Here is a 121,939-nt window from a genome sequence, read left to right as displayed (position 1 = left end):
AGATCATCCAGAAATCAAGGAGATAGTAGTGTGGAGCGATGGTTGTGGTTATCAGAACCGCAATGCAAATGTGGCGAATGCATTTTCTGAGCTTGCCAGGAAATATGGGGTACTAATAACACAGAAGTACCTTGTTGCTGGACACATACAAATGGAGTGTGATGTACCATTGAACGTAAAATTATTACGGATATCATCACCCCAAGAGACTACGTGATCATACTCCAGACTGCAAGAATCAGACCATCACCCTACCATGTGAAGGTGGTCAAGCATGATGAAATCCTGAAATTGAATGGCTCTTACATCCTCAGCATCAGACCAGGCAAAAAAGCTGGAGATCCGACTGTACATAATTTGCGGGCTCTTCAGTTTAGCAGTGATGGCAAGGTCCATTACAAGCTACCCTTCTCGGATAACTCATGGGAAGCACTGCCACAGAGGGTCCAGGTGCCAAACGAGCAGATGACATGGATTAGAATGTTTCCACATGCTCTGCCAATCAGAGAGGAAGTTTCAGGACCTTCAGTCCATGAAACATGTCATGCCCACCGAGTGTCATCACTTCTTCGATAATTTGCCACATAAATAGGCATCAATCAATAGCTCTGCAAAGAAGAGCTGAAGGGAGAAGTGAGGAGAGGAACATGCCTCCCAGTGTTTGATTTTCCTGCCATTTGTTTGATTTTGAGTGATTTAACTACAATAAAAACCCAGTAAAGAAGAGCTGGGGGGAGAAGTTAGGAGAGGAACATGCCTCCTCCTCAGTGTTTGATTCACCTGGCATGTTTGATTTAGCCAAGAGTGATGTAGGAGCCAAAGCTATATATTTAGGTTATTGTATTATATGAATGTTTATTTTTATAACCTTACATTGAAACGGCATTAGGAATATTGATTGGATTTAGATAGTCATTGAACCGTCTTATTTGTCATAATAGAACATTCTAGAACATTTGTGATGTCACAGTATGATGTCATGACCGAACGTTCTAGAACATTTGTGATGTCACAGTATGATGTCATGACCGAACGTTCTAGAACATTTGTGATGTCACAGTATGATGTCATGATCGAATGTTCTGGAACATTGGTGATGTCACCGTATGATGTCATAACCTAACATTCTAGAACATTTGCGTCTCTATATATAGTCCACAATTCTCTCACTCAACAGATAGACTAAACAACATAGACTGAAGCCTGCATTTCTCAACCAAGGTGCCAAGCCTACCGGTTTGCTGTGGAAAGAGCCGGCAAGTTGATTTACGGCTTTCCAGTGTGAAGGAATTTTCATGTGTCGAGTCGGCGGTGATTTTGGAGACTGAAAATACAGTTTTCTTACCTTGTAGTAGTAACGTGAATATTTAGGAAAATAGCTTTAGGACCACTTCTGTAAAGAAAGACTTCGCTGTGAAAGAGAAATAAACCATTTGGATATCTTTGTTTTACACTGGGGCAGCTGTGGACAGTATTTTTCTTTATCAACGAACGTACTACTCACGAGTAAGCAACTTTAACCAGTAGAGTGGAACGTCGGCCCTCATAAGTGATTTGAGTTGTAACTGTTGAGTTTTCTTTATTGAATTTAAAGGGCCAACCACGGCCAAACTGCCCTCTTTTTGCCCTGCTAGTGTGGCGTATCCTTCCCCATTGTCTGTCAAAGCCCACATATCCGAGGACTTGAAATGGACCATACACATTAACAGTGTGGTGAAGAAGGCACGACAACGCCTCTACTTCCTCAGGCGCCTAAGGAAGTTCCAAGTCAGCCAGAAGATCCTTAAGAACTTCTACTCATGTACAATAGAGAGCATCTTGACCGGCAACATCACCTCCTGGTTTGGGAATAGCACTGCAAAAGACCAAAGCAGACTACAAAGAGTGACACGTTCAGCCGAACGCACAATCGGAGGGGGGCTCCCCACCCTCCAGAACATTTACTACAAGCGTTGCAAGGGGAAGGCTAAGAGAATTATTAAGGACTCGAGCCACCCGAACAACTGCCTCTTTGAACTGCTGCCGTCAGGCAAGCGATACAGGAGTCTCAAGGCGAGCACAGAAAGACTCAGAAGTAGCTTCTATCCCCAGGCCATCAGGCTGCTAAACGAACAATGAATGAACACTACACAACAACAACCACCAAACACACATAGCACACACATCCACACGCACACACTCACTTTAAACAAACACACTGCAGCACCCACTACACACACTTTATAGCACACACCCACTTTAAACAAACACACTGTAGCACCCACTCCCCACACTTTATATTTATGGATGAAGGATTGCACTACAACTCGTACACCTTACTGTAAATTGTACCTAAAATTGTACCTCATCCCATTTCTGCTTTGCACTAGATAGTACTGTACATTAGTACACTGCATAGTTGTGTATTGTATATTATATGGTAACTCAGAACATTGTACATATGTCTATACCGAACAACTGTGACCTCATTTTCTTCTTCTAAATTCATGCTATATTATGTTATTATGTTATTTGATACTATCTTGTCTAGCACAGTCTCTGGAGCGTAACAGTAAGAAGCATTTTGTATGAAAGTATTCTGTACTTCTGTATGACAACTATTAAAGAACTTGAACTTGAACTTGAAATAAATGGGAATAAAAGAAGTGACACGTTTTGCCCAAGTCACTTACTCAAGAAGTAATTTGGCCTAAGTCAGGTTTAAAATTGCTCAAGTCACAACGGCATGTTCGTAAATTGGCCTAAGTCATTTATTCCTTTTATGTTACATAATTGATAGACATCGTTATTTTTATGTTAATTGTCTTCTATTGTCATACATTTTTTGTGTGAAATTATTAATAAATATAATATATTCTATATATGGTTCAGTTTATTATGTTTCCTGAAAAACGAGAAATTATGACTTAGGCCACTATTTTAAGAGGGCGACGATATATAATTGTATGACAGTGAAGTTATTGAATCTTTTTGTAGTGTCTCTTTTCCGTGTTGCACTTTTTAGACGGTCCCTGACTGCGCACTTGCCTCACAGCCTTGCACATTAGAGATCAATAGTACAGCTCCGAGGACGCCTCGTTTAGGTGAAAATAAGGTTGTAGCTCATTGTCTACCTTACCACGATAGGAAAGAGGTGTCCTTTGTGTTTTAAAAACATTTAGCTTAAGAATTATTGACAGCGGAAATTCGAATCTGTGAATATCTTTCTAACTTTGTCTTTACCTAAGTCTCCCGATTGCGATATAGTCAGGGGGCCAACACTGATATTGCAACTTAAGTAATCGCTTTTGGGTAGAACCTGTCAACCTATCCAGTATTCATGTTTAACCCCTTGACATATGGCCTAGCTATGTTGACATCTTTGAAAAAGATTTTTTTGGTCATTTAATCATTGTATAAGTGGTAAAATCTGACCTTTTTTCACAATGCTGCCAAATTAGTGACAATTTGCTCTGTAATTTCTAACAATTTTGTAATATTATCCCTCAATATATATCTCCTGTGAAAGTATGATCTTAACTATTGATTAAAAAAAATCAACCAATGGTAAATCTGTTGGTCCATCACCTACAATGAACGTGCATCCTTGGCAGAGGATACCAGATCCCTGTTTGGACTGACACATGATGACGACGATGAGGAGGAGACGCACAAAGACTGCCTTCAATCTAGAATCAAGAGGGATAATCACGATGTTATTCAACTTGTTGATCAGTTCCAGAGATGCAACGTCTTCCAACAAGAGCATATGTATGATTTAGTGTCCCTGACAACTGGTGATGTTGCCTCAGAAGAGATACTGAATGACCTTACACATGCTGCAGAGTCTGGCAAAAAAACAATCACTGAGTTGGTGAAAAACCGACTGGGCACAATGAACACAGACCTCCACGCCAGTCTCACCAAGAGAAAACCGAAAACATTCTCAAGCCTATACAGCACAGATACCAAGCTTGAACAACTCAGATCCAATTGTGTGAAGCCTGACAGGGATATTTTTTGCCGCATCATTGTATCCATGGAGAGTGGCAGAGAGGTCAACATGGATGAGCTTCTCCAAAAAGAGCTGTGTGCAGTCCCCCTGTCACTTGCCACAACAGATTCAGTGCTCAGGCCTACAAACAAAGCTGACTTAGCCACCATACTACAAGCTGGTGCAAAGGAAACAGAGCTCAGTCCATCTGTTATGAGAACATGCACCATCATTGATGGAATGGCCTTAGTAAGAGCCATGGGAAAACCTCAAAATGCATCAACCTTCGGGGAATATGCAGATGTGTTCACACAGAGAGTGGGATCTAATCTACATGGGAACGTCACCAGAGTGGATATAGTGTTTGATCTGTACCAACAAAACTCCATCAAGAGTGGAACAAGAACCAAACGCAGCACTACTCAGTGAAAGGTTCACACAATTGTGAGTAGAGATGTAAAGCTACCTGCTAACTGGAATAGCTTCATTGAAATGGGTGAAAACAAAGCCAACCTTACCCATTTCCTATCAACTGAGCTTGAGAATCATGTGCAGCTTTATGATGAGGAAATTGTTATCAGTGGAGGGTTTGAGGATCCTGAAAAAGTCAAGTCAGCAGCTGGGATTGATGTATCTCCCCTACAAGCTACAGATGAAGAAGCGGATACACACATACTACTACATGCAGCTGATGCAACAACGAAAGGGTTTCAGAGGCTCATCATTCAGTGCAGACACAGATCTGTTGCTGCTATTACTTGTATTTGCAAACCAACTAAGCCAAGAAGTTTGGATGAAAGCAGGAACAGCTAACAAACAACGCTACATCAAAGTCCATCAAATCACACTACCAAATGAGATGCTCGATGGTCTGTTGGTATTTCATGCCATCACTGGATGTGATACTACGAGCCAGTTCACCAGAATTGGAAAAAGGACAGCATGGAAAGTGTTCCAGCAGTACCCGCATCTTCTCCACAACTTTGGTGAGGATGAAGTACTAAGTACCACTTCCCTATCCTTGGGAGAACAGTTCGTATGTAAGCTCTATGACCTTAAAGCCCAACCTCTAGGTTAAACCCTACTGATCAATTATGGGTAGTTTACATCATTGGTATATAATTTCATTATTTATTTTTTTCCATTTGACACCGGAAATGCCACTCTGAAAGAGTTAAAAAGGTCCATGCACGAATAACATGCACGCGCAAATCAAAAAAGCTTATCAAACGCCGACGTCACAACAGGTGTGGCTTGCATATTAATGAGCCGAATCTAATGTTGCTTTTCCACTAAAATAAAGTACTCCAGTTTGTCTCCGTGTGGGGAGGCAGGGCTGCTGATGATCAGCATGAGAGCTCCAGAAATGACACGTGAAAAACTGCAGACCACTGATTGGTCAGAAGAGAGACACGTCACTGTTTGGGGAGTCTGAACGGAAACAGAACGCTGCCATCTTTAATGTCTCGCGTAGGATGTCTTTTGTATGTTTGCAGCAAGAAACAAGTGCAATAAAAAAGGATACAGTCACTGTGTATTCTGCCTCATTTATTGATGAAACAAAACCGACATCAACACAATTTGCCACAGAGCGGAGAGTTTAGTCTGACAAAAAGATCGCTGATTAGTTACGCTTGTTGTTGGGGGTTAGGGACGTAACGTTAGTTAGCCTAATGCTAACGTTAGCAGATAGACACGAGAGGCTATCTGTGTAGAATAGACACAATGAGGTAACGTTAGCGTTAGCATAATAGACACAACGAGAGTCTGGTTAATGTTGTTATTGATTGATTGAATGAAAACTGTGTTTTACTCTGGCTTGCCAAGCTCATCATAGCCCCTTTCGTGACTGATGCACCGAGTGAAGCTTGTGGACTCGACAACAGCGGCGGCCGCAGGCTCATAGCTATCGTGTAACACTAGCCTTTGCGGGCTCGGGCGCCCTGCGGCGGCCGCCGCCGTCGCGTCCATGGGCCCCCCGGCAGGGCACCCGTGGGGACGGGTCGGGGTGTACAGAGAGGAGAGAACCATTTTGGGTCGGCCGTTCATGCCGGCCAGCGAGCCGGATGTCGGGATATGTTGTTAGCACAATAGCTACCAAGCTATGTTATCTACTAACGTTATAAACACAATATGTGTACAACGACACAATGATTTACATTATTACAAATATGGTAACGTGGTTGTGGCTTTTACAAATAGTGGTTAGCTTTAGAGATGGATGGATGGCTATAATCACGGAGCAATAGTGAGGTGAAACAGATACATTTCCATTCGGCTAGTAGTAGCAAGCATATATCTATGGTAGCAAGGCTCTCTGCCTGCCACTAGCTGTGTGACTCTCAGCGCCCCCTGGTGAGCCCCCTGGTGACCAATACCTGTTGTGACGACATTACACGTGCACGTTATAAACCATTGATTAAAATATGCATGTGCATGTTGATTGTGTTGGGCAGACAAAATGTTTTGATAAAAACGCTAAAACTGGGTCAATTTCAATACTTTTTTTTCCAATTCTTCATGAAAGTCACTGTTGGCCTAGTCCACATTGTTTATTGAACAAAAATACAACGTGGAGGTTGACCTTTAAGTCAACCAGCAACTCGATTCAAGAAGTTCGCTGCGCTCTCTTTTGAAAAAAGCCACTTAAAGCCAATGTTGATACATTACCACCAACAGAAGATGCATTGTCAATGCACCTCAAGAGGGCCCACTACCAAACGAAGGTTTGGAAACAGTCACTAGTGACACATCCACAACTGCCCTCACCAATCAATTGTGGTTGGCAGATGATGAATGGTACAGTATGCTGGTCCCCATGCTTCTTACCAAGGAAACAATACAATCCACATGCGTACAGCTGAGTGTGTGGATGCAAGGAAAGTGGAAGTCAGTGCAGTACCAGACAGCAGATAGAGGATAGTATGGGAGCTACTAAAATTAGGGGGTGAAGCCTCGTTTAAGGGTAGCAAGTCATTAGGTTTAAGCCATGTCTCAGTGAGGCCCAATAAGTCGAGACTATGGTCTGTTATCAGTTCATTTACCAAAAGAGCTTTGGTTGGCAGAGCGAATGTTGATAAGGCCAACCTTCACGCACTCTGTATATTTAACAGCGTGATTTTCAGCCATTTGTGATGTCACAGTATGATGTCATAATGGAACATTCTAGAGCATTCGTGATGTCACAGTATGATGTCATAATCAAACATTCTAGAACATTTGTGTATCTATATATTCAACAATAATACGCCTCGATGCGTCTACTCTGCCGGAAATTCAAATAAGAAGAAGAAGATATACCAGACCTGAGGAGGGAAGAAATACGCCAAGAAAGAAGAAGAAGAGACCATCAAAAGAAGTGCAGAGGGCAGTAATACGCCACGATGCGTCTACACTGCCGGAAATTCTAAAGAAGAAGAAGAAGAAGAGCTCATTTTGCATCTTGAAACAGTGCTGAGCAGTACTGAACAGATAGACTAAACAACATAGATTGAAGCCTGCATTTCTAGACCAGGGTGCCTTGCCTACCCTTTTGCTGTGGAAAGAGCCGGCAAGTTGATTTACGGCTTTCAGGTGAGGAGGAATTTTCATGTCTCGAGTCGGCTGTGATATTGGAGACTGGGAAAATACAGTTTTCTTACCTTGTAGTAGTGACTAGTGACGTGAATATTTAGGAAAATAGCTTTAGGATCACTTCTGTAAAGAAAGACTTCGCTGTGGAAGAGAAATAAACCATTTGGATATCTTTGTTTTACACCGGAGCGGCTGTGGACCTTATTTTTCTTTATCAACGAATGTACTACTCACGAGTAAGCAACTTTAACCAGTAGAGTGGAACGTCGGCCCTGATACGTATATTGTGCGTGTGAACGTTGACATGATTTTTTTTTTTTTTAAATAAATAAAATGTTACAGTATCTCACGTGAATCGATACTGTAGTACCTACGTGTTTCGGTAAATACCTTTAAAAGTACAGAATTCGGTACCCATCCCTACTACGCACGCTTTGCACTCATACACATGGTCAGGGACACATTTCATATCCAGAATTCCAGTTGCACCATACACGTCCCAGAAATGTCCCTCCCTCTTCCAAATAAACACGCCTGTTGGCTTGAACATGCCTAACCCCTGAGTTGCTCTGGTTCCTTCCGACCCTAACACTGGATTCATTTTATTGTTTTATTTTTTATTTATGTTTTATGTAATATTTTGTATACAATGGTTCCATTACTGGGAAGATGATCCTCAATAATCCACAAAAATATTTAGTCTTATCATGGTATCCAAGTGTATTGTCAAAATATAACATTAAAAAGTCAAAAAGTATTAGCATGAAAGGTCACCTCGACAATCATATAGATTTCCGCTTGGACATTACATCATTCAAACCTGTGTAGTATTGCACTGTATCAAATTACTGTGCTCTAACTTGGCAGAAGTACCTACAGTAGCATACATTGGAATCATGATTCCTAAATTATTTGGGCTACTATCATGTTTCCAAGCTGATATTCACTCTAAAAACATGTTTTCTTTTAGGCGGAAATTGAATTTCTAACTTTTTTCAATGGTCTAGCTCTATTTTCTCTGACACAGTAACATCCATTTACATTCTACTGCAGCCATCCCACTGCTGTCACCTTTCTTTTGATACCAGGATTATCTATATGGCCCTTGTGATTGGGGAGATATTGTATATTTATTGTGGGCATGTCATTTCGAGCAGGCAATCTGAAAAATGTGCCTGAAATGTCCTCTAAAAGTCACAAAATAATTTTTCAAACTTGTCAATCACCCTAGAACATCTTACATAGGTCCCCTCTTACCAAACAAATATGTTGACAGCTTCTACCCAAACATGGCAGCAAAAGTGTTAACGGAAGCACTTTTCAGGATTGGCCCCCTGACTAATACAATAAAGCGAATCTTCATCACAAATCATATTCTCAAAATAATCTGACGGGCAGATATTATTGCTGGCGGACCTATTTCAGCCTGCGAGCCGCCTATTGCCGACCACTGAACTAGGATATCTGTATAACGTGCGTTTAGAAACTATTTGGGACAGACCACACAGGCTATTCACATAAAATATCATGTCTAAATGAAATGCACAAAACAAAAAATGTATGTATGATAACGTTACCCTGGTATAGATCTGTATGCATGTATTTATGTATTTTATTCATAACGTTATACATATTCGTTAACGTTAGGTTGTGCATGGCTTTTACATTGAAAAACGTACTTGTCACGTGGTTCCGTTCTCCATTCTTCACATCAAAAACTAAAAACGTACACGGACCAAAATCTGCCCATTATTTACTCCTTTTTTTCATTTGATTCTGACACCAAAATACAAAAAACAGCTCCGTATTTCAGTTTCCCCCCGTTTTTTCGATTTTGGTTTCAAACGGAAATAGGAAAACACGTTTATTTCAGTTTTTTCATATTTCCGTTTGAAACGAAAAACGAACTATCAAAACCGTACACGGACCGGAGAGGTATAGGGGGGTGCTGTTCAGCAGCGTCAGCTCCGGTTACAGAGGGACCCATAAACGGGAGGCATGGGCCCAAATCACGGGAGAGGTGAACGCCGTGTCTGGCGAGGGGCGTATAGCCACCGATGTTAAAAAGAAGTGGGTTGCCTTAAAGTCATTCGCCAAACACCGGATCGCGAAGCACAGGAGAGACATGCTGGCAACTGGAGGAGGACCAGCAGGCCCGGGCCTGTCCGAATTGGACCTGCGTGTCCAGGCCGCTTATTGCTTATTCCCAGAGGAAGAGTAAGCCCGAGTGCTTCCGCGTTTTCCCTGATTGGCTGCGACACGCCCCGCGGCAGGCGCGGCAGCCGCAGAGCGGAGCGGCAGAGCTTGCGGCAGAGCTTGCGGCATTATGTAGCCGTCTTCCGCTGGGAATAAGCTACACGCGTCCAGGCCATAATAGGCAGCACGACGGTCGTGGGTGGAGATGGTGCCGACAGGAATGAGATGACCGCGCGGGGCTGGGCACCGTCTCCTCTTCTCAGCAGCCAGCATGTCTCCCCCGTTGCCCGTCCCCGAAGACCCCGATACCGACACGGGCGGTAGGCGTCCCTCCCACAATGTACAGGTGCATCCCAATAAATTAGAACAGGGAATATATTGATTGCCTACATGCACAGTAAATCTTGCAGTGTCAAATGAAGCGAGTGTTAACACTTTACTCTATTTAGAGTTAATTTAACATTAATTGTAGTTGGGAACAAATACACTCTGGAATAGTGTTAATCTGACACTGCAAGATCTACTGTGTGCAATTCTGTAGCAAACTCTTCAGGGTGAGCACATCTCACTGACTCGTCCAGACCGACTATACGAATATTCAGCTTGCGTTTTTGATATTCCATCTCGAATATTTTGGCTTTCTGTTCTTCATTGATTCGCTTAAGCTCCATCGTTATATCGCTGAGCTCCGTATTGATTTCTTTGTAGTTTCCCTTCATCTCAGCAGTTAGGTTAACGTTGATAACCTCTACTTCTTTGTAGATTCGAGCGAAAAATTTTTGGTGGGCTTCCATTCCTGTTTCCAGAGCCTCGGTGCGTTTAATATGTGCGTCGGCGTCCGCTCTCAGCGCTTCTATTTTGCTTTCAATAGATTCTTTAATAGCATCTACTTTTTGGGTTATTGCCTTCTCCATTTCCTCCATTCTCTTCTCCATTGTCTTCCCCATTTCAGAGTTTGCTACAGAATTACAGAAAATCTTGGGAACAGAGATCCTTCCTAAAGTACCAGAGGTGGAACAGTGCTACAGATTGGGGTCCCGATCCAGTGACAATAACGCTAAGCCCAGAGTGATATTGGTTATCCTGCGCCAAGTCAGAATAAAAGAAATGATTATTCGTGAAACTCGCAGGATGAAAGGCAATCTGAAATGCATGGATGTACCAATACACTGCTTTGAAGATTATTGTCGTGATGTAGTGGACCTGCGTGCCAAGTTCAAGACGGTGATGTCTCAACTCTATCTGGAGAAATACAGACCCCTATTAACATACCCTGCAATACTTCGCATTGTCGATAAAAAAGGAGCAAGGGTTTTCCTCAACTCGCCAGAAGATGCAGCCAAATACTTGTCTGCACAACACGCAGGATAGTGTATAAATGGCCTTTTAATCTCTGTTATGCAAGGTCACCATATAGTATAATCTTTAATGAACCGAGGATTTGGGACAGAGAGACCTACGTGCTCAGAGTTATTGAATGCTTTCCCCGTCGGGATTCTATTATTGCGGACATATTGGATTCAAAATTGGAACACTCCAGAACATACTGGAACATTCGAACAATGTAAAAACGACATATTGGAATAATCTAGAACATCTAAAGCATTCTTTGATATAGGGAACATTCTGGAATAACAGCAATACGTGGTCAGTCATTCTACCAGAAACCCCTCGGGGGAATAATCAACAGCATCTAGATGCAGAACCACAGAACCATCATAGCAGCGGCCGGCTGAAAGATCATTCTACACAACGGATCATCGCCCACCCAGGTCAGGGGAAATGCTGCTTATACGTGTTTAAAAACTGCTTTTTATTAATTGGAAATATTTCCACTACTTCTCCAATTTATACTTTAGATGTTTAAGCATAGCAAAGCTCTTTTAAGATCTAAGCTAATGTTCTCTTCCTTTTACTTGTTTTTTTCATCCGTTTTCTCTGATTTATTGAGGCTCTCTCTTCAGTTCAATACCTCCATATTATTCATGGGTTACTATAAATTACACAAGTTCATATAAAATGTAAGTGATTAGGGCATGATAATTGAAGCTTATTTTTGGTCTTTATTTTTATTTTTATCTTATTTAAATTTTTATTTTACGGGAAAGTGGCCAAGCCACAGTCGACATTCTACTTATGGTAGAATTTAGAGTGTTAGATCCTATGGTATACATAGGAATGTTAAGGATAATTGGATCATTCTGGGATATCCGGTGGTGCAAGGGAGGGAGTCATACGCAAAGGTTGTGTTCATGGAACACAATCCTGTACGACTCTCGGTGGGAGGGAAGGGTAGGGGATTTTTATTTGTATATATGTATGTTTTTAAGCTCGGCTCTCAACGGGACCTCACTAGTGGGATGTATATCTATTATTGCCTCGCACTCTAGAAGCATTACCAAAAATTACACTACAACATGTATAGATTATGGCTAGTTTGAATATAATGATATGGAACACCGGGGGAATAAATAACCAACTCAAACGCAAAAGTGTGCTTACACTGATGAAAAAAGAACATGTGGACATTGCTCTGCTAAGCTAAACGCACATTCTAGAGAAAGACATAGATAAATTAGCGGACAACACATACCATAATATTAGTCACTCTTCTATTGGTACGAGAACTCGGGGTGTAGCCATAGTCGTTAAACGTAAGTTGAATATTGTACTAAAGGGAGTATGGTCTGATGTAGAAGGTCGGATAACTATAGCTAAGATTGAACATAAGAACAGGAAAATAGCGTTGGTAGCGGTATACGCCCCAAATTTGTACGAAGAAGATTTCTTCACTACACTAACCAATGCAATGTTAGACATTCCCGATTACTCATTTATAATAGGTGCGGATTTTAATGCCATCTGGAACCCAAGGATGGACAAATCTTACCTCGCCTTTTCCAGCGAACAAAAGAATTCATCGAAGGCATTAAAGGATTGGTCGAAGATTACAGGTGTAAATGACTTATGGCGTTTACTTAATCCCACGACCCGAAAGTACTCTTGTCGATCTGCGAGACATAATACATTATCCAGAATAGATTATGTCTTTGCATCACAGAGACTATTTGATAATTATGAAGTGGAAATGATACCCAACGCACTATCAGATCACTGTTATTTACTCCTTAAAGGTACATTTGGTATACTATCCTCCCGAGCCCCAAGATGGCGATTTAACTCGTTGCTGCTTAATAACAAGGAATTCATTACACAACTCAAAGAAGCTCTTATAGTATTCCAACGGGAGAATGCAAACTCGGTGCAAGACCCCAGAATATTATGGATGTCGGTAAAGGGAATGATCAAAGATTTCACGGATAGCTTTTCCTCCAAAATGCGCAAGAATCAATGCACAAAACTGGCTGAGCTGGAAACGCTTTACTCAACGTTATTTAATTCTCTAAAATACAACAACTCAACTCGACTAGAGAATCAAGTTAACATACTAAAAATAGAGATCAATGCCATATACAGACAACAATCGGAAATACAAATACGCAGCACAAGACAACAGCAGTACTCCCATGGTTCCAAACCTAGTCACCTATTAGCCATGCGATTAAGAATTAATGCAAAATTTGCAGATATAACTACCATTAGAGCACAACAAGTACTTGTAACAGATCCTGTAAAAATAAACGATACATTCAAAGAATTCTACTCCGACTTATATAAATCGGAAACGACCTTCGATCAAAACAAAATGGACACATATCTTAATCAATTTATTCTCCCTAAACTTTCAGAGGATGACGCTAAACAGTTAGAAACACCGATCACACTAGAGGAACTCAAGAAGGCCATAACCGCAATGCAAAGTGGTAAGGCTCCTGGAAGAGACGGTTTCCCATCAGAAATGTACCTTTCTTGTTGGGACATAATTGGTCCCTTATTACTAAATATGATCTTATACTCAGTCAAGGAGGGGAACTTCCATAAGAATGACAATATTGCACTCATAACAGTCCTCCTTAAAAAAGACAAAGACCCCAACGAGTGTGGTAGTTATAGACCTTTAAGCCTCCTCGGAACCGATATCAAACTGTACTCTAAGGTATTAGCCATCAGATTACAAAAGCATATGACGTCTTTAGTTCACCCGGACCAAACTGGCTTCATAAGAGGCCGCCTGATCTCTGATAACATAAGACGAATACTGCACGTACTAGATGCCGACAAGGATGACAACATATCTAAGGCGATGCTGTCCCTGGATGCTATGAAAGCCTTTGACAGGCTGGAATGGTCGTATCTATGGGCAGTACTAGAAAGGATGGGGTTAGGAAAAGGATTCATTGATATGATTAAAGTATTATACAAAGACCCATCGGCCATGATTACAACAGGCACAATCATCTCCAAAATCTTTCCGGTATCACGCTCTGCCAGACAGGGTTGTCCTCTTAGTCCCGGACTATTCAATCTATCATTAGAGCCTTTAGCACAATATATAAGACAATCCCAATCCATAGAACCAATCGTAATCAAGGGCACACAACAAAAAATTTGTTTATATGCGGACGACGTAATATTGTTCATGCAAAACCCCAACACCACATTGCCTCATCTGCTCAAGTTGATTGAGGACTTTGGTGATTTATCGGGATTTAAGATAAATTGGCCGAAGTCGGCTTTCCTTCCACTTAACACCCCTGCAAAAAAAGATATAACCCTCCCAGGAGAGATACCGATGGTAAAACATTTCAGATGCTTGGGAGTGGAAATATTCCCCACCATTAGACAAACGGTGAAGCACAATTACACAAAAATCCAAAACAAAATCAAAGACGACCTTGATAGATGGGCAAAACTTAAAAACATAGTACAAGCACGGATATCAATAGTTAAGATGGATGTACTACCTAGAATCAACTTCTTCAGTTCAATGCTACCATTACCCCCTCCAGAGGGTTACTGGAAAAGATTACACTCCTCCACATACAAATTTATTTGGAATAACAAACCACCACGTATAAAAAGATCCACCGCACAGAGAAATAAAGCAGATGGTGGCATGGCATTTCCAGATTTTTTCCAATATTTTAAGGCGTACACATTAAGACCATTGACAACATGGTTTGACCCCCAAGCATTAGTATCCTGGAGAAAATTAGAAGAAAACATAGTAACCCCACATAGACTGAAGGACATAGCATACACTAAACTACCAATCAAGCACTGTGAACGAAAATTTGGCCCCATAATTACTCATGCGATCCGGATATGGCGTGAATCACAAAAAAAAAAATCCTAACCCACATAAATGGCACAATCATACTCCCTTATTCAATAACAATGCACTCTTAATTGAAAAACTACCTATAAGATTCCCTATATGGGAAGAACAAGGCATACACTCATTAGGGGATGTTTTTAACAAACAGGGTTTTTGTAGTGATAAAGAAATACGCAAAAAATTTAATCTCACCAAGTCCACATGGCTTTTTTACAAACAGTTACAGCTATGTTTGAAGTCTCACTGTGTTCCATAGACAGACCAATTGAACACCACAGATACCACAAATTCTTCTACGAAAGAGACATCGAGAGGTTTTGTTTCAGAATTTTATCATCAATTACTAACGTCCTCGTATGAAACCCTCCAACTAGACTCTGTCTGGAGGAGGGATATACCAGACCTGGAAAATGACTTTGATTGGCAAGGAGCCTGGGCAAATGTCCGACTTACATCAAGGAACCCGGATCATCAACAAATCAATCTTAACTATATTCACAGGACATACTTGACTCCTATAAGACTGTGCCGAATGGGGCTTAAACAAGACTCCAAATGCTCCCAATGTACAAATGGGGACGAAGGGACATTTATGCACATGTATTGGGACTGCCCACCAGTTAAGGCATTCTGGAAAGATGTGACCCAACAATTATCAAAACTTGTATCTTGGAATATACCTGTACACCCCTCGGTATTACTATTGAATGATGTTTTTGAGTTTGCAGTGAATCCACAGCTAATGAGATTGGTTTTATCGGGTATCACAGTAGCTAAAAAGCTGATTGCATCACGCTGGTTTCAACCGGAAAAAATGTGCCATAAAGTTTGGTTTCTTACATATCTCGATGTGATTTATCAAGAAATATCTACAGCAAGAATTCTGGGTCTCAATGAATCCAAAATGTCAATGTGGTTAGAAGTGGTGGAGAGAATAAAAGCTAGCTTATAATGGTAGTGTCTGGTTAGGTGCGAGGGATAGTGGAGGTACTTCTCAAGGTGGGGTCCGGGAGGGGGGGGGGTTCGAGCTGGAGCATATGTGTGTAGGTTTTTTAGATAACAGGTATTAGGGGTATATCTTATATAAGACAATTAACTCAAATGTGATCTCATTGGATGTGCTCTGACAATTAATGCTTGTATATCTTATCGTGTGTTGTCATGTTTGTTTATGTGTTTGTTTAAAAAATAATACAAAAATAAAATACAAAAAAAAAGATCTACTGTGTGCCACGCCACATTTGATTCATGCAAATCAAGTATTGAGCTGCACCTGTATAATATCAAATTGAAACATGTGCAATCAGTGCGTCAAGCATTGCATGATCGCAACCCCCACGTTAATCACAATTAATCACCCCAATTCATTCCCAGATGCAACCGACTCCGAGGCAAAATGGCGTCCTGGAGCGGCTTGCTGCCGGCGAGGACCGGACCGCTGCCAGCCTGGAGCAGACCGCTGCCAGCCTGGAGCAGATCGCTGCCAGCCTGGACCGGGGCACTGCCAGCCAGGACCGGACCGCTGCCAGCCTGGAGCAGACCGCTGCCAGCCTGGAGCAGACCGCTGCCAGCCTAGAGCAGACCGCTCATGCCAGCCTGGAGCACACCGCTGCCAGCGTGGAGCAGACCGCTGCCAGCCTGGAGCAGACCGCTCATGCCAGCCTGGAGCACACCGCTGCCAGCCTGGAGCACGGCGCTGCCAGCCTGATGCACACCACTGCCAGCCTGGAGCTGACCGCTGCCAGCCCGGAGCTGGCCGCTACCTGCATGGAGTGGGTTGAGACCGGCATGGAGCGGGTTGCGACCAGCATGGAGCGGGTTGTGACCAGCATGGAGCGGGTTGCGACCAGCATGGAGCGGGTTGTGACCAGCATAGTGCGGGTTACGACCAGCATGGAGCGGGTTGAGACCAGCATGGAGCGGGTTGTGACCAGCATAGTGCGGGTTACGACCAGCATGGAGCGGGTTGCGACCAGCATGGAGCGGGTTGTGACCAGCATAGTGCGGGTTACGACCAGCATGGAGCGGGTTGATACCAGCATGGAGCGGGTTGTGACCAGCATAGTGCGGGTTACGACCAGCATGGAGCGGGTTGAGACCAGCATGGAGCGGGTTGTGACCAGCATAGTGCGGGTTACGACCAGCATGGAGCGGGTTGAGACCAGCATGGTGCCGGTTCTGACCAGCATGGAGCGGGGGTTGCGACCAGCATGGAGCGGGTTGATACCAGCATGGAGCAGGTTGCGATCAGCATGGAGCGGGTTGAGACCAGCATGGTGCCGGTTCTGACCAGCATGGAGCGGGGGTTGCGACCAGCATGGAGCGGGTTGATACCAGCATGGTGCGGGTTGATACCAGCATGGTGCGGGTTGATACCAGCATGGTGCCGGTTCTGATCATCATGGAGCGGGTTGAGACCAGCATGGAGGAGGTTGCGGCAGCGACAGACCACCAATTGCCCTCCCAATAAACCGCTGACACCCTTTGAGTATTACTGAAGTGATGTGTTTAGTTATTGGTATACATTGTAAACTGCATCGAATAATGACAGAAGCAAGTGTCACCCTTAATACAATTATTCTTCTATCATTCTTATGTGTTGTAATCTTCTCTATTCAGTGGCAATACCAACAGCTATTTCTGACCAGGCCATGCAGCTGTTGGTAGGAAGCACAGCCAGAGGAGGCAGGATCTGGCCTACTAAAATAAACTAGTTACAGTATTCACAAATTGTTGTGAAGGATCAGATTAAACCGAATATATATATTTATTTATGGATATATATTTAATAGTATTTGTATATCGTTTGATATCCCCTGTATATTCCTTGTACAATATGCACTGAATATCCCTTTAGTCTACTAACAGCCCATAATAGTTTCATTCTACCATTGGACGAGAACCTGGCGCCAGCAGCCATGCCCCTTGGTTCAAGTTCAATCGTGCCGACAAACATGTCGTTACAAGCCCGGTTCCGCGTAGGAATACGTCTGGCGAAATACGAATGGTACTATTTGTTCACAGCGCATATATATATGGCGCAAGTAAAGTAGAACTTTCTTTTAGTCCATTAGTCCTTTACCCTCCAACCTAGTAACAGACGCGAAGCCTCACCCACGACGCACGTGTGGTGCAGTAAGGCCTATTTGGCCTCAGAATAGGCATTGAGACATCGTGTGGATTAATAGTTGAATTGTCATAGTTTGGCACTATACCGTCAAGTGGGACGTATTTCTATTAAGTTAATAATAGTCTATTATGTATGGTGCATCGTTCGGTTAGAGTTATAAAGTGAGCAGTACCCCCATCGTTCCTGACGTTATCTGGAGTCTTAACCAGGCTGGGCAGACCACGTGTGGTGCTTGCATCCGAGGAGCTCCGGGCCAGGACGAGTGGACCTGTACATTGGATTACTTTACCCGGACGACGGCGAGCCTTCCACGGCTTGGATTATCTACATGCTTTGGGTGCTTTGATTATTCCATGGATAACGGCCAACACTGCTGAGTGTTGGAACTACCCCCCGGAGAGGAGTCCAGGTGAGACGGCGCTCTATCCAGAGTGAGGTCGCCTCACGTCTCTTCGTTGTGGACCGGCAGCTACCGTCCACCAGAGGGTCCAGCTGTATTCATCTGTGGACCGAGGTTCTGTGGGCACCGTGTTCAGCACTCTGAATTCTCCCAAGAAATCGTCGGCCAGATGGGATACCGCCAGCGGCTCTTCTAACCCCCCCCCCCCCCCCTACTGTCTTACAACCAGCGGGACCCCCCCCCCCTTTAGTGTATCCAGCTATAATCATTTAAGTACCATCGCTATAGTTCCCTAAAGAACCAGGTTGTATACTTGCTCCCTGCGTAACCAGAGATTGGACATTCAATGTTGATTTACCTACGAATACTCATTTGCCTTACAAGTGCATTTCAAATCATAAATGTCATTAAGTGAACGTTGTATATACCCTTTGCTATATAAAATATTCGATTTATACATTTGTGTGGACTTCGTTTCATCAGGTGGGAAAGTGTTCATCATATCTATATCATGTACTGGATGGCCAGAAGTTAAAGTACAAGCGGTAGTGGTTTAATAATACCATACTTATCAATACAGTCAGGGAATTGTACCCCTCAGTTACAATTGGTCCTTCGAGCCGGAGGGTAACTAGTGTAATATTAATATAGTGTTATTAATATTGAAATGGCCTATGATGAACACTCCACGAAACGGTCCTCCTAACGTAGAGCGCCCGCAGCGCAGACGACAGCCACCTCAGTACTTAGAGGATTACGCTGTCAGTCAACTACCTAGCCTTCAACAAACGGTAAACACGGTAAAAGTAGAAAGTAAAATTATGTCTGACCTTAACGACCAGGTTTCCCCGACCACAGAGGCCCTAGTGGGTTCTAATGTAACTGACCAAGCTCACGGTGGGGACCAGGAGGGAGCTGACATGCCTTTACCCCCCGCCAATACCGAAGAAGTAGTCCCCGACCAGCCCCGGGAGGAAGACAACCCTACAGAGAGAGAACTCTGCACGGAAGAAGAGGAGGAGAGCGCCGAGGAAATAGAGCTCCAGGACTCCCCAACGAGCGGCTCACCCAGGAGCGGCTCACCTCTACAACCGTCTTCCCCCAGCGAAGCGGAGAGGATGCTACAACAGGCGTTCCTCGTCAGCCTGACAGCCTCTACCGAACGCGATCGACTTCAGGGTGAACGCGATCGACTTCAGGGTGAACGCGATCGACTCCAAGCACAGACGCTTAGCGAGCGCGAACAACTCCAAGCGCAACAACGGAGCGAAGAAGAGCGCATACGCCTGGAGATGAGACGCCTTCAGACGGAAGGGAATATGGCAAGAGACCGAGCAGACACCCAGCGTGCCGCTGCCGGTGCCCAAAGAGAAGCAGAGCGCGCCGCCGCCGAAGCCCAGCGCGCCGCTGACGGTGCCCAAAGAGAAGCAGAGCGCGCCGCCGCCGAAGCCCAGCGCGCCGCTGACGGTGCCCAAAGAGAGGCAGAGCGCGACCTAGATCTCATCCAGCGCCAAACCGAGCGCGACAGACTACAGGGCGAGCGCGACAGACTACAAGCCGAGCGAGCCAAGTTACGGGCGCGGCTAATGAAGCGGCTGATCCCCAGGGCAACACCCTCTCCCTCCGCCAGGGGTTCAAGGAACTCGTCGAGACAACAGTCAAGGGCAGCGTCTCCTAACCGAGCAAGCGACCCTGAACTTGACCAACAGACCAAGCCTATACCCCCCGCAGACCCCCTTCCCAGACCGGTCCAAGCGAGACCCAGCTACAAGGAAGGAGCGGCATACACTGCGGAGAAGCTAAATAAACGACTACAGGATCTAGAGGACCTGATAGAAGAGGAAGAGGGAGAGGAGGAGAACCAAGCCCGACGACAGCACAGTACTCCACCGGACCAGGAGGTCCAGTACAGCCCAGGCTATACCCCCGCGGCGCTGCGCTACAGACCCCCGACTCTATTCACGGGTGAGCATGACGCACGACCAGCCCCGAGGAATAGCACCTGGACCAGCGGGCCATGGTACCCTGCCGGTACCAGCCCACAGAGAGGCGCAAGAGGAGACTCGCCTAGGAGGCCTCTCCCCCAACGCTCGCCGATGTATCAGCCATCCACGGCGTCATACATTGCCACACCGCCCACCAGACGGAGTGTGTACAGAACACTCGCCAGACAATATGACCCGTTGGGATGTATTCTACCTTACACCACCAGGGCAAAGATGATTGTACGAGCACTATGGGACAAGGACCAGGGCTGGGACGACCCAATACCCGCACACCTTGCCTCCACATGGAGAGAGTGGGAGACGGAACTCCGCTCACTCCCAGGCGTCAATATACGCAGCAGCTACTTCCCACCCACAGTGAGGCCGGAGACATGCAAGATGGATCTACACGTCTTCAGTGACGCCTCCGAAGTAGCCTATGGATCGGTGGCCTACTTGCGTGCCCAAGAGAAGGGAGGAGAGATACACACTGCTTTCATCCTGGCTCGCTCAAGAATAGCCCCACGAAAGCAACAATCTATCCCGCGTCTAGAGCTCTGCGCAGCCCTAGCAGGAGCGCATCTAGCCACGTTAATCCAACGTGAACTCACCATTCCGGTGCACAGAACAATCTTGTGGTCAGATTCCACGACAGTACTCACATGGATCAAGTCTGATTCATGCAGATACAAGGTCTTCGTGGGAGTCAGAGTCACCGAGATTCAAGAGTTAACAGAAGCAGCGAGCTGGCGGTATGTGGACACCAAACACAACCCAGCTGACGTCATCACCCGGGGAATGTCCCTGGATGACCTCACCCATCGCAACATCTACAGTGACGGACCAGAATTCCTCAAGCTCCCGGAAGAAGAGTGGCCTACGCCCACCCCACGGGAAGCAAGTAAAGAGGAGGCTGAGAACAAGAAACCTATGTTCTGTGGACTGAGCACAGTCGCCTCCACAGACCCCAACATAGATGACTGCATTACCCTACAGAGTGCACAGCTAAAGACATTCCTGTGGCACCACCCAGAGATTCAGTCCACCACTGACATTTCAGCAGCTGACTACGAAGAAGCAGAACTTCTTCTACTACAACGAGCCCAGAGAGACTCGTTCCCTGATGAGCTGGACTGTCTACAGGGAGGAAAGCCCGTCCCATCAGACAGCAGACTGCTCCACCTGGCACCCGAGAGTGACGCCCATAATCTCATCAGAGTGGGTGGTCGTCTGCGGAGAGCCCCCGATCTACCGGATGACGTTAAGTACCCGATAGTCTTGAACAGCCGACACAAGGTCACAGAGCTGATCATAAAGAAATACGACGAGGATGTACACCACGCAGGAGCAGAGAGAGTCTTCGCGGAGATCAGACGTCGCTATTGGATACTTCAAGGAAGAGAAGCGGTGCGACGCTTCCAGCGAACCTGTCTAGACTGCCGAAAGTGGCGCGCGCAGCCCAGCATACCCCGGATGGCTGACATACCTCCCTGTCGCCTCCGACTCGGCGACAAGCCATTCCACTCCACAGGCATGGACTGTTTTGGCCCGTTGTATATAAAGAGAGGAAGAGGAACCGAGAAGCGGTGGGGTATTGTATTCAAATGCATGACCACCAGAGCGATACATATCGAACTCCTTCCGACCATGAGCACAGACTCATTCCTTATGGCCTTCCGAAGATTCACATCACGGAAAGGAAAACCGTCTACATTGTTGTCTGATCACGGGACAAACTTCAAAGGCGGAGAAAGAGAGCTGAGAGAGAGCTTCCAAGCTATGGGCCCAGAACTTAAGACCCACCTCGCTCCATCCCAGATTGACTTCCAGTTTAATCCCCCGAACGCACCCCACTTCGGTGGAACCTGGGAACGAGAAGTACGTTCTATAAAGACAGCCCTGTACGCCGTGCTTGGGGCCCAGACTGTGGCGGAAGAAGTCCTAATGACAGTCCTCACGGAGATCGAGGGAGTATTGAACTCCAAGCCCCTCGGCTACGTCTCCAGTGATGTAGCAGATGTCGACCCAGTCACCCCCAACACACTCTTGATAGGGCGGCTAGACCCCGCGCTACCCCAGACAATGTACAGGCCTGAAGAAGCGAACGGCCGAAGAATGTGGAGGTACAGTCAAGTACTAGCTGACAAGTTTTGGAGCAGCTTCCTACTCCACTACCTACCGTCTCTACAGACCCGCCAGAAGTGGGTAAAAGAGAGAGACAATTTGACAGAAGGAACAGTTGTCATGATTATCGACCAGTCACTACCCAGAGCTATGTGGCCGGCTGGCCGCGTAAGCAAAGTGATCACCGGTGCCGATGGCAAGGTCCGAGCAGCTGAAGTGCTCGTCCAAGGGCGAACTTACACACGACCCGTGGCGAGTCTAATAGAACTGCCCAGACTCCCAGACACTATCGATGACGACCATGACCCCATGACTTTGTGAGTTGACTGACCCTTACAGCGGACCTTGAGTGGTAGACAGTGCGGTTAATCTGTCTCTGCTTAGCTAATTAGGTGGGACTAATTAGGGGGCGGCTGTTGTGAAGGATCAGATTAAACCAAATATATATATTTATTTATGGATATATATTTAATAGTATTTGTATATCGTTTGATATCCCCTGTATATTCCTTGTACAATATGCACTGAATATCCCTTTAGTCTACTAACAGCCCATAATAGTTTCATTCTACCATTGGACGAGAACCTGGCGCCAGCAGCCATGCCCCTTGGTTCAAGTTCAATCGTGCCGACAAACATGTCGTTACAAGCCCGGTTCCGCGTAGGAATACGTCTGGCGAAATACGAATGGTACTATTTGTTCACAGCGCATATATATATGGCGCAAGTAAAGTAGAACTTTCTTTTAGTCCATTAGTCCTTTACCCTCCAACCTAGTAACAGACGCGAAGCCTCACCCACGACGCACGTGTGGTGCAGTAAGGCCTATTTGGCCTCAGAATAGGCATTGAGACATCGTGTGGATTAATAGTTGAATTGTCATAGTTTGGCACTATACCGTCGAGTGGGACGTATTTCTATTAAGTTAATAATAGTCTATTATGTATGGTGCATCGTTCGGTTAGAGTTATAAAGTGAGCAGTACCCCCATCGTTCCTGACGTTATCTGGAGTCTTCACCAGGCTGGGCAGACCACGTGTGGTGCTTGCATCCGAGGAGCTCCGGGCCAGGACGAGTGGACCTGTACATTGGATTACTTTACCCGGACGACGGCGAGCCTTCCACGGCTTGGATTATCTACATGCTTTGGGAGCTTTGATTATTCCATGGATAACGGCCAACACTGCTGAGTGTTGGAACTACCCCCCGGAGAGGAGTCCAGGTGAGACGGCGCTCTATCCAGAGTGAGGTCGCCTCACGTCTCTTCGTTGTGGACCGGCAGCTACCGTCCACCAGAGGGTCCAGCTGTATTCATCTGTGGACCGAGGTTCTGTGGGCACCGTGTTCAGCACTCTGAATTCTCCCAAGAAATCGTCGGCCAGATGGGATACCGCCAGCGGCTCTTCTAACCCCCCCCCCCCCCTACTGTCTTACAACCAGCGGGACCCCCCCCCCTTTAGTGTATCCAGCTATAATCATTTAAGTACCATCGCTATAGTTCCCTAAAGAACCAGGTCGTATACTTGCTCCCTGCGTAACCAGAGATTGGACATTCAATGTTGATTTACCTACGAATACTCATTTGCCTTACAAGTGCATTTCAAATCATAAATGTCATTAAGTGAACGTTGTATATACCCTTTGCTATATAAAATATTCGATTTATACATTTGTGTGGACTTCGTTTCATCAGGTGGGAAAGTGTTCATCATATCTATATCATGTACTGGATGGCCAGAAGTTAAAGTACAAGCGGTAGTGGTTTAATAATACCATACTTATCAATACAGTCAGGGAATTGTACCCCTCAGTTACACAAATATATGCTATATGAATCAATCTATTGTTCCATTTACAAATATGTATACTATTACAAAATGTGCTGTTTACTGTATTAAAGCAGGCCATTGCCATATAGAACTATTAGCACTAATTCGACCCACAGTCTGTCCTTCACAACTGAACCACCGGTGACAAAGACTGTAAACCGAGATCCTCGCTATTTTAGCTGTCTCCTTGTTTAGACGTGTTGCATGGAGTATAAATTGGCAATGAAGGGAGCAGCCTGGACACACGGTCTCTGCGAAGCCCCAAGCTAAGTACTGATTTTGTGTCCACTCCACAGCTGTGATGTGTATTCTCTGTAATATTGTTTTATTCACTCTGTAATAAATCTTTGAACCTAAAACAGAAATGAAGCGATAAAAAAACAATCTGCTACGACAATGTTGACTGGAAAATGAATCTTTGATAAACGACGGGCAGATTAGACACATAGCCATAATTTAAAACATAGATTAGGCGATATTAACATTAACATTGAAGTGGTGCTGGGCATTCAAGGAGGTAAAAAGGAATTAAGCTTGGGCTATGAAACTGTTAATGGTTTCCCAAAACACACAGACTGTCATTAACACATTGGGCACCATGCATTGTACCCATCATTGGGTCCAGTCTGCCACCACTGTAAGCCTATGGAGATGTTTACCTTCTTTGCAGGGCTATAACTTTTTAAATATTATAGCTATATCGACATTACTATGGCCCATTCAACATCGGGTATCTATCATTCCGGATGTGGGAACGGTATATTTTTTCATTCATATATTGTTGTGTTAATACTGTCGAGAATATAAGTATGTTTAAGGTTTTCTGCTGTAATTCCAAAAACGCAAGTTATAGGCCCTGAAGCATAATAGATTATTGATGCGTTTCTTTCCTATACATGCTATATTAAAAAATTCAAATGTATATGATCGGTATACATTATGCTTCATCATGCGTGAAGGAAAGGGGGGGTCGTTTATAATTCCTTGATCGTCAGTAACGGCTTTATTTAGTATGGGTTGATATGTGAACAGATGGATTGCCGTGAAATGAATAAACAATCGGGCTGAAAATAACGTTATATTCCTTAACACTTTGAATGCCACTCACGGCTTTTCTCTGGTTATTACCCCCCCGGGTTGAATGCCCACCTCACGAGAATATTCGTTTTATTCGTTTTTTTTTTTTATTAGCTATCTGAAATCATTAGCCCATTCTCTGCCACCACTTTGACCATCCTAAACCATCCTCTGCCAGCGCTATTTGTCTATGGAGATGTTCACCTTCTTTGCAGGGCTATAACTTTTTAAATTGTATTGCTAAATTGACATTACTATGGCCCATTCAACATCAATTATCTATCGTTCAGGATGTAGGAACTTTTACTTTTTCATTCACACATTCATACTAAAATACCGTCTAGAGTATAAATGTTTTTATCGTTTTCTGCTGTATTTCATAGAACGTGAGATATAGCCATAAATGCATATATTAGATGATCAAATGCAGTTTGATACCGATCAACGTTATATTAAAAATGTCAACTGTACATGGTCCTAAACGTCATGACTGGTCATCTGCGGGTGATCGGAGGGGGGGGGGGGGGGTCGTTTATAATTCAATGACCGACGTTAAATGATTCATGTAGTATGGGTGATATATTGATCAGAGCAGTTTGTATCGAGTTATTTGAGTTATCGAATCTTTGAGTTATGGCAAAGATTCATATTGACAGTGTCTGTATTGAGTCCTGGGACGCTAAGCGAGTGGCCGGACGAAAATAGGGGACGGACCAAGCACTTCCGGCCACTTCCGGTTTGGCAACTCGTCGATCGGCCACGAGGTGGCGGTATTGAAGCGTTGCAGAGTTGTGATGGCCCAGACAGCATCACCCAAGACTCTGTGAGTGACATATGAATACCATGACGAAAATATGAAATATTGATCTCAAAGACGCCTTACGGCATCATTGGCAGATTACGCATGGCGGAGAATGACGTGTTAACACGTCATCGGCGGAGAAAGGGTTAAAAAACGAAGGGTCGAACGTTCGTTCGAAGAACCCTGACGAAGTTTGAATCCCAAAAACAGGCTTCGGGGACAGCCTTCAAACATTATTTATATTATTCAAATGGGACTCAAACATGTTCCATTGTGATGTCACAGTATGATGTCATAATAGGACATTCTAGAACATTTGTGATGTCACAGTATGATGTCATAATAGAACATTCTAGAACAGTTGTGATGTCACAGTATAATAATCTATATCCTGAATACGAAGTGTTGAAGTTATGTGTTATATACGATTGCATGTAACTGCTTAACTGTTTCCACAAGAGGGCGCTATAGGCGTAGCTATTGAAGCTGACGCCAGGTAAGAGGTATAAAAGGAGATGTTGCCCCCCCCTCTGTCTCTTCCTCCGTCGCCTCTCACAAGGAGAAGGTCTCGTGTACTGATGTGTGCAATGTGATAATAAACCACGCCAAAGGCTAAAGAGAGGAACCTTGTAGTCATGGCCAAATTATTTTCGCTCCATAGGTGACTCTGTCAACACGAAGTTCTTCCCTCAGGGAGACGGTTCAGAGCAAGTAGATACAAGAGCAACCGCTACAATCTCTCCTTCTTTCCTACATCCATCGCTCTCCTAAATAAATCATCTAGAACACAGTAACACTTGAGGTTTTGTTCTATTCCTTTGAGGTGCCACTTAACTTTCTTGTCCAAATCGTGTTGCAATATAATTAGGGCCTGGTGCAACACTAAGGGCAAGGTGCAATTTAAAGGGAAAGGTGCAATATGAAGCTTTTGAAATGAGTTTACCTACTTATGAATTATGGTTGTATGTGCATCTATGCATTGTCATATTTGTCTGATGTCCTTTTTACTACTGTAACTGTATGAATGATTGTATATATTTTTTTGTTTTGTTTACACTGTTATCACAGACTGATGCAGCACTGATGTTCCTAGTAAAATGTCCCCTCGGGGACAATAAAGTTTATTCTTATCTTCTTCTTATCTCATGTGGATGTGTGTGCAATGCATGTAGATGATGTTTAGTGTTACATTGGATACACAGGCGGCCGCACTAACCAGCTGAGCTAAAGGGTCAGAAGCATAAGCAGGTGCTGGTTGACTACAACAGACTGTCTGACTATCATGGGCTATTCTCACACATTAGAATGTCTGCAGCATAAAATTATTATGAAATCTGTTTTATAATGTATATAAGTATATAAGGTACTGTAACTATTTCCAAGAAGAGTATGCCTGTTTAGACGGTTTAGATGGTATTATAGACTCTACTGTACTGTAAGTCAACTACAGAAACTGCGTGGAAAACAAATCAAGGAATTAGGCTACAGCTGAACATGAATTTACAGCCTTGTCACACTGGCTTTGATATGATGACCACACAGCAGCCTAGAGGTCATGTGCCTGAAAGTGCAACACTAACCCATCCATCTACATTCATTGCACTTTAGACACTTTAAACACTTTTTTAACAGTATTTACTACACACAGATTTGTCTACCTCTTTATTCCTTTTACTGTATGAAGCACATTATCAGGGGACTCATACAGAACCAAGTATTTATTTCACTGTAATGTACATGTACGTTTACACGTGACAAATAAAACAGAACTTGAAGTCTGATGATAACTGAGTCATAACTCGACGTCTGTCGGCAATCTAAATTCGCTGACCTCATCATTATTGTACAGAGTTGATTTGAACCTGGGACCAACAGGCTCCACAGGCTCCACACACACTAACCAGCTGAGCTAAAACACGTGTAGGGCAAGCCTTCCTTTCACTGACAGTTCAGCGCATTGCTCGACTGGATAATCTAGATCTACAATAGGCGATATCATTCGGCGATATTATGGAGGATAACGTGACACTTTGTGTCGAAGAACCACCACATTCTTCCTGGAATATATGTGGTAGTTGTTTTAGGCGAATGCGCGACGTGCTGATTCCCGTTGGCTTCAAAGCAGAAGTGATCGAATTGGCTAAATTGGCTGGACCGGTGGTGAGTAGGTTATTACTTCATGGTGCCCGACTGACTGTCATCATCCACATGTCTAGTAGCGCGCTGCAAGCAAATGAGCGTAACATAAACACACACGAAAAGAGAAAGTAATGTAATGTTAAGCCATTGATTTCCCCCCTCATTAAACTACCATTCATGCCCATGAATATAATACACTGACAATGTATTATACTTAGCCTAGATATATAAGCCTACAATGTATTATCATGTAATACCTACTGCAGGTAGCCTATATTCATATATATTACTTTCTAGTTCAGTGGAATTGAATGTGCAATTTATGTTTCAAGAATCAATCAAGGTTTCCACTAAAGATTAAAAAGTAATGTAGGCCTAAAGCCGTGGATTAAAATACAAGTAAAGGGGACACATTCTGAGATGTCCTTAAATCCGTGGAACATGTTTTTGCAAAGAAACTAAATACATGTAATGATTTCCTTCCCTGCCTGGCTATACCACACACAAGAGTAAAAACATTTTACAAACTGGGCAGTAGCCTACAGTACATTAGGTAGGCAGTGTGCCTTGCACTAATTTAAAAGGCACAGCATATTGATGATTCAATGAAGCTAATGTATTTGCTTGTGACTTCACCAAGTTGCAATAGTTCTGAACATATTCTTTAGGCTTTTTAATCTGAACATGTCAAACCCTGCCCAAAGGAGAACCAATGTTATTATTATGTAGCCTAATACCTACTGCAGGTACTGGCAACATCTAATATTGATTGTGCACTAGACTCTTTTCACTAATTATGACTTTTCTCATCAGTCTATGGCCCAGCTTATGTCGTTTATGGTGAGTTTCATCAGCACTGTTTTTTGTGGCCATTTGGGGAAGACTGAGCTGGCAGGCGTCACTCTGGCCATAGCGGTAAGTAGCCTATGTTACAATAGCACTAAAGATAATAGTACAATGATGTTTTAATTCAGTCATAAACTGCTTATTGTGGACTGTTAATGTCACGAGTATCATCTTTTCAGCTTCAGATGTATCATTTGATTTGTCATGAGTATTTTAGTGCCCCCTCTCTGGGCACAGTGAACTCTCAGTAGGCTGTGTGGCCTTCTGTTCACTAGACACTATACACTGTAAAAAATAGGAAGTTCCTCAGGAGTTCCTCTAAGATGCCCTGGGTGTCTCAAAGCCCCAAATGGTGCCCGTGAGACCCTTTGGGAGCGCCCTGTCCTCAGCCAATCAGAGCGGCTACAGTAGATGTGATAGATGGGCCGATCAGAGTAACCAGTGTGTGTTAAATGCGATATTTCAGAGGAAGCACATTGGATATTTGAAATGGCTTGATTTTGTTGATATCCAGGGGGATAGAGATCAAAGAGCTTTAGTCATAATTTTCACAACAACAACAGTTCTAACATTTTGCGTAATTTAACTCATTTTACATCAACATACCTTCTGTTAAGAAATGCAACGAGATTGAAAAACACGTTTTTCATTGTACTGTATCTTTAAGTTGTCTGTTTATTAACAATAACTGTAGTAGAAATGTGTTTATTCCAGGGCGGCTGGGTAGCGCAGTGGAGAATGCACTCGCCTACCACCGCAGAGACTCTGGGATCGAATCCAGCTGTCAGCGGTACCTCCGGCTTGGTCAGTCGTCCCTACTAACACAATTGGCAGTGTTAGCGGGTGGGAAGCCGGCGGGGTATGTGTCCTGGTCGTTGTAAACTGCGGTTCCTACTGGTCGGTCGGGGCGCCTGTTCAGCAGGGAAGGGATCGGGGGGAAATAGCGTGAACCTCCGCATGCGTTACATTCCCCCAGTGAGAGTCCTCGCTGTCAGGTGAAAAGAAGCGGCTGGCTGACTCCACATGTATCGGAGGAGGAGGCATGTGGTAGTTCTACACCCTCCCTAGGCCGACAGTGGGACAATGTGCGCAACGACCAGGAAGGGAATTGGCATAACGACTCAAATTGGGATGGGAGCAAAATACAGAAAAAAGTTAGCATTTTTTTTAAATGTATTTATAATAATGGCTTTGTCTCCCTATAGGTGATCAATGTTACAGGCGTATCTATTGGCTTTGGTTTAGCGTCAGCATGTGATACCTTGATTTCTCAGGTAGGTTTCACACCACTGTCTTGTGAAAAGGCTGGCATTTTCATGCAAAATCTGCATGTGAAATTGTCACACAAAAATCATCTTTGTACGTGTGAAAAGACTGTATCTTCACATCCTCATTATCACTACTTGTTGTTATCTGACTGACTATGTTTCTCATCGACTGATGTAGAGCCGTCTCTCTTTGTCTGTAGACATTTGGGAGCCGTAACCTCCTCCAGGTGGGGGTCATTATGCAGAGAGCCGTCCTCATTCTGCTGCTGGCGTGCTTTCCCTGCTGGGCCCTCCTTATAAACACAGAACCCATCCTCTGGGCTGTCAAACAGAGTCCAGAAGTAGCCAGGTCAGGCCTTTCAATTTTAAATTGGTTGGTTCTCCAAAAACATTCATGTCAAGGACCCGTCAAGATTTAGTCTTTGTTGATAAATATATGATTTTGACCGGGGACGTAACAGTGTATCGTCTACTACTACAGTACTCTCAATGAGCTAACTTCACATGAAAATACACTCAGTCAGTAGTACTCATTTGTATAATTTTTACCCAGTTTAATCACCTGTACATTGTATATTGCTGTTCTATTCCCCATTTTGCTGTTGTACAATATTGCCACAATAGTGATTGTTCTGTAGGATTCTAATAGACATTCTCTCTTTAGGATATCCCAGTTGTACGTGAAGATCTTTATGCCAGCGCTTCCTGTGAGTAATGTTAGAGATGATACTGGGCAGAAGAAGGTGTCATAACAGTAATATATCAGATATATATAAGAGATTTTATTCAACCCTTTGAAAATATATTGCTCATGTTTGAATGTCCCTGTAAAACGATTGATTTTAGGGCTGCCTGCTCTTTTTTTTTATCCACTTTTTCTCCTTATTTTCTATTTTTCTCCCATCCCAATTTCGTGTTTCCAATTCTCCCCTCCCCTGTCTTGAACGTTGCTCGCATATGCCCCCCACTGGTCGGTTGTAGGGAGGATAGAAGCCTTGCATCACGTGTCCCCTCCGGTACAGGAGGAGGCAGCCTGTCACATCTTTTCACCTGCCAGCACGGACTCTCATTGGCGAGGTGTAACGTGTGGGAGGCTCACACTACCCCCGCTATTTCCTGTCTCTGCTGTGCAGGCATCCCCCAACCGACCTGTAGGAGTCGCTGTTCACAACGTCAAGATTACCACCCATCGACTTCCACCCGCTGACTCTGCCAATTGAGCCAGTATGACGGCCGGCCCAAGCCGGAGGCAATGCTGACACCCGGATTCGAGACCGGAGTCTCTTGCATTGGTGACGAGCGCAATCTCTGCTGCGCCACCCAGCCGCCCCAGTGCTGCCTGCTCTTATACTTACTTGACTAATCGGTTGGCTTGGTGTTAGCCAACCAATACTTTGCTAGTCAATTCTTTATGCTTTTTTTCCCATGCTAAGGGCTGGGTGATAAAACGATAACGATACTTATCGCGATATATTTTTTAATAATCGATAATAATTAGAGATGTCCGATATTTTACATTTATTTAACCTTTATTTACCCAGGCAAGCAAGTAAGAACAAATTCTTATTTTATTTATTGTCAAAAGTATGCATAATGTTGTGTTAATTAAGAGTTGGACAATATCGGTATATCGGATATCGGTAAAAAAGTCAATATCGACATTCCTAATAATAATCGATAATAAAAGTAATATCATCAACATTTTTTATTTAATTTTGTATTTATTTTTGTATTGTGACCTGCAACACAGCAGCTTTAAAAAGAGACAGTGGACAGACTTGTATTTCTTGCCTGCAACTTAAAGTAATGGCTTTGCTTGTCCAAATGACAATACTGACCAAATTGAGATTTCTTTTTCTCTTGTCCATTTATTTTGTTTGCTTTCTAATTTAAAATACAGTTTGAAACCATCTGTACACAGTAGGCTATGTGTGCTAGCAGAGCTAGTCTCCAGTCACGAGTCACGGTGCATGTATGCGGTGGTTTGTCCACCAAAAAAGTGCCAAAAGATAGAAAAGAAACTAGCAGAGCCAGAACTGTTCAACTCCCCTGGAGCCACAGCCACTTTTTTTTGGTACTTTCGCTTTCAAACCAGCTGCAGCTGCAGCCTGAGAACTGGAGTGTGAGGCGGGGCTGTAACACTAAAGATAGCGGAAACAACAAAGCTGCAAAATAAACATACATTTGTTGTTTAAATAATAATAATAATAAAAAAAACTTTTTTTAATACTAATACAAATATCAATAATTATTGATATCGAACGATATGAAAAATGTTATCGTGATATATCGTGATCAAATTGTTGGCCATATCGCCCAGCCCAGAGTTGCAGCACGTGGTGTAGTGGTTAACACTGTCGCCTCACAGCAAGAAGGTCCAGGGTTCGATTCCCGCTTGGGGACCAGGTTTCCATGATGCCAGGTACCCAGGTGGGGTATCTCCCAGGGCCCTGTTTCTTGTACGTGGTTCAACTAAGTCGATCAAGATGTCATTATCCAGCTTCAGTTAACCCGATGTTTGAAGCCGGGATTTTCCTGTTCCAAGAAGGTGGATTCAGTCTCGTTAACTCAAGCCAGACTTGATTCTCAGGATCAGTGCGCGCGCCCGCCTCAGCTGAGAAGACAGCAGGTGTCGATCGCAGAAATCCTGATTCTCTAGCGGCATTGATTGATTAATTGATTTAAAACTTTATTAACATATTGCAGTACGGCTCAATCGCCTCGCCGACAAGTTAAATGCGTTATCTATAGGCTAATTTTAAGTCCCTCATTACCTCAATCAATCAGATTATATTTCTTTAAACTTGCCTGCTGGATTGAATAATCAAATGAGATCTTGCTAGCGAAAATAATTAGTTAACTGTTATACAGAATTACGATATAGCTCTCTTACCCATTGATTGATGTATAGTCAATCTTTAACTTATCTCCAATGTGGTCTAACGGGTTGTTCTTTTGACTTTCACACAGACGACCGGGGTTCAAGACCCTAGTCGTCTCCTTCTTTTTGCAATATAGGAATAATTCAATTTGGTGCACGTTGAGAGCTATATAAAGAATGACATCCTCAATGCATGTAGATTTATAATATTTTAACTTAAAACCAGGCTACTTTGGCGTATAATCATTAATATTATATTCAAAAAAATCATATTGGAAAGACCGGGTTTTGAACCAGGGTCGCTGGGTTGGCAGGCTTGAGCACTACCGCTGGACCACTGTGCCAGATGGGATAAATTCATTGTTTATACATTAATGAACGAGAGACCCGTGTTTAGAATATCCTTTGTTATGAATGAAGTTTATCTCTTTATCCTCATTCATTAATGTGACGTCAACGGCTCATTCAATTTCTCAAATCCGTCAAACAGCGCATCTCATCAGACATCTTAATCCCAGTTACAATTAAAATAACCACATAATGTGTACATCGCACGAGCGAGCGCCACCGTCGCCACGGTATATATAACGTGCATTATTTAGGACAAAGTGAATTTAGTATCAGCATTTTGGGTCTATTTTACATTTCAAAAGCCCCCTCTGGAAGAATGGAGCACAAAAACGTAATTCAGAATGGTATAATGCAGATCGTAGACTGTGGGAATAGTTTCAGGAAACGGGCTGTCACTTCTTTGCGGGGGCGTGGCGATAGTTCAGGCTAACTTGAACTTGAACTCTGCTTTCGACCAGGCTCAAACTTTTGGATATGTTGTCATGGTGATTTGGAAAATCCACGTACATGAAACCGGAAAGTCCGGCTAACCCAGTTATCCAGTTAAAGTTATCCGGCTAACTCAGTTATCCAGGTACAAGAAACAGGGCCCAGGCCTTTCTGTGTGGAGTTTGCATGTTCTCCCCGTGCTCGCAAGGGTTTCCCCCCCGATAAGATAAACCCAATGGAAAAACATGCACAACAACAGATCGCTAACGCTGTGGCGTCCTTGACGAAGACGGACAGGAGCACTTGGATTAGTCCCCGGGGCGCGGCTCACGTTGACGCCCTATCTGCTCCCGGCTGCCCATGGGGGGAAGGACGACGGGATGGGTTAGGCGCAGAGACTCTATCGCATCCGTGACTGAGAAAAAAGACAATGCATGTGTGTGTGTGTGTGTGTGTATCCTGTGTGTGTGTCCTGCATTATTATTGTTATTATTATTATTATTATTATTATTATTATTATTATTATTATTATTATTATTATTATTATTATTATTATTATTATTATTATTATTATTATTATTATTATTATTATTATTATTATTATTATTATTATTATTTCCTGAAAGAATTATAAGCACATGTCTGCTGAAAGTAGCACTAGATTTAAAGACCTATTTGGAATGGGTTTGTCAATTAAATCAACAAATTGATTAGTCAACGAAATCCTATGACTGTTAAGGCGACAGTATACTGACTGCGAAAAGTAACTTCGGATGAGACGCTAAACCGAGGTCCTGACTGAATCTTGTCGTTAAAGAACCCAGGACGCCTATCGCAAAGAGTAGGGGGTTCCACGACATTCCTGGCCAAATTCCTAATCAAGTCTCTGACATCAAGGCCACCTAATCATCCCTTCCACTTAATTGGCTGATATCAATCCCCGTCTCCTGAGCCGTTCAACCATTGTGTAGTGTGATGTGTGCCTGGTGCCAGTGAATGGCAGCCATTGAGTCTGCGTAGCCCACGGTTGGGTGCTACCAGTGGTGGTGAAGGAGGCAATTTCCACCCTACATTGTGGGGAGTGCTTTGAGCACTATATAAATGTAATGAATGAACTTCGACAGGTTTGTAAGAACAAAGTGACCTATTCGTGGAGAATACAAAGCTTTGCACCGGCTTGCTAGCTGTACTAATCCAATCTTCTGCACACCGGTGCTCAATAATGTCCTAATTGATTTTGTTCCCATTTTTGTTTTTACAGGCTACATTCATGTATTCACTGCAATCAAAATATCTTCAAAACCAGGTAAAGAGCTACCCATCAGATTACCTTTGCTTAGACCTTTTGAAATACAGGTATTAGAGTACCACCATCTCAGTAGTCCAAAATAACTAAAACGTCTATTCTATTGTATCCTCAAAAGCAGCACTGAAATTCCTATGCCTTGTAACGAGAGTTGGGGAGTCGTTTCAAGGGGGGGGGGGGGGGGGGGTCGTGGACATTGCTTCCTTGGCAGAGATAGTAAAGCCCATTTGGATGTAAAGATTGAGACAGTTTTGTACATAAACAAAGGGCACTCCTGTTTATGTTTACCATTTATATCAATAGCCTTAATTGAGTTGTTTCCAATGCAAATCTTTACTTTTATGCTGATGATAGTGTGATATACTGTACTGCTCAGATCCCTCACAGAATCAGGCTCTTTGTCAGCTTCAATTTGCTTTTGCTCTGTGACCTAAAACGTGTGATTTTTTATTGAAAGAAAAAGCCACTGAACCTTCCCTCAATCGCTACTCTCGAGGAGAGTATGTAATGAGTCTGTATCTCAAGACAAAGATCTTGGAATCTTAATTGATGATCCTCTTTCTTTTAAGTCTCATATTCAGCAACTGCTGAGAAAATGTAAGTAGAAACTGAGTTCTTATTTTAGAGATAAATTGAGCTTTTCCTTTGAGACTAGGAGACGACTTGTTGCTGCTACCTTTGCGGCCATGCTAGATTATGGGGATGTTATATATATGCAGGCGTCTTCACGGTGTCTACATGCTCTGGATACTGTTTATGGCGGAGCATTGAGATTCATCACAAACCGTAAAGTCTTTACTCATCATTGCTCATTGTGTGCTTGGGTTGGATGGCCTGCTCTGTCCACCCGCAGTCTTAATCACTGGTATATCTTTACTTACAAGACCTATGCAACCATATCATTCAGAAAATTATATGATTATGGAAAGTTACTGCCTGTGTTCCCAGGATGTATTCTTGCCATCAGTCCCTAAAGCCTGTACTGAACTGGGGAAAGGGTTTTTTATGTACTGTATGCTGCTTCCTCTACTTGGAATCTATTGCAGAAGGATTTAAATCTTGGTGTGTCCATTAATTCCGAATTGACTGAATTGATTGCCCCTGTATACTAGATTATGTTTTGTGTGACTGTGCCTTTTATATTTCAACTTTGTGATCTGTACATGTTATTGTCTGTAATTGTGCTATGCTGTATGTCTGCAACCATGTTTAATGAGCTGCTGCCTGTCTTGGCGAGGATACTCTTGATAAAAAGATATTTTTAATCTCAGAGGGTTGAGGCTTTTCTGGTTAAGTAAAGGTTAAATAAAAAAAGAAAAGCCAGACATCTACTTTGGAGCAGTACATCAGTATGCCATCAGAGATCAGAGATCAGGGTCTTGGTTCATTGATTTCTACCCGGGAGACCATTGCTGATGTAAATACTGTCTTAGACTCGTGCATTTTCAAACTTTCAGTCCAGAAATTCTGCAAAATATTCTAACATTTGCCCAGATTTCTGTCGCATTCTTATATGATATCGATTTTTTTTGTATGTAATTGCTTTAATATAGGCTTTTTTTCAACCATCTCAGGTAATGTAATCAGACATCACCGTGACCACATTGCATTTGCATAAGAAAAAGAAAATCATGGTACATTCCAGGAAAATGGCTTTTTCAAAAATGCTTTTGCAGAATTAAAACCTAAAGGTGAATTTTGGTGCAATTTCTCCTTCTTTCCAGGGCATCATATGGCCACAGGTCATCACTGGAGTTGCAGTCAATGTTCTCAACGCTGTCATCAATTACATATTTCTCTATGCGCTGAACTTGGGAGTGGCGTGAGTACAGTATCAACCATAACAGTGCTTCACATTAAAGACTCCAGTCACCCGAACAACTGCCTCTTTGAACTGCTGCGGTCAGGCAAGCGATACCGGAGTCTCAAGGCGAGCACAGAAAGACTCAGAAGTAGCTTCTATCCCCAGGCCATCAGGCTGCTCAACGAACAATGAATGAACACTACACAACAACAACCACCAAACGCACATAGCACACACATCCACACGCACACACTCACTTTAAACAAACACACTGTAGCACCCACTCCACACACTTTATAGCACACACCCACTTTAAACAAACACACTGTAGCACCCACTCCCCACACTTTATATTTATGGATGAAGGATTGCACTACAACTTGTACACCTTACTGTAAATTGTACCTAAAATTGTACCTCATCCCATTTCTGCTTTGCACTAGATAGTACTGTACATTAGTACACTGCATAGTATTGTGTATTGTATATTATATGGTAACTCAGAACATTGTACATATGTCTATACCGAACACTGTGACCTCATTTTCTTCTTCTAAATTCATGCTATATTATGTTATTATGTTATTTGATACTATCTTGTCTAGCACAGTCTCTGGAGCGTAACAGTAAGAAGCATTTTGTATGAAAGTATTCTGTACTTCTGTATGACAACTATTAAAGAACTTGAACTTGAACTTGAACTGTCCCAAGCTCGGCCTGCACACGTGTTACATCCCTGTGTCGTGTCTGTCCACAGAGGCTCCGCCGTGGCCAACACCTTCTCCCAGTTCGCCATGGCTTCCCTACTGTACGCTTACATCAGATGGAAAGGTCTTCATAAGGCCACCTGGGGAGGTGGGTAGGATACACCACAACGTGCTGTATGGGACATCGATGAGGCTCTTAGGGGGGCAGCATAGAGGTGGCCTGGTGGTTAGAGAGTCCTGTCCTCGCAACCGGAAGGTCACCGGCTCGATCCCTGCAACAGCCGATGTGTCTCTCAGAGGGACGTTGAAGAAATATACCACACTACAAAGGGTTACCGCTTTCACTACCACACTACAAAGGGTTAACCCTTTCACTACCACACTATAGAAGGTATCACTATCACACTACAAAGAGTTAACACTTTCACTATATAAGGTTAACCCTTTCACTGCCACACTACAGAAGGTTAACCTTTCACTGCCACACTACAGAAGGTTAACCCTTTCACTGCCACACTACAGAAGGTTAACCTTTCACTGCCACACTACAGAAGGTTAACGCTTTCACCGCCACACTACAGAAGGTTAACCTTTCACTGCCACACTACAGACGGTTAACCAAGACTCTTGTCTGTCCCCAAACTGGGGATCTTTTGGGGAGAGACTCTGGGGACAGTCTGGAGACTAACCGTCGGAACATCGCATGGTTTTATCCGGACTGTCCCCGGAGACTTCTGTGAAACGAGTGAAATTAATTAACACTATTATTCCAAGAGCTCAGTAAACAAGTAAAATAAAATCACCATTATTTTTGGTGGTGGGGGCTACCCACTATTATCTATGCTTATTTTTATGGTTGGACCTTTAACATCAGACCCCTTTGTGAGATCATTTCTTAAGGTTACTTCATTGAAGACAATCTGCAACTGTAATTGAGCGCTGTGTTCCCATGCAGGCTGGTCTAAAGAGTGCCTGCAGGAATGGGGCACCTTCATCCGGCTGGCCATTCCCAGCATGGTCATGCTGTGTGTCGAGTGGTGGACCTACGAAATCGGAGGTTTCCTGGCAGGTAACCGGTCATTAGTGCTGATCAGAATTCAGACCTGGCTGGGTCAAACAGTATCTGCAAGCAATTCTCAGCATTCGTTTAGACCTGCTTGCAATGCCAAACGATTGCTTTACAAATACTATTGGACACAATTATTGTGTAAAATGATTGGTGCTTTAATATCTTAATATTTTACTTCTTCTTGACAGGTCTGATAAGTGAAGTGGAACTCGGAGCTCAGTCCGTGGTATATGAGCTGGCAAATGTCGCATACATGGTGAATTCTTTAATGTAGAAGAGTACCTTCTTTCCTTTGTCACTGTCAAACAGTGACATAACTCGTATCATGATATAACTGTGTGTGTATGTAATGTAATTGTACGTTAACGCAGTGTTTTTGCTCTCAGTTCCCTCTAGGTTTCAGTGTAGCGGGTGGGGTCAGGGTAGGCCAGGCTCTGGGAGCCGGACATACAGAACAGGCCAAACTGTCTGCTAAACTAACTATGTTCTGTGCAGGTTAGTACACCCATCATCTTCATCATAGCCCCCCATTTCTCTGTGTTTGTCTTATTATATGATAACCTTTATCATATGGTGACTTTGAAATTAATAGTAATATATATACATATATATTAGGGGTGGGGTGGGGGGGGAATATTTTGTGATGTTTTGCATGCCGCTGTTATATTGATACAGTGAGGCCTAGTATCGTCTCATTCACCAAGGACTTACGACAAAAAGAGCTTTCTCTTAGGGCCATTTAAGACCTTTTTGGGGCCAATTTTGGGATTCACCAACCGTCCCAATAAAACACATATAATTTATATTATATTATAATATATTGTCTATATTCATGTCTTGCCCGAAAAGGTCTCAAATGGCCCTAAGAGAAAGCTCTTTTTGTCGTAAGTCCGTTGGAGAATGAGACCCATATATTTAAAACAATTAAATAAAAATGGAATGAGGTGAACAGACAGATCTAATTCGATAAAACAGATATATATTTTATTGCAGCTGTTAACAAAGTTTTCATAATAACATAATTAGTAGTTGAAAAAAGGTAATAATTAGCAATAAATCAATAATAATAATAATAATAACAATAATAATAATACACTTTATTTGTATAGCACCTTTCATACAAGAATTGCAGCTCAAAGTGCTCCACAGCAGTAAATAAAAGACAGGCATAAAATTAGGACAGAATTGGACATAAAATAAGAAATAGACAAGGTCAAGGTAAGGCATAGAGCACTAAATCATATCAATAGGCCTCTTGGTTTACGGTTTGATTCTATGGCAATTTTAAAAATTAAATTAAAAATTATGGTATAGTATTGTGTAGATAATGTGTAAATGTATATATATACATTTACACATTTAGCATTACGTGTTATGTCAGGGCTAGTGTATATCCCTACTACTCCATTGCTTCTTGTGTCCAGGGTCTGTCTCCGTGTGCTTTGCGGTTGTTGTTGGGACCCTGAAGGACCATATCTCTTATGTTTTTTCATATGATGAGTGAGTAACAGTTCAATTGTGTATTTCTTTCCATAATATAGAGTCATTAGAATGGCTGGTAGGGGAGACAGTGTATAGAAGGTTCTGGGGGGACTCAATCCCAGGCCAGCAGGGGGTGCATGTGGTCCCAGAGGCAAGGGTTTCAATGACCACACCATCCCTGGATGCCAACGTCTTTGTTACAGCAGCAGAACTGGTATACTGTGATCTTAACTACCAGAGCCAACTGTTAAAACAAGGATTAGTTGTTAATTTACGTAACAGGGACAGCACAACACAGCACAAGGACCGTCTTGACTTGAAAACGTTCAGTAATCTTTCACCTCAAGCGGATATATATTGTCCTGGACTCTGCTCACCCATTCCTTCCTTTACATATTAACCTGAGGAAAACACCTCCGTGATTCATTCTCAGACACAGATAGCTTACTGTACCTCGACAACAGTAGAACTAACATACAAGATGCCGGGTTATGTAACATTATTGTAACTGAGGGGTACAATTCCCTGACTGTATTACTAGATATGATACTTACTACCACTACCTTTGTACTTAATATTCGGCCACCCAGTACACGGCATAAATATATTATGATGAACACTGTCACGTAGATGAAACGGATCCAACACAAATGTACGAATTAGAAATAGGTCTTTATTTCTACACAGCGATGGTGTGTAGAGCAAGCACTTAATCAAATCAATCACATTTATGAATGGGAATTAGTATGCACTTTTATGGCAAGAGTATTCGTCGGTATATCAATAGAGAATGTCCAATCTCTGAAGGCGCAGGTGGTACATATACGACCTGGAATAGTTTAAGGAATAACAGCAATGATACTTTAATGATTATATACTGGATACACTAGGGGGGGTTAATCCGGTCGCTTGTAAGCCGACAGGAGTAGGAAGGGGGGGGGGGGTAGAATCCGGCTGCCTCATCCGGCCAAGGGTATCCCAGGTGAACCCACTGTAGTGCCGTTCAATGCGCCGGCGATCCTTGGACCACAGATGAAAGCAGGTGGACTCTTTGTGGGCCGGCGTCTTCCGGTCCACGGAGGAGAGACGTGAAGCGACCTCGTCTTGCAGAGCGTCTCCTCACCTTGCGTCCTCTCCAGGGGGGGGGGTTCCAACACACGGCAGTGTCGGGGGTCTTTATCCATGGAATCATCAACGTATACAAAGCATAATCCGTGCCTGGGAAGGCGGGCTGTCGTCGGTAGAATAATCCGGTATACAGGTCCACTCGCTCGTCGGCTCTGGGGCTCCTCGGGTGCAGCTTCACGTGGGGTCAACCACCCTGGATAAGCAGCCAGTTCTCTGCCCGAAACGATGGGGTGCTGACTACGGTAGTATTCTCACCGCACGAAGCACTATATATTAACAGACTATTATTAGCTTAATAGACTACGTCCAACTCGACGATATAGTGCCAAATATGACTATTCAAATATTAATATACACGATGTCTCAATACCGATGGTAGGCGAACTTGGCCTTACTCCCACACGTGGCGTCGCGGGGAGGCTTTACGTCTGTGACTCTATTGGAGGGTAAGAAACTGGACTGAAAAGGGAGTCCTACTTTAGTAGCGCAGTATATATACGCACTATGAACAAATAGTCCCATTAGTGGTGCGGTAGCCAGATTCCTACGCGGAACTAGGACTTGTTCGTACATGTTGAGCGGTACGTTTGAACTGGGTCTGAGGGGTATGGCAGCCTGGCACCAAGGTCTCGACCAATAGTAGAATGGAGACTATTATGGGATGTTCAGTAGGCTAGAATGGATATTCAATGCATATTGTACAAGGAATATACAAGGGATATCAAGGAATATTAGAGAATATACAAATACAATTAAATATATATATATAAATAAATATATATATTCGGTTTAATCTGGCCCTTCACAACAGCCACCCCCTGATTGGTCCCAGACCTAATCAGTTAAACAGAGACAGATTCATCGCGTTGTCTATTTACACATAAGGGTTTGCTGTAGGGGTCAGTCAACTTCACAAAGTCATAGGGTTATAGGGTCATGGTCATCATCGATTGTGTCTGGGAGTCGGGGCAGTTCTATGAGCCTCGCCACGGGACGGGTGTAAGTGCGACCCTGGACAAGCACTTCAGCTGCTCGGACCTTGCCGTCGGCACCGGTGATCACTTTGCTTACGCGGCCGGCCGGCCACATAGCTCTGGGCAGTGATTGATCAATAATCATGACGACTGTTCCTTCTGTCAAATTGTCTCTCTCCTTTACCCACTTCTGGCGGGTCGGTAGAGACGGTAGGTAGTGCAGTAGGAAACTGCTCCGAAACTTGTCGGCTAATACTTGGCTGTACCTCCACATTCGTCGGCCGTTCGCTTCTTCAGGCCGGTACATTGTCTGGGGTAATGCAGGATCTAGCCGCCCCATCAGGAGTGTGTTGGGGTCTGCGGAGATAACAGTGCTCAATCCACAGAACACAGACTTCTTATTTTCCACCTCCTCTGGACTTGCTTCCCTCGGGATAGGCATGGGCCACTGTCCTTCCGGGAGTCTTAGGAATGCGGGGCCGTCACTGTAAGCATTGTGACGGGTGAGGTCATCCAGGGGCATTCCCCGGGTGATGACGTCAGCTGGGTTCTGTTTTGTATCAACGTAGCGCCACTCTGTTTCTCCGGTTAACTCTTCGATTAAGTCTTGAATCTCGGTGACTCTGACTCCCACGAAGACTTTGTACTTGCATGAGTCCGATTTGATCCAGGCGAGTACTGTCGTGGAATCTGACCACAGGATTGTTCTAGACACCGGTATGGTGAGCTCACGTTGGATGAGCGTGGCTAGGTGCGCTTCGGCTAGGGCTGCGCAGAGCTCTAGACATGGGATAGATTGTTGCTTGCGTGGGGCTATTCTCGAGCGGGCGAGGACAAATGCTGTGTAGATCTCTCCCCCCCTTTCTTGGGCCCGCAAGTAGGCTACTGATCCGTATGCGACCTCTGAGGCGTCACTGAAGACGTGTAAGTCCATTTTACATGTCTCTGGCCTCACCGTGGGTGGGAAGTAGCTTCGGCGCATATTAACGCCTGGGAGTGAGTGGAGCTCCATCTCCCACTCTCTCCAGGTGGATGCAAGGTGTGCGGGAATGGGGTCGTCCCAGCCCTGGTCCTTGTCCCACAATGCTCGTATAATCATTTTTGCCCTGGTGGTGTACGGTAGAATACATCCTAGCGGGTCATATTGTCGGGCGAGTGTTGTGTACACACTCCGTCTGGTGGTCGGCGCCGCCGCCGGCCTTCCCTGCTCCGTAGTCAGGGGCTTGTGTCTGTAGTGAAGCGAATCTGTTTTGAATCGCCACACCAATCCCAGGGTCATCTCCTGGGCTTCTCCCGGGATTGTAGCCATCCAGGTCTCGCTGCTGGCTGCCTTGTCCTCGGAGGAGAGGCTGCGCAGTACTTGCGGATCGCAGCTGGCCCACTGCCTGAGATCAAAGCCGCCTTTGATCAATGAGGCGCAGAGTTTAATCAGGAGAGCCTCGGCTTCTTCCTGGGTTGAAAGGCTTTGTACACAGTTGTCTACGTAGAAGCTGTTCTTTACGCTGTGTCGGACCTCTTCGTCCGCTGCTGGGTCCTCTGCTACATGTTTCTGTAGTGCAAATGTAGCACAGCAGGGGCTGCACGTCGTTCCGAAGGGGAGGACTTCCCATTGGTAGATGGCTGGGTGCTCATCTCCTGGCTTCTCTCTCCATAGGAACCGTAACAGGGGCTTGTCCTCCTCTACTAATCTCACCTGCAGGAACATTCCTTTAATGTCCCCGCTGATGGCCACCTTTTCCTGGCGGAAGCGGAGTAGAACGCCGAGTAGGGAGGGGCCGAGTGTGGGACCGGGCAGTAACTCTTTATTCAGATTTTGGGATCCGATCTGGTAGCTGCAGTTAAATACTATGCGGTCTTTACCGTTGTGATGGACCTTGTGGTGAGGCACGTACCACGATTCAGTGGTCTGGTCAGCCTCTTTAATGTCCATCTTTGTGACGTGTCCCGCTGTGATGAGCTTCTCAATCTCAGCGCGGTATACACTCTCTTGGGCGGGGTTCTTGGCTAAGCGCCGCTCCGTGTTCAGCAGGTACCGTTCTGTGGCGTCTGTCTTGGCGTGGAAAGTAGGCATTCCTTCTCGCCGCAGGAGTGGCGTGGCGTATCTCAACACGCCGTTGACCGGGACTCTCTTGGTCCCTGTCTCGAGGAGGTGAATGGCGTAAATGTCATCTTTAGAGCGAATGTCTTTCTTTCCGTTCTTAAAGGGCATTTGTTCCAAGGTCCATAGCCGCTCTACGTGTTGCAGGAGTGCGGTTTCTCCCTCCGTGACTCGGGAGTGGAGACATCTAGTGGCTGTACTTCGGTTGAGAGATTTGGCGAGCGGGCCTTGGAGAGTCCATCCCAAACGGGTCTCGACTGCTGCAGGACAGCCTCGGGGTCCGGTAAGAACCCGGTCTATCGGGACAATGAGGTCTGCATGGTCGGAGCCTATCAACAGGGTCGGCATAGCATTGTCTATGAGCGGGATCGGTAACTTGCGCAGATGTGCATATTTCTCCATCAGCTTGGCGACGGGGTATGTGTACCGCGACAGTCCTATTTCTTGGCTGGTGAAAGCGTCTGTAATCTGGTACCGTCGCTCAGGCTGGCCGCTTGCTGCGATAGAGAATGAGACATTCTCGCCCTTTATCGTCTTCAAATCTCGTCTTATTGTCCGAATTGTCATTTGGGTTTCGCTTCCCCGCAGCCCTAGCTGGGCCGCAGCGGAGGCGAGCAGAAGGGTCTTCTCTGACCCGTCATCGAGGACGGCGTAAGTGTCCAGGACTTTATTCTGGTAGCTTAGTGTCACACGCACTACTTTTAGGAGTACTCGGGCTCCACTGCTGCTGGCGGGATCGATGTACATGACGCTCGCTTTGCTGCTGGATGGTGCGGGTGAAGGGCGCCGTCTGTTACTGTCGTGAAGTATGTCCAGATGGGCTCCATCGCACTTGGTGCACCTTTTCTTTAAGCGGCATTCGGCTGCCATGTGTGAGCGCGCACAGCGAAAGCAGCGCTTGTTGGACTTTATCCATTGACTTGCTTCCTCCGCGTTCAGCTTGGGGAAGGAGTCACATTGCGCTAGCCAGTGTTCTTTCTCACAGTAGGGGCACACTATCTTCCACTTCTCCGTTCTGGAGGGGGTACTGTGGCTCCTGCTGCTCGGTACTGACTCCGATTGGTGCATCACAGTCACCGATCTTCTTCCATCATTTAGTCGTCTGGTTCCTTCTCTGGAGCCAGGGGTGCTCCGTCCGAATGTATCTAGCCGTAGGCTGCTGACTTCTCTCGCCAGGAAGTCTGCTAGATTGAGGAGGTTCGGTTCGGGGCCATTCGGGTCTCGGTGGTCTCTCTGCCGCCTAAAACGCTCCTGTCGAGCGGGCGGCAGCTTCTCCAAGATCCTTTCCACATTTGAGTTGGCGTAAAGTTCATGCCTCCCCTTCTCTCTCTGCGCTCCCAACATCCCTACCAGGGACTGCACTCTGATGGACAGGTCGTCCAGTGCTCGATTGTCTATTGCTGGGGGTAAGCGGTCGATGTGTCGGATCTCCTGGATCACGTAATCCCATATGCGCCCATACCTCTGGTCCAATGCTACCAGCGCTGCTGTGTATGGGGTGGTGGAAGTCGCGTAGGCGAGCGCTATATTATGTGCGCGGGGTACCTTTAAGTGCTTCAGTAGGATGGCGTATTTATGGCGTTCATCCAATACATCCACCAACATGGTCTCCAGACACATGCAGAGTTCTGTATACTGGGCCCGGTTCTCTTGGGTGAAGTCGGGTACCATAGGCGTGCCAATGTATGACGCTGACTGTGGATACATCGGCGAGCGTTGGGGGAGAGGCCTCCTAGGCGAGTCTCCTCCCGCTCCTTGGTATGGGCTGGTACCGGCAGTGTACCATGGCCCGCTTGTCCAGGTGCTGTTCCTCGGTGCGGGTCGTGCGTCGTGCTCACCCGTGTATAGAGTCGGGGGTCTGTAGCGCAGCTCCGCGGGAGTATAGCCTGGGCTGTACCGGACCTCCTGGTCCGGTAGAGTACTGTGCTGTCGTCGGGCGTGGTTCTCCTCCTCTTCCTCTTCGTCTTCAGTTAGGTCATCCAGTGCTTGTAGTCTCTGGTTTAGCCTCTCCACAGGATATGCTGCTCCTTCCCGGTTGCTCGCTTGGACCGGTGGGGGGAGGTGGTCTGTGGGGGGTATAGACCTCGTCTGTTGGTCAAGTTCAGGGTTGTTTACTCGGCTAGGGGATGCCGCCCTGGAGGTGTGTCTAGACGAGTTCCTGGAGCCTCTGGCGGAGGGAGAGGGTGTTGTCCGTCTGATCAGCTGTTCTATTAGTTGCGCTTGCTGTCTGTCGCGCTCTGCGTCCCGTAGAGCACCAGCCGCTGCTCGCTGGCTGTCTGCTCGGTCTCGGGCCACATTCTCTTCCCTCTGAATGCGTCTTATTTCTAGACGTATATGCTCTTCTTCGCTCCGCTGCTGGATCTGCAGTCGGTCGCGTTCAGCAGCGGCGTTCAGGCTGATGAGGAAGGCCTGCTGTAGGGTCCTCTCTGCCTCGCTGGGAGAAGGCGGTTGTATAGGGGAGCCTTCCCTCGGGGTACTCCTTGCGGAGCCTTGGAGCTCTATCTCCACGGTGCTCTCCCCGTCTTCTTCCGTGCCGAGTTCTGTCTCGGTAGCGTTGTATTCCTCCCGGGACTCATCGGGGACTACTTCTTCAGTACTGGCGGGGTGTGAAGTCATGTCTGGTTCCCACTGGTCCCCACCGTGAACTTGGTCAGTTACATTAGAACCCGTAGGGGCCTCTATGGTCGGGGTAGTCTGGGCGTTGGGGTTAGACATACTTTTACTTTCTAGTTTTACCGCGTTTACTGTTAGTAGAAGACTAGGTTGTTGACTGACAGCGTAAGCCTCTAAGTACTGAGGGAGCCGTCGTTCGCGCTGCGGGCGTTGGTTAGGAGGATCGTTTCATAGGCTCGTGGAGTGTTCATCATAGGCCATTTCAATATTAATAACACTATATTAATATTACACTAATTACCCATCCGGCTCGAAGGACCAATTGTAACTGAGGGGTACAATTCCCTGACTGTATTACTAGATATGATACTTACTACCACTACCTTTGTACTTAATATTCGGCCACCCAGTACACGGCATAAATATATTATGATGAACACTGTCACGTAGATGAAACGGATCCAACACAAATGTACGAATTAGAAATAGGTCTTTATTTCTACACAGCGATGGTGTGTAGAGCAAGCACTTAATCAAATCAATCACATTTATGAATGGGAATTAGTATGCACTTTTATGGCAAGAGTATTCGTCGGTATATCAATAGAGAATGTCCAATCTCTGAAGGCGCAGGTGGTACATATACGACCTGGAATAGTTTAAGGAATAACAGCAATGATACTTTAATGATTATATACTGGATACACTAGGGGGGGTTAATCCGGTCGCTTGTAAGCCGACAGGAGTAGGAAGGGGGGGGGGGGTAGAATCCGGCTGCCTCATCCGGCCAAGGGTATCCCAGGTGAACCCACTGTAGTGCCGTTCAATGCGCCGGCGATCCTTGGACCACAGATGAAAGCAGGTGGACTCTTTGTGGGCCGGCGTCTTCCGGTCCACGGAGGAGAGACGTGAAGCGACCTCGTCTTGCAGAGCGTCTCCTCACCTTGCGTCCTCTCCAGGGGGGGGGGTTCCAACACACGGCAGTGTCGGGGGTCTTTATCCATGGAATCATCAACGTATACAAAGCATAATCCGTGCCTGGGAAGGCGGGCTGTCGTCGGTAGAATAATCCGGTATACAGGTCCACTCGCTCGTCGGCTCTGGGGCTCCTCGGGTGCAGCTTCACGTGGGGTCAACCACCCTGGATAAGCAGCCAGTTCTCTGCCCGAAACGATGGGGTGCTGACTACGGTAGTATTCTCACCGCACGAAGCACTATATATTAACAGACTATTATTAGCTTAATAGACTACGTCCAACTCGACGATATAGTGCCAAATATGACTATTCAAATATTAATATACACGATGTCTCAATACCGATGGTAGGCGAACTTGGCCTTACTCCCACACGTGGCGTCGCGGGGAGGCTTTACGTCTGTGACTCTATTGGAGGGTAAGAAACTGGACTGAAAAGGGAGTCCTACTTTAGTAGCGCAGTATATATACGCACTATGAACAAATAGTCCCATTAGTGGTGCGGTAGCCAGATTCCTACGCGGAACTAGGACTTGTTCGTACATGTTGAGCGGTACGTTTGAACTGGGTCTGAGGGGTATGGCAGCCTGGCACCAAGGTCTCGACCAATAGTAGAATGGAGACTATTATGGGATGTTCAGTAGGCTAGAATGGATATTCAATGCATATTGTACAAGGAATATACAAGGGATATCAAGGAATATTAGAGAATATACAAATACAATTAAATATATATATATAAATAAATATATATATTCGGTTTAATCTGGCCCTTCACAACAATTATAATAGCAATATCCACTGTTGTAAACCCTTTATGTTAGTAAAAAGTTACCAACATAATGAATGCTGCATGATCTAAGTGCCTTTTCAAAAAATTATTAAGAATAACCAACTTTGTTTGTTTTGCTGGTTTTATTTTTGAGTACATTGTTTAGTTTAGTTTAGTTGTCCAGCAAGTGAGACGGAGCAGAAGAGTGTGGGTTCTTTATTCTTTATTCATAGTAAATCATGTTTTCCTTTCCCCTGCAGACAGATCAGGGAGAGGGTTGCTGAAGTCATGACTCTCTACGCTCCATTCCTCCTCCTGGATGCCCTGACAGTAAGTAGCTCTGCCACCGCATCGCCACCTGCACTAGATTCAAGATTCACGATTCAAGATTCAAGATTCAAGAGGTTTATTTGTCACATACATACCAGGGCATACAGTGAAATGTGGGTGGCCATGCCCGCTTTGATTGTGCAATAATACTAAATAATAAAATAGACATAATAAACAGGTCAATAAATAAATAAATCTACGGGGCTGTCAGGGTGAATTTCAGTGTTTTGATATTATTATATTATATATTATATTATATTATTATAGAATTAGAAAAATATATATATGAATTTGACTACCAAACTGCAAGATGAAAGTAAATTAATACACAATTATATCATACAGTAATGTTAAATAACTGCCAGATATTGAGAGATGAAGTAATAAAGAAAAAAGGGGCAAAAGCACTTACTCCTATAGGACATTTCTTGACAATTGTACAGCCCAAAATACAAAATATTATTATATAAAAAAAATTAAAAGCCCCAAAATCTGTAGTACAAAGCACAGCCCAATGCCTAATAATTGTTTCCTATTGGTATCACCCATGATAGCAAATACAACACACAATTAACATGTTAATTGTAAGCATTTTAAGCCTGCTTTGATGTGGCAATAATATGTACATTCATATTTGATTTCATTTGATTTTGCCTCGTTAGTACAGCCTATGTCAGGGACAGCTCTTTACCTCACCTGACACTGTAACGATGTGCCTGTTTCCTGTCTCATCAAACAATTAAATTCAACTGGAAAGCATTTACATTTACATTTAGTCATATAGCTGATGCTTTTATCCAACGCGACTTACAAGTTCTGTACGACAAGTCATCAGGAAGGGCACAACTCTATCAGCTGAGCAACAATGTTCATCGAAGTGTTGAGTGCTACAGTGTAGGTTAGTTTATTAGGACAAGTGCATGACGGTAAAGTTAGTTAGAGTTAGTTTTTATTTATTTATTATTAATATTTTCTTATTGGCCAGTAGATACCGGCAGCCATAAAGAACATTGTTTCGACAAAGTACAAGAGTTTGGTCAGAACTGTCCTTGTTCTGTTCGCCTTGTTTAGGCTGCCTCTGGGAGCATCATAAGAGGAGCGGGAAAGCAGAAAATCGGGGCCATCTGCAACGTCGTGGGGTATTATGGTGTTGGCTTTCCCATCGGAGTGTCCCTGATGTTTGCTGCCAAATTAGGAATCAAGGGTAAGAGAAGAAGGGTAGAGGTGTTTTACTTGTTTTACTGTATGAAGCACAATCTCAGGAGGCTCATACAGAACCAAGCATTCTTCTTAGGGACCTGCACTGGTTCCCCATCGCTGCACAAATTCCGCTTCAAGGTCCTTGACCTGGCATATCGTGCAGCCAAGGGAACGGCTCCCTCCTACCTCCCTCACGCCCTCAAGACCCCTCCGCTCTACATCTTCTGGCCGCCTCAGACCATCTGAGCTCTGGAGGGGGGGTGGGGGGGTCATCAAAGAGAAGCCGGCTATTCTCGGTCCTCGCTCCGCAATGGTCGAACAAACTTCCCACCACAGTTAGAACAGACGAAACCAGAATTTTCTTTCGCCGTCGACTAAAAACACACTTCTTCAATCAATTGTTTATAATAATAAAACCTTTGTTCTGTCTTTTACTATCATGCACTTTGCTACTAAATAATCTCCCGTGCCTATATTACTACCTACTATGCTAATATCTCTTTACTACTATGCGCCCAAGACTGTAGCACCCAGGTTCAACAGTGTTTGACGAACATGGTTGATTAGCTGAAAGAGTTGTACCTTTCCTGCTGACCTGTTGTACAGAACTCGTAAGTCGCTTTTGGATAAAAGCGTCCGCTAAATGACTAAATGTAAAATGTAAATATCTTGCTTCCCGCCCTTTTTACTCTCCTTTGACTTTGAAAGAGAAAAAGAGAAACAGACAAGGCTGTACTCTAAATCCTCTCTTCTTCAGGTCTGTGGATAGGTCTGTTTGTCTGTGGGTTCCTGCAGTGCTCCCTCCTAATCACCTACCTGTCCAGGATGAACTGGAATAAAGTCACGGTGGAGGTGAGAAGATTAGCCAGGCATAGCGCTGTGATCTGCTGGGAATGAACAAACAGACTCTTTGATGGAAAGGTAACTTAATGTTTCTTCCAGGCCCAGGTCAGAGCTGGCGTCCTTGGAGCCACTATAGACACAGGTAAGATAGACTTTACTTCCACTAAATAATTTAGTTAGAGGTCAATGCCACCAATTTTAACAAGTCTCATATGAAATGCCTGTGCCGCAGGACAGTTCAGTCAATATTCTAATAAGTCAAGGGTCTTTCTTTCTTATTTCTAGCTTTAGGAGATAGTGGTGCATGTTTACATAATATTGGCTGAATTGTCCTGGGTAGATTGAAGGTTCTACCTTATATTTGAGAAGCCTAGAGAACAGAACGATCATGAGACTCGCACATTTTCCATTTTTCCTTTGCTAACGTCTCCAGAGACTGATGACGACCCGGGCTCCGTCAAGGGGGACGCGGACACACAGCAGAGCTCAGAGGTCGTCGACGGAGCGGCTGTGATGACGGTGGTGGAGAAGCTGCTGTCCCACAGAGACCTGGTGCTCCGCAGGGGCCTGGCCATGGCGCTGATGCTCTTCATCCTGGCCGTCGGGGTCATCACCAACGTGCTGATCACTAGCCTGGTGAGCTGAGCAGGGAGAGAGGGGGTCGATCTCAGCGAGAGACCGAGCCGAGGCCAGAGGACTGCTTCTTCTTCTGAGGCACCACCGCCAGGGTGTGCGACACAGAGGGCTGGCAACACACTGTCGCTCAGGGGTGTAAAGTACTTGAGTAATTGTACTTCGTTACAATACTTAAGTACTGTTTTGGGGGATTTGTACTTTACTCAAGTATTATTAGGTTTGTATACTTGTACTTTTTACTCAATTACATTTCAGAGAAAAAAACATACTTTTTACTCCTTACATTGTAAAATGCAGACCTACAAAGTACAAAGTACAAACCTCGCAGGTCCAACTATTTTAATTAGTATATTTGTTTCTCTGGCCGAACTAACGCTAACGTTATTAATCCTGCGGCCGCTCTTTATTTAAAAACAGCCAATCAAATCCCCATCAATGGAAAATTAACCCGCCCATACCCATGCTGATTGGTCCTTGTGCAAGACTAGAAAGTGGGGATATTTGATTAAACACCTGCTATCAGAAGAATAGAGTCAGAAAAAAAGTTTTTACTTTTGCTTTTTAGTACTTAAGTACATTTAAAAGTAGAAACTTTTTGACTTTTACTCAAGTGTGTTTTTAGCCAGATACTCTGACTTTTACTTGAGTACGATTTTGAGACGGGTGGGACGGCCCTGGGATGTGGCGGAGCCCTGTTTCTGGGGGTGGATGACGGGAAGGGGGGGGTCCCTCTCTCTGGGGGTCTGGGAGGCTGAGAGCGGCCGAATTCAAGGGGCCCATGTTGATGTACTGTTGTGTTGTTGAGGTCATTGTAGGTATTGTGTTGTTTGTCTATAAATGTTAATAAAAACTTAAGTTTAAAAAAAATATATATATATTTTGAGACGGTACCCATACTTTCACTTAAGTATCATTTCTGGGTACTTTTTACACCCCTGTGTCGCTAGACGAAGCAGGGCGCACACACTGCAGCAGTACGGCTGTCCCTTTCAGCTACAGGAAATGAGAACCTCAGGGAATGAGAATTATGAATCAGCTCCCAGAATGAATGAATCATTTGATGAAGTGCAAGCAAATTACTTTATTACTGCAATTACTGCCATTCAATTACTACATTTTGTAGTTAATCAATACCCTTTTTGCACTGAGTCGGCCACACTATCTCAAACAGATTGACAAATTGACAAATCTCAAATCAGATTTTTATTTAATTCAGTTAATTGAACATCCGCGCTCTATGATTTATCTGAGCTCTCGCCCTCAGGTTAGCAGGGTAGACTGAACAGGAAAAGGAGGGTGGGTGGCATTGATCCAGTCCATAGTCAGGTTGCCCGTGGGGAGGGTCTGTGGCAGGGGCAGGAGGAGGTGGACACTGGTCCCCACAGCCAGAACCACAACAGCAGCCAGCGCAGTGAGGCCCCTCCTGAGGACCAGCTGAGTGGTGGAGAGGGGCGTCCTGGGGTCCCCACCGGCCCCTGTCCCACCGCGGCCTTCTTGACCCTCTGCACTCACAGAGATGTAGCCGTTCACTGACTGGAGAGAGTGATAGTAGAGGTCAACGGTATTACTGGACTGCACATTATTACAGTTTGTGAGATCACATTGTAGGGAAAGCACTACTTATATAGAACTAATGATTTACAAAGGAATTGGACCAGTGTTCTTTGGATGTGAATTTATATTTGGCTTTGATGCAGTGTGGAAAAGCATACAAATAAAACAGGAATCTCAATTGATTGTTTGTGTGTTTTGTGCCAATAAAACAGATGTACTGTAAGCCACAAAGGATCATCACTGAGTACGTAAAGCAGGTCACTCACGGTTATGTGGTCGGTAGCATCAACGTCGGTAGAAGCATCACCGTCTACAGCGTCAGAATGGCCTTGTGTGCATTTCTGGCCTCGTTTCACAGCCTGTGTAACACAAGAGGACACAACACCTCAGCTGCCAGTTATTCTCTCATTCTCCTACAGATGCATCTTGGCAAGATAAACAGTGCAGGTATATACAGGTACATAGGACTAAACGTTGACAATCCCCCTATCAGCTGAGCTGAGGCTTCCTATAAGATGCATCAGAAACATACAGTACCTCCTGTGTCATTCTCTCCCAGTCAAACTTGAAGAGGATGACAATGATGTAGAAAGCGCATTGGCAACAAACAGCGACGAACAGACCCAGCCAAAAACCTGAGGAGGGAAATACAGTTGGTTTGTCCGTCCTTCTTGAAGTACACAGACGTTTTCACTCTGTGGGATGTAAACAAATTACTTTTACTCAACTACTGTACATAAGTCAAATTATTTTAGGTATTTTTTACTTAAAAAATGGTAAATGGTGCAATTATAAAGCGCTTTTATCCAAAGTGCTTTACAGTTTTGTTCCTCACATTCACCCACATTCACACACCGATGGCGGAGGTGACCATACGAGGTGCCGACCTGCACATCGGGAGCAATTAGGGGTTAAGTGTCTTGCTCAAGGACAACACGCTGCCTGGGAGGAGTGGGAATCGAACTGGGAACCTTCCGACTACCAGACGACCACTCTACCTCCTGAGTTTTAATTGATTGATTGATTGAAAACTTTATTAACAGATTGCAGAATGGGTACAGTACAGTACAGCTCAATACATACAATTGTTAAGGGGATGCAGACCAGAGAAAGACTTTCGTCTTGTTTACATCAGGGTCCCCCATTTTCAATTGAGCCACTGTCTACCCCTAAAATACTTATTTAGTATTTCCATTTAAGGTACTTAATACTTGTACTTCATTTCATTACACACAAATATCCTTACTGTTACTGTAACCACTATATTTATCTATAACACCTCCAGGTACTTATTACTTTTGATAAAATCGTCTCCATAGACATGTAATTAATTTACAAGATTCTTGAATTTCCTTTTATAAATAATATGCAGCCCTATCTTGTCTTGAGCCTTGATCACCAGTGACACCAACAAGACGAACAAGACTTCATACCTAAACCCCTCAGTTTAACCACAAAGGTGAAGGTGATGCACAGTGGAAGACCAATGCAATAGTAGCCAATGAGATTAGCTATAGCTGCAATCTTCTGTTGGCCCGTTCCCAGGATGATACCCACGCTCGTACACTAGGACGGAAAAAGACACATCTTTTACACAGAGACAAACAGATATACACAACAACTGAATTTATGCAAATATGTTTTTGCTCTGTGCATTAGCTCTGCACATTGAAAATAATCTATAATACTTACCACAATACCTTCAAAGAACTGAAGGAAGCAGTATGCATTCAACAGATGAGAAACCAGGTCTACAATCTGCCTGAAATAATGGAATTAAATTGATTAGACCCAAACTGCCCGCCAGTCTTTCTGATTATGTGTGTGTAGTTGAAGTAATGTGGATTTACCGCAAACTCACTCGTCAGCGGTAAAGATGTAGCCAATCACGGATTTAGTAGAGCCCAGAACAAGTCCTTGAATAACTGACATTACACCTATAGCAGTAGAGTTCATTGAGAAAAGAACATGTGAAATATGAGAGTAGAGGCATGGTAAATAATGCACATTGACATAATTATAAAAAAATGTATTTTAAAACCTAAAAAAAATGCTATATTGAATAGAAATTTGGAAACATGTTTTTTCCACCCAATAAACTGGCTACCTTTTATTTACCCTAATTGAGAACGGAAGGATCTATGAATATGCAAATTGGCCACAAACACCCATTCATTAATATGAACAGGAATGAAGCTTATATCCTTTCAAGACATGTCAATACATTTATTTAATTTTGCATTTATTTAAAAAAAAAATTACTTTATGGTGTTCTTGTTTTGTTCTTGACTTATTGTGATTATTGTTTCTTCTTGACTTGTTTAAAGAAGACGTGTCCGGCCCATGGGGACATTAACGTGTGTTGTCAGGCCTTACAAATAAATTTGATTTGATTTGAATACCTACCAATAGCTTTTTATGTATGCAGAAACTAAAGGGGTCATGTGACCACATACTGGACCATGATAGGTTTGACCTATTAGTGACATCATACATGCAATTCAGATTTCGAGGAAGCACAGAGAAGCTCTCCCTCTCCAGTGGAAGAATGGGAAAAGGGCTCTCTGGTTCAGCACAAATAACAATCTCCAAAAGGAGTTAACCATAACAAAAACAAGTTTTATAATTCGGAGAGCAAGAAATGAGAGCAATGACAAAGCGAGAAACCGGAAAGTGGTGTCCTTCAATCATAGACCAGCTTGTGTTTGTGTAGTGGTTCCAAAGGTCGAGGGCTTATTAACCACTATCCCACCTGTTACGACCCAAATACAGGCTACCTAGACCCAAGTACAGGGCGTTTCTAGTGTAACTGACCTGTGAGAATGAGGGCCACCTTGCCGGTAAGAACTGCCCCTGCAGTGTCCCCTGCCCCCAGTGCATTCCCCACACGGACACATACTGCAGCCTGCACACTAAAGGGGAACTATGGATTCACAATTTTGGGACAAGTATGGTAAAATAACAGATGGGTAAAGCATTCAGACATTCTAGATAGATGATCATCTCATCATAACATCAAACTACAACAGCAACATTACATCTTATTATGAGTCAAGCAGCTTGATCGATTTAAGGTGAATCGATACAAAAATGGATGTGTAAAACTTTGATTTGACAGTACCATGAAGTTTAAAAATGCTAGCATTGTGAGAGCATGTTGAGCTGCCAGGTCGACCTCGCCCAGCATTCCTGATCAAGGGAGACAGAGAGAGATCATTTTATGCTCACAATTCAAAGTATGATCATTATGTGATGGAAATCAACTAGACAATTCCAGCGAAATTGTGAAACTTTGTGCTGAATGCGACAGCGTTGGAACGATGTATGTGTGACAAATGATTCATGAGATATTCACGGTCGGTGTGTGACGTCTGGAAGTGCCCGATCTGAGTTTTTGCCACTAACAAAAGGTGTTCCGCAGGGTTCAATCTTGGGTCCCATCTTCTTTACTATTTATATGAATGATATTGTCTCTTCTTTGAATGGTTGTCAGGCCTATCTTTATGTTGATAACACTATTGTGTATTGCATTGCTAATTCTGTAAAACTGGCTATATGGAGAACCTGCAACTTTCCTTTCCTTTCCTTATTAATCTTAATCTGGTACTTCACGCAAAATCACATTTTCTTTGTAATCTGTAATCTACATACCTCTACTGTTAACAAATCAAACATTGAAAGGGTTACAAGTATCTTGGCATCAAGATACATTGATTTACATTTACATTTAAATACCTCTTCAGGAACCTTGTTGGCATTTTACAACAGAATATTGGCTATATACTGTATAGAAATTATGGGGGATAATCTGGGGATTATGGGGATGTAATTTACATGCTGACTCCTCCACACTGGGGCCCTTAGATTCTCTTTGCCACTCAGCTCTGAGGTTTATTTTCCGGTGATAGCTATAATATTCACCACTGTATTCTTCTATGATAAGGTCAGTTGGTCTTCTCTACACAATAATCACTGGGGTCTGTATATCTACAGTATATCCTGGTCGGAAATTACCATTATACATTACTTCTACAGTATGTTACATTGTAACCCTGGTCCACTTTTAACTCGCTCCAGTGACTGGCTGGTTCTTCTTCAAGTACCTCGTGCCAGGACTGATCTTGGAAAGGCTGCTTTTAGTTTTAGTGCAGCAGAATCTCTTGCAAAGTGACCTAAAACGTAATACTTTTATACCTCTTGGGCGGTTTAGGTTTACACTTAAATAACCATGTATGATGAATGAAAATGATGATGAATTGAAAATGGGGGACCCTGATGTAAACAAGACGAAAGTCTTTCTCTGGTCTGCATCCCCTTAACAATTGTATGTATTGAGCTTTGTACTGTACTGTACCCATTCTGCAATCTGTTAATAAAGTTTTAAATCAATCAATCAATCAACCATCCATTACCTTCCTGTAACAGTTTTAACAGATTTTGCTTGTTGATTTGTATGTTTGTATTTTTCCTCTGTGTAATCTCAGCATGAAACCGTCAAGAACTTCAACCATGGGACTCTGTAACTGTAAGTAAGCTAAACTAATAGCTTTGCATCCACTACAATTGGCAAGTATTTCATACAACTTAATGTCCAAAAATCCTAACTATCCCTTTAAGCTCTCACTGTCATATATTTGAGTGAAAGGAGAAGTACAACAACATTTTAAGACAAAGAAAATGTAATTTTCCATTATTTGGAATGCTCCATGGCAGAAGTCTATTTGTGTAGATGTATATGTTATTAGTATAGATTACCTGCAAGGAAGCCCCCAACCTCATAAATCCACCACTCAAAACAAACCATCATTGTACTGGGAATAGCCAGTTGCATGTAGGACCCCCACTCCTGTAGTGATTCTCCAGACCAGCCTGTAGGGGGAGACATAACCTTGTTTATTATGTAGATACAAACAGCTGGAGGGATGAACACAATTGTTGAAATCTCTCTGAAATAACTGTCCCTTCCTTACCGCCCCATGTTTTAACATGTAGTTTCTTCCACCACATGTAAGCAAACAGGAAAGCACAAAGGTAGATCAGAGACAGGCTGTTAGCTGCCGCAGATCCCCTGAAAATCAGGTACACACACACACACACACACACACACACACACACACACACACACACACACACACACACACACACACACACACACACACACACACACACACACACACACACACACACACACACACACACACACACACACACACACACACACACACACACACACACAGGTGTAAGTGTGTTGAATACTGCACTACAAAGGCAGACCGCAGTACCTATCTACATTTGTATGTATACCACTATATCTGTACCCCTCTATATACATAATATGTACAGTGTATGTACAGTATACCACTATATACCACTATATCTGTATATGAGTATGTATACCACTACAGTATATATGGACACCTCTACATGTGTATGTATACCACTATATCTGTATACATCTACATGTGTACTATGCCACTGTATCAATACTGCCCTACAAAGGCAAACACCAGTAACGTCAGAATTGCTATCATAATTGTTTTAAAAACGTACTGAGTATGTAGAATTGTATCCTTTGTGCCCACACCTACATAACTCCGAGGTCCATCCAGAAAATGAGAATGTAGTTGGTCGCCACGGTAGCTATTACTGCCAGGGCTGCCGTGTACATCTGAGGCAGTAGTATTCCCTGCATTACAGAAACACCAATCAATCACAATCTGATATCCCTTCCTTCCATGCAAAACACCAAAGTGGTATGATTAGATGCCACATCGTGTGGTTACAATGGTTGGGGTGGACACAGTGGTTTGGAATGGCATACAGCAGTGTACCTGGTTCTGCAGATAAGATGTCAGGAGCTGTTTCAGAAACATTGCCTGAAAGAGGGAGATTGAGGTTCAACATGAGGAAGCAGAGAAATGTTGAATGCATTTGAATGAGAAAAATGGTGTGTTTTCACCTTTCACCAGTTTGCTGATAAAAGGTATACATTACTGTAAATCACCCATGGAGCATAAATCCACTCTATCCACTCACATTGGTTGCATGATATATCACTGACAACATAATATCAAATTTAAACAAAAAGTGTAAATAGAAAAGGGATAACTCACTGGTACTGCAGGCAGGAAGGCTATAACGTACACTTGGGCTATTCTGAAAATCAAAATTAAGTAGTGGGTGTCCAATAAAGGTACATGTGTTCTGTTCCATAAGCTTATACAATAAATAAAACGCCCTCAGTAACATCTCAATTTTGTGTTCCATCACTGCTCAGAAACTCAGTTGTCTGGAGGAAATGACGACAGTCCAGATAATGTTTACTGTGTTTATATTTGCTGTTGTTGAATCTGCTCAGGGAATCTTCAGGAGGCAGATTGGAGTGGATGAATTTTTTCAGCTGAGTGGATTAAGGACACATGTTCAAAACCAATTGGCATACAAAGAAGCCCATTATCCTCATCCTGAGACAGGGACAGAGCCGTACGTCCTTCACTGGTGTCTGCTGGAGCCCTGCAGTTAGTTCAGAGGACGATGAAACCAACACTGAAAATATCCTTCAGTATCTGCATGGGCTGCAGACAGACTAGTACAAAGGGATGTGTTTGTGTGAATGCTGAAACGCTGCCCATGCATTAAAGACACACTGGATGAGTTCCATGCAATTAGTTACCTGGCCACCTCTGGGTGCTGATAGCAGTTAGTTATCTGGCCACCTCTGGGTCCTGGCCTAGAGCTAGCAGGAAGGCCTGGCTGTTGATGAGCAGTTAGTTATCTGGCCACCTCTGGGTCCTGGCCTAGAGCTAGCAGGATGGCCTGGCTGTTGATGAGCAGTTAGTTACCTGGCCACCTCTGGGTCCTGGCCTAGAGCTAGCAGGATGGCCTGGCTGTTGATGAGCAGTTAGTTACCTGGCCACCTCTGGGTCCTGGCCTAGAGCTAGCAGGATGGCCTGGCTGTTGATGAGCAGTTAGTTACCTGGCCACCTCTGGGTCCTGGCCTAGAGCTAGCAGGATGGCCTGGCTGTTGATGAGCAGACCCCAGCAGGGCAGACAGAACAGGAGCAGGATCAGGATGCTCCGCTGAAGGATCACTCCCACTCGCAGCATATTCTTACCACCAAACGTCTGCAGAGCAGCACACAGACACGGGGTGACAAGTAATTAAGTATTTCTTTTTTTACTAAAGTACTATACTGTAAGTACATTATACTTTTACTCCATTACATTTCAAAGGAAATATCATACTTTCTAGCTGCAACCAAGCAGGTAGTATGAGTATGCCTGTCTGTCTGTCTGTCTGTCTGTCTGTCTGTCTGTCTGTCTGTCTGTCTGTCTGTCTGTCTGTCTGTCTGTCTGTCTGTCTGTCTGTCTGTCTGTCTGTCTGTCTGTCTGTCTGTCTGTCAGTCAAAAAGGGTTTTTTATTCTCAAAATATTGACTTGATGTCTTGAAAGAATACTGTTATTCTTTCAAGACATCACGTCAATACCTACTCAGCTTTATGTGTATGCTGAAGCTAATGGTGTCAAGTTACCACATATTGGACTCTGATAGGTTCAACTTATTAGTGACATCACACATGCAATTCAGATTTCAGGGCGATCTCATTGCAGATTTTCACAATGTAAAAGGGGCACTCTGGTGACAAGTTTTGCACAATAACAAACTATACAGTCAAGGTCACCCACCCCACCTACCCAACCTCCTCCAATGTACAGTTTCTTCCCCCTCAAATGTATATACTCTCTTTTTTAGACCCTTTTTGTACCTATTTATTACTAAAAGTTGCACTACTTCATTTTTGCATTTTGTTTAGCATTTTGTACTTTAGTTTTGTATATTGCATATTTTGTATAGTGTTTGGTCTTTATTCTTTGCCTTTTTTACGGCATGAAGCACAATCTCAGGAGGGTCATGCAGAACCAAGCATTTCACTATAATGTCTTATATGTGACAAATAAAACAAAACTTGAACTAGGTCAGAAAGCAGTGGCAAGAGAGACATTATGTATCCTCACCTGAGATATCAGAGTATCACACGCCAGACCCAGACCAAACCCTGTTGCTGAGGTGGATATATTTATGGCCTAAAGGAAGAAAGAGAGACATTTACAACAAGTACGTCCGGACAGTGATGTCAGCAGTGAGACGCGGTGATTCAGCGTCGTATCTTATCCCCCATAACTCAGAGGTGCATTGCTGCATGTAGAAGACCACACTCACGGCAGAAGCTATTCCATAGCCAGCCAGCACTTCATTTCCCAGACGACCACAGAATATTGTGACGACGAACGGAAGCAGGTAATGGAGGATCCGAGCCATCAGCTAGGAAGACAATCACAAACAATGTCATAGATGATGCAATTATCAGCTGCCAGTCAATAAATAGAAAGTGACTGTAGATGCAATTAGCTGCTCTGATTTCCATGACAATAGATTATTGAGTTGAGTAATGGAGCCATAGCAGCTCGGTGCAAAGGACTTCACTGCCATAGAAAACCGTTGCCTGTCAAACAAAAGGTCAATTTTCTTCCAAGAAGCTTTTTCATTGATCTTTTATGATGTACATTAGGGGAGAGGACAACATTGCAATCTTTCATGGTTATTATGTTACTTTTTTTACTGTATGAAGCACAATTGAAGCACTAAATCAGATTTACAGCCATAACTGCCAACGGATTGGGCTTGAACCATTTTTGGCTGAGGACTCAGTGGCAGGGAGTACTGTAGCTCCAATTCACTTCACTGCATGTTCCTTGCTTCTATGCTACCTGAACAAAGGCCTGTGTTACAACCATCCCCCTGCTACTTTCGTCCCTGCTCTCCCATATAATTCACCCCATACCGAAGGCCCAGCAGGGTAGGTGGACGGTGCAGATCCTTACCAGAGGTCCCATCATTCTGAGGAGGTGGTAAAGCTCCTCTCTGTACGCCAGGGGAACTCTGCGACGCACCCACTGGCAGCAGAAGAGCTTGGTGCTGGATTCCTCCATGTGTCCTGGACTCAGTAAGAGCCTTGTTTCTCCACTGGTGCGTGCGTATGTCCACTCAGTGATGTACTCACTCTCCAGTGATGTGATCACATCTGCAGCGTCTGCACTACTGTGTGTGGTCAAGTCAAGTTCTCCAACACCTCAAAAGGTTACTAATTAATTCCCACAAGTTTAGTTTCACAAATGCATTCACAGAAATACCTAGAACAGGGAGGGGCAACTGGCGGCCCGCGGGCCGCATGCGGCCCTCACCGACACTCCATGCGGCCCCAGGCCAATATTTATTAAAAAAAATATATATATATATTAGGGCTGTCAGTTTATCACGTTAATTAGATTAATTAATTACACAGCAAATTATCGCGTTATGAAAATTTACTCAAAATTAATTACAATTATTTTTTTTTTAAATCTCATTCATTCCATAAGAAAATAGAATACACATTACAGACTTTTTTTTATATGGTCCATTTGCATGTTCTTGGTATCTGATTCTAGGGCCATCTATGTATTCCCAGTGTCAGAAATACCGTGTCTGTTACTAGGCTTGAGTAAATTGTAATGAACCAAATGAGAATATCAATAAAAAATGTTTTATCTTTGACTGAATAACACCATGCTCAAATTGACCAGACCTGAAAAATCTAAGCAAATTAATCAATGGAAGATGATTTGTAGATATAGTACTATGAGGGCAGACGTTCCACTCTACTGGTTAAAATTACTTACTCGTGAGTAGTACGTTCGTTGATAATGAAAAATTATGTACAGAGCCACTCAAGTGTAAAACAAAGATATCCAAATGGATGGTCCAAAGATGCACACTGACCTGGCTGAGAGAATTGCTGAATATACTGTATATAGATACACAAATGTTCTAGAAGGTTCGGTCATGACATCACCACAAATGTTCTAGAATGTTTGGCGCTGACATCACCACAAATGTTCTAGAATGTTCGATGTTCTAGAATGTGCGGCTATGACATCATCACAAATGTTCTAGAATGTTCGACCATGACCTCATACTGTGACATCACAAATGTTCTAGAATGTTCTATTATGACAATTATATAATACAATAACATAAATATAGTTTTGGCTCCTACAAGTACTGAATTCTGCCATCCGGACACATGCAATTTTAAATATGATTATAGAATATAGAATATCAGGCATAAAATGGTTATGCGATTAAAATGTGATTAATTAGATTAATTAATTACAAATCGTGTAATTAATTAGATTAATTTTTTTAATCGCCTGACAGCACTAATATATATATATTCAACACTGTTGAAAGTGCCGTGCAGCAATAGGGGGGTTTGATAAACTGTCCGTTGTTGTTACCGATGGAGCACCCGCAATGAAAGGAAAACACACAGGATTCGCCGGGCTTCTAAGGCAGAGTGCCGTTGAGTGTCCAATGCTGCACTGCATTATACATCAGGTAAGTTCGCTAACATAATTTCCATCTATTGTGGGTCACTAATAATCAGGGGTGCAGTGGTCATGCCACGCGGTACCACGCCGTCCCAGCACTTTTCTGAGCAGAAGTACGCATACGGATGTGCACACGTGCACACAAAAATGAAATGTTATTTCATCTGATGCAGATTGCATGCACAAACATTGAAGTTGACATTCCTTCTATTGTGCGCCAACAGGAGAGACCACAAGTGTCTCATTAAAGACAGAACCATTATTGACCCACTGTGGGGGGAGGGTGAATGTCATGCCAGTTTGATAAAGGGTCAATGGGAGGCACTCGGGAATGTTTTGTTTAGTAGCAAGATAAAAGTTTATACATTTAACAAAATCATTTATTATTGCACTTTTGATTTACTGTTGTAGTGAAATGCAGCAGGAATGCTGCTTTGTGTTTGTTGAGCAGTGGGCTTTAAGTTCATACATTTATTTTAATAGAAGCCTTAATTATAATTTGTCACTTTTGTATATATTTGGGTTACACAGCAATACTTGCAAATTCAGCTGTATTTATAAGTTCATAAAGTTGAAATTAAGCATTACTAAATGCGTTTTTAAATGGAATAAAAACAAAGTTACAACAAATTATAATAGTTTATATGCCTTATTTATCACATCTGTGACTATTATGGGCTATTTGAGTGATGGGGTACTACTGGCGGGACTGCTGATAAACAATGCGGCCCCCCAGATTGATTGTGGAAATTTAGTGGCCCTCACCATATACAAAGTTGCCCACCCCTGACCCACTGTAGAAGATGGATTTTCTTCAAAACCAAGCATTTATAAATCACTAGTCATTCAGTTGGTGAATGATTAAGGTGGTCATAGAAATTACACAATGGTTGGTAGGTAGTGGTTAGTAGTGGATAGTAGTGAAACATGTGAAAATGAAATGCTACACTAACTAATTAACTCTAGGCTACTCTACACTATACTGTACACACTGCACTACATTTGTGAAATATAGGCAGTTTGCTTTGCAAGATATTTGTCTACCAACTCTAATAATTAACCAGGTAGCCATCCCTCAATCCAGTTGTTTACCCTAGTCACTATGTAACTAAATGTATACAGTAACTATGGAGTTACATAGGGCCCTCGAAGCCACCAGGCCCCCCCCGCTTAATTGTTCGCTAGCTAGCAGAATGTGGCTTTGCCAGGAAACATAACAAACAATAAAGGACTGATAATACATAACTGGTTAACTTGATACTGTAGCACTGCAGCTATCTTGAGTTAGGGGGGCCCCTAAACAAGATTTGTTAGGGCCCCAAAATCTGCAAATCTGGAAATGCCCTGTTGGTAAATGAGAGCTGTGTGAATCTTATGACATTGCAGCTGAATTCCAATTTGATATATCGATTGATTGATTGATTGAAAATGTTATTACATAACAGATTGCAGAATGGGTACAATACAGTACAGCTCAATACACACAATTGTTACACAATATGGCTCTGGTGCAAATCAGACAAAGCATTCACGAGTAACCCTTCACTTCCTGTTTACACTGTGTTTTTCCAATATTCTATTGGATGTGGAGTGGAGGGTTGGTCTAAAACCTGCAGAATTACACCATGAAAGACGTTCATCCCAAGATGCCATACAGCAGGTTTTGTGAGTCAGGTGGACAACTTGGGAGAACCCTAACCTTAACCAACTTCGAAAGAGAGCGACTTCGAAAGAGTCGCCAAGCTTAACCAGTTTGTTAGGAGTAACGCGATTGGCACTGAAAAAAACGTCAGTGGCCAATCAGATCGCGCAAACCGAATGCGGAAGTGAAACTCCGTTGGGGAAAATATACACGCGAACGGGTACCCAATCCTAACTGTAGGGTGCAAACACTGCACCAGCTACAGGAAAAGAGAAGCTTGGGAGTGAAAATGTCTGTGATTAATCAGCTCCCAGAATTCATTAATAATTTCATGAAGCACAAGCATAATACTTTATTACTGCAACACCATTCAAGTACTACATTTTGTAGTGAATCTGCTACTCTTTTGCACTGTCTCTCTCAAACAGATTGTGTCAACGTAAAGACAGTCTATCTAATCAGATTATTTTTTAATTCAGTCCATTTAACACCTGCTAAGACAGTAACTGCCATTAAGCCATGGTCTAAGACAGGTCAATCAATATTTGTGAACATGAGCTACTCTCTCCCAAAGCCAGAGACCAGAGAAGCAAGAATCAAACTTGTGATGTCATCAAGTATAAAGTCTGGAGCTGCTCCGTTGACAATGAATGGGAGACTGACTTTGTGGACCCACAGATCTTTCTTCTTTATATCCAAATGAGCTTTATTCTATAGTAGTGGTCTCAGTTCTGAAACAAGAAATGTACCCATGAGTACATACAACTCAGAGCATTCCCCTGGGTGCTCTCAGTGTCATCTAGAAAGTCTTTCCCAATTCATTGTCTATGGAGCAGCTTCAGACTTTATACTTGATTCGTCTAGTTTTTGGATTTGGGAGAAAGTTGCTCATTTCACTAATATTTTTGTACTGTCTTAGACCAGAGGAATAACATGTATGAACTCTTGAGCGTAGTTCCTCGTTACGGTTGCCCTAGCTCTCGCCCTCAGGTCAGCAGGGTAGACTGAACAGGAAAAGGAGGGTGGGTGGCATTGATCCAGTCCATAGTCAGGTTGCCCGTGGGGAGGGTCTGTGGCAGGGGCAGGAGGAGGTGGACACTGGTCCCCACAGCCAGAACCACAACAGCAGCCAGCGCAGTGAGGCCCCTCCTGAGGACCAGCTGAGTGGTGGAGAGGGGCGTCCTGGGGTCCCCACCGGCCCCTGTCCCACTGCGGCCTTCTTGACCCTCTGCACTCACAGAGATGTAGCCGTTCACTGACTGGAGAGAGTGATAGTAGAGGTCAACGGTATTACTGGACTGCACATTATTACAGTTTGTGAGATCACATGGTAGGGAAAGCAGTACTTAGATCGAACTAATGATTTACAAAGGAATTGGACCAGTGTTCTTTGGATGTGTAAAACAGGAATCTCAATTGATTGTTTGTGTGTTTTGTGCCAATAAAACAGATGTACTGTAAGCCACAAAGGATCATAACTGAGTAAAGCAGGTCACTCACGGTTATGTGGTCGGTAGCATCACCGTCTACAGCGTCAGAATGGCCTTGTGTGAATTGTTGGCCTCGTTTCACAGCCTGTGTAATACAACGTTCAACATTCATCCACAACATCCATCCACCTACTATATAAACGGTAAGATTTCAATGTAAATTTGTGCCGGCAGCTTGGTTAAGTTGATAGGGCTAGTGGATAGTAGAATGGTATTTTCATTCTTAAAATGAATAAACAAACACCTGTTTGGAAAAATATCATTCGGTCATTTCATATCCAATTTAGAATCAGATACCTGAATCGGATATGAAATGATCGAATGATACATGGATAAAAAAAATTATTCTCTTCCCGTCCTTGATCGCTCGAGACCATCCCTTTGGACCTTTATAGTTTATAGTTTCATTCGAAGGACCACTACTGCTTTTGTTTTCCATACATGAGGAAAGAGGAGCGGATGCCGCCCCGGTTTCAATAACATAATCTTCCATGTCTGATCATTAAACTGACATGACCAGCATGTCCACCGTTAAAAGATACTTACAGACATTAGTTTTTTTCTGGATTTGGAGTAGTGGAAATATGACAACTCATAACAACTTTTAAACAGATAAATTATATCTATAAATCATATTCCTGGAATTGGCTGGAAGTAAAGGCTGCTCTTGGTGCCATAATGGAGAGAAGAGGCAGGGAGTGTGCTGTGCTTCTCAGATTGGTTCTGAAATAGGTCTCCAAAGGAGCGCACACAATAAATATAATTAATAATTTCACATGCATAACTCATCATGACGATTTAAGATAGGCTTTCTCTAGGCTTTTGAAAATGTAGGGGAGACCTTGCTCATCATGGAGCAGCTGAGATACAAGAGAAAACTCTTCTTTCTCTCATTTGACGCGTGACTTTAAAAATACGTTTGCTGATATTTCCGTCACGTGGGTCCAAACGAAGAAACGGGGCAGTCCTACAGGTCCTAAAGGTAGTTGTGATGGCAGTCCTTTGACAGTGAACAGATGGCTGTGACAGTGAAGGCCTGCTTCAATGGAGCTCATAACATAAAAATAATTGTATTCCCGAATAATACTAATTAATATCTGTGTAATCAAAATATCTATGTCCATCTCATGATCTGTGCTCATCCCTATTACAGATGCATCTTGGCAAGAGAAACAGTGCAGGTATATATAGGTACATGTCATGGTTTTTGCTTTATTTCGTCTTTCTGTGAGGGACAGCTGTCTATTTCGTCTTTCTGTGAGAGCCAGCTGTCAATCACTGGTCTCTGTGGTTAATTGCCTCATGGTAGGGCAGGTGTGTGGCTGGGCTTGATTGCACCTGATTCAGTGCGGCTGTGCCTATGGTAGCCGAGTCTATTTACATTTGAGTCTCGCAGCTGTGTTCTCGTTTCCTTTTGTGTTGGCTACCCTTCCGGCCAGGCTTTGCTATATTAAAGTCGAGTGCTGATCTCTGACCTATTCACTTTCAGCATTTAGCCTTTTTCTGTAGCCATTCTGGTTTTAGGCTACTGGCTTATTTTAGCACTTTATTTTCTAGTAGCTGAGCCTTTTATTGTAGTGTTTCTTTTTTATGACAGTTTTCTTTTGTTTCCTTTTGAACTGTCATTAGTCCACTACTGCACATAAACTCCCTTAGTGGCGGTTTATTGTTATTTAGGTTATTTGTATGAACTCCGTTATTAGGAGGTGCCTTTGTGGCTTATTTCAGTTATTTCTATAATACCTCTTTATTGAGTGTTGTCCTGTTATTTGGACTTGATTTATTTTCTTAAAATACTCATGTTGAGACTTCCACCTGTAAAGGTTGTTTTTTGTTTACTTTTCCCCTTCTCCTTAATGTCTGCTTAGCAGTTTAGTGGTTATTCGTTACACTAATAACTTGGTCCCTATTTGCCCGTGACCCAAACACCAGCAGCCCTCACAGGTACATATAAAACTAAATGTGGCAATCCCCTACCAGCTGAGCTGAAGCTTCCTATAAGATGCATCAGAAACATACCTCCTGTGTCATTCTCTCCCAGTCAAACTTGAAGAGGATGACAATGATGTAGAATATGGATTGGCAGCAGACGGCAATGAGCAGACCCAGCCAAAAGCCTGAGGAGGAGAAGACAGGAAGGAGGTTTGTCTGTCCTTCATGAAGGACACAGCTGTTTTCCCTCAGGAATGGGATGTAAACTAAGTAATTGTACTGAATTACTGTATGTAGCCTTAAGTACAATTTTGAGGCATTTGTACTTTACTTGAGTATTTCCATTTAAGGGACTTTATGCTATGTCTTCATTACATTACATACAAATATCACATCAATACACACAAATATATACATTTTATATTCTTACTCCACATCACTATAGAGTAAATGTATTAGAACTTGACCCAAATGTTGTTTTAAAAGGTCAAAAAGGTAGATTTTCCTGTGCATGCTATCGAGGCTTAAGCAAAATTGTCCTTTTATGACAGATTTAAAACATAGGGCAATTTTTTTAAGGTGTGGTAATAATGGTATATTATCTTTATTTCTACTATGGACGTGTCTGTATAATTGAATGCCTCAGACGATGAACCATATGAGTTAGTTTTAAGTTTTCAGAGGAACAATGTTTTATCTAAAGATAGTGAGCTAAGAGTGTCATGTTCACTCATAGCTCAAGACAGTCCAGGTTGAGTCGTTTCTTGTGATATATCACATCCACACTCCAAGTGATTCACTTCACAACTGCAATTACATGGGCTGTCTTTCTCTCTGTAATTTCAAAACTGACTTAGCACCCGCGTCCACCTGCCGCATATTTCATTTCAATTTCATTACAAGATGCGCTTCATCCCAGCACTACCGGCGCACTGCCAGCGTTTTTCAGCTGGAAATGTGCATTAGGTGGACGCATGCCCTTATAGCGTTTTTCAGTGCAATGGTTGAATTGTTAAGTCAATACATTTGTTAGCTTGTCTTGAGGTGTGTGCATTTGTGTCGCAGATGGAGAGAGGAGGAGGGCCCAGATACACATGATGTGTACGGGGGCCCAGAATTACTTGCTACGCCCCTGGATAGACATCTCTTTTTCATGCAGCCCTATCTTGTCTTGAGCTTTGATCACCAGTGACACAAGACTTCATACCTAAACCCCTCAGTTTTGCCATAAACATCAAGGTGATGCACAGTGGAAGCCCAATGAAATAGTAGCCAATGAAATTAGCTATAGCTGCAATCTTCTGTTTGCCTGTCCCCAGGATGATGCCCGAGCATGTACACTATAGGACAGAAAAAGACGCATATCACACACACAGAGACAAACAGATATACACAACAACTGAATGTATGCAAATATGTACTCTGTGCATTAAAGGAACACACCAAAATTATGGGACATGTGCTTAGCATCTTCTCCAGAGTCAGACAAGAAGATGGATACCAATTTCCTCTCTGTGCGTTCAGTAGAAATCTATCCGGCTGCAAACTAGCCTAGTTTAGCACAAATTAATGGAAGCTGATACGGACCACTAACCTAGCTTAAAACTCCAGGTGTTTTTGGCCAACAGCTAGGCTAGCTGGTCCATATCCGCTTCCATTAATTTGTGCTAAGCTAGGCTAGCATGCAGCCGGATATCTTTCTACTGAAAACAGAGGAAATTGGTATCTTCTTCTCTGACTCTGAATAAGACGGTAAGCGCACTTCCTATAATTTTGGTGTGTTCCTTTAAATAAATAATACTTACCACAATACCATCAAAGAACTGAATGAAGCAGTACGCATTCATCAGATGAGAGACCAGGTCTATAATCTGCCTGAAATAATGGAATTCAATTCGTTAGAACCAAAGGTTCAAGGTTCAACTTTATTTGTCCCAGACGGGAAATTGGTATTGCAGCGTTGTACCAATGATACACAACGGGCAATACAAAATATAATAACTGTAGGATGCTAAAATACAAAGTTACTAGAAGTGCAAATTATGGTACATTTAAAAAAGACATAAAGGCCATTAGGAAGATAAGAAATAAAGCAAGAAATACAATGACCGGATACAACAAGCAATTATCGTTTGTTTGCAATTAGGTAAAAAAAAATAATAATAAACAATCCAATGAAGTAGAACAAAGTAAATACCGGTATTTTTGTTACCCCATCAACTTCTCATCTCTGAATTGATCTCAAGCCCGAGGGAAGCAACAGTTGGTGATTGGTGCAGCTATGTATTATCTGCCAATGTCATGATTTTATGTCTATTGTATGTGCATCAGTGACTATTTTATTTTATGTCTTGAAGGATTTGGGTGTTTTTCATTGATCAGGACAGTTTAGGCACTATAAATATAGTGCCATAACACCTTTTAATTAAGGCAAGGTGGCTATGGCCTGTGTGTGTTAAGATCTAAGACAGACATTTCAGTGTGAGAGAGAGAGAGAGAGAGAGAGAGACGAGTCTGAACATTGAAGACAGTGGTGGTAAAGCGACAGGGCAGTCAGTCAGATGGATATTTTCTTTTTACTTATACCTCTAATACTTTCAATTTGTTCATTCTGTACGAGAACCTTGGTTTATGCAAATAAACATCCTTCTTCCAATATGAGACAACGACTTTTTTTTTTTGTACATTTTAAAGTTAAATGCATCAATCTGGTGCACTTTGAGAGCAAAATAAAGAGGCTAGATCTATGATGAACTTTGTGCTCAAAACACAAAATCGACTAGACTAGTGCTTCCCAATCCTCTCCTCGCCAGCACACCTGATTCAACTTAACTAGCCCTTTATTAGTTGAATCAAGGTGTGCTGGTGGTGGAATTTAACAAATACATGGAATGGCTGGGGTGTCTCGAGGAGAGGTTTGGGAACCACTGGACTAGACGGGATTCCCAAACTTTTCAGGCCGCGACCCAAAAATAACGGGGTCAGAGAGCCGCGACCCCCACTATTATAGGAGGTTAAAATCTTTTTTTTTTATTTTTTTATAAACGCACACACACTAATAAGCATTGGAGGCTTTTAACCAGGGCCGGACTGGGGAAATTATTCAGGCCAGGAAATATAGTGCAAAATATAGCCCCAGTCAGGCCACTTTTTAAGCAGGGGGTCTGGGGGTCCCCCACCAGGACATTTCTTGTTACAAAGACTTCATTTCCTGCATTCTGGTGCAGGATTTTTTTTTATTTGTACCCTTTAAATGCCAGTGTTTGTGATGGCATCACAAATTATTGTTAAAAAACAGGCTAGCCTATGTATGATTAGCAACAACACTGATTTTGATGGATTTTCAGTTTTTTTGTAATGTCAGATTGAAAATAATACAATCTTTTATTCAACTTCAGCCCTGATCATTAACACCACATATACATTTTATAATTCTAACCCTTTAAATGCCAGTGTGTGTGATGGCATATATTTGCAATATATCAAATGCAAAGTAGATTTTTCTGGGGGGGATTATTACAGGCTGGCATGTGTCAATGATTAGCAACAACAGTTTTTTGTAAGGGTCCCGCCTCCACCAATCACATGCGGCTCCTTTTGTGTGTGTGAGAGCAAGAGAGAGAGAGAGAGAGAGAGAGATAGTTCTCCAACTTGTGTGAGTTGCAGTGATCTCCTGGTTGTTCCCCACCTAGGTTATCTAACTATTGCGCTGCTGCAACTAGAAACACTGTCCTGGCCTGCTTCTAAGTTCAGTGGCCTGACAAAAAAAAAAAGAAAAAAAAAAGTATTTTTTATTTTTTATTTATTTTTTAATCATCTGGCGACCCATCCGCGGCGGCTCGCGACCCTCCTTTGGTTCGCGACCCCGACTTTGGGAACCACTGGACTAGAGCATACATTTGAGCCATCAAAGAAATTAAGCAAAAGTGGTTACCTGTGTTGAACTGGTTTATTTTTTAGAAAATAAAAAAATATAGTGGATTACTATTACGACTACTACCACTGTCAATACTACTGATACATTGGCAAACTTACCACAGTCTAGGTAATTAATGGGAAACCCTGCTGTAATTCCACCGAACGATGGCCTCAACAATAATAAATAAACACAACGCAGATACTTCACGGAAGGGCAGATTGGGGCTGATAACAATCAACGAGAAGGCTGAAAACACTGATCATCTAAAGTCTGCACTTTATGCATTGCTGCAAATTTTATGCCTGTCTCTTTTGTACTGCTGTGAAGCAATTATTGTATGAAAGGTGCTATACAAATAAATTAAACGTTTATCATTATTATTATTATTGGAGGATCAAGAAGAGAGGACAGAGCTTGAGATAAGTAAATTAAGAAAGTCAATAGCCATGGGTTTGAATGAATGTTTCACTTTCTACTTGTCCTGACTTCTGGGTACCTCAGCCATACACCACAAGAATGTAACTGGAATTCAGAGTTGAGAGGATGGGTGGATGGGTGGTTGGGTGGATGGATGGATGGATGGATGGATGGATGGATGGATGGATGGATGGATGGATGGATGGATGGATGGATGGATGGATGGATGGATGGATGGATGGATGGATGGATGGATGGATGGATGGATGGATGGATGGATGGATGGATGGATGGATGGATGGATGGATGGATGGATGGATGGATGGATGGATGGATGGATGGATGGATGGATGGATGGATGGATGGATGGATGGATGGATGGGTGGATGAATGGGTGGAGTCAGACAAAATCCTCACCAGTCTTTTGTGATTATGTGTGGTAAAGTAATCCTGGATTTACTACATTTTAAATGTCCATGCAACTCTAGCCTACAGTACAACTCACTTATCAGAGGTAAAGATGTGGCCAATGACTGTTTTAGTAGAGCCCAGCACAAGTCCTTGGATAATAACCATTCCACCTATAGAGCAGATGAGTTAATGGAGAGAGGACAACTGTGAAATGTGACAGCTCTTCAGCATGACAAATAACGCACGTAAGCTGTTTTTGTCTGTATTGAGACAAGAGGGAGAGAGGGAGACAGCTTAGCTTTGTATGTATGCTGAAAGTAAATGTATCATGTTACTGTTACCACATATTGGACATCATACATGCAATTCAGATTTCGAGGAAGCACAGAGAAGCTCTCCCTCTCCAGTGGAAGAATGGGAAAAAGATCTGGTTCTGCAGTCTGTATCGCCTCCAAAAGGAGTTAACCATAACAAAAAACACATTTGAGTGGAGGGGATTTTAATTATTCCAAATTACTTTAAGAATAAATCAGCAACAAATGTACTTTTTTTGTATCCACTTTTTCTCCTCCTGTTTTTCTGTGTTTTTTCCTCCCATCCCAATTTAGCCATGCCAATTCCCCCCCCCCCCTTCCTGGTCGTTGCTCGCATGTTCCCCCCACTGGTCGGTCTAGGGAGGGTTGATAGATACTATCACATGTCCCCTCCGATACATGCAGAGTCAGCCAGCCACTTCTTTTCACCTGCCAGCGCGGACTCTCATTGGTGAGGTGTAACGTGTGGGAGGCTCACACTACCCTCACCATCTCCCTTCCTCGCTGTGTAGGCGCCCTGACCGACCTGTAGGAGTCGCTGTTTACAACGACCAGATTACCACCCACCAGCTTCCCTCCCGCTGACTCTGCCAATTGAGCCAGTATGACGGCCGGCCAAGCCGGAGGCAACGCTGACAGCCGGATTCGAGACCAGTGTCTCTCGTGTTGGTGACGAGCGCTTAGTCCGCTGCGCCACCCAGCCGCCTCAACAAATTTACTTTTAAGAAAAAATTGGAAAATGCTGTTATGAATAATGAAATGCAGTTGAGTTATTGATTTATTTAGTTAGTATTGTATTTGTGGCTGGAGCCTTTGTGTGTTCTTTTGTGAGATTTTGAAGATATTGAGAATGTACTTAAGCTAAAGTGTTTCTTGTGTTTTTTTTTTTTTTTTGTATTACTCCAAGTTATGTGTTCGGACCCCAGGAAGAATAGTCTTTCACCCATGGGTGTAGACTAATGGGGATCCATATAATAAACAAATAAACAAGTACAGGGTGTTTCTACTGTAACTGACCTGTGAGAATGAGGGCCGCCTGGCTGGTAATAATGGCCCCTGCAGTGTCCCCTGCCCCCAGTGCATTCCCCACACGGACACATACTGCAGCCTGCACACTAAAGGGGAACTATGGATTCACAATTTTGGGATGGTACAGTAAGTGTGGTAAAATAAGAGACGGATTAAGTATGCAGACATTCATCATAACATGGGACTACTGTCTACAACGGCACTACAAGTTAGCCTGCCCTAGGCCTTGTGAAAGCTTATACAGTGGTGTTAATATAAAGGAATATAAATTAGTCAAGCAGCTTGATCATCCATGAGGAAGGTGATTCTGTGTGTGTGTGTGTGTGTGTGTGTGTGTGTGTGTGTGTGTGTGTGTGTGTGTGTGTGTGTGTGTGTGTGTGTGTGTGTGTGTGTGTGTGTGTGTGTGTAAAACGTTGACAGGACAGTACCATGTAATTTAAATATGCTATTATTACGACAATGTGTTGAGCTGCCAGGTCAACCTCGCTCAGCATTCCTGACCAAGGGAGACAGAGAGACATAATCTACAGTCACGAAAAGTATGATCTTATGTGTTTTTAATAAAAAGAAATTCCTTACATTATTTATAATGCTCCATGGGAGACGTCTATTAGTGTAGATGTATATGTTATTAGTATAGATTACCTGCAAGGAAGCCCCCAACATCATAAATCCACCACTCAAAACAAATCATCATCGTACTGGGAATGGCCAGTTGCATGTAGGACCCCCATTCCTGTAGTGATTCTACAGACCAGCCTGTAGGGGGAGACATAACCTTGTTTATTACGTAGACACAAACAGCTGGAGGGATGAGCACAATGGTTGAAATCTCTCTGAAATAACGGTCCCTTCCTTACCGCCCCATGTTTTAACATGTAGTTTCTTCCACCAAATGTAGGCAAACAGGAAAGCACAAAGGTAGATCATAGACAGGGTGTTAGCTGCCGCAGATCCCCTGAAAAGCAGGTGGGCACACACACACACACACACACACACACACACACACACACACACACACACACACACACACACACACACACACACACACACACACACACACACACACACACACACACACACACACACACACACACACACACACACACACACACACACACACACACACACACACACACACACACACACACACACACACACACACGTATCAGTGTGTTGAATACTGCCCTACATGTGTATGTATACCACTATACCTACCACTCTAGTTACATGTATGTATACCACTATATTTACCACTCTAGTTACTGTACATGTGCATGTATTTCAAATCATTAAACGGCAGTAATGCAGTAGTGCTTTTCCTTTTGTATAGGGCAGAATAGCTATCCTTTTTTTTTTTTTTTGCAGTTTTATAGATTTACTGACTATGTAGAATTGTATCATTTGTGCCCACACCTACATAACTCCGAGGTCCATCCAGAAAATGAGAATGTAGTTGGTCGCCACGGTAGCTATCATTGCCAGGATTGCCGTGTACATCTGAGGCAGTATTATTCCCTGAATTACAGAAACACCAATAGGATCAATCACAATCTGATATCCCTTCCTTCCATGCAAAACACAAGTGGTATGATTACAAGCCACGTGTTAGAATGCAGTGGTTGGACGGGGTCGATGGTACAACATGCTGATAGTAGTAGTAGTAGTGTACCTGGTTCTGCAGATAAGATGCCATGAGCTGTTTCAGAAACATTGCCTGAAAGATGAGGTTAGATAGAGGTTCAACAGGAGGAAACAGAGGTTTATAATGCATTTGAATGAGGCAATGGTGTGTTTTCACCATTCACCATCATCACATAATGATGTATAAAGATATACATTGAAGGAACACTCCAACATTTTGGGAAATACATTTATTTTCCCCAGAATCAGACAAGAAGATTGATATCAGATTCATCTCTGTGTGTCCAATTGCCCCAGAGAGAGAGAGAGAGGGCCGGGTGCATGCTAGCTTATCTTAGCACAAGATCTGACAGCAGCAAGGAGCACCTATAGCTTACCAACATCAAAACACCCAACAACTGCAAAGCTGAGGCACAGAGATGGAATACATACATACTAATCGTCTCGTCCAACTCGAGGGAATATGGCAAATGAGTGTATTCACTTTGTGTTCCGTTATGTCACTTGTGTAGCAGAAGAACTCTCTCCACTTAAACCATTTCAAAAGTGTAAGTAGAAAATGGATAACTCACTGGTACTGCAGGCAGGAAGGCTATAACGTACAGTTGTGCTATTCTGAAAATCAAAATATGTAGTGGGTGTCCAATAAAGGTACAAGCTCATACAATCAATAAAACGCCCTCAGTAACATCTCAACTTGTGTTCCATCAAACATTGAACTTGAACATTGAACATTGAACATTGAACATTGAACTATCCACACACAAGCACACATGAACACACACACGACACGCACACTGTGCACGCTCACACACGAGCAGCCACTTAACACTTTAACATGAGCGGGCACACACTCATGTCGCACACACGCACACTTATGGCCAAAGGAAAGGACACTTTAAATTAGAATAACAGGAACAGTGTATTGCACTACCAAAGCTAACTAGCATGTCCCATATGCTCTGTAAATAACTATGTACAGATACCGAGATGTCACTCCATGTTACCTGTTACCTGTTTACTGCACAATGTTGTTTTTTCATTTTGATTCTATTATATGTACCATTGTATTGCACATCGTTGCGGGCAAGACCACCCGCATTTCATTGTATACCTGTATGCCGTGACAATTAAAACTCTTGACTTGACTTGACTTGACTTGACTATCACTGCTCAGAAACTCAGTTGTCGGGATAAAATGACGACGGTCCAGATAATGTTTACTGTGTTTATATTTGCTGTTGTTGTGCTGCCTGTGCTGAATCTGCTCAGGGAATCTTCAGGAGGCAGATTGGAGTGGATGCGTTTTTTCAGCTGAGTGGATTAAGGACACATGTTCAAAACCAATTGGCATACAAACAAGCCCATTATCCTCATCCTGAGACAGGGACAGAGCCGTACGTCCTTCAGTGGTGTCTGCTGGATCCCTGCAGTTAGTTCAGAGGACGATGAAACCAACACTGAAAATATCCTTCAGTGTCTCTTTTAATGCATGGGCTGCAGACAGACTAGTACAAACGGATGTGTTTGTGTGAATGCTGAAACGCTGCCCATGCATAATAGACACACTGGATGAGTTCCATGCAGTTAGTTACCTGGCCACCTCTGGGTCCTGGCCTAGAGCTAGCAGGATGGCCTGGCTGTTGATGAGCAGACCCCAGCAGGGCAGACAGAACAGGAGCAGGATCAGGATGCTCCGCTGAAGGATCACTCCCACTCGCAGCATATTCTTACCACCAAACGTCTACAGAGACACACAGATTTTTTTTTTTACTTAAGTACTGTACTGTAAGCACATTATACTTTTACTCACTTGTTAGTGTTACACTACATTTCAAAGGAAATATCCTACTATAAAAAAAAATCGATTAATTAACTCATTCAGCGCCAGTGATTAGTCGGGCCCTGTGGTCGCATTGCCACACGTTAAAATACAGGACTGAGTCACCTTGTTTGTGGAGCTATAACTATATTCTATATTATAGCTATGGATCTTCATATAATGAAATAACATGTGGGGTGCCGCAAGGCAGCATCCTTGCTCCATTGCTCTTTTCACTATATGTTAATGACATGGTGTCTGCAGTATCCTGCAGACTCCTACTGTGTGCTGTACGACTCAGCACTTCTGGTGGCTGGAGATGACACGGCAGAAATTCAAGCCGGTCTCAGTAGGGAGCTGGAAAGCCTTCACAAATGGTTAGTTGACAACAGATTATCGATTCACCTTGGAAAAACTGAGTAAATTCTATTTAGCTCAAAACATAAATTAAAGGAATGTTCCCGACTTGAGATCAGCTGTAATAGCTTGTGTTGAGTCTAGAGAATGTGTTAAATACCTAGGTGCAGACCTCGACCAAACACTCTCAGGGAAAACAATGGCCCTGAAGGTCATCAAAAAAGTAAACACAAGGGTGAAATTTTTGCACAGAAAAAAGAGGTTCTTATCACTGGAAACTATGAAATTGCTTGCCAACTGCATGATCCTCAGCCAATATGATTAAGCATGTATACTGGTATAGTGGTGTTACAGTGGAAAGTAAACACAGGCTACAAACCAGCCAAAATAAGACCATACGATTGGTCCTAAATCTGCCACCTCGAACCCATATTGAGCCATGCCACTTCAATGAGGTGGGATGGCTCCCTGTGGAGCAGAGGGTCTCTTTTCTGAAACTGGGACATAATAAAATGTTAAATGGATCTGCCCCCAGATATTTATGCTCTCGCATTGTCCTGCGTGGCCAGGTCCACGGACGACAGTTACGGTCTGGACAGCTCTCAGTTTATGAGCCTAGAAAGGGTTCCTATTCACAGAATGGCTTTCTGTCTACAGCCTGCCGGCTGTGGAACTCTCTGCCCAGGGCCATCCAAAACTCCCCCACTATTGCTGTCTTCAAGAGGGGTGTGAAGCGACATCTGCAACAATAGGTTGCAGTGGGTGCTTGGCCACCACTCTTGAAGAACAGGAACATGACATGCTGTAATGAGGCTCTTTCAGAAAATTGTGTTTTATCTAGTATCGATCTTATCTTCTTAACTCTTTTTTTGTGATTTATTGTATTCTTCTTGGGACCATGTTGGAAACAAGTCGACAGACTTTCACATGTTATCCTTGTACCCCTTGTTTTTATACTATTGTATAAATTGTATGTACTAAATAAAAAATCAAATCAAATCAAATCAGATACAATACTATGGCCCATTTGGCATCACCTATCTATCGTTCAAAATGTGAGAAAGAATAAATGTTTCCATCCATACGTTCCCGTGTTATACCATGGTGAATATATGGTTTTAGAGCAGTCTAGGGTAATTCATGAGATCCTGAGTTAAAGCCCTATACGTCGATTCCACTATAGACGTTGCCATGTCTTGCCTGTATACGCTATTATCCCGAAATCAAATCTACATCACAGCTATTATGTTCCACCATGAATGCATGAGGGGGGGGGGGGGGGGGGGGGGGGTCGTTTCTGATAATTTGATTGTGTCGTGGCAATTATTATAAGAGCAGAAGGTGAGCGGCAGTAAATAATTCCTGAGCCCAAAGCTGAATAAAAATGATCATAGATTTATTCCCTCATATGGCCATTGGCCATACAAGGAAAAATGCTCAGTTCCAAATTAGAGAAACTAATCTAACATGATATGACAAAAAGGTAAACAAAATGGGCCCAGTTAGGGAAATCAATAACAGACTGGCTCAATAGCTTTGTTATGGCTTAGCATAGGAGAAAAACAGCCTTGGCTACAGCTCCCATAACCTTGGGGTCTTTAAAGAGACACACACAGACTGTAGCCTAGTGTCTGGACTGTTATACTAGTTGGTCATTACTAGTCGAGCTGTACAGCGATAGAGTATATTGTAACACAGATGTATAGACATAGATAACATTTCCTTTTTTTTTATCCACTTTTTCTCCTCATTTTCAATTTTTCTCCCATCCCAATTTCATATTGCCAATTCTCCCTCCCTTGAACGTTGCTAGACTATGCCCCCCACTGGTCGGTTGTAGTGAGGATAGAAGCCTTGCATCACTTGTCCCCTCCGGTACACAAGGAGGCAGCCTGTCGCATCTTTTCACCAGACAGCACGGACTCTCAGTGGCGAGGAGTAAGTTAGAATAACAGACTGGCTCACGCTGGCTCACGCTGGCTCACGCTGCCCCCGATACTTCCTGTCTCTGCTGTGCAGGCATCACCCAACCGACCTGTAGGAGTCGCTGTCCACAACGTCCAATCCCCACCCATCGACTTTCCACCCGCTGACTCTGCCAAATGAGCCAGTACGACGGCCGGCCGAAGTCGAAGGCAATGCTGAGACTGGGATTCGATACCGGAGTCTTGCATTGGTGACGAGCGCAATCTCTGCTACGCCACCCAGCCGCCTCAAATAGATAACATTTCCATAACAATTGTCAGTAACGGCATTCGCATTGAACACTAAAAACTAGGGATGCTCTATATTGGCTTTTTTACCGATACCGATATACCGATATTGTCCAACTCTTCATTTCCGATTGCGATATCAACAGATATCAACCGATACCGATATATGCAGGGTTCCCCCCCCCCCCCCAAAACGGAATAATTTCAGGTAATTAACATTACATATCTCTTGTCGTGGAATTAACACATTATGCATACTTTTGACAATAAAAATAATCAGAATGTGTTCTTGCTTTCCTGGGTAAATAAAGGTTAAATAAAAAATATATATATATATATATATTTTATTTTTTTGAAAACCGATACCGATAATTTCCGATATCACATTTTTATGCCAATATCGGACATCCCTACTAAAAACGGTTATCAGCCCGATCGGTATGAAAGCATTGCAGGATCAAGCTAAAATTTACGTCAAATCGCCCTTACCTGTGGCCGGGAGTATTCCAAAAATAATATTCCAATTGTTTTATCGACATCTGGTATATCCAATGTCAATTTCGTCAACGGCATAATTCACCACAACATATGGATCGGAGATATTCGACGCGCTTCGATGGAACCGGGAGAACCGCTCCCCATCGCCCGACGAGGAAAAGTGAAACCGGAGACCTGGGGCCGTCCCACAGAGAAAGATACAAGGGTAGAAAGGGTGCTCGATACCGCCGTCTAGCGTGATGCGGCCGGTATTGCAGTTTTACATTCTCATGAGGAATCCCCATGTTAACCCAGAGTCTGTGCGCCTGTAATGAATAGAAATATCGAATAAAAGAAATAACGATCAAATAACGAGTATACTCGTTGTTGGCGTTCAACGATTGGCGCCCAATAACGAGTATACTCGTCGTTGGTGGGGAATGTGTTAATTGTATTATTTTCTTTACTATTTCTTTCCATACAAAATGGTATAAATTGATGGAAATTAAAATGACTCTTTCAACTAGTAGGACCACCCTACTTTTGGCTACTTTTACTGATTCTTTGATACCTAAGTACATTCAACATGAAACATTTGTATACTTTTATTTAAGTAACATTTTGAAAAGAGGACTTTTACTTTTTTATCAGAGTACTATTCCATCGGGGCATTTCTACTTTGAGTAAAGGATTTGTGTACTTTTCCCACCACTGCCAGAAAGGATTGCATAGCGAGGATGGGGTTACTGCACACAGACACATTGACAGCAACCACTTCTATCTAGGTCAGAAGCTAGATAAACATGTCTACTTGTATGAACCAGTGATGTAGTACTTGAGTCCGAGTCCTGGACTGATTTTCAGGACTCGTGACTTGACTTGGACTTGAGCACTGATGACTCGGACTAGGACTTGGACTCGAGTATTGACTGCATTCGGACTCGGAAGGTGCAGACGAGGACTTGTTAATTGATAAATACGTAACTTTTTTTTATATGCCCTAATCATTTGGTATAACATATTGATAGCTAGTGCATTTGTTTGGCTATTGTGTCACAAAGTAATAAACTCCCTTTGAAACGGTGACCGCTATGTCATTTATGTTTAATGTAGACCTTTTTTCATTTGTATGTCAGCTCTTTCACTGCCAGAGTGGAGTGGACTCAACCTTGATGATTGGACTCGGACTCGGACTAGGGTAATGGGGACTCGACTCTGACTCTTCTTTGCTGACTCGGACCACAGTCAGGACAGCTGAAATACCAATTTTCCACTTGACTAAAAACACTCTTCTTCACTCAATATCTGAATTTTAAAAACGAACAAAAATGTGCCTTCTTACTGTCTATCTTACCTTCTATACTTAATCATTACATCACGCGCAGGAGTGGTTTGTGAACAATAAACCATGCCTAGGGGTGGTCGTTAGACCCCCCTAGGCATGGTTTATTGTTCACAAATCACGACTGCAAGTGGTGTAATGCGTTTATACAACTGCCACATTCATCCAACCTTATTGCTATACAATAAACACACATTAATCGAAGATTTATTGAAAAAACCATCCGCCAGAAAAAGTAGTTCCCACAACAACAAAAAAGAGAAATTGCCTCCATGTGGACGCAGCTCGGAAGTGCATCCAACCAACTAACACATCCAACTGCCTTTCAACTAAGACATCCAACCAACTAACACATCCAACTGTCTTTCAACTAAGGCATCCAACCAACTAACACATCCAACTGCCTTTCAACTAAGACATCCAACCAACTAACACATCCAACTGCCTTTCAACTAAGACATCCAACCAACTAACACATCCAACTTTTCTTTAGTTTTTAATTATGAAGTTAGTGGTTGTTATTGGAATGATTGATTGATTGATTGAAAATGTTATTACCAGATGCAGAATGGGTACAATACAGTACGGCTCAATACACACAATTGTTAAGGGGATGCAGACCTACTTTCTATAGAACTTCATTCTTAGATGCTTCTATAGAAAGTAGGTAAAACAAATTAAAACGTTTTCTTTGCCCTATAGGAAAAAAAAGTTTTCTTCGCCCTATTTTTTTATTAATTTTTTTAAACCTACTGTAGAGGGCCTAAACTTAACCAGTTGGAAACCAAGCGTACAGTAATAAAATTAGCAATCAATCAATCAATCAACTCAATAGGCCATGCTCACTTAGAACAGCGCAGCACTCAGCTGCTTCTACAGTCTGACTCTCCCCCGCGTTGCAGACAGGAGTGTGTGTGTGTGTGTGTGTGTGTGTGTGTGTGTGTTTGTGTGGGGGTGGGTGGGTGGGTACGCCAGTGTCGGACAGTGTGAGAGTGAACGCTGCAGTCAGGGGGAAGGAAGTCGAAATTTAAAATAAAATTGCAAATAATCAATCAATCAATCCGCGATTTTTCTTTTGTTCTAAAATGACTCATGACCCATCAATTACATCATCCAACATTGTTTAAAGGACTAAGACATTCGCCGTGACAGAATCGCTTTATATTTAGTCGTTATGACGCTATCAACATATCCATTTGTTAAAGATTATTGTCCGCCATCTTGTTTTTGCCGACGGAGTGATCCTGGCGGAGTGATGTGATTCGGTTGTGGGCGGGTCCTGGGACCAGGAGCGTAGAATGGTCCCTATACATACGTGTAAATGGACTGTTTCAGCCAATCAGAATCGAGAAATGTGCATGCCGTTGTATAATGCTATCTATTATGTTTGTTTGTTTTATTTATTTTTTACCCAGGGACAGTGCACATTAATGAACATCTTCAGTTTCCACATCAATGTAAATGTGCCAGATTTAAGCAAATGATCTAGTTTTCCATCTGTAGTCTCTGCCTACCATGCATGTCTTTATGGTGTGGGAGGAAACCGGAGTACCCAGAGGAAACCCACGTGAACACAGGGAGAACATGTAAACTCCACACAGAAAAGCCCCCTGCTGGGGTTCGAACCCAGGACCTTCTTGCTGTGAGGCAGCAGTGCTAACCACTGTGCCACCATGCCGCCCCTATGTACTATGACTATACTACCTACTATGCTAATTATGTCTAGATACTACTATGCACTCAAGTCTAACACACTGTTTGACAAACAATACCGCTTTAGCTGCCAGAGTTGTACCCTCTTATGTCCTTACGTCACTTTGGATAAAAGCGTCAGCTATATGACTGAATGTAAATGTATCTTCTTTTTCTTAAGAGCTTTTCCAAACCTGAGATATGAGAGTATCACTTGCCAGAGCCAAACCAAGTCCTGTTGCTGCGGTGGAAATGTTTATGGTCTAAAAGGAAGAAAGAGAGACACATTCATAACAAGTACGTCTGGACAGTGATGTCAGCACAGCAGTGAGATAAGGTGATTCAGCATGACGTCGTTACATATTGATTTTTATCATCATTGTCCTCTCCCCGGGTGATCCTGACACCATTACAAAAGCTTAGTTTATAGTAGTAATGTTCTTCCCTCCTTTTACCATCAGCTACCCCTTATGTCTCAACCTGCCATCTTCTTATCTTATCCCCCATAACTCAGAGGTGCATTGCTGCATGTAGAAGACCACACTCACGGCAGAAGCTATTCCATAGCCAGCCAGCACTTCATTTCCCAGACGACCACAGAATATTGTGACGACGAACGGAAGCAGGTAATGGACGATCCGAGCCGTCAGCTAGGAAGATAATCACAAACAATGTCATAGATGATGCAATTATCAGCTGCCAGTCAATACATAGAAAGTGACTGTAGACGCAATTAGCTGCACTGATTTCCATGACAATAGATTATTGAGTTGAGCAACAGAGCCACTGCAATAGCAGCTCGGTGCAAAGGACTTCACTGCCATAGAAAACCACTTGTTGCCTGTAAAACAAAAGGTCAATTTTCCAGTCGACTGGAGAAAGAAGCTTTTTCATTGATCTTCTATCATGTACATTAGGGGAGAGGAGTGATGCAAGTCGTTTTTTAAGGTTTTTCCTCTTTATACAAAGATGCATCGGTATTGAATTTCGATATCGCCCCACTGACATTACCAACTTTTGCAGGCTCTAAGCGGGCTCAATTCAACTTTTGCAGGCTCTAAGCGGGCTCAATTCAACGTTTGCAGGCTCTAAGCGGGCTCAATTCAACTTTTGTAGGCTCTAAGCGGGCTCAATTCAACTTTTGCAGGCTCTAAGCGGGCTCAATTCAACGTTTGCAGGCTCTAAGCGGGCTCAATTCAACTTTTGCAGGCTCTAAGCGGGCTCAATTCAACTTTTGCAGGCTCTAAGCGGGCTCAATTCAACGTGTGCAGGCTCTAAGCGGGCTCAATTCAACGTTTGCAGGCTCTAAGCGGGCTCAATTAAACGTTTGCAGGCTATAGGCGGGCTCAATTCAACTTGTACAGGCTCTAAGCGGGCTCAATTCAACGTGTGCAGGCTCTAAGCGGGCTCAATTCAACGTTTACAGGCTCTAAGCGGGCTCAATTCAACTTGTACAGGCTCTAGCGGACTCAATTGTAATGATAGAGCGATGATGATAGTATCATATGAAACTAGAGGAACATGAAGTTCACATATATTTTTTGTTTAGTTTATTTGCACAGTTATGTGATACAATAATACACAGTTTCACCTGTTTCAGCTGCTGAGGTCAGGCAGACGCCTGCAAATCCCAGCTACTAGGACAGAGCGGCTTAGGCTCAGCTTCTTCCCCCAGGCCATCAGAGCCATGAACAATGTACATTGAGTGCTCAGAACATTGAACTGTCCACACACAAGCACACATGAACACACACACGACACGCACACTGTGCACGCTCACACACGAGCAGCCACTTAACACTTTAACATGAGCGGGCACACACTCATGTCGCACACACGCACACTTATGGCCAAAGGAAAGGACACTTTAAATTAGAATAACAGGAACAGTGTATTGCACTACCAAAGCTAACTAGCATGTCACACATGCGCTGTAAATAACTATGTACAGATACCGAGATGTCACTCCATGTTACCTGCTATCTGTTACTGCACAATGTTGTTTCTTCTTTTGATTCTATTATATGTACCACTGTATTGCACATCGTTGCGGGCAAGACCACCCGCATTTCATTGTATACCTGTATGCCGTGACAATTAAAACTCTTGACTTGACTTGACAGTCAAATATAGTATTTTATATCCAATTCCTAGTAAATGGTAAATGGGGCATTTATATAGCAGCTTTTATCCAAAGCGCTTTACAATTTGTTCTTCACATTCACCCATTCACTCACATTCACACACCGACGGCGGAGGTGACCATGCAAGGTGCCAACCTGCTCATCGGGAGTAGTTAGGGGTTAAGTGTCTTGCTCAAGGACACTTCAACATGCGGGAGGAGCGGGAATCGAACCGGGAACCTCTGTATTACCAGATGACTGCTCTACCTCCCGAACGAACCACTGTCGCCCAACAATTGTATAATTGAAATGTTAGCAACTGCAAACCTAGCTGTCATCAACCTATTATTTTTATTGTATTTCTAATTGTTATTAGTTATTTATTGTTATTTTTAATGTAGCAAATGTATATCAGCCATTCAATATTTTCTACAATAGCTCTAATAATATAACTGTAATAAGACGGTAATAAAAGCATAGAAATTAAAAACTTTATTTACAAAGTGAAAAATCTGGTTTCTATAGCCATAACTGTTCGGATCAGACTTATTTTTGGCTGGAGACTCTTTGGCAAGGGGTAGCTCACTACATGTTCCTTGCTTCTATGCTACCTGCTCTACCATATAATTCACCCCATACCCAGTCTGTAGTCAGTATTCTAGAATGCCCAGCAGAGTAGGTAGACTGTGCAGATCCTTACCAGAGGTCCTATCATTCTGAGGAGGTTGTAAAGCTCCTCTCTGTACGCCAGGGGAACTCTGCGACGCACCCACTGGCAGCAGAAGAGCTTGGCGCTGGATTCCTCCATGTGTCCTGGACCTGGACTCAGTAAGAGCCTTGTTTCTCCACTGGTGCGTATGTCCACTCAGTGATGTACTCACTCTCCAGTGACAGTATTCACACCTGCAGAGTCTGTACTACTGTCTGTGTGTGGTCAAGTTAAGTTCTTCAACACCTCAAAATGTTACTAATTAATTCCCACAAGTTTAGTTTCACAAATGCATTTACAGAAATACCTAGAAGATGGATTTTCTTCAAAACAAAGCATTTATAAATCACCATTCATTCAGTTGTAGTGATGGGAATTGCGGCTCTTTGAAGGGAGCCGGATGTTCTGGCTCTGTTCCTTTCCAAGAGCCGTTACAAAAAAACGCTCATCGTTCTTTTCTTTTTTTTAGGGGGTTACTTGGTTCATGAGTCTTAAATCAAAATCTTTGCTTTATCCATGGAATAATCACTAGGATAATTATAGGATATGATTTGGATCAGATTCAAACTTAGATCGAATAGAATAGAATAGAAGCACTTTGTTAATACCGAGGGAAATTCAGCGCCACAATGAACATTTAGTTAGGCAAAAGTCAAAAATAAGAATAAAATAAAAATACACGGTCAGAGATATACATTCTAAAATATGTATATACATTCTAAAATTCTGAAAAATACAGTCCGACAATATACAGTAATATGCAGTCAAATGTAAAATGTAAATGGCCAGGAAGATGTACAGGGGATTTACTCTGAGCTCAGTGAGGCAGTGAGGAACAGTACAGTATGGTGCCTGTTGGTATGAAGGACTTCCTGTGACGTTCAGTGTTGCATCAGGGAGTCTGAGTCTAATACTGAACGTGCTCCTTCTATCTGCCAAGTCCGTGTGTAGTGGGTGGGAGGGGTTGAACTTGTCCATGATGGCGTGGAGCTTCTTGGCAAGGCTCCTCCGCTCCGACACCACCACCAGATAGTCCAGCTCCACCCCCACCACGTTACTGGCTTTCCTGACCAGCTTGTCCAGCCTGCTTGTATCCCCCGCTCTCAGTCCGCTGCCCCAGCAGGTCACCGCATACAAGAAGGCACCCGCCACCACCGACTCATAGAACATCCTCAACATCCTTGTACAGACGTTGATCTCAGCCTTCGGAGGAAGTAGAGTCGGCTCTGGCCCTTCTTGTTACTTAAGTTACTTAACACATTCGGGGCCAACCACGTATATATACACACTCTCAATGTCACCGAGCGGCACTGCAGATTTACCCTACTCTTGGAATTCGGAAAAGTGCATTACCGGCCAGATCCTCGTAGGGGCGCTGTCTCGATAATGCAGTGTTCCCTGTTACAGACTACAGTGTTTTATTTTTTTTATCATGGGTTGACTTTTTTGTTAGCCTAAAGCTATGTGTGTAGCAGATCGCCTGGAATAGTTTTTGGGACGCTGAATTCAGTATGCAGTAAAGGAATATAGCATCAGCCAATGGACATATGGATCTACTAGATGGCGATCGATAACTGGGAAATCCTTTTTGCAGTCCAACCGGCCACAGGTAAGAGCGATTTTACATCAATTTCAGCCTGGTCGGGCCTTGCTTTGATAGCCATCCACCCGGTCAGCGTATGAGGCTACTGAGGCTAATGCCGTTATTGGTAATCAATCATCAGAAACGACATCCCCCGCCCCCCCCCCATTGTATGCATTCATGGTGGACCATGATACCGATAATATGCATTTTGAGTTTTAGCTCTAGCTTGTGTAGGGCCGAAACGCCATTCGATTTAACGTTATTAGCTTAGCACCCTATATCTCGCCTTCCAGGAAATACCCCAGAACATTCTGCTATAACGTTCATATTCACAACGCTATAAAATGGGAACGTATTGATGATTTTTTTTTTTATTTAAGGCATATTGAAGGGACGGTTTATAGTGTCAATTGACAATGACAATGGACAGATAGCAATACTATAAAGTATAGATTTAGCTCTACAAACAGCCTCACGCTAAATGAAAGGTTGTTATGATAAGCTGGCCTTATAGAGTGAGATTAGACGGATCCCAATGGCCCCGAATGTGTTAAAGCACCTGGAAACAAAGCCTCAAATCGTTAGAATGTATTTATGTTATCCAATATGAGTGTGATATTAAGCGTCCACCAAAGTTTGAATGAAAAAATATAGGCTTATAATAAGGTGAACAAGACATCCCCGATTTTCGGGGACAGCCCCTGAATTAAGTCTTTTTTCCTCGACCATATCCTGTCCTCGAAAATGATGCCCCCTGATTCATTCTTACAAAAAGAAAAGAAAATCATCACGTTATAGAAGGCAGAAGGGGTCGTGACATGTTATTGTACTGGTTATGAATTTACTAGATTCATAACAACTTTTGAGTGTGAACAATAAAGTGCATGCAGCATTTCGATTCATAACAACAAGATGGAAGGATTTAGGGTAGGCGGTGAAATGGGCACAATGAACAATCAAAATAACGGCTCCCACCAAGTATGACTCGGTTCCCTTATTCGTACCAAAGAGCCGCTCAAAAGAATCGGATCGTTCGCGAACGTCACATCATTATTCAGTTGGCTGGCGGGTGAATGATTAAGGTGGCCATAAAGATTACACAATTTCAGTGGCACCACGTCCATCTGGATATCCTAACTAAGGATAGTTAGATATGTGTACAAAGTGTTGTGTCAACCAGATTGTTTTGGTCATAGATCAGTTTAGTTTCTAGTTTAGGACTGTTCACTGGTGGGATGATGGTGGGTGATGGGAAACTCCACGTGGCCATAGCAGCCTATAGGGTGGACTGGGTGGTGCCAAGACCTACCAGCACTGAGCAAGAGGGGTAAAGGTGCCAAAATGGCAGCACACAACAATAATAATAATGATAATGATAATACATGTTATTTGTATAGCACCTTTCATACAAGAAAAAAGACAGGCATAAAATGTGCACAAAATTGGCAAATCAAGAGCAATGCATGAAGTGCAGACATAAGATTAGACATAAACTAAGTATAGAATTAGCATAAAATAGATAGCAGGAAAATAGACAAAGTCAAGGTAAGGCATATAAATCACCACATTTTTCGTATTAGGATCTAACATCTTAATAGGCCTCTTTGTTTACGGTTTGATTGTACATGAAATATATATATATATATATTATATATAAAATCATGAATAGTATTTGCCACAATAGCCAATGGGAACTAAAATATACGACCTGCCATGGAACGTGGAGACATGGGGCAGGGACAGACGTGGGGACATGGGGCAGATGTGGGGAGACAGCCTAGCGAGTGGGAAAGGACTAAAATCAACCAAATAAATGAAAAAGGCGGTATGCCGCTGCCCTGCTGTATAAAGCCCAACCAACCCACTCAGGATTGTTGCCGGGCAGAAGGCAGATAGTTGTGGCGCATTTGTGAAAAATCTCTGTGTACGAAAAGTGACGTCCTCTGTCTGTTCTGGCCACGTCTGGTTGTTCCTCAAAATCAAAACACCTAATGTGGAGCGGAGACGTCTATCAGTGGCTCGCTGTTTCCAGTCTAACATCCAACCACACACAGCGAATTAAAGGAACACGCCAACATTTTGGGAACATTCTCCAGAGAGAGACAAGAAGATATACCGGTCTCCTCTCTGTGCGTTCAGTAGAAAGCTATCTGGCTGCACATTAGCCTAGTTTAGCACAATTAATGGAAGCAGACAGTGACGGGTAGCCTAGGCATTGTCCAACTAACACCTCTCCCGAAGGCTACCTGTCACTGTCCGCTTCCATTCATAGTGCTAAGCTAGGCTAACATGCAGCCAGATAGCTTTCTACTGAACACACAGAGAAGAAACTCGTATCTTCTTGTATCTCTCTGGAGAAGACGGTAAGCTAATTTCCCAAAATGTTAACCAAAAGGCACCTAACCGGGGGGAGATGACGAAACATCACAATATATCCAGAACAAAGAGCACCATAAAAACCACATATGCAACACCCCCAGACTTCCCCAATAAAGATGAGGAACTACTCACTAAAACCTAGCAGTAGAAGAAAAAAACATCACAGCTGCCATTGAGGAGAGAAACCTCAGATGGGCAATTCAAAGGGGATCCCCCAATAGGATGTCGGTGATATTAAAGTGTTGCTACAGTATGGATGATAGATGGATGGAGAATAGAACAAGCAAATAATTGGTATGTACAGTATATATATGTAGTACTCTCAAGAATATGTGCATAATCTTGTGTAATTTTTGCAATTGTTTATATCAAATTTTTATGATTAGAAGAATTGTGGTAAACTTTATATTACCAGCTATACGTCAAAATAATTAACTAAGTTCACATTGACTGCGAGATGGAGAATTGATTAGACAGGAAGTTAAGAGCGGAACCTATAGTTCAGGTGATGCGCCAGGTCCCCCTATAGGTGACAGTTTCCGCCCTCTCACGCCAGAGGAGAATTGGAGTATAACCGAGCAGCACACTTCTTCAACCATTATCTGAAATAATAATTATAAAAAATAAAAATAAAACTGTAGCACGCAACACTTTGATGAACATTGTTACTCAGCTGATAGAGTTGTGCCCTTCCTGATGACTTGTCGTACAGAACGCGTGAATATTAAAGGCAACCAACTTGTGTTCAGCTTTTCGTTCAGCGTTTCTCTGATTGGCCACACGGCCAATCAATCAATCCACTAGCACACGCCCTTCGCGGCAAGAGAGACTCGAGAGACGCGGCGAGACGCGGCAGACGCGCATGCGCATGAGGCTCCCCCAGGTACTCTTGAGAGGAGCGCCCTTGTTGGTTAATGCCACTGGTGTTCTGTTGTGTGACTGTACTAAACTCTTCCACCATGCCCACATGACCGACATTTGACATACAGTACACCTCCTATCTATGTTGGGATTATGTTTGGTCATGACAAAACAATAAAAATCGCTACTGTTAGTGCCACCACCCACTTCAATGACAGAGCTCTCATATTTGCGAATGCATAAACTATATCTTAAATTATGGCGATGTGTCTAATATGGCTGTCGCGAAGTCATTGATAAGCGACAGCCATATTAGACACATAGCCATAATTTAAGATATAGTTTATGCATTCGCAAAATATGAGCATAACTGTATGGGCTTTGTTTATACACGAGTGAATCTGGTAGTACAACGGTGCTGCTGCTGCTGGAGCTGAAGTGATGTACAGTGACGTGAAACATAATAATGTTACGCTTTCTAGTTCAGCGCATTTCATAACTGTATGGGCTTTGTTTATACACTAGTGAATCTGGTAGTACAACGGTGCTGCTGCTGCTGCTGCTGGAGCTGAAGTGATGTACAGTGACGCGAAACATAATAATGTTACGCTTTCTAGTTCAGCGCATTTCATAACTGTATGGGCTTTGTTTATACACTAGTGAATCTGGTAGTACAACGGTGCTGCTGCTGCTGCTGCTGGAGCTGAAGTGATGTACAGTGACGCGAAACATAATAACGTTACGCTTTCTAGTTCAGCGCATTCTAGTTCAGCGCATTTCATAGCGCTCCACTGCTACCGCAGCTGAACACAAGTTGGTTGACACAAGTTGGTTGCCCGCGCTGCCGCTCGCTTGCGCTCCTTGGATTTCATTTGGGACGTGGGACGACTGCGCTTGCCTGCGCGTGGGGGCGGGGGGGCGCGGCCAATCAGAGAAAAGCCGAACACAAGTTGGTTGCCTTTAATATTCACGCGTACAGAACTTGTAAGTCACTTTCGATAAAAGCGTCAGCTAAATGACTAAATGTAAAATGTAAATGTCTTCATTCCTCTTGATCATTATCCTATACTTTCAAGTCAGTACACTGTGAAAAGTACCAAAAACACTACTGTTAGAGGTTATAACGTTAGGTGATATGAGTAACGAGAATTGTGAAATGAGTTGAAGGTTTAATAACGTCAATAAGAATGTGAAGTATGTTATATGAGCGCACATTGTGATATGCAGTGGCCACGAGGGAAGATGGCGTTTTCCACGTTATCAGTTACTAGCACATACTTGCCGCTGGGGTATAAGAGACGTTATTATTATACATTGTAACTTGTTTATTCAACACTGGGCCCTGAGCACTTGATTAGAATGTGGAATAACAGTCTCTAACTGGCGCTGCTGTGATGGCTGCCTTTCTGATCGCTCCGACGAGACTGTGCTTTATTTTGTTAATTTTTATAGTATTAGGAGTTTTATTTGCACCAACTGTTGGTGCATTATATGTGTATGACCGTCAGTCAATCATTGACATTGGATTAAGGAAAACTTACCGTTTGGATTGCTCTCTGGATCGGATCGCTGAACAGCAGAAATGGCCCGACGAGATCCTTTGTTATGCCGGCCACGGACAAGTCCAAAAGCCGCCGCGAAGACGAGGAAAGAGAGCCGGGGTCCGGAACAGACTGAGGTCCAAACGACACAGAACCACATTGCCCAGCATATTGTTGGCCAATGTGCAATCGATAGGAAACAAATTGGACGACATCAGAGCAAGGATCCAATTCCAGAGGGACATTCGGGATTGTAACGTCCTCTGTTTCACAGAAACTTGGCTGAGTCCAGATGTCCCGAATCATGCAATAGAACCGGCAGACCACTTCTTCGTTCTACGAAAAGACCGGACGGCATTAGAGTCACTAAAGAAGAAAGGAGGCGGCATTGCCTTCATGATAAACAAGGAGTGGTGCGATTTAGGCAACACAAAGGAAATGTCTAACCACTGCTCCCCAGACCTGGAGTTTATCACGATAAAATGTCGACCCTTCTTCCTCCCAAGAGAGTTAACGTCCATCATCCTCATCGGAGTGTACATTCCACCACACGCGAACACTGAGGTCGCACTTTCAAAACTTCACGACGAGGTAAACAAACTCCAGGCAGCTAACGTTGACGCGGCCATTTTGGTCTTGGGGGATTTCAACAGCGCGCGTCTTAAAAAGGTGCTGCCGAATTTCTATCAGCATGTGACCTGTCCCACCAGAGGCGAGAACATATTAGACCATGTATACTCGCAATTTAAGAATGGGTACAAGTCACAGGCTCTTAGTCCATTCGGTAAAAGCGATCACGCCGCAATTTTTCTTTTGCCTAAGTACAAACAGTGTCTCAAGCGAACGCCGGTGGTCTCGCGAGAGGTTAAGCGTTGGACCGTGACGTCAGTAGAGTCACTCCAAGCAGTGCTGGGAAGCACAGAATGGAGTGTACTCCGTGATAACACAGCCAATATTAACGAATACACCGAAACGGTGATTGACTATGTCTGTACTCAGGTAGAAGTAATAATCCCCACCACCAAAATTAATATCTACCCAAATCAAAAGCCCTGGGTAGACAAATCCGTCCGTGAGGCTCTGAAAGTGCGCACATCAGCATACAACACCGGGCTGGTGACAGGCAACATGGAAGAACACAAGATGGCAAGATACAACGTCAGGAGAGCAGTAATAGAGGCAAAACGGCGTTACAGGGATAAAGTTGAACTTCAGTTTGAACAGGCTGACTCTAGAGGCATGTGGCAGGGCCTCAGAACAATGACAGACTACAAAGGAACCCCCCTCAAACTGAACAGTGACATCTCCTTAGCAAATGATCTCAACTCCTTCTATGCGAGGTTTGAGGCTGTGAATAACAACACCAGCCTACAAACCACGGCAATGGGGGGGGGGGGGTCTGCTGATGGAGACTCAGTGTTCAGGGTAACAGAGCATGAGGTGAGACGGATCTTTAAAAAAGTGGATATCAGGAAGGCAGCAGGACCGGACGGCATCCCCGGCCGCGTCCTAAAAGTCTGTGCCGACCAACTGGCCCCGGTATTCACTGACATCTTCAACCTGTCCTTGGAACAGGCCGTCATCCCCACCTGTCTGAAGAAGTCCACCATCATCCCTGTACCCAAAAAATCTACGCCCGCTTGCCTCAACGACTACCGCCCTGTAGCCCTCACCTCCATAGCCATGAAGTGCTTTGAGAAGCTAGTGAAGGGCTACATCTGTTCCTCCCTCCCCATCAACCTGGACCCTCTGCAATTTGCATATCGCCCCAACAGGTCCACGGAGGACGCCATAGCCCATGTGCTGCACACAGCAGCATCACATCTGGACAAGAGGAAGGGGAACTATGTGAGAATGCTGTTCATCGACTACAGCTCAGCATTCAATACATTAGTCCCCTCCAAACTCATAGCCAAGCTCAGGGACCTGGGCTTGAACTATGACCTGTGCCAGTGGGTCCTGGACTTCCTGACGGGCAGACCCCAGGTGGTAAGAGCCGGCAACTGCACCTCCTCATCCATCACGCTCAACATAGGGGCCCCCCAGGGCTGTGTTCTGAGCCCCCTCCTCTACTCCCTGTACACACATGACTGCGTAGCACAGCGGAACAACAACACCATCATCAAATTTGCTGATGACACAGTAGTGGTGGGCCTGATCTCTGCCAACGACGAAAGGGCCTACCTGGAAGAGGTAGAGAACCTGTCACAGTGGTGTCAGGAGAACTGCCTCTCCCTGAACGTCAGCAAAACAAAAGAGATGATTGTGGACTTCAGGAGGTCGGGGGTCAAGGACTACAGCCCCCTCAGCATCGACGGGGCACCAGTTGAGAGAGTGAACAGTTTCAAGTACCTCGGAGCCCACATATCCGAGGACTTGACATGGACCACACACATTGACAGTGTTGTGAAGAAGGCACGACAACGCCTCTACTTCCTCAGGCGCCTAAGGAAGTTCCAAGTCAGTCAGAAGATCCTTAGGAACTTCTACTCATGTACAATAGAGAGCATCCTGACCGGCAACATCACCTCCTGGTTTGGGAATAGCACTGCACAAGACCGTAGCAGACTACAAAGAGTGACACGTTCAGCCGAACGCACAATTAGAGGGGGGCTTCCCACCCTCCAGAACATTTACAACAAGCGGTGCAAGGGGAAGGCTAAAAGAATTATTAAGGACTCGAGCCACCCGAACAACTGCCTCTTTGAACTGCTGCCGTCAGGCAAGCGATACCGGAGTCTTATGGCGAGCACAGAAAGACTCAGAAGGAGCTTCTATCCCCAGGCCATCAGGCTGCTAAACGAACAATAATCGCTAAACGAACAATAATCACTATGCAACAACCATCAAATGCACACAGCACACACACCCACACGCACACACACACTCACTCAAACAAACAACACACTGCAGCACCCACTCTCCACACTTTAGATCACACAAACACACTTACACTTTATATTTATTGATAAAGGATTTGCACTACAACTCGTACACCTACTGTGAATTGTACCTAAACTGCACCTCGTCCATTTATGCCTTGCACTATATAGTATTGTATATTAGTACACTGCACAGTATTGTATATTGTATGGTAACTACGTCTACGAACATTGTACATATGTCTAAACTGAACACTGTGACCTCTTTTTTTTTCTTCTAATTTTTACTATGTTTTTATTTCATACTTATCTTGTCATGCACAGTCTCTGGAGCGCAACAGTAAGAAGCATTTTGTACAAAAGTATTCTGTACTTCTGTATGACAACTATTAAAGAAACTTGAAACTTGAAACTTGAAGGTTATTTGTCTATAATGTGAAATGAGGTGACTTAACGAAAATATGGAATAAGGGTAATTGCTATCCGTTGAAATGTGTCCGAATGCCGGAGGACACACATGTCACCAGGACGCACATGTCACCAATACACCAGTCAGAGCTGAATGCTAATGAGACACCATTTTGTAAAGTTTGATAAGAGCAAATGATTCAAGTAAAGGAATATTTCCCATGAAGTTTAAGAGCAGTCTTAAACTACCACAAGTAGGTTGAACAGTAAAAGTATGTTTATCCTTGGTGTTCATTGAACTAGTGGTATTTGTGACACATGACGATCTGTTGTTTCAATGGTACCTTGTAATAGTATTTAAACTACTAGTATGGGTAAGCCAGTGGCTAAAGGAGAACTATATTTAAGCCATTCTCTTCCTCTCTTTCTCTCTCATCTCTCTCCCTCCCCTTCCTCTCTCCCTCCCTTTCCCGCTCCTCTCTCTCTCTACTCCTCTCTCTCTCCCTCACATGTTGTCTGAGGACAAACTGCCTCTCTCTTTCCACTCGTCCCTCTCCCCCCTACATCTCCCTCCCTTCCTCTCTTCCTCTCTTTCTCTCTCATCTCCTCTCTCTCTCTACTTCTCTCTCTCTCCCTCACCTGTTGTCTGAGGACAAACTGCCTCTCTTTCCATTCCTCCCTCTCCCCTACTGTACATCTCCCTCCCTTCCTCTCTTTCTCTCTCATCTCTTCCCTCCCCCCTCTTCTCTCTCTCCCTCACCTGTTGTCTGAGGACAAACTGCCTCTCTCTTTCCACTCCTCCCTCTCCCCCTACATCTCCCTCCCTTCCTCTCTTTCTCTCTCATCTCTTCCCTCCCCCATCTTCTCTCTCTCCCTCACCTGTTGTCTGAGGACAAACTGCCTCTCTCTTTCCACTCCTCCCTCTCCCCCTACATCTCCCTCCCTTCCTCTCTTTCTCTCTATCTTAATTATTTCTCTCATCTCTTCTCTCCCCCCTCTTCTCTCTCTCTCCCTCTATCTTAATTCCCCCATCTCCTTCTATCTTCCTATCCTCTTGCTTCTTCATTCGAAAGTGTGACCTTACACTGTGGGTTAACAGCCAGGCTCACGTGTACGTGTAGAGTGCATATGTTGACAACCATTGATATTGACCCGAAAGGAGGAATGTGTAAATGATTGAAGTGAATATTTTGACAACCATTGATAATGAAACAAAGGAGAAATGTAAATGAAAGTAAATGATTTAAGTGAAGGGTTTGATAACCATTGACAGTAGTATCAAGGACAAATGTGTATCTGATTCAGAAGGCAAATGTTTCGAGTCGAGAACCTGTGACACTGAAGCAGACTAAGACATGTGATGAATGTAAATAATGATGTTTTGACACAGGATTGTCAAATTGAGAGCATTCGTTATAATAAAGCTCTCAGAGGAGAATTGGAGTATAACCAAGCAGCATGCGTCTTCATTACTCTTGATCCTTACCCTATACTTTCAGGGAGTGAATGCTGACCGGCTGCAAACATGATTTGTGAAGGTACCCAATAGCCTTGGGACCGGTAACAATGCTAGCCTGGTTAAAGACATCCAAGTCCTCATGGTTTAGCTAGCTACGTTAGTTAACTATTGATAGATAACTTATTACTAGTGCTGTCAGGCGATTAAAAAAATTAATCTAATTAATTACAGGATTTGTAATTAATTAATCTAATTAATCATATTTTAATCGCATAACCATTTTATGCCTGATATTCTATATTCTATAATCATATTTCAAATTGCATGTGTCCGGATGGCAGAATTCAGTACTGTATCTACAAAACCTTCTATTTAATCATCTTCCATCTATTAATTTGCTTAGATTTTTCAGGTCTGGTCAATTTGAGCATGGTGTTATTCACAGTCAAAGATACAACAAAAATGTATTGATATTCTCATTTGGTTCATTACAATTTACTCAAAATAAAATGTTCATTCAATCAATCACCGCGCAGATTGATTGAATGAAAATGTTATTAACAGATTGCAGAATGGGTACAATCAGGGTCCCCCATTTTTTATTCATAATGAATTGTAAGTAAGGGTGCAACTTGCACCGTGCAATCCATTCTTTGTGGATCTAGCCCACAGTATTTCTGACACTGGGAATACATTCCCTGAGATTCATAGATGTCCCTAGAATCAGATACCAAGAACATGCAAATGGACCATATTAAAAAAGAAAAAAGTCTGTAAATGTGTATTCTACATTATTATGGAATGAATGAGATACAAAAAAAATATTATAAAAAAAAAAAAAAAAAAAAAATTGTAATTAATTTTGAGTTAATTTTCATAACGCGATAATTTGCTGTGTAATTAATTAATCTAATTAACGCGATAAACTGACAGCCCTACTTATTACATAATAATATGATATTGTAAGTGTAGAAGGGTGGATTATCCCTACTTTATGAGAGTAGATATGAACTGTCACCAGGTAGTGGGAGCACAGCAGATCTGGGTCCGGCTGAGTCCCCGACTGTAGTGTAGGGGTATTAGAATTGGGATTTAGCAGAGGGAGCGGATGGGGCCTAGGGTTTACTAACCTAGGGGTTCTGCACTGGTTCTTCTTGCCCTCCAGGGCGACTTACAGTAATTCGCCAAACACCCACACTTCCCCTAATACGTCCCACACCCTCTCACACCCGGTGGCAGTAGTGATAGATGATATAATTTCTCCCCAAAGCAGTACCTTTCCCTGTTGACGAGCGGAGGCCTGTCCAGAACACCTGCCCCAATGATACATAGGCCGGATAGGAAAGGGTTAAGCAGTAATACACATTCACAGTAATTGACACACACACAGTGATCCCATTTCTACGCCTCTCCTTTTATATAAATTAGGCATGCATTCAATACACGGCACAATGCATGGCACTTGGATCTTACACTCCACGGTAATGAAACAGGTCCCTGTAAGGGTTAATATTCTTTTCATTCACCTGTAGGGAGAGAGAGAGAGGGTAATGGCGAGCTCCGCGAGCTATTCAATGGGAAAAATTATCAATATACATTCGTGCTGTCTGCACAACTTAATCACACAACACATGTAACCAGAAAATTAAGTGGGCCCACAAAAAGCCTATCTAAGCCGGCATTACCCAAAAAAACAAACGTTGGGGCGCCCCTAGTCACTGGTGCACGTGCCAGCTCAATGTATTGCATGCTCTCGAAAAGGAGAATGTTCGCCGATAATGTTCAAGAGCACTTGGAGCGCGTGGTGTCACCTGTGATAGCAAGGGGGCTGGCTGGGCTGACGTTAGGCCGGCGAATAGTTGGACTGGCGGTCGGCTAGATGAATGCTGGAGGCGGGTGCGGTCCAGCGACGTCTGCTGCGGGGCTGGGAGACGGTGGAGCGACGCGTGAGCTAACTGGGCTAACAGGCCTATACTTGAAGCTAAGCTATGGTCAGTGCGACCCCCTAGACTTTCGCCTATACATTCCTAAACGCAGCGCGTGGAATATCCACAGCACAGTCCGGCAGTCGAGCGTCTTCTTCTTGGTTCAAACGTACCCTAAGCACTATACTGGGAAGCTAAACTTTTGCATACGACGTTACTATCCCCCCCGTGGCAGGAGTCGTAGTTTGCGTGTCTTTATTGTCAGGAGCTCTTAGTCCACACGTCCACTTGCTTCACTGGAAAAGGAAGAAGAGAGCGTCCCGTGTATCTAGCTCCTCCTTCATGTCAGTCTCTTCCTCACCTGTCCTTTGCCAGCCCAACGTCGCACCAGCTCCCCCTGGCGACAGTCCAGCGCCATGTCCCACTACTAAATGTCAATATTAGGATATGGAGAATCAAGACAGGTCAGCGAGTTACACAACGTTATCATGAACACAGTAGAGTACAAGGAATTAGAGTTAGACACATTGAATTATTGTTAGACATATTCAGGTGTCTACATAAGGAAGGGGCAGGACCAGATAAGCTTTGCTTCTTTCTTCTTCTTCTTTCGTGTATCATCAGATGGCCAACTCCGTGTCCTGCAGCCACGCCCTCGTCTCTGGTCCTACGTCGAAAAGACCAGCTTCTGAGGGCGGGCTGTAGAGGGGGCAGCCGGTGATTATATGCTCGCCAGTCTGTTCAGGCTCGCCACACTCGCATGCCGCACTGTCCGTGAGGCCCCACTTCTTCATGGAAGACTTGAAGCGCCAGACTCCAGTGCGTAGACGGTTCAGCGAGGTCCATAGATGGCGTGGCAAATCGTCTCCTTTTACACCACCTCCTGGGTCCTGGATGCTTCTTTCTGTCCCTTCTCAAACAAAACCATTTCTCTTGAGCTATGTTGATTATTGCTTCCATAGGAAGATATATTTAATTGTATTTGTATTTTATTTAGTTTTAGTTTTTTTTTATTATTATAAATGTGTGTGTTTATGGTTGAAAATGTTCAAGATAAATAAAGATCAAATCAAATCTAACTGATGAGGTGATCCCTCTTCTAACAAGAGAGAAAAACGTAGCTTAGCTTTAAACTCATTTATTGCTTATGTCTAGAGATTCCACCTTTGATAACTAAAGTAATGATTGTGTACTTGACGTACCGGTTATATTATATTTTGCCTTTTTAAACATGTCCCTTAGATCGCGCTGTCCTCCTGGTCGTTTGGCAATTGCGATATTGATGACCGTAACTGTCTGCGCTAAGCCACCGACAGCTGTCACAAGACGCACACTGACAGTGTTAGATATTTAGTATCCCTTCATTTAAGAACGACTCAGTATTTAAACAATAGTCTTTTATTGTATCTTCTGTTCTCGTGCTTCAGCACGCCGCTTGCTCTCAGTCTGCAAAACTCTGGAGTGCCCGCGCAGCGTCAGCTCCAATGACGTCACCACGTAACAGCGTGGTACGTCCATACACAACATCCCCTCCTTACTAGGACATAAACTCCAAGGTCCCATACAGAAATGTGTGTGAATTCAATTACTTTCTTTTTTTCACTTACAGGATACCCTTCAATTCTGTTACCTGTTATCAAAAATAAACAAATGTTCACCATGAACAAAACTCCACCTTTCAATTAGTGAATGCATGTAAATATCATTGAGCATGAATAATAATACATAATACATAACAATATCTGGCACCCACTCTTTTTTTTTTTTTTTTTTTTTTTTTTGTGCCAGACAGGCTCATTTCATTTAATGACAAAATCCATCAATCTCTGAGGCATTTTGGTCTGTCTGTGGGGTCTCTCATACCTAGCCATAGGCGGTGTGGCTTTGGGTGTGGACACCCTAGTGTGAGTCTCTGCTTCGGACTCTGTGTCAGGTGTGTTTTCCTTCTCCTCACCCTCAGTCCATGTTAATCGAGTCTTGCTGGACGATTGTGGAGCAGGATCCTCTGTGTAGTACCTCTTGACGAACGTAGTGTTCCTGTAATAGGTCGCTCCACTTGGTGATTGGACAACCACATTGTTCCCATATCTACTGATGACCTTGTGTGGTGTCTTGTCAAAGGCTGTTGTAAACTTGTCTGTTTTGTCTTGTTTGAGTAAGACTTGGTCTCCCACTGATACATCAGAGTATTTTGCTCTGTTCTTGTTGTCAGTGTACAGTTTTGACTTTCCTTTTCTCTCTGCGTCAGTGTCTCTGACCTCCAGGTCTCTTTGTGGTGTCATGATGTCCGGGAGCTTTCCTCTGATCTTTCTCTTGAACAGGAGCTCTGCAGGACTTTTCCCTGTTGTGGAGTGATCAATAGACCGGTAGATGGTCACATACTTGCGTAGCTCCTTCTTCCAGTCCAGCCCCTCAGACTGTGCGATGCGAATCCTCTTCATCAGTGAAGCGTTTTGTCTCTCCACCTCCCCATTGGCTTGTGCCCACTTGGGTGTGGTTTTCACATGCTCAATTCCATTCTCCTGGCAGAATGCTTGAAACTGGGCAGACATATACTGTGGTCCACAGTCTGACCGTATGGAAATAGGTAGTCCATGTCTGCTGAAGATATTCTCCAGGCTGTTAATGACCTTTTCAGCAGTGGTCGACTGCAGGATATCGTACTCGTAATACCGGCTGTAGTAGTCTATTACAACTAATATTGAGTGTCCTGTCGGTAATGGACCAAGTAGGTCAGTGGCTAAGTCCTGCCACGGCCCATCTGGAAGTGTTGTAGGTCTCAAGGGTTCAGGCACATCAGGCCTCGACACTATTTGGCATCCGTGACATGACCTCACGTACTTCTCAGCTGCCTTATCTATACCTGGCCACCACACTTTACTCCTGAGGTGCTGCTTCGTACCAACAATCCCCAAGTGTCCCTCATGAGCCAACTCCAGGGCTCTGTCTCTGAGTGTGTGTGGCAGTACAATGCATGTCCCTCTCAACACCAACTGTCCAATTATACACAATTCATATGCAATGCGTGCATACACTTGGCATTTGTCAAAACATCCACTTTGTATTGCACTTCTCAGGTCACTGAGTTCCTCATCGGTTGCAGAGGCTTCCTCTACCTCCCTGGTAGTCAGTGCTCGTGGCGTAGCGTGTGTGGCTACGAACCGAACGTATTCCTCCGCTCCGTGCTTGTGGTTCCCGTCTGTTGTGCTTTCTCCCAGTAGTCGCGACAGTGGATCTGCAATGTTGTCCTTTCCAGGTATGTGGATTACTCTGAACTCATATGGTTGGAGCCGCAGCACCCACCTCTCAATACGGGCACATGGCTTAGAGGTCGGACTGTATATGGCCTCCAGCGCCTTGTGGTCTGTTACTAGGTCAAACTTTTTACCATATATGTATGGGTGCAGCCTCTCGCACGCCCAAACTAAGGCGAGAGCTTCTCGTTCAGTTTGTGAATATCTTGTTTCACAATCAGTCAGGCTCCTACTCACATAACATATTGGCACCATTTCCTGTTGCTGTTGCTGTACTAAGACTGCTCCTATTCCTACTGGTCCTGCGTCTGCTATGACTTTAGTAGGCGCATCTTTGTCAAAATATGCTAGAGTGCCGGCCTCAGCTAGCTTTTCTTTCAGCATTCTAAATGCCTGTTTTTGCTCTGGCCCAAATATGAAAGCTGTGTCTTTCTTGGTAAGCCTCCGCAGTGGCTCTGATATGCTAGCAAACTGTGGTATAAAACGGCTACTATACCCTGCTAGGCCCAGAAAACTACGGGTCTCAGAGGCGTTCTCAGGCTCTCGTGCCTCTGCTATTGCTCTCACCCTTTCTGTGGTGGGGCCTATGCCCTTCTGTGAGAGTAACATGCCCATGAAAATCAACTTGTCCATGTTAAACTGACACTTTTCTTTGTTTAGAGTCAGCCCACAGTCCTCTAGTCTCTTCAGAACTGCATGGAGTCGTTTTTCATGAGTCTCCTGATCTGGGGCATGAACAATTATGTCATCGGATATATTTTCTACCCCCTCAATGCCCGCTGTAGCAGTGGCTATCTCATGTTGATACTGTTCACTAGCTGATGACACTCCAAATATGAGTCTCTTGTACCTGTAGGTACCTGTGTGTACTGCAAACGTAGTGATACCCCTGGACTCTGGTGTGAGCTCTAATTGGTGGTATCCCCATTTCAAATCCAGTTTACTGAAAATGACAGACCCGTTCATTCCCTATAATAGCTCATCCACTGTGGGTATTGGATATCTCCCTCTGATGATAGCTGCATTAGCTCTTCTCATGTCTAGTGTGGTATAATATGTCCTCATGTAAATATATCCCCCTCCCCTGTGTTCCCTTTACCTGTGCCCCCCCCCCTCTCTGTGGAATAAGACACCCCCCTCCCCTGTGTCCCCCAAACCTGTACCCCCTCCCCCCCATCTGACCTATCAAATGGGACCACACACCCCCTTTGTTGAACTATAAAGGGCTCCTCCCGACCACAATAGAGGCTTCTTACCTGGGTAATTTCAGCTGATCACCTGGGGCGAGAGCCTCAGCCATTCTCTCTATGTATTCTATCTGTTTGGTTAATAAACCTTGTTATTATCCAAGCCTCGGTTGACTGAGACATTCTTCATCAGGATATCCACAAATATCCCACAATTGGCGTCTACGAACTTGTGACGGACTTTTTGCGTCCTCCCGGCATGCTGTATAGTTTCATCTATACAGAGAAAAGTGAGTATATAGACTGGTCGACCAAAAATGTATGGAAAGGAATTGAAACCTTCCCGCTTTTCTCTGTGCCAGGTGAATATTACAGAATGTTGTCAAATATTGAGATCATGGCTGAGTAGGAATAATGTGCATTAATATATCTGATCTGTATTGAGAATCGTTACCAGGGCGTGCGTGCACCTGGGTCCTTTATCAGGCGGTTCTGAGAGGATGGGTTATAGTGCTATTCCCAAAAGTTTAGGCACAAAGGTTGAAGTGCTATTCCAGGTCGAGTCGGAGCCGACCAAAAGCTAAGGCACACAATACAGGTTGATGGATTGCTACCCCAAGTCTAATTCAGACTAAAATATAGGCAACAAGGCAAGAAACGTGGGCTTATTAGATGTGATATCCTTGAAAACGCTACTCTGTTAAAAAAACGTTCTGTGATTCCTTTGCAAAGAGGCGGGAAGTTAGGACCGAGAAGCTGATGGAATCATAATTAGAAATTACCAGAGTAGCGTCATAATATTCATTGTTTCAACCTCAAACTAAGCTCACAATCTTTTCCATTCCTGAAAACGATGTATTTTGGATTAAATTAACCAATTGATCAATACAGATAGCGGGAAGATGATCACGCGATGTCCTAGTTAGTACATGATTACGCGATGTCCCGGGAGTACGTAAATGTACATTAAACGGGACATCAGTCGCGGAAAAGTACATTAAACAGGACGTTAGTCGCGGGTTAAGAGGCCGAGAGTATGATTAAAAGGTATATATAATCTAATATATCGCTGGTAAATTTCGAAGTCAGGTTCGGTCGTTATGATTTTAATAACGATGTGTAGTTATATATCAAGGGTATGAATGCCTTGTCGCAACAGATGTTGGCCGACTAAACGTACAGCGATCCAATACAGTCAGATATACACACACGTTAACTTATATGTATTAATGTTTGTGTGTCTGTTTTAAGTCTCGTTTGTATGTGCACAAGTATTATAGGACCCGTCGCGTTGCTTTATTGAGTCAAGAACCGGCTGCGGATAGCGCGACGAGCATTGAGAGACGAGTTACCGTTATACAAAGAATAACATTGAAGTGCAGTTCACGGGAACAAACTAGGATAGTAATTTCCGGATTCCGCAGAACACCGGCCCACGGGAACAACCATTTGGGGAAGTATAGTTTTATCGTTTCAGTTTGTTTACGTTTCACATATGCACAGGCGCGTTCATTCGGTAACAAAACGCTGGTATAGGAATTCCAGGCTATTGAGAGCTCGTGGAAAAAATACTGTATGAATTGCAAAGCGTTATTTCCGAGGCGAATGAGAACACACGAACGTCGCATGGAGCAATGACGTGACGCTATGCGCGCCGTGAAGTTATTATTTTATATTAAACTATCCATAAGCGAACGTAAAGTGTAATGTACCCAAGGCCAAGGGTGCGTGAAATCCACGTGTAGTATATGTTTTATTTGTATATATATGTGCGCGCTGCCATTGGAAAATGTTGAGTTGCAGTGGCGAGATGCAGGTTGCACCATCCCAGACCACCGGAGAAACGAACCGAACATTGCAGCTTTCCCCGGTGAGTATGAAAATTATAAATATAGATGCTTTGATTGATTGATTGAAAACTTTATTAACAGATTGCAGAATGGGTACAATACAGTACAGCTCAATACACACAATTGTTAAGGGGATGCAGACCAGAGAGAGACTTTAGTCTTGTTTACATCAGGGTCCCCCATTTTCTATTTATCAGGACATATTATGACATACATGACATACAGATAGTCAGTACTGCTACATCTGTACATTTATGACATACCAGATTTGCAAATTCAGTACTGTTTGTGGTACACAACTATCATCTCAGTTACAGTAAATTACAACTATCTCAGATCACTTGAGTGTTTATGTTGCTTTAATTTACACATTATAAGTCACATAAAGCTAATTACAATGTCTGTTTCAGAATTATAATACATCTGTGGGCGTACCTTGTAGTCCACATAAACAGCGTTAGATTAGACTTTATAAGCTTTCAATGTTGAAAAACTTGGGCACAAACAACATAGATCATGTTTAAAAGTAAGATGTTTAGGTTATATTCACTTGAGTTAATGTGTTTATCTAAAGAACCAATGAAAGATAACTAGCCCTTTCCATTGTAAGACATTTTAAACATGATTCAAAATGTGTGGGTCCACATTCATATCGTCGCCGTCGGGACAAAACCTCATAACTCCATTTTTCATTTTTTTTTTTTTTTTTATAAATCAACTCCGTAAATCATCCTGCATATGTGTGTGTGGGTTTTACAAAGTTTAAACAATGGGAAAGCATTAAACCGATCATCTGTCTAAACCTCCTAACTCTATTCGCCCTCAAATCTGTCTGTCAAAACCTTGTAACCTGCACGCGGGTCTCCAGCTGGTCACACACACAAACACACACCCCTCTCAGCCCGCGAAGAAAGGAACAGAATTTCCCGCGACTTCATCTGAGGCAGAGGTCTGAGGTAAGTTGATCAATATTATAAACTGTTTTCAAATTACCCATAGCCTGCAAACTCATGTAAACTATGCAGTGTATGCCTACCGGTCGATACGTCTGATTGTCACGTTATGAATAGATCGAAGTGGTTCTTTAGGACATTGAACGGTAGAAAATTGTGAAGGAAGGTGTTGAAAACATGACAACGTTACGCTTATTTTAATGGTGATTGATGAGAGAAAGGCTGTCACAATTAAGCCCTGAACGATGTAGTGTAATAATAATAATACACTTTATTAGTATAGCACTTTTCATACAGAAACTGCAGCTCAAAGCGGCTTGAGTCGCGCGCGTCTCTCTCTCTCTCTCTCTGCCTCTCTCTCTGCCTCTCTCTCTGCCTCTCTCTCTCTCTCTCTCTCTCTCTAACTGCAGCTCAAAGTGGCTCGAGTCGCGTCTCTCTCTCTCTCTGCCTCCCTCTCTCTCTCTCTCTCTCTGCCTCCCTCTCTCTCTCTCTCTCTCTCTCTCTCTCTCTCTGCCTCTCTGCCTCTCTCTCTGTCTCTAACTGCAGCTCAAAGCGGCTCGAGTCGCGCGTCTCTCTCTCTCTCGTTTCTCTCTCTCTCTCTCTGCCTCTCTCTCTGCCTCTCTCTCTCTCTCTCTCTCTCTCTCTCTCTCTCTCTCTCTCTCTGCCTCTCTCTCTCTCTCTCTCTCTCTAACTGCAGCTCAAAGTGGCTCGAGTCGCGTCTCTCTCTCTCTCTCTGCCTCCCTCTCTCTCTCTCTCTCTCTCTCTCTCTCCCTCTCTCTCTTTATCTGCCTCTCTCTCTGCCTCTCTCCCTCTCTCCTTCTCTCTCTCTGCCTCTCTCTCTCGCTCTGAGGATGGCCAGATGATTTTGATATTTAAACAAAAAAAAGCCTCAGCAATTACAAAACGCTGCATAGTCAGCCAGAGATGGGAGAAGCATGAACCTTTAAAGGACATATCTTTGAAATAAATTACATTTTACTGTTATTTTTTTATTTCTTTTAAACAAATTATTTTGTATTATTTAACTATTTAGTTATTGCACTGCACTGGCAGTTGAACTGCATTGAACTGAACTGAATTGAAAACTGATCTGTCTCTAACTAGCTACTAATCATCAGCTGCATGTAATGCAATCACTAATTTAGTTTGATAGTTATTGTAAGATCATGTCCAAGAAAGACTAACTAAACTAATTGATATGACCTGGTTTGTTTCTTTTTGCAGTAGACATGTCTGTGTCCCTGGAGGAAATGTGCCAGCTGGTCAATGTTAATTACACAGAGGCAATTAGGGCTAGGCATAAATTGGCAGGGACAGTTAAAGAAGCATCTGACAACACATCTGATGAAGAGGAAGTAGGCAGCTCCTATCATCCCAGCGCAGCCTCAGAGGGCGATGAGGAAGCAGAGAGCGGGGAGTTGGAGGCAGACACAGGTATAGGTGTTGTGTTTATCAGTATGAGTGGATACAGTTAATGAGTGGATACACATAACATTTCACATCACACACACACATGTTTTTCCTCCACAACAGCTGTCTCAGTGATAATACAGATTAGACACACTCATCATCATGCATTGTGTTCCCCCATAGCAGAGGATGAGGGGGCAGTGGACCGTGTGAGGAGAGAGGGCAGAGTGAGAGAGGATTTGGAAGAGGACACAGGTAGGGAAAATGTGTGAATCAGTCATTTATAACACAATATTTAATGAGTGGATACACATTTCACAGAAGACACATTTTCCCTCCACAGCAGCTGTCAAGACACACAATCATGTTTTTGTTGTTGTTTGTTTTGTCCCTACAGCAGAGGATGAGGGGGCAGTGGAGCATGTGAGGAGAGAGGGCGGAGAGAGAGAGGAGTTAGAAGCGGACACAGGTGAATGTGTTAATCAGGAATTGTTATTACATGTATGAGTCTTAATGAGTGGATAGACACATGTCATTCACAGCAGCAGTCACAATGGAAGATTGACAGATGCACACACTAATCTTTGTTGTTTTTGTTGTTGTTAAAGATTCCCACAATGGTTCAGAGCATGAGAAAGTTGGTGGAAGAAAGCGGAGAAATCCAGGTAATTGGAAGAAAAGTGTGCAGAAAAGGAGAAGAATGAGGGGACAGCCCTACCTTGCAAAGAGAGACCAGGAGGAAGTAACCAAGGACCCCCGGGTGATGGGACCAAGATGCCCTAAATCAGCGGCACATTCAAAGTGCAGTGAGATTGGAGAAGCGGACAGGGAGAAGATTTTTAAATTCTTTTGGGAACAATTGAACTGGGAAGAGAAGAAAATGTATGTCCGTGGTTTGGTAGATGTGACGCCAGTACAGAGGAAAAGGGGGGTTGACAATACCAGACGGACAATTACGAATTGGTTCTTTTTAAAAGTAGATGGGCAGAGAAAGAGAGTATGTAAAAGTATGTTTTTGACTACTCTGGGAATACGAGATTGGTCTGCCCTTAACTGGGTGAAAGACAAAAAAACACAGAAGACTGCAGGTCTCAGTGACAGATCTGAGGCTCGTGAGTACATCAAGACATTCCTGAAGGATCTCCCTAAATTGCCCTCCCACTACTGCAGGTCAAGTTCATCCAAGGAGTACCTGGAGCCTGTCTTCCAGTCCCTGATTGACCTCCATAGAGTGTACCAGCGTGCAGCTGAGGAGAAGGGGCTGACAGTGCTATCTAGGCAGGTGTTCAATGAGGAGTTTAAGCAGCAGAACCTGGGTCTTTTCCATCCAAAAAAGGATCAATGCGACACATGCTGCTCCTTCAAGGCTGGAAATTTGCCAGATGATGATTGGCAGGACCACTTGACCAAAAAGGAAGAGGCCCGTGCAGCTAAAGCACAAGACAAAGATTGCATGGATGACAAGACCATGGTCGCCTGCATGGATCTGCAAGCTGTCCTCCTCTGCCCCAGGTTGAAAGCATCAGCTCTCTACTACAAGACCAAACTCGCTGTGCACAACTTCACATTGTACAACATGGCTACGCACAATGCCACATGCTATGTCTGGCATGAAGGGGAGGCAGGTCTGTCCGCCAGTGAATTTGCATCCTGTATCACAGATTTCCTCTCTGAGCATGAGTATGAGGAGTACATTTTGTGGAGTGATGGTTGTGGGTACCAAAACCGCAATTCGGTGCTCAGCAATGCTCTTCTCAAGTTCTCCACAGAGAAGAAAAAGGCAGTCACTCAGAAGTTCCTGGAGAAGGGACACACACAGATGGAATGTGACTCTGTGCACAGTGTCATTGAGAGGCGTCTGAAGAACCAAGACATCTATGTCCCAGCTGAATATGCTGCCCTGATGAAGAAAGCCCGGTCCAGGCCCAACCCATATGAGGTCAAGTATGTCGACCACACCTTCTTCCAAGACTTCAGCAAACTGAGGCTTTGCAAGTCCATCCGCCCAGGGAGCGTACCTGGAGACTCCACCGTGCATGATATTAGAGCCATCAGGTGACTACCAACCCTCTCACCATCCCTCCTGTCCCTCTCACCAAGGTCACAAGTCACACACATGTTGCCATAACTTGTTTTGTAAAAGTATATTTTGTTGTTGATACTGTGTCAATGGTTGCATTCAAACTCAGCCAACCTCTGTCTTTTTGTATGTTATTAGGTACAACATCAATGGGACGATGGACTTCAAGACCCAGCACTCGGACAGCTGGACTCCAATGCCAAAACACCAGCTCCGAACCACCAGCACAGACCGGCCGACAGTCACGTCACTCTACACAGGGCGCCAGAAGATCAAGGAAAATAAGTACAGACACCTCCAAGAACTCAAAGAGGTTATCCCGAAAGACTTCCACACCTTTTATGACCATCTTGAACACTAGACAGGTATGGACACAATACACTAACCATTAATTGTTGTGAATAGATGGAATAAATCTACCTGAAATACCTTATATACCTGTAAAAGGGGAGGGGGGTGAACTTTCCCTGTGCTTAAGAACAACAATGATGTTACTTGTTACCAAGCTATGGCCATTTGTCGATTGTCTCTTTTCCGTGTGTCATTCTGTTTGCCCAGGGCACTGTCGCAGAGGAGATGCAGTCAACGCTGCTCAAGAAGATCGGTGTTGAGGACGGCACCACCGTTTTTCATTATTAATATTCTCTTGGTCACTCTTGTTTTTATTTAATTTATTTAATTTGTTCTTATGGCTGTGACTTATAGTCTGTTTAGACAGGGTTCAGACTGGGCTGGTGGTTAGGGGCCTTCAGATGGCCCACATATCCAAAAGAAAGGCTAAACAGTTAGCAAGGTATTGCTCTATATCTGCTATTATTGGTAGCCGCTCTATTTGGAGACAGCGTTGCTTTTTGTACCCATAGATATAGTTTTACGGAAATGCTATTGTATCTGTTTTTGAAACATCATCTGTGTCAATATTGTATTATACAACACTGTAAGATTTTTCACCGTAAAGTCACAATAAATTACTGGCAATATTTTGGTTTACAACTATTTACTGTGAATGGCTTCACAGCAATGTGTTGTAATTTCACAGCACTGGTAGTACAATACATTGTTGTAATTTCACGACTTCAAATTGTAAGAAATTACTGTGATATCACATTATTTAGTTGTATTGTGTACGATGAATCACAGCAGTCACACACGTAATTGAATAACTCCCAATGAGATAATTGCACTGTTAGTGTTTATGTCCTTAATGTACTACTGTGGACATAAATAAAGCATCTAAAATGTGTGTGTGTGTGTGTGTGTGTGTGTGTGTGTGTGTGTGTGTGTGTGTGTGTGTGTGTGTGTGTGTGTGCGCGCGTGGTACCCCTGGAGTGTGTTGGTTCCCCTATTTTGAATTGCCCATAATGCAGGCCTGGTTGTTATTGTTATTGGTTGTTTATTGGTAATGCAGGCTTGGTTGTATTGTAGCCTGTGGTTTTTAGATCTTTATTGTCCCAATTGTTTAAGTAATAAATTTGTCTGAAATCAAATCTATTTGTGTGTGTGTGTGGAGTGTTGGTTCCCCCTTTTTTCATAACTACTTTACTGGTAAAATCATCTTGTAATAATTACTAAGTTGTGTCAGTAGGTAGCAGTATTGAGCTAGAAACTGGCACCTTTTAATGACGTCGTTTAAAAGTGAAAGTAAAAGGTTTTGCATCAGCGACTCAGTCTGTGCATCGGATTACCGCACTCCTACAGTATAACATTGGCTTAGATATAACGTTGTTTTTCAGCAGAAAGGGTAAGTGACAATTCCTGCTGGGTATTTGCAAATAGGCACTTGGTAACATTTAGGTTTTTCGATCTGAAATTGACGATACTGCCGTTTGAATCATTGAACTCCATAACTCATAACTCCATTTTTTCACAACATTTGTTTACAAAACCTGATAACTCCATTTGAACGTTATCAGAGTAAAATATTAATAATGTATTGATACCTGCAAGTAACAAACCATTTATGAAGACATTGTACCAACTATTGTGACATGGTGTTCAATTCTGTTAAAACCAGGTCGTTTTTTTCATCTCCTGAAAAGTTGGTGTTTTGGAGTTATGAGGTTTTGTCCCGACGGCGACGATATGATGCTTGTGTACATATGCGATATGATTGATAAATGATAACACTATCATTACATCCAAGAACGGGATGGATGAGATCTAGCTAATGTTTGTTGAGCACACAGACAGTCAAAGAGGATTCACCCAGGTCTTAGAAAAGAGTGGAAAATTAACATGTGTTTGTATTTACAGATCTGGCTCTGAGGCGAGATGCAAAACAGTGAATGACTACACCCAAATTGTATCACAAAAGACAGAAAATCCAACAATTTGCATGTCAACCGAGAGACAGTGCAGAGCTGAGAGACAATCGATTGACCATTTGGAACAAATCTACATCCAAAACACCCACATGTAAATTTCTTCAGAGTGGGCACTTGGGAGACAAAGCAATGCAAATGCCTGCACTCATGACCACAGACTTGATGAACTCACCTGGCGGTGGATGGCAACAGAGAACCACTTAATTAACATGAATTAGATACAGATGATGAATTTGCAGTTATGAAAATCTACCTAACTCCCATACTAACAATAACTAACCAGTCGTTTTCATCATCTCTTTTCAAAAGGCACATGAATTAGAGAAGTGCCCGAGATGAAAGATTAATGATGAAAACAACTACTTACAATCCCCTCCTTCTATTCTCTGTTTATAACCAATAACATGCATGACTTTCCTTAGACTATTCTTTTAACAACTAATACTTTCCATGACTGCAAAATTATCAACCACCAAAATTGCAGCACAATTATCTAAATGTACAAGATATCAACAACATTGATCATTTAGCTGACACTTTTATCCAAAGCGACTCACAGGTTCTGTACGACAGGACATCAGGCAAGGCACACCTCTATCAGCTGAGTAACAATGGTCATCAAAGTGTTGAGTGCTACAGTGTAGATTAGTTTATTAGGACAAATGCATGACAGTAAGGTTAGTTAGGGTTAGATGATAAGAAATGATTGTTTTTCATGCAAAATTAACTGGCTACCTAGATTTTATGTTTTTTCCCCATGCTATGCTATGATGAGCCACACTGAGATGTGAAGAACAACCGAGAAGTCATGGCGAGGTAAGTATCTTGAAGAAGCACACCATCGTACGCGGCCTGAGGTAAGATCAACTTCAATTTAAGACCATCAGAATATGAAGACAAGGAGCTATTTTATCTGATTCAAAACTTTGGCCATTCATTTACAAATTTTATTTAAAGCCTAATGCTGTAAGATCTAGTTAGATACAAAATCTGATAAAATTGTAGTGAATGTGACCTTCTTGACGTAAAGAATCACTGCTAATGCAATTGGCTTGCATTTCCTATTGTCAATTAAGTGATTTTATTTACAATGAATTGAATTAATCCCAAAATGATTTTCCACTTTAGCAGAAAGGCGTTGAATCATTTATGTGAGGAGTTTTCTAAGACAGTGTTTATCACCCTCAGATCACGAATTGATGAGAGGACAGGACGAGTGAGACGACGCGTGACCTGAACCACGAAGCTGCGGACACAACCAGAGGCGACGACAACAACCGTGGGAGAACCATCCAACCCAGCACACAGACATCCCCAAGAAAGTGGAGCAGAGGACCACGAAGGAGACTGACCAAGGAGACACTAACGAAGAGGAGATCAACCTTTTGACGGCCTCCACCCCGGCACTGCATGACCACGACAGACCGAGATCAAGACGGAGTCTAACGTGGCTCTGTCGGACCACGGCGGGGAGCTGATCGTGGAGTCGGACAGCGGGATGGTGATCCACGAGACCCACGGCCTGGAGTGCAGCGAGTGCGGCGAGATCTTTGGCAGCATCGCCGACCTCCACCAGCACTTTGAGATCCACAAGGACATCAACCCGTACATCTGTGTCCACTGTGGCGAGAGCTTCGCCGTGGAGGCCAGCCTCAAGCAGCACATGAAAATCCACACGAAAGAAAAGGCGTACGCCCCCACCGGGGTCGAGATGGTCGGCAAGGGCGTCATCGACGCCTTCAACCTCAAGTCTCACCAGATGCCGGAGAAGCCCCATCAGTGCTCCGAGTGTAGCAAGAGCTTCGCGGCGGCCATCTCTCTCAGAGAACACATGAAGATGCACTCGGATGACAAGCCGTACAAGTGCACCCAGTGTAGGAAGAGCTTTGTACGCAGGAGGCATCTGAAGAAGCACCAGGAGCTCCACACACGCGAGAAGCCGTACACCTGTGGCCAGTGCAGTAAAGGCTTCACCACATCCTCCAACCTGAAGCAGCACCAGAAGACCCACGCCGCGGGGGCCGGGGACAAGCCCCGTCGTAAAGGCTTCGCCACCGCGTCCAGCCCCAAGCAACACCAGAAGACCCACGCCGTGGGGGTAGTAGGGGACAAGCCCCATCGATGCACACAGTGTGCGAAGTGCTTTGCAACCGCGGCTAACTTGAAGGAGCACCAGAGGGGGGTCCACTCGGGAGAGAAGCCGTACAAATGCAACATGTGCCGGAAGAGTTTCGTTCGCAAGCGCCACCTGAAGAAGCAAACCCATCACCTGCAAACGGGAACTGAAGTCCCCGACCATCAAGGTGGATTCCCATGACAAGATTGTCATCCGTGTGAGAAAGAGCGTCCTACTGACTAGCCACTACACCGGCGGGCCCTCGCCCTCCATCAAGTGGTACCGCAATGACGAGGAGAGGACAGCGAAACCAGCACAACACATTCAAAAACGCCCGCCCCCTCGCCCCTCTAGTACCGCGATGACGAGGAACGGGGGGGACCAACCACCACGTTCAAGAACGCCCTGACCACCATGTCTCTAGGCCTGATAGGGGCCAAGCGTGAGCACAGTGGCAGACATGTGATGGTGGTGGAGAACAACATAGGCTGCAGGAAAAGACCACTATAGTTGACTGCTACCGGTGACCCTTGACAAGGTACACAGGGAGCGGACGGCGACCTCCTGTAGGCCCCCTCTGAATGAACGACGACCAGTGAATGTTCCCGACTGCATCGTCAAGAAGAGACATCATCAGAGACCTGTAGAACAAGATACTTCTGAACACACATTGTCCACATTGTTATGTATGTATTGGCCCTGCCACACGACAGACCGAGAACAGATGATCAACACTTCACAGCAACTGTCAGATTCACAAACAAGAACTGTTTCACAGAGTTCATATGTATCTGGAAAATTATTGACTAGGAATATGATGAAATACAATCAGTAAGATTGCATTAACCAATTTTATAATGACAATGAGAAATGATCACAGAGTCACATTACAAAATGGTATTGTTAAACAGGGCAGAACCAGTTGGATTGTTCCAAGACACCAAGTTTGTTTTGACCATTGATAGTATGCACCACAGAACAATGCATAACGATTATCATAATCACCTTTTATATTAACCACTAGGTTAACGGTTTTCAATTTTATTTTGACACATTAGCCACTAAGGTAATGTCTATTGTATATATTTATTTAATTTTTATGTGTTACTGTTTGGCCCTGCCACACGACCGACAGAGAACACCTTGTCAACAACGACGCAACATCATTCAGATTAATACCTTCACAAGCAGGAAACTTTTCACACAATTGTATGTATCTGCAAAACGATGAACTAGGGATGTGATGAAAAGAAATCAATGAGAAAACATTAACAATGGTTAGTAATAATGAGCTAAAATTTATTGCTGAAGGAAGAAGTGACCACATGATCACATTACATCACATTAGAATTACTTAGGTTACAAAATTGTATTGTCAGACAAGAAATAATCAGTTGTTTTATTCTCTCATAGAAGAGGACATGCAACGTTGTTTTGCACCTGTATGGTGAACCATTGATAGTATATGCACTGGAATTACATACAGAAGCGATGCATAAGACGTTTTATCTCCTCATTTATAGAGAAGAAATGGAGAAAATTGCCTGATTCTAAGTAAAAACCAACAAAGCTGAGGCAATCACAGATGAAAGTGACACTCAAACTCAGATTAAATACAACTGGATCCTAAGTAATTTCATCAAGAATCATCACAAAATGTGCAAAAATATATATATATATTTGTGAACAGTTTCCCATAATCAATCATGTTAGTTTTATTAACCACCAGGTTAACGGTTGTTAAAATGTTTTTGTACACATTAGCCTTATGTGTAAATCCGATTCCTAATAATTATGAACACAATTTTGTTTTTTCACCCTGTGCACTCTGACCACACAGACAGTGCATGTATTTAATTGGTTTATTACGATGCCTGTATGCACAACGATCACATTAGCTCCCCAGAGTCACGACATGAACGACTGAAGGTATGCCAAGATATTTGCACAGCGATAGCTTCTAATGATTATGTTAATTGTTGTTTGATATCAGAGATGAGGACCACTCATTGATATAGGTATTTTGAGCGATTAATAAAAGAAAAGGGTGATATCTATTCCCACATCTCTGATATCAAAATAACACAGACCGCAGTCCAGTCGATCATGTCATGAATCATGTATGTAAATAATTCTATTAATCATGTATGTAAATAATTCTATTTTTAAACTATTATCCCCACTTTTACCTGTTCCAAACAATCCTGGTATATTATACATTAATCTCACCCACATTATAAGAAAGAAAAGTGAGTATTGTGGTATAATATGTCCTCATGTAAATATATCCCCCTCCCCTGTGTTCCCTTTACCTGTGCCCCCCCCCCCTCTCTGTGGAATAAGACACCCCCCTCCCCTGTGTCCCCCAAACCTGTACCCCCTCCCCCCCATCTGACCTATCAAATGGGACCACACACCCCCTTTGTTGAACTATAAAGGGCTCCTCCCGACCACAATAGAGGCTTCTTACCTGGGTAATTTCAGCTGATCACCTGGGGCGAGAGCCTCAGCCATTCTCTCTATGTATTCTATCTGTTTGGTTAATAAACCTTGTTATTATCCAAGCCTCGGTTGACTGAGACATTCTTCATCAGGATATCCACAAATATCCCACACTAGACACATCCTGATGTCGTCCTCATTAGCTTTTGGTGCAATTACAACAGGGTTAACCCACGGTGTAGGTCCCTCAACCTTCTCAATAATGTCCATGTCTAGCAGCTGATTCACTTTCTTCTCTACTGCTTCCCTCAGGTGAAATGGCACCCTCCTCAGGGGTTGTACCACTGGTGTTACACTCTCATCAATATGCAAACTGATTTGCTTTGTGTTCAGTTTACCAACACCTTTAAACAGTTTGGGGTATTGCCTCTGTATTTCAGATTTAGCTTCTGTCACTGCTGCTATGTTTGTGCCCACCCTCAGTACACCTAACTCAATAGCAGTCTTCCTGCCTAGCAGCGGCTCCCCCCGTCCCTGTATTACAGTGAACTCTGCTTCAGTGTCACACTTTCCCACCTTAACATGACATTTGAATATACCCAATACTGGAAGAGGCACCTTGGAAGAGTATGTATACAGCGGTTTGTTAGCTGCCTTGGTAGAAACACACTTAATATTTTTACTCTTAAGCATTTTCCATGTGTTCTCATCTACAATGTTACTTGATGCACCTGAATCGATTAACATAAGTAAATCTACTCCCCCAACGTCAAATGTGACCCTTTCAGTATTTGAATCATCTTCAACCACAAATGCATAGTCTCTGTTCCCAGTGTTCTGATCCTCAGTTTCAACACATCTCACAGTCTGTCTTTCTTTACCTTTGGATTTACAGACTTTGGCATAATGTCCTTTTCCATTACACTTTCTGCATGTCTGTCCTCTTGCCGGGCATGCAGAATCGTTGGCCAGATGATCCCCGTGTCCACATCTGTAGCACACTTTATCCGATTTGGATTTCTCTTTTCTTTCTCCACGATCTCCACGATCTCCACGATCTCCACGAGGCGATGGTCTCCACTTTTGGACTTGGCCCTCTTTCTTGAAGACACGGTTCACCGTCTCTCTCCCCTCAGCGCCGTCACTCATCTTCATCGCCGCCATTTGCAGCTCCACTCTTTCACACTGCGACGCTATTTCCAACGCACGTGGCAGCAAAAGTTGTGGTTCCTCCAGTAACGTTCTCCGTACATAGTCCGACGTGCCCCTGCTCAGCACCGCATCCCTTATTTGGTTGCTAATGTCCGCAGCAAATGCACAGTCTCTAGCAGCCTGACGAAGCCTCGTCACAAACTGCTGTACAGTTTCACCTGGTTTCTGTGATACTTGGTAGAAAGCCTGGCGCGCAAACGCAGTATTTACCTGCGGCACAAAGTAGTCATTTAGCGCCTTAACAGCTTTAGCATAGTCCGTCGGTCCTCCCCCGTCGGGCAATGTAGCGAATATATCTTGTACGTCTGTACCTGCATGATGTAAGAGCATGGCCCTTCTTCTCTGTCTCACTGTGGCGTCCACACCGACAGATAGAATCATCCCTTTTCCGTCAGCGTACAGCTCAAACGCCATTAGCCACCTGGTCCACCTCGGTCCCAGTGTAGCAGGCTCGTTGTAGCATTCAAACTTCGGCACGTTGTCCATGTTCTCTTCTCAACGCCGTGATAACTCTACTCTTCGGAGTTTATCCTCGTCGCCATTGTTAGATATTTAGTATCCCTTCATTTAAGAACGACTCAGTATTTAAACAATAGTCTTTTATTGTATCTTCTGTTCTCGTGCTTCAGCACGCCGCTTGCTCTCAGTCTGCAAAACTCTGGAGTGCCCGCGCAGCGTCAGCTCCAATGACGTCACCACGTAACAGCGTGGTACGTCCATACACAACAGACAGTATGGCCAGTACCGCGGGAATTTTTATGAAACATTCTGATATTTTCGCGGGTCTTGTGCAGTGGTCTCGTGCTCGTGCCACTGTGCCACTGTCAGTGACCGACAGTGGCACGAGACGCACACCGTTTGACAGTGATATGCGCAGCACATTGAGTGCTCTCGTGACTGAGGAGAGGATGGCCCACGGGAATTTCTATAAACATTCTGATACTTTGATGGAAGGGATGGGAAGGGGGGATGTCTGTTTTAGAAGGGGGATGATATTGACCGTTTTTATTTCATCCCCCCGCAACTCGAGTACTGCATGTAGAGGGTACAGATATAGTGGTTTAAATACACATGTAGAAGGGTACAGATATAGTGGTATAGATACAAATGTAGAGGGGTACAGATATAGTGATATGAATACACGTGTAGAGGGGTACAGATATAGTGGTTTAAATACACATAGAGGGTACAGATATAGTGGTTTAAATACACATGTAGAGGAGTACAGATATAGTGGTTTAAATACACATGTAGAGAGTACAGATATAGTGGTTTAAATACACATGTAGAGGGGTACAGATATAGTGGTTTAAATACACATGTAGAGGGGTACAGATATAGTGGTTTAAATACACATGTAGAGGGGTAGGGGAGAGTGGGGTAAGTAGTGCCAAGGGGCATGTAGTTCCATCCCTGTTATCTAGAAAACCATAGAAGAAGTTGGTCATGTGACAACATATTTTTGAAGAGGCATCCATTTCACTCAACCTGCAGAGAAGGGAGACACCTGGCTTGAGAGGTAAGTAAGTAAAATTTGTATGATCAAGGTTTTTTTATTGCTGTGTTTGAACAATTCGTCATTCGTGGTGAGTGCCTTGCCCACTACGCCACGTAGCCGCCCTTCCTCAACTTATAATTATTAACTATATATATTACTTTATTGTATTTTATTGTTATTGTACATTGTATTCTTACATTTGATCACTAAAACTATGTGATATTCTTAATTTTAGACCAAAATCCATCATGCCACGCAGATATACAAACGGACGACAGACAGTTGGAAAGAGCAGTGAAAGAGGTGCAACAGGGGAAGACTATACGTCAGGTTGGAAAGGAGATGAAGATCTGCAGGATGTCTTTTACCGCTTTTGAGATTAAAATTATCTGTTTTACGTAAAATTATCAATGGCACAATTTACCCCACACCGGGGGCAAGTTGTGCCATAAAACCACCTTTTTTTCTAAAGCTATATTTCTGAAACAGTTTATTTAAGATCCAAAGTGATTGTCCCCAGGGATGCACAACATCCTAAACTATATGTACATATTTTAGTTGGGGGCATTACTGTAATCCCCTTGCTTTAAAGGCACTTTAAGTAAAAAGTGGCACTACTCACTCCACTCTCCCCTACAGATATAGTGGTTTAAATACACATGTAGAGGGGTACAGATATAGTGGTTTAAATACACAGGTAGAGGGTCCAGATATAGTGGTATAAATACACATGTAGAGGGGTACAGATATAGTGGTTTAAATACACATGTAGAGGGGTACTCTGCTGTACATCCCCAGGCCATCAGGATGCTCAATGAACAATGATTGCTCAATGAACAAGGTTTGAACAATGAACAATCGTAACAACCATCAAA

General features: G+C 43.4%; 3 protein-coding genes across 3 annotated transcripts; 1 reads left to right on the top strand and 2 right to left on the bottom strand.

The window, feature by feature from the left end:
* Positions 1 to 28,338: 28,338 nt before the first annotated feature.
* slc47a3 (solute carrier family 47 member 3) lies at positions 28,339 to 52,189 on the top strand (the record flags this gene model as incomplete). The annotated part of the gene is made up of 17 exons (XM_084310879.1): positions 28,339 to 28,488; positions 29,281 to 29,382; positions 30,519 to 30,587; positions 30,782 to 30,930; positions 31,246 to 31,288; positions 35,504 to 35,548; positions 37,273 to 37,370; positions 38,110 to 38,207; positions 39,015 to 39,128; positions 39,317 to 39,384; positions 39,515 to 39,623; positions 40,553 to 40,628; positions 49,432 to 49,501; positions 50,573 to 50,705; positions 51,459 to 51,553; positions 51,644 to 51,686; positions 51,978 to 52,189. The coding sequence occupies 17 exons, from the start codon at positions 28,339 to 28,341 to the stop codon at positions 52,187 to 52,189; spliced, it is 1,674 nt and encodes a 557-aa protein (XP_084167005.1).
* A 1,251-nt stretch (positions 52,190 to 53,440) lies between these two features.
* Positions 53,441 to 62,725, bottom strand: LOC311225535 (multidrug and toxin extrusion protein 1-like; the record flags this gene model as incomplete). The annotated part of the gene is made up of 17 exons (XM_084310867.1): positions 53,441 to 53,713; positions 54,001 to 54,093; positions 54,272 to 54,369; positions 55,168 to 55,300; positions 55,427 to 55,496; positions 55,596 to 55,671; positions 56,549 to 56,657; positions 56,856 to 56,923; positions 58,490 to 58,603; positions 58,705 to 58,802; positions 59,323 to 59,420; positions 59,566 to 59,610; positions 59,848 to 59,890; positions 60,711 to 60,859; positions 61,751 to 61,819; positions 61,956 to 62,057; positions 62,618 to 62,725. The coding sequence occupies 17 exons, from the start codon at positions 62,723 to 62,725 to the stop codon at positions 53,441 to 53,443; spliced, it is 1,746 nt and encodes a 581-aa protein (XP_084166993.1).
* A 4,068-nt stretch (positions 62,726 to 66,793) lies between these two features.
* Positions 66,794 to 87,797, bottom strand: LOC311225528 (multidrug and toxin extrusion protein 1-like; the record flags this gene model as incomplete). Its single annotated transcript, XM_084310859.1, has 16 exons — positions 66,794 to 67,066; positions 69,317 to 69,414; positions 70,437 to 70,569; positions 71,035 to 71,104; positions 74,071 to 74,146; positions 75,308 to 75,416; positions 75,748 to 75,815; positions 75,965 to 76,078; positions 76,180 to 76,277; positions 76,740 to 76,837; positions 76,992 to 77,036; positions 77,536 to 77,578; positions 78,559 to 78,707; positions 85,061 to 85,129; positions 85,415 to 85,516; positions 87,690 to 87,797. The coding sequence occupies 16 exons, from the start codon at positions 87,795 to 87,797 to the stop codon at positions 66,794 to 66,796; spliced, it is 1,653 nt and encodes a 550-aa protein (XP_084166985.1).
* Between the last annotated feature and the right edge of the window lie 34,142 nt (positions 87,798 to 121,939).

The sequence above is a fragment of the Notolepis coatsorum genome (genome assembly GCF_963971535.1).
Source record: "Notolepis coatsorum genome assembly, chromosome: 1".
Lineage (NCBI taxonomy): Eukaryota > Metazoa > Chordata > Actinopteri > Aulopiformes > Paralepididae > Notolepis > Notolepis coatsorum.
This window is presented reverse-complemented; position numbering and strand designations above follow the sequence as displayed.